This window comes from Anolis carolinensis, chromosome 5 (genome assembly GCF_035594765.1).
Source record: "Anolis carolinensis isolate JA03-04 chromosome 5, rAnoCar3.1.pri, whole genome shotgun sequence".
NCBI lineage: Eukaryota > Metazoa > Chordata > Lepidosauria > Squamata > Dactyloidae > Anolis > Anolis carolinensis.
Genome location: NC_085845.1, coordinates 173,004,160 through 173,148,338, shown reverse-complemented (window position 1 = coordinate 173,148,338; position 144,179 = coordinate 173,004,160). Strand labels below are relative to the sequence as shown.

Here is a 144,179-nt window from a genome sequence, read left to right as displayed (position 1 = left end):
TGCCTTTGAGGATCCCTTTCAATTCTATGATCTGTTGTAAAAGAAAACCCTTTTCATATACCTCGAAAATGATTACTGCAAGCTCTTACCTTGTTGTCCGTGGTGCTTGCTGCATTACTCGTGCTGCTCCGACGACTGCCTGGTGCCATTAATGGAAGAGAAGGGCTTGGGGACTGGGGCCGGCTGTGGTTGTGCCAGTGGTCCCTGGCAGGAGGGGCGCTGGGCCGATCCAGGAGGTCCTCGATGCTGTGACTGCTCCGCAAAGGGAAGGCTCTGAGCAAAGAGGGAGAGGGAAAGATGATCAAGGCAGGTGCAACAGAGCCTTGGACTGTTGCTTTTTCAAAAACTAACTGGCTATGTTTTCTGGGAGATCTTGGGAGTCATAACACAAAAAGGTAACTTTTCCAAGTCCTGAAAATGGAAAGGAGTAAGCATGCTTGTTTATTTTGTCTTGTTCTTTAACGCTCCCATTATTTTTCTAGTCTCATCTTCTTCCCTTATCTTAACCAACCATAAGTAGCAGTCTATACTAAGCAACAGTGAAAACACGTATATCTACATTGTAGAATTAATCATGTTTGACACTAATTTAACTGCCATGGCCCAATGCTATGGAATCTTGGGAGCTATAGTTTTATAAGATCTTTAGCCTTCTTTGCCAAGGAGTGCTGGTAACTCACAAAACTACAACTCCCATGATTTCATAGTTATTGAGCCATTGCAGTTAAAGTGGTATCAAATTGCATTAATTTTACAGTGTAGATGCATCCTGCATAGGATTCAGAGCTGGCTGGGGATCTAAACCTGGGTCTTCACAGGACATAGAATATAATAGATAATGACTTTGCCAACTGGTTATTCAATGTGATAGTACCTTGTTGCTATCTCCTCGGAGTCCCTTGCTTCCTCCAATGTTTTCACAAAAGCCTCTGGAAACCAGCCACTCCTAGAAACAAGGATATACCATCACAACCACCACCATTAGATTTATATATACTCCACCTTTTCCCAAGCTTGGGACTACAAGCAGCTTGCAAATAAAAATGATTAAAATATAGCTAAAATATATAAAATACCATATTGAAATAGAATTAAACTACTAATAATATTAAAATAATTTAAAACCTATCTAAATATGATAAAACAAGTAAAAACTGAACCCGCTTTTATCAATAAAGTAGCTTCTTTGAAACCCTTTCTTCAAAATCTTCAAATCTGAAGCCCCTTAAAAAGATTTTTGCCTACCACGTGGCAACATCAAACACACTCTATATAAATCAATGCCCTATACTGTACAGTCAGCTCTCCATTTCCAGAGATTCAGCATTTACAGAACGATGGCTTGAAAATATTTTTTTAATCCAAAAAGCAAAGCTTGATTTTGCCATTTTATGCAAGGGATATTATTTTACCACACCACTGTATATAATGGGATTTAGATATCCATGGATTTTGGCATCCACAGGAGATCCAGGAACCAAATTCTAGCAAATAACAAAGGTCTATTGTACTTTTTGTTTGTTTGATCCTTTTTCCTAAAACACAATCCCTTTTTGTTGGGTGTTCACTCTTCAAATTATGGCAGCAAAGGACAAAGTTTTACTCCACAATCTTTGGGTCACTCACTGGATGTCAATTCAGTGAACTTGGCCATGATGGCTGGAACTAAGTTGGAGAACCCACCCATGAGCGAAGAGTCAATTTATCATTAATTCAAAATGATATAAATCTCACTAAAGGTTGTAGCTTGATCGTCCAAATAAGACGTCTGTCCCCACAATTAAACTTTACTCCAGTCTCTAATTTTCTAGCACTGCAGAGACTGGGACATTGGAAATTGTTTGCATCATTTAAATCTGCGATCATCGTATTTCCCTGGGAACATTGTCTGTTACTTTTCTTTGGATGCTTATACCATATTTCTAAATGAAGTTGTAAGGTGATACAAATTTGGGGACAGAGAGAAAATTTCATGGAGGGGAGAGTGGAGAATTTTTATTTGGTGGAGACTGCTCTCTTTACCGCCTTTTCCTATACTCCTGGTCTCAACAAATGATTTGAAGCCCTTTATGCCAAGGAACTTTTGATTCTAACAGAGTCCACTGACTCATATCTGGGCAGACTTACATGGATGTACCTTCCAGCTTGCCATACAACCAGCCATTTTGTGCATCCGGTATCAGCACGGTGACAATGTCGCCAACGTTGAATTGCAAAAGGGTCTGGTTGGAGCCAGAGACATGAGGTGCTATTGCTTGGACTCTCTGCCCAGTGCTCCTGCTCCCTTCTTTAGTTCCCACTTCTCCTCTTCCTGTTGTCTTCTCTCCCAAGGAACTAGAACGGGAACGTTGACCAGCCGAGAGGGAACCTGTCAGTTAGAAAGAAAGGAAGAATTTCAGAGCCAGTTCATTGCATCCCTGGAGAATCCCAGTTGTGACAGAGTGATAGAACAAATAGGTTTAACCACAAACAGGATAAATGTCACTTTGTGTCTTCTATGTTCTCTCTATGGATTGCATTATCTGTCCATCAGCAAAAATGGAAATAGCTGTTTGAATGGGATTCTTTTTCCCACTCGCAGTCTCATGTGCCTCGCAAATCTGCTCTGCAGGTTTGGGAGGCATTCAAGAGAGAGCAAAGAGAAATCCAAATGGTCAAAAGAGAAGGCTCCTGTATGATGTGGCTGAAACTCTGTTGTTAGGATCAGTGGTCATACCTACTTATATTGATTCTTTACATTTATTTTCTAACTTCCTTCCAAGAGATAAAGTTCCCATACACACAATTGTCCTATTTCCCCAAACAATCACAATGTAAAATTACTTAAGCTAAGGACCCAATTGCACTACACCGTTGTAGCATTATTATTCCACTTTAACTGCCATAACAATATCATATGAAATAATGGGATTTGCAGTTTGGGACAGTGCATTCAGAAATGTTAATCGGAGAGCTCTTAAGACTCACTAAACCAGAACTCCACAGAATTGCCATGACCAGTAAAGTGGAATAATATAGCAATAATAGTATAGTTTGATTTTTTTTTTCGTGTCAGGAGCGACTTGAGAAACTGCAAGCCACTTCTGGTGTGAGAAAATTGGTCATCTGCAAGGACATTGCCCAGGGGATGCCCGGATGTTTTGATGTTTTTACCATCCTTGTGGGAGGCTTCTCTCATGTCCCTGCATGGAGCTGGAGCTGACAGAGAGAACTCATCCACGCTCTCCCCAGGTTGGATTTGCACCGGCAACCTTTAGGTCAGCAACCCAACTTTCAAGTCATCAGTCCTGTCGGCACAAGGGCCACTGCGCCACCGGGGGCTCCACTAGTATAGTGTGATGGAGATCTACGAGTCAGCCTTAACTCCAAAGTAAGCTTTTAGGCTAACTGGGGTTTTGAGCCTGAATCTTCCCAGTTCTGATCCAACATGTTTAATTACTCCATTACACAAGGTCTTCACTGTTCAGGTTTTGCGCTCATCCAAACCCAGGTTTCAGCACTACTGGGACAGAATCCCAATTCATGATGGGAAAATGAATTTTCTTAATCTGCTATAACCTGGGATGTACTGTTGGCTTGTGATTCTTCTCTCCCATCTTACCAGCAGACGGAGTTCTTGACATAGGTCTCCTTCTTGGTTCGGGTTGAGGGGGAGTCAACGTTTCTATGGTCTCCTGAGGAAAAGGGCTGAGACTTCGTCCTGCCGTTACAGAACTGAAATCACTCAGGGGCCTTTGGGGCTGCAATAAAGTAAGGAAAATAAGAGTAGGCACTTATGGTAAGTTATTTCAGAGGAGAAGACCAAGTGAGCCAACCAAATGTGTGCTAAACTCATTCTGCATTTCTGTTTGTCACTATCTGGTTTTGTCGATTTAGAATTGTCTTCTAATCCACACATCCCCAGAGTACATAATTGGAAATTATGGAAATTACAAAACAGAAGAATTCATGTGCATTTTTACTTCCATGGAAAGTTTCAGTTCCAGCCTTGGTACCCCAAATGTTCTTGGACTACAACACCTTCTGGGAGCCTAAGTTCAACAACATCTGGGAATCCAAAAATGGAAATCACTGCTTAAAGAGGACAAATTCAGGATGCTAGACAAAAAGTCTATTATCTTTGTGAAACAAGAACAGAATATTCACAAGAAATGCTTGGTTCCATCCTGACACAACTAAATCTTGGTGACTAATCTATATAACATCTTTATCATGTGATAGCTTAGTTGCAAAACAATGGGTGCTTCCCTATCACAGCCCAGTGGAAGCTGAAATGAACATATCCAAGAACAAACTTACCATTTAGTACTCATTTAATCATAGTAATTGGCCTTATGGGTGATAAGACTAAAGCACTGGTTGGTCTAATGCACTGCTATGACAGTATGACAGTATGATGTGATAACACCCTTTTTGCCAAACTACAAAGCTCCTAACGTTTAGCCACTCATTACAAAGAAGACAACTGCAACCTGAACATCATTTGGGCTAACTTCTCCTGCATCTTAAAATCTCCCTATGAAATGCCATGTAGAATCAGAAAGTCTTTTGTCTCCTGCCCTTGACAGTTCTATCCTGGAAGCAATCTACTGTTGGCATTCTTTCTTCCCAAGTCCCATTAGCTGTGTTCGTCTTTCTTACCATCTCCATGTGGGTGGGAGTCAAACGGCCACTTGGGTGACCCTGGCTGTGGACCGTGGAAAGCAAGTTCTGGGCAGGATTGCGGGTGGCCTCCAGCTGCTCCTTCCACAGTGGTACCTTGTTCTGAAGGATGGTCCGGGCCTTAGCAGAAGTAAAGACAAGGATATACTGTAGGGACTTGGAAATATATTGACAGAGAGGAATTCAGGGTGTAAGGTAAAGGTACAGGTAAAGATTTCCCCTGACGTTAAGTCTAGTTGTGTCTGACTCTGGGGTCTGGTGCTCATCTCCATTTTAAAGCTGAAGAGCTGGTGTTGTCCATAGACACCTCAAAGGTCATGTGGCCGGCATGACTGCATGGAGTGCCGTTACCTTCCCGCCAAAGTGGTACCTATTGATCTACTCACATTTGCATGTTTTTGAACTGCTTAGTTGGCAGAAGTTGGGGCTAACAGCGGGAGCTCACCCCACTCCCCGGATTTGAACCTCCGACCTTTCGGTCAGAAAGTTCAGCAGCTCAGCTGTTTAACCCACTGCGCCAACAAGGGCTCCCAGGGAGTAAGAGCCACCACTTAATACAAAGCAAATTGGCAAGATCATGGCTTTCAACAAAGATATATTTGCCACAGAAAAGCCTTCCCTCTTCATCATTCTCTAAACCAGTGGTTCTCAATCTGTGGGTACCCAGATGTTTTGGCCTTCAACTCCCAAAAATCCTAACAGCTGGTAAACTGGCTGGGATTTCTGGGAGTTGTAGGCCAAAACACCTGGGGACCCACAGGTAGAGAACCACTGCTTTTAACATTCATGATCAAAGAAGCAACATATTCTGTCTCTTGATCAAGAGTATAAAATACTTGTTTTCTGGCACAATATTGAAGAGATTTAGAAATCACCCTTTTAAAACTGAAACTCAGAACTGAACCATATGGGTTAACTATAGACACAATCTGGTTAAATTCCACCTTCATATTCCACCTTCAGCACAGAAAACAAGGGCAGGAAGAGAACAGAATAGCATATATTTCTTGTTTTTCTCTGCCCCTTTAAGGTTAGCAAGTTGACATCATTCAAATTTTAAATGCTGTATGTTCAAGATTACACGCTTTAAGATATCATATGAAAATGGGCATGCACTTGCTTAGCCTGTGGCTGCCATCTGGTGACCACTGGATCTTTTACTTAATCTGAAATGTCATGTCCCTTGCTCCCTCCATCAAAAGATCTATTACATTCCTTTAATATCAAATGAAACTGTCATGGATAGATCTGAATAGATGGCTAATTCTCTCCATGGTGTTGTTGCATGTCCACATCACTTCCGACCTAGTGAAGCTATGATGGGGTTTTCCTGGCAAGAGGGGATTATTTCCCTCTCCCTTATATCTGCCTCTCCTCACCCTGGTGTAGAACTGCAGGAAAGTATTGGAGAGAAGCTGGTGCTTCTCTGCTAGGAAACGATAACGCCGTTTCTCCTCCAATTCAGCAGACTGTTGACTCTCATTGACAAAAGCTTCCATCTCTGTGTGCAGGTGCATCATGTTCTCCTGGAATTAAAGGGAGAGAAAGGAGAGAATGAAGGGCTTTTGAAACCATCATTTCATTAAACAGAGCTTGGATAGCTATCTTTAGGTATATTCTTAAATGCTATATATTCCTGCATGGTAGAGAGTTGGACAAGATGGCTCTTCCAGTCCTTTCCAACTAACTCTGAGATTCTAAGGACTGGTGCTACAGCAAGCATTCTCTGTGGGAAAGTTAAGGCAACTTGCCATGTGATTTGGGACCTTTCAAATCTTTCAAATCTGAGTTTCATAATTTTTATAGCTGGCTCTATAGCTGCACAGGAAAGCAGTGGCCACATAACTTTGACATATGGCAATATCCATTTTCTTTTTTCAAAAAACGGACAGAGGAATATTGTCAATTGTTGCTACTTACAAAAAAAAATTGGCAACATAACAAACTAACCGGTGACTACTGTGCTGTTGTGGTCAGCTAGTATGGAAATAAAGAATTTCATGCAAAAACACAGCTGACCATTTGCTTCCTAAATACCACAGCCTATAGGAATAGGGCATTATTGTTGCAATCTTTTAAGTTCATTTTATCCTAGACATCCCTTAGAAATTCAGGGCAACATACATGAACCCTTTTCTCTTTCATTCTTACACAAACACAGGGAGGCAAATTAAACTAATGACCCTACAATGGCCTTACAATCAGATAGAATGAGGCACTTGCTTCAGGCAGAACATGTTGAGTGTCAAGAAAGGGGAGCAACTGGCTATACATTTCAGGAATCCTTGTGGGATTTTCTGCCTCATAGGACAAGATATCTTTGCTAGTTTTTAATGCTGTATATCTTAACTTGGGCACCATTTGCTAATCTATCTCAGGCAGTCAAATATGGGATTTTCTGCCGCATGGGACAAAGCTGCAACGAAATAATAATTAGTTGAAGTTTTCTAGGCTGGGCTTTAGCACAGCAGGTTAACCATCAGCTGCAGTAAATCTTGCCAGTCAAAAGGTTGGCAATTCAAAAGGTTGGTGAGCTCCTAACCTTTAGCTCAACTTTTGCCTGCCTAGTGATTTGAAAGAAAAAATGTGAATAGATTAATAGGTACTGCTTTAAAAAAGCAGGAAGGTATTTTAAAGGCACCCAGAAAAATTTCAGCGATTCATCAAAAAGGAGGACGTTTACGAACAAAGCTCTTTGGCCGGGAGATGGAGTGACAGCACCCCATGTGGCCGGAACCGAGTGCAGGCTTCCAAGATGCCAAAAATGGGAAAAGCCTATGTATACCTCTATTCTATGTTCAATTGTCTGTCCTATCTGTTTGCCGTATATGTGTTCAGTGATCTGCCCTGAGTCCTCTTCAGGGTGAGAAGGGTGGAATATAACCACTGTAAATAAGTAAATAAATAAATAAATAGAAGTGTAATATTCCAAAATCACATAGATTAAAGGAGAGAGAATGTGAACCCAGATCTCTCTGCTAGAAGCTCAACATTCTAAGCTAACATCACAAGGTCTTTAATAAGCATATAGTTTATACTGCCACACCCTCTGTTCCTTTATTTGGAAATAAGCATTTGACTGTGCTTTTATTTTATTTTACTTATTGTTTGCTGCTGCTTTTAGCTTGTTAGTGTGCTTTAATAATTAGTTGCTGGGTTTGTGTGTTTTTAACACTGAAAATACCCTAGGTTTTATTTTGGTTCCTTCTCTGTGTTGTTCCGCACCTTCATTTCCCGGGTGTTCTTGTCTCGAGTTCTCTCCATTCTCCAGAGATCCGACATGCATTTATCTATGTTGGCAGCTCTGCGCCGGTATTCCTTCTCGTATCGTTGCCGACTGTCCTATGGGAGCAGACATAGGAAGGATCAAACAAAAGGCTGAATTCCAGGCTGAAAAAAGCTAGAATCCCAAAATAAATGTTCAGGACACTTGTAGTCCAAAACTAGGAAAAGTTACTCTTCAATTACTGTTTTTGATAACATCTCCTTAACTGACGCAAAAGTTGATTGTGGGAGTTTTAGTCCAAACAGTAACTTCTGCCAGGCTCTACTGTGAGCTATAGCCATTTCATAAGCTAGCAGTTCCTTTATGCCATGCTAATCTTGTTTTCCATAAAAACATTTAAGCAATACAGCTTTGTGGCAGTCTGCAAGCCACCATCACTCGTGAATCAGCCACGGACCATTGTGATTAAACATGGTTCATGGTTCAGCACGATGCCAGAGCCAACTTGGCACTCACATTGATGAAGTTCATGTCCAGCTTGGTGTTTTTCTCCATATGCTGCAGTAGGTCCACATGGAAGGTTTGTGCCTGCTCAAGAGAAAAAGAGAGAACGTTGTCAGAAACAATGGTACTCTTTAATTGTTCACCTGGCATAATAATTTATTTATTATCTTAACAACAACAAAACGTCATCAACAACAACACTCCAGAATTCTTAGTTATCTGCCCATGAAGCATATCACATATTTTGATGGGTTTGTGACTCATGGGCTGTTATGTATAACTAATGGCAATCTGTGATGCAAATACCTATATAGTGGATCCTTAGTGTCCATTGGGGTTTGGTTCCAGGACACACACCCCACCCAATAGTTACCAAAATCTGCCTATGCTCAAATCTTATTATATATGCTGAGCCTTGTATAAAATGTTTGCTTTATGTGTATATGTATGTATGTGTGTGTGTGTGTGTGTGTGTGTATATATATATATATGTGTGTGTATATATATATATGTGTGTGTGTGTGTGTGTGTGTGTGTGTGTGTGTGTGTGTATATATATATATATATATATATATATATATATATTCTAGTCATGCATGGTTGAATGTTTGAATGCAGCATCCATGGAAACGGAAGACCAATGTGCATTCCCATTGTTTACATGCATTTATAGTCAATATCTTATTTTCCATTATATGCAGAATATAAGTCAAACAAGTTAGCTTCACACAAGTGCAGCAAACAGGTTTTTCTGCTCAATGAGCTGTTGGAATTTAAAACACATCTGAAGACCTATCTCTTCCGGCAGGCCTACCCAGTCGGTTTTAATCATGCATTTTAAACTCGCATCTTGTGTTCACTCTGTTTTTATCATTATTCTGTGTATTTTGATGTTCCGTATGTATTTTGTAGAAATATGTGTTAATATGTGTATTTTAGATAATGATTATGTGTTGTTGTAACCTGCTTTGAGTCACAAGGAGAGGCAGGTAAGAAATAAAATTATAATTGTTGTTGAAGGCTTTCATGGCCAGAATCACTGGGTTGCTGTGAGTTTTCCAGGCTGTATGGCCATGTTCTAGAAGCATTTTCTCCTCTGCTAATATTTTGCCCACTTTTATGGCAAACATTCCTCAGAGGTTGTGAGGTGTGTTGGAAACTAGACAAGTCAGGTTTATATATCTGTGGAATGATGTCCAGGGTGGGAGAAAGAACTCTTGTCTGTTTGAGGCAAGCGTGAATGGTGCAATTGGCCTCCTTGATTCCCCCCCCCTCCCTAAGGATTCCCCCAGGCAGGAAGCAGTCAGACTTTGAAGCTGCAAAGCCATTCAATGTTAATCAAGGTGGCAAATTGCAACATTCACATTTGCCTCAAACAGACAAGAGTTCTTCTTCCCACCCTGGACATCATTCCACAGATATAAATCCCACTTGTCTAGTTTCCCATAGACCTCACAACCTCTAAGGATGCCTACCATAGATGTGAGCTTCTGAAACATGACCATATAGCCCGGAAAACTCACAGCAACCCAAAAGTGTTGCTGTTGTTGTTGTTGTTGTTATTCCCATCATGGTTTCCCTGCACAGCCTCCTGTTGCATATATTTCCCTTCAAAATACTCACTACTACTTCCAGGTTGCGGTTCAAGTGCATTTGGGTGTCAGACATCTGTATCAATATTTCACCTTCAAATGAGTCCAAGGATGAATTGAGAAAAGAGAGAAAAAGAAGGAAAGATCATAATAGACATTTTTCTTCTATAACACATTTTAATAAGTATGATTTTTGAGCAATTTTTTTGGTATGGATGTTTGAAAATGCAGATTAATGGGCAGAATGGAGTTGTGAATAAACATGCATGAAATCATCATGCATAAGTCTCCCAGCAGGATGGTAACACATCCAGACATTCCCTGGGCAATATCGCTGTAGACACCAATTCTCTCACACCAGAAGTGACTTCAATTCGCTTCTGACACACACAAAAAAAACGTGAAGGGACACAGTCTAATCTGCATGACTGACATATCATGAAATAAAGGCACACAAAGAACTTTGTCCTCAGGAAATAATGATATATTGAGGATACAATAAATAACTTCCTAGCATTAAGTAATAGTGATATATATCACCATGCATAGTGTTATCTAATTCTGGACTAAAAGTCCAACTTTAATTGTTTTACTGATTGTTGTTGCTATGACAAGGGCTAGAAACGATTCAAAAGTGAAGAGATTAAAAGGGGGGGAGTTGCTTTTATTGTTAGCTGCCTTGAATAGGGGGTTTCCACTCAAGAGTATGATTATATGATTCTGGATTAATAAAGAAGAGATAAGGGGAAAGTGTTTTGCAATGTTTATGAGTTTTAATTATTCGGTAATCCGCCTCGAGCCATGAGGCGAGATGGGTAAGAAAAAAAAATTATTAATGAATTACCAGTAATTAATTAATTAAAATCTTATTTTAAAAAGACATTTTTACCTATAGCACTAAAAAAAACCCGGTGGCGCAATGGGTTTAAAACCCTTGTGCCAGCAGGACTGCTGACCGACAGGTTGGGGATTCGAATCCAGGGAGAGCAGGTGAGCTCCCTCTGGCAGCTCCAGCTCCTCGTGCGGGGACATGAGAGAAGCCTCCCAGAAGGATGGCAAAACTTAAACATCCGGACATCCCCTGGGCAACATCCTTGCAGACGGCCAATTCTCTCACACCATTAGCGACTTACAGTTTCTCAAGTTGCTCCTGACACAGAAAAAAATGGCACCAAAAATCATATTTCTGCCATTTGTAATTTGAATGTAACACACTGCTGAAACGGATGGATAAACTGAAGTCCATGAACTACATGTAGCCTACTAGCACATTTTTTGTGAACCTCATTTCCCATAGAAAATCAATCACAAAAGAGGAATCATGTTTAAGCTTCCCTTAAGCTTTGGAGAGAAACGCAGTCCTTTGGGGGGCATAAGGGATACCCTTCACAATTATTCCAGTTAAGGAACCTTTTAACATATCTCATTTCTTCCTTCTCTCTGGTGTTAACAGTTGTCACATCTTCAAAAAGAGGTTGGCAGCTACCTGCTGGGGATGCTTTACCTGGATTGCATTAAGTAAGGAGATGGACTCAATGGGCCATGAGGTCCCTTCCAACTCCATGCTTCTATGACTCTATGACATAATTTAAAGACATCACTTTTCTGGACTGTTAGCAGTAAAGGGGAATTGGTAATATAGACTGAGTATCCTTAACAAAAGTGCTTGGGACCCAAAGGGTTTTGGATTCCCCCCCCCCCCCCCCCGGCTCAGATTTTGGAATATCAATATTTCCATGTATGTACACAATAGGATACTGTATCTTGGAGATGGGACCCTAGTAGAAACATGAAATTCATTTGAACTTTATATACACATTATACACATAGCCTGAAAGTAATGTTGTTCAATATTTTTAATGAAGTGCATGAAGCAAAGTTTGTGTATATTGAACCATCAGAAAGCAAAAGGTGTCACTATTTCAGCCAAACATGTGGACAATTTCAGATTTTGGAGTATTTGAGTTTTGGAATTCTGGATAAGGGATATTCAATCTGTGGTGCTAAGGATCTTGTCACATGGCCACTGGAATCGCATTTTGACAAATCCGGCAACAATTGGAGGGGCGTGGGAACCTTGCCACCCCATGCCCCAAATCACCCGGCTCCTGATTTTCTTGATCCCATGGGGAAGTGTCAACCAAGTGGCTTCCCCGATTGCTTCCTATGACAACGGCATGCACCGGCTTCACCCTAGATTGTCCATGGAGCCCTGCCAGAAGTTCCTCTGCATCATCTGATGGGAACTAGCAGGCTCCATGGATGATCTAGGGCAGTGGTTCTCAACCTGGTCAAAGAGACAGTATGCTTCTTGGCCAGATTAATTTCAAGATCAAAGAATATCCTGGGTATTAAACATTTCTGCTTCTCATAGAAAAAGTACCGTAATAGGGGCTCAGACAGAAAAAGTGATAGCAACTCCTAGTGTGGTCATTGATAACTTTGGGACATGATGTTGCAAAGCAGAAAGAGAATAACAAGAAACTTACCCAGTATTTGTGAGGTGGAGCTCTGTAGGGCTTGTTCCCCAATCTTTTGGATTGCTGAGAAATAGACTTCTGCAGCTTCTGACAACGCTGTATAATTTTTTAGAAGGAGAAAGCTTTAGACAAGTATTCCCACCACTAATATATTTCTCATTGTAATTATTCTCCTTTACAGCTCATTCTATTTCATGCTGACTTCTACACTCACACCTATAATGAAAGCTCTCATCTATTTGAACTAGATAATATCTATTTGAACTAGCCAGAGCTCATTTTGACTTAAATAACAGCTCTCTTGCGGTCTTTGAAATGCAACAGGTATTGGGAAATTTCCCTCCCTATCCCCATGTCTCTTCCTAAATTTGGAAAGTAATTTTTGTTTTGCCCCGAAAATGGCTCTCCAAATTTTTGTTTTGACTTTAGCAGTTTTCATTATTTATGGTTTTGATTTAAATGTTCTCTCTAGAAATCTCTAGGTCCCCCAGTGTAATTCTATTGTTAACTTCTTCAGGAGTTCTCGAAATTGGCAGAGAAACATTCTCTCTGGTCACCTATTTTTAAACCCAGAGCAGATTTCTATCCAAACAAGAAATGACAACTAAACCTCTGATTGTTTTTCAAAAAGATCCGGGAGGCAGGGGGCAAAAAAGACTCCCAAACACAGTAGGATAGCCAGTATTACAAACTGGGAATCTTTGGGAAACAATTGGCAATTTTGCAAGCACCCTAAACACCTTTTGACATTCAAAGTTTATTGCAGATGGGAGGATGAAACTGGAGGGCACTCCAGGATTCTGCAAAGAGCCAATGTGGCTTGTACTAACTTTTGTCAGCTATGTTTTAGAATACAACACCAACAATCCCCGATCCAGGCCAAAAAGTGATTTATCCAAACACTGGTTTTGATAAACCCTTCAGAGCACCATCTTTTAGCTCCGTTCCTCCAACTGTCCTAGTCTGTGAAAGACAATACCAATTAATCTTCTGTCTTCCCACTTTTTCAGATCTTTTAAAAATGTCATTGTTTTGCTTTTCTCTCTTTCTCCCTTTGTCCTCAAGCTTACTTCAGTTGTTGCAAACTGAATCAAAAGTTCAACAAGTAGTTAACTAAATGTTATGAGAAGAAGATGGAATCATACCCCTCCGAGTAGGCTCAAGCAAAAGCAATCCTCTCTCTGCATTCTTCTTCATTCATAACTTTTGGCATTCTGACCACATTCTATTTGTGCCGCGTGTCCCGTTTCTGAAATGTTGGAGGATATGCACCTTGTTTCTGCTTATGTGCTTCCTCCTCCGCACTTAAACTTGTAGCAAAGTAACAACTGCCTGAAGTGACCATGCTGGCTATATGATCCTGAAAGTTTGTTTTAAAAACTTCAAATTTTCCAAGCCATACATCCACGTGTGTGTGTGTGTGTGTGTGTGTGTGTGTGTGTGTGTGTGTGTGTGTGTGTTTGGCCACATTCTTAAAACTACTAATTGAGCAACCAAGTGCATAGCTTTGGTACTCACCACGAAAAGCTCGCACATACTTGTTGCCAAGATAGATCAGATTCTCCAGAGTTGGGTTAAACTGCTCCAGAATACTCTGTTAAATCATAAAGAAAAGTTTTGAAAACATACATGAAGCATTATTTCACATGTTTAGTGCAAGTGGAGATCCAAAATCAAAAGTCTATTTTGTTGCACTACTTGATAGACATTATCCCATGGTAGATGGCCAGTATCTATTTAAAAGCTGGCACAAGCTACAATAAGGGTTTTCTCATTGTGGAATTATGGAAAAAATGTGATTTTCTACAGTAGGAATATTGCATACAAAACCTAAATTAAAATATAAAAGACTGAAGCGGGTATTGCAGTCTTCCCCAATCTGGTACCTTTTAAATTAGGCATGAGCAAACTTCAGCCCTCCAGTAGTTTTGGAATTAAACTCCAGTAGGGGAGATTAAGTCCAAAACACCTGGAGGGCTGAAGTTTACCCATGCCTGGTTTAAATGCTTTGGGCTACAACTCCCATCATGATCAGGCATTACTGTATCATCAGGGATTATGGAGATTTTGTCCAACAAATCTGGACTGTGCCAGATTAGTGTAATACATCTTTCAGATACAGCTTTGGAAAAAAAGTGGTAAAACTGTGGGCAAAATGCCATGTTTTGCTTGAAATTCACAAAGAAATCAAACCACTTTAAATGCCTTGTGGGTACAAACCAAACACAGGTTGAGTATTCTTTCTAAAATCCAAAATGTTCAAAATTCTGAAATTTTCCACATGGGTGACTGAGATAGTGACAGCTTTGCATTCTGATGATTTGATGAAAACAAACTTAGCTTCATGAAGAAAAGTATTTAAAACATTGTGTAAAATTATCTTAAGGTTTTGTACAAAAATGTGTAAATGAAACAGAAACAAATTTCCTGGCTAGACCTGATTGTGGTATAGGTATCCCAAAATCCAAAAACAAAAACCAGAAATCCAAAACACTTCTGGTTCCAAGCATTTTGTATTAGAAATACTCAACCTGTAGTGGTTCTGGTTGGTAGAAAGAAAGCCTGGAAATCTCAATTCTGGGTTTTTTTGGACTAGCACTGCCAGAATCCCCCTAATGCTGGCAATCCAAAAGCTGAACTTTTCCAAGGCTTGTTTTGCAACCTCTCAAAAGAAATTTAGTAATGATCCTAGTGTGTAATTAGCAAAAAGTAGGATACATGCAACATGGTCCTGGAGGCTCTGGTCTGGTCATAAGCTAGAATTGGCATGTGGACAATTATTTTGGAGATAGCAGGAATGATCCATTCTCCTGCTGTCATCTTTCCCCAACCCATTCCTCCACCTGTGAATTGTGCCCAGATGTTATCAGTGGTCCAATGAGAAGTGTTGAAACATACGCTCTTGTCTTGAGAATCCCTATGGACAGACTCAGGAAAATTCCAAAAATGCAGGCAGCTGTGTTGATCTTCACCAGTGTATGTTAATAAGTGACAACAGAAATCCCCAGATCCAACAAAAATGCTGTATGCAGTAACACATCAAAATGCTCAAAGTGAGTCACAGCCAATACAAAACACAGCAGGTTGTCCCTGTCCAAATTCTGCCCATGCCCCAAATAGCAAAATGGGGAACACAGAGCCAAAAAAGAACCCAGAAGTGATGGGTGTGTTGGTCAGGCTCACCGAGAGTTAGACTGAGAGGAGCAAGCGGTAGACGTCTGGCACCACTCTCCCACCAGCTCTGCAGTTGCCAACTCTAAGCTACTGTATGTATAAAATCATTGATAGTAATTTTCATCTCAACCAATATGGAATCTTTTGTAATGCTAAGTCTTGCCTATTCAAGACTAAGCCACACCAAAAGACTGGATTACAAGAGGGATAGTTCACACTAATATATTACTACTAATATATTGGTGTGAACTATCCCTAATACCATATATTTGCTTAATTGGAATCTCCACTTTAACTTAAGAGATAATATATTAGTGATATATTATTCATATATAACCCATCAAGCTAAAGTGGAGACAGGGTCGGCCGGAGATATTTTTTGATGTGAAGCGGGGGTGCTGAAAAGCGCCCCCGCCACCGGCGCCCTGGCCCCGCCCAGCGTGCCCTGGCCCCGCCTCCCACGCTGCGTGGGAGGCGGGGCCAGGGCGAATAGTGAGGGGGGCGGGGCCAGAGTTGGCCCCGCCCCCCGCCCAGCGTGCCCTGGCCCCGCCTCCCACGCAGCGTGGGAGGCGGGGCCAGGGCACGCTGGGCGGGGGGGCGGGGCCAGAGCTGGCCCCGCCTCCCACGCTACCCCCGCTCGCCCGTCTGGCCATTTCTAGCAGAGTTCAGCGATTGCGGCCTGGAGGGACCTCCGCTGAACTCTGGCCTGCTAGAAATGGCCAGACGGGCGAGCGGGGGTAGCGTGGGAGGCGGGGCCAGCTCTGACGCCGCTCCCCCCCCCCGCCCAGCGTGCCTTGGCCCCGCCTCCCACGCTGCGTGGGAGGCAGGGCCAAGGCACGCTGGGCGGGGGGGGGAGCGGCGTCAGAGCTGGCCCCGCCTCCCACGCTACTCCCGCTCGCCCGTCTGGCCTTTTCTAGCAGGCCAGACGGGCCAGGGCGCACTGGGCGGGAGGCGGGGCACCGTCAGGGCGGTGCCCCGCCTCCCGCCCAGCCTGACGCCGCCCCCCCGGGCCTGCGCCCGAGGCGGCGGCATCAGGTGCCTCATTAGTGGGGCCGGCCCTGAGTGGAGATTCCAGTTAGACAAAGAGGAAATGGCAGCTAAAGTGAGAGGGGAAAGGAGAACCCATGGAAGTTTGCACACAGTGATCCAGTCTACACTAGTGGTGTCAAACTTACGGCCCTCCAGTTTTGGACTTCAGTTCCCAGAATTCCTGGCAAATGGACAAGCTGACTAGGGCTTTTGGCAGTTGGAGTCTGAAACATCTGGAAAGCCAAAAGTTTGACTCATCTTGTCTACACTAATTTAAAAAATCCTAGGGATTTGATCCTGCAAGCTGTCAAGAGTATGGTCAGGCAGATCAGCCATTAGTCCAGTAGTTCTCAACCTGTGGGTCCCCTGGTGTTCTGGCCTACAACTCCCAGAATCCCAGCCAGTTTACCAGCTGTTAGGATTTCTGGGAGATGAAGGCCAAAACATCTGGGGACCCACAGGTTGAGACCCCCTGCATTAGTCAAAGACACATATGTGGAAAAACTAGTTGACACACATCAGCTAGGAGGCAAACTGGAAAACGAGCATCCCAGCACTGGAAACATTATACGGCAGAGCTCAAGCACCCCCAGGACTTGATTTCAAGCCTACTACATCTCAAAGAAGATGTCGCCAAGGTTAAATGGTATGCACACTCTGAGTCCTTGACCTGACCTGCTATTTATAGTGCAATCCTATGTATGTTTATTTTGGTGTAAAGCCTACTAAGCTCAACAGGGCTTATTTGGAGGTATGTATGCAAAGGAATGTAAATATATTCACGTTCATATAGCTACATTCCTATTTACATTTCCAACAGGGTAGTTTCAACAACATTACAGATAGCTATAATTTGCTTAAATTGGATTAAATTGATTACCCTTTGCATCTCTTCAAAACTGAAAACGATTTCTCTCACCTCTGCTTGATAGTTCCATTTCACCTAGGCCAAGTAGCATTGAAATACCAAATGCCTTCAAGGAATCACTTAAACATACACAATGGAGGCTCTGTGTGCTTATCATATTGGCAAGGAAATGGGAATATATTGTTTATTGCAGCCCCATCATTGTTGCGTCCATTCATTCCCACCAACTTATTTCTGAGTGTGGTGAAGCACAGCAGCCACCCCAAAATAGCAACCAATTCTCTAAAAAAAAAATCCAGCCTTCATACAAATTTCAGATATCTCTGTTGCCAAATGTTTTCTGTGAGTTGTAAACCAAAGATATACATTTTCCTGGCTCTCAGAAAATCTTTACTGTAATACCCAGGTGTGAATCTTTGTAAACTTTGCTTTTCTGTGGAAAATGGTGTAATTCCAATGAACAGGACTACAACATAATGTAGAGTATTTGCCATCTCTGTGCTGTTCATATAATTTTGCTGCCTAAAGTTAAAAAGTAAATTGCATCCCGAATTTGTTGGGAGTTTAAATACAACCCAGCCAGACAAATTATAAAAAATTCCACATATGACTCTCGACATGCCTGATGGGCCAAAAATACAACAGCCAATTAAACTAGTGTAATTTTCTTGCCCCCCAAAGGTATGCAATACCTGTTGACGAGGCTGCCTCAATCTGCCTAATAGGAAGGCCAATCTAGACTATTTGGTTTGCGATCCAATCAGCATTCATACAGTTCAGGGTTTTAGTTCTTGTTAAATGTTGTATTGCTTATGGTATGACAGAGATTACCATTCTGATAGTTTCTTCTGGGTTGAAAATCCCTGATCCTCTAATCTAAAAACATAATTGCCCTTTGATATCTATACAGTAAATTGTAAGAATCTAGCAGATCAACCCATTCAATATTTTAGTCTCTGCAATACTTCACCATGGAAAAGTTTTACTCAACCACTTCTTTCTCTTTCTCTTAGTTCAGATGTTTCAGAACGGGCACAACCTCACCTTATAGATAGAGATGGTCGATCTGTAGGATTGCTCCATTCCCTCCAAGTTTTCGACGGGGTCCTGGCAGTACTTTCACACAACGAATGGAAACGTCGAGAAGATAAAAAGTCCTGAGACACCCAGGAATCCACTTCTGTGACCTAGGCTGGAAAAGGAGGAGTGTCCTTTCTAGAATGGCAGGATACAGGAAAGAAGTGTGCGCTCAATTTGAAAGGAAGAAAATGCTATTCGGAGAGTTTAATAATTCACCATTCAGGATGTAAGAACTTGAGCCTTAAGTGTCACCAGATACCAGGTAGGGAGGAATCCTGTGATAGTCGCAAAGGTCATGTGACTTTCACCTTGAATTATTTATTGCTAGTCTTGCTATATACCTCTTCCTGCAGCTCTGCAAAGTCGTCAAGCTGGTTATCCTCTTGTATGGGATAATTATGTTAGGACGGAGTGTCATGGGCAAACTCTGAAGTGGGCGAAGTGTATTCTGTGGGTCACAGGTGGTTCCTTGTGGTCCAAGAATGATAGATTTCTGCCACAAAAAGGTCTCCCTCTCACCCAACTGCCACTGCTCTGTCTGCAGAGGGAGAGAAGAGGCAGCATTTGCTGGGAGTAATCCTTTCTCACACTGCCATCCCCTTTCTTTTTGTGTCATCCCTTAATTGAATTGTGAGCTTGAAAGCAAGGAACTTTCCCTTGCAAAGTGCCAGGTGCAGTAAAACAGTGCTACATTAAGACGCAGAGAAAGAAGAGGAAGAAGAGGAAGGACAAGGAGAAGATGATGCAGCAGCAGTATAACAACAAACAAAAAGAAGTCATTCCCAAATGATCTCTGACATGCATGGAGGCACTTTTGCCACATTTTTTGGTTCCTTGAGCTATTTTAGGATATAGAATCACCCGAGACCAACTACTGGTTTCCCCAGTCAGATTTACCTATAAATTTTAAAATCACCTTCCATGTTTATTGTGCTTTAATTTTGTTCCATGTATTTTAATATGTGTATGTTTTAATATGTGCTTTTAAGGAATATATTAAAGTATAATTATGTATTTTAATTATGTTGTGCCACGCCTTGAGCCATAAGGAGAGGCAGGTAATAAATAAACATGCATTATTATGATTATTGACTGCACCAGATATTGGAAACAATGAGTAACAAGCAATGTAGTTAACAATGAGTTACTGATTTAAAAAAGAGAATTCACAAAGTCACAATTCAAAATTAATGTTAATGAGTGTGAACAAAGATACTTTACTAGTGTTCAGCTGGAAATTCACAAAGCTGTAACTCAACAAAGTAACTTTCCAAACTCTGCATTCAGGGAGAAGTATCTACCAATCATTTGCACTTTTTTTAGCAATATGTCTCTCATCACCAATAAGTTAATAAGCACAAACTACTTCAGGTTTCAAATAACTCACCTTTTATTTAATACTGAGTCATTTTGTGACACTTTCTCAGTCTTAACATTACCACAATTTGACAGTTATTTTCATGTAAACCAGAAAAGTGCAGACATGGGGAGGAGGAAAAAAACACCTATTAGATTTTACATTTATTAGGAAATTTTACAAATACATTCTGTTAAATGTAATTGAAAAAGATTAAAGTTATCATGAACAGCAGCATTTTAAATCCTTGTCTTCAAGGAAGAAAAAGACATGGATGGGTGGCCATTTCCCCCATTCAATTAAAAAAACACAAATATTTGAGGAAAGAGAAAGGTTTCCTCCTTGGTTTTTGATCTGGCCTACACTGATCAATTTTTGAGGAAAAGTAGTTTTATCACGAGAAAGCAAGCCTTCCATATCTCTGTCAGTGGGAAAATGCAAACATAGGGTGCCACCCATAAAAAGCATTTGTCCAATTATTTCCATTTTCCTTGTGCTCTTCAATGTCACTAAGACCAAAATAGTCTCATTCAGAGGTTGGAGAAGTCAGTAAAATTGAACATAAAGCAGGAAAAAAGACTGGACAGTAGTAGCAGGTCAGCTTCCGACTGCATGGATCAAAGATTTTCAACCCAGAGCAGTAACAATGTGGAACAGATATATTATCTCTGAAAACAAACTGCAGAAAGCTAGCTCTGACTTATGTGGGGAAATAATTTTAAATCCCCATTCAAGAGAAATTCTGCATTTGACAAGAATATCTGGAGAAACAGGTAATTAGATATTAATCTTAACAGTCAATGTCAAATTTGGACAGAAGAAAACTGTCATTTAACCAAAGGGTTATAGTCAATACAGCTGGCATCATATGCCAAGAGGGAAAGAGAGATGGTCCAATTCTGATCAGTTTAGATGGCATGTAATGCCACAACAAAAATGAAATTGGATTGTTGTATGTTTTCCGGGCTGTATGGCCATGTTCCAGAAGTATTCTCTCCTGACGTTTCACCCACATCTATGGCAGGCATCCTCAGAGGTTGTGAGGTATACACAACCTCTGAGGATGCCTGCCATAGATGTGGACGAAACGTCAGGCAAGAATATTTCTGGAACATGGCCATACAGCCCAGAAAACATACAACAACCCTGTGATCCCTGCCATGAAAGCCTTCGAAAACACAAAAGTGAAATTGAGGGACCGTAGAAAAAGAGCAGTCACTGCAAGTACACAAATTGTAGATGCTGAAAAGGCATTTCAGCACGTGGAAATCCCAAATTCCTTCTTCACTTGATCTCCTGATATGCAGAGAAGGAGGAAGACCCAGCTCAGCAGAACCCACTCCTTCTTGGGAATATTACAAACCACCACTTCAGAGACACAATGTTGGTACCATGGAGTCTTGTGAAGCATCATGGATTGAGGAGCCATTCTGCCAAGCGTTCAAACTGTCCCCAGTGCTTGTAAATATAGAGCTGAGTGTCCCATAGCAGGTTCACCAGAATCGCATCACTGACTTCATCCAGCATTATATCGATTTCCAAAGGGGGGTTGAACCTGCAAGGTATCACAGATGTGTTAAGAAACCACAGAGGCAATATTATCTGTGTGCAGCAACTCTGGATGAGATGGCAAGCAAAAACAGCTTCTAAAAGAAAGAGTGGCCAAAGGAAAATGGTGGGAAAATCAAATAAATTGAGATCTGCCTCAATACAACAGATGGGAAAAGGGAGAGCATTTCAGATGTCCCAAACAAGTGGGTTTGACAGCATTAGTCAGGGACTCCAGCAGATAAGACTCAAATCTCTCTCCAGTTTGCCCTATCCCAAAGATCTATCTTCTTACTGAACCTCACTCACTTGCTTGCAAGGTAATTTTTTCACTGCACGCTGTAATCTAGGATGAATCATGTCATATTCTGTCAGCCCAACCTCTCCCACAGAAGGATTGAGAGAGAAAAAAACCTTTACCAAGAATTAGGAATCTTTGGCACTCTAAATGTCTTAAGACGACAGCTCCCATGTTCCTTGATTATTGGTCATGTTCACTGGAGTTATTGGGAAATGAAGTCCAATAACACCTGTGTAGTCCAAAGTTTCATCTCTCTTACACAAAGTACTTGGAAACAGAAATATGGTCCAGATATGATTAACATCCTGTATGTATGTATGTATATGCCTTCAATTCACTTGTTGACTTATGGTGACTCCATGAATTTGACAGGGTTTCTTGGGTGACTCAAGGTTTAGTTTTACTAGTCCCTTCCTCTGAAATGTACCCGTATCCATTAGAAGTCACCCATCTAAGTATTAACCAGAGCTGACCCTGCTTATCTTCCAAGATCAGACAGGTCAAGACTGAACTCTTTCTAGGAGCCTTTGGGCTAAAATGAGACTTCTGTGTTTTGACCAAATCAGGAGAAGACATGACTCACTAGAGAAGACATGGCTGCTTTTTAAGGTAGAAAACATTAAAGAGAAAAAGAGGAAGACCAAATTCCAGATGAGTAGACTCAGTTATGAAAATGACAGCCCTGAATCTGCATGACCTGATACATAATGATAGGGTGACTATAGGGTCACTATTAGTTGACGTCAACTTGACAGCAGTTAGCAAAAATAACAAATTAAAGGGCTCAATCCATGCTTGTTCCAACCCACATATGATATCACTTCAAACAAATCACTTACCTGATGTAGTGGGCCTCTATCATATTACACCAGGCTCTTGCACGGTCAATACATGGACCATCTGGATCGGTGCACTGCAAAGAAACATCAAAGTAATTATAAAAAGTTTGCATTCATCATCCTTCAAATCAGAGTCTCAATACCATGACGTATTATAGATATAAGGCAAACTAAGCATGTTTCGCTTGGAAAAGCAAGGCTTCTAAGAATATCATATCTATCTCAAAAGTAGTGTACAATTTTATTGATGGTATAATCACAGGGCTTATGAAGTAAAAAAAATTATGGATGGTTTACCAATAAATACATTATTTAGTTAACAAGAGAGAACTAAAGTGCTACAAAAATCCTCCCTCAGTGTCACACACACACACAACTGCTGCTGCTCAGCATCTGTTTTGTATATTTCGTCTGGCTCCTCAGCAAAAGCCTGTCTGATCTGGGACATTTGACATATCATAGCAATTCTATTTTCGGCATAGCCTCTTGCTCTTGCACACAATCCCACCTCCACCATGGAAAAAGTAGTGCCACAAAATCAGAAGGTGGCTAGGAGTTGGGAACTATAAAGAGACTAGGTATGATTCCCATGTGGAAAGATACATCATTAAGTAACAAGGTCAGGCTCATCTGTAATATGATCATTTCGATTCCTTTGTTAGAGAGTCATAAAAGCTGAAAGGAACACAAACAACTAATCTGAAATGTGGTGCTGAAGGAGAATCCTATGGATATCACAGACCACCAAAAAAACAAATAAAGGGGTCCTAGAGCAAATTAATCCTGAATATTCACTAGACACCAAAATTACTAAATTGAGCCCATCTTACTTTGAACATATCATGAAAAGATAATAGGGCTTGATGAATGGAAGGCAAAAATAAGACTACACTTAAGATGAAGCCACAGCCCTAGTTTGCAAAACTTAAGCAGGGCTGTGGTTTAAGAGGTTCATTCATCATGTTGCTGTAAAAACATCAAGGTCTGGATGTATTTCATTGGGGCCAGCTTTGTCCTTGACAGCTGATAGTAAAAGCAAGTTCAAACAATCATGGGAACAAGTAGGCTACAAAATGGGAATTAACAATTTTTACTCAATATTGGGGAGCAATGAAAATAAAAGCATTTGTAGCTTGCACCTATAAGCATCAACTCCTCACATTCCCAGATTTTAAAGCAGCTACTAATAGGTTTAATTGCTTGACCAAAACTGAATTGGGTAGCAGAGAAAAAAGCATAACAGAATGGCCGAGTGCAGAACTCGGCGTCTTGAGATTTTGGTTTGGGTCTTTTGTCACTATCAGAAATAAAATTCAAGTCTTTAGGCTCCTGGAAGCACACAGGAAATATCTACAGAAATTTCAAATGATAGGGATAGATGAGATTTGCAATGATATTTTACTTAAAGAAATCAGAGTGAAACAATAAAACACTTAAAACAGTGACCTAAGGAGGAAAAAACAATTCATTCTACCATTAATAACCAAGAGGGGCATAAAGATATATTCGTTGTGAATAAATTGTTTATTTTATTACTAATTTCAATTAAATGAGTCATCCTTGGATAAAATATCTATGTTCCTAAGTACATATTTTTGAAGACTGAATATCACATATGTAAGAATGGGAAGCTTTCATTATCCTGAAAGCAATAAGGAAATTAATCAGGAAGCTAATCAATCACGCACAGGTGAGATAAACTTTCCAGAGATTATGATAAAACTTATGAATGTTTTATTAGATACTGTTGCAACAACAATCACTCAAGTTATGACTAGATAGAAGCAGAAAGATATATATATTCGTAGAAACCAAAAGTGATGTCAATTCCAAAGAAGAGAAAAAGTACCAGAAAGACCAGAATAGAAAAATAAAATAAAATCAGGACTTATACAAATTCTACTGATTCAATGGGCCTAGTGGAGCCCCCGATGGCACAATGGGTTAAATCCTTGTGCCAGCAGGACTGCTGACCAAAAGGTTGGCGGTTCGAATCCGGAGAGCAAGGTGAGTTCCTATCTGTAGTTCCTAGCTGTAGCTTTCCATGCGGGGACATGAGAGAAGCCTCCTACAGGATGGTAAAACATCAAAACATCTGGGCATCCCCCGAGCAACGTCCTTGCAGACAGCCAATTTGCTCACACCAGAAGCGACTTGCAGTTTCTCCACTCACTCTTGATAAGAAAAAAAGGGCCTAGTGTAGCTGGGACTTAGCTACTGAATCTCTCCCTAAAACAGCAATTCTTGCTACAATATTGAATCAATTGATAAGCAAGAGCATTAGATCAGTTCTCTTGTCCCAATATCCTCCAAACTAATGAAATTAACACAAAATCACTCAATGAATTGAAGATAACCCTGTAACACCCTGGACTCACCCCACTTTAAGACTCTATTGCAATTTTTAATGGCATACTGCAAGAATTAACATCAATAGGAACAGAAAGAGATTGTGTTAACCCGGTTAAATATTTAACATGAGGCTCTCCAAACAGGGCTTTGTCTCATTTTGGAGACTGAAAGTATCTCTGTTATAAAAGAATCTGAGCAGTCACTATATTTAAGAATAAAAGGAAGGAGATGTTTGGTTTCTTCCTAAACCTTAAGAAAGCAATTATGCATAAAGCAGGTGGAGGTCTACATAGGGACCACCAAACGCAGCATTGGCTAAACACTAATTAAGAAACATGAAAGGCACTGCAGACTAACACAAGCAGAGAAGTCAGCCATAGCAGAGCACTTGACAAACCAACCTGGACACAGCATATTATTTGAGAACACAGAAATGCTGGACCGCTCTTAACAACCACCATGTCAGACTACACAGAGAAGCCACAGAAATCCACAAGTATGTAGACAACTTCAACAGAAAGGAGAAAACCATGAAAATGAACAAAATCTGCCTACCAGTATTTTAAAAATTCTAAAATTGGGACAGTAAATGAAGAACAACACTCAGAAAACACTTTTTCCTTTTACCCTCAGTAGACCCTGAGCACCCAGATTACAACTTAAAGGTGACTCCTTCCTATCCACTGAAAGTCTCAGTTATTCATATTTCTCAACTCCCTAGTTTAAATGATTTTACTCCTAACACATGGCAAAGCCCAACACAAGCCCACGTTTCCCTCCATCCCTACTCACACAATCCACCACCAGTTTGCCCAGTTCTTTAGCCCCATAGACAGTTTTGGCCAGTTCCCAAGGGTTGGATGGGCGAAAGACATCCACGGAGCTTACAGGGACCTGAGGAGCCTTGCCAGTCCCCAGAGAGACCACCACTCCCAACTTCTTCACCTTGTGGCCTTGGCCCTGGGTGGATAGAGAAGAAGGTGTAAATTGGCAGTACAATAAAAGCGAGAAAAGGGAAAATTAAAAAACACATTTTTTTGTCTAAGACACATGTCAAATTCAAGGCCCAGAGGCTGAATCTAGCCCACCGTGTCATTTTATGTGGCCCTCCAGATGCTGGACAACAGCTCCTATATTCCTCAACTTTAGAGATCATGACTAGGGTTGGTGGGAGTTGTGATACAGTAACATCTGGAAGGCTGCAGTTTGTTCTGTTTAGTCAGGAGAGTGGGGTTTGAATATAAATGCAAGGCTTGTGTATCTAATGTCTGGTTTTAAATACTCTTTAACCTTTCTTTAATCTCAGAGCCACAAGTGCTATTGGGTTGCAATTTTCATGATCCTCAGTCCGCATGGCGGATAATCAAAAGTGATGGGAGTTGTCATTCAGTAACATCTAGTGAGTCCAAACTGGGTAAAAACTAAAGAGAACTGAAAACGATGTAAAAAAGTTAGCCCTCCGTTGAGCCTAACCACAGAGTTGCACCAGAAGGCCTAAAGATTCTTAGAAAATGTGTCTGCAGCGTACATTCATACATTTTGGATTAAGTACTTGTTGTAGTCATTAATCTCTGTCATGGCATCCAAGGTTGGATTGTTGGCCAGCAGCCCTCCATCCAGAAACCGTTCAAAGGGTCGAAAATACGTTGGCGCAGCTCCACTGGAACGTGCAGCCTGCCACACCAGCTGATCTGAGGAGAAAGAAAAAGGATATTGCACCTTTTCACCATCCTGAGTAATGGGTTCAAATTACAGGAAAGGAGATTCTGCCTGAACATTAGGAAGAACTTCATAACTGTAAGAGCTGTTCAACGGTGGAACGCTCTGCCTCAGAGTGTGGTGGAAGCTCCTTCCTTGGAGGCTTTTAAACAGAGGGTGGGTGGCCATCCATCAGGGGTGCTTTGACTGTGCTTTCCTGCATGGTAGGGGGTTGGACTGGATGACCCTTGTTGTCTCTTCCAACACTATGATTCTATGCTGTCGTGAAACTATGACTTCCAGCATTCCACACGGCCTATGGCTGCTAGAATGTTCAACATTAAGGGGACCAAAAAGTTTTAGAGATTTCAAAAAGCTTCATGTATATGCCCTCAGTAATCTACACAACAATTGAAACCCAGTAAAATTAGTATTATCTCCATATTATACATAAAGAGCTGAGGCTGAAAAACAGTGGTTTGTTTCATTGTTTCATCATGTTCTTTGTGCCCAACTGTTTCATAGCTACAGCCACCTGGTCCAGAAAATTCCAAAATGCACCCCAAAAGATTCTAGAAAATATAATCTAATAAGACTATTAAAGGAGTCAGAAGCACCTCAGCTGCAGATGCAGTGATTAAATGTATGAAACACTCTGTTCCAGAAATGTCATGACAGATGAGCTAATTATTAGATAAAAGAATGATGTAATTCAGTTGGCACATGCTGACAAAGACACCGGGCAAAAAGGTGAAGAACTGTCATTTGTATTCTCACAGAAAAGTGAGAAAAATTGTTTTCATATGCCTCTCAAATATCTTTCCTATCCAAAGCAATATAAGGGCAAGGAAAACAGTAAATGGAGAATATAGAATTGGATCCAAAATACATAGGCTAGAATCATTCATAGTTGTAGCTGAGACAATCAGAGAATATGGCCATGTATATTACTGCACTTAAAGCACAGATTGTCCTAACCGTGTGTATTTCTTATGTACTACTGAATAATGCTGACCAGTATCAGACCCTACAGCATGAAGCTGCTAAACATGTATTTTTTCCAACATAGTAATATTCTCCTCATACAAGAACTGTAAGTACACACTTTTGCATACACCGCTGGCACAGTTGGTGGAAATATACGAACTAGAGAAAGTGGTATGCTCCATCCTCATCCAAGATTAGATATATACTTGTGACATGATCATAAATGTATGCACTTAGTATAGTCTTTATACGGCTTGATCACATTCCTAGAAGACATGGAAAGAAGTTGAACTATCTTTCAATATGGACTTATCTGGTGAGCAGCTTGAGTCAACATTTACCTTCTGGTTTGGTCATTGGTTGAAACAAGCTTGCTGCCTTACTATGAATTTTGCTTTTATCTTCTGGGATATTGTAATTCCGGAACAGGTGGAGTTGAGCAGGTTGGCGGTCGCAGAGAGTTGCTGTCAACAAGAGCCTGGGAGAGATCAATAAACGAAGATGTCTATTTTATTTTAGAGAAATGCCACAGCTGGTAACATACATTCTTCATTTACACATGATGTCACATTCCATCCCTAGTATTTCCAGTTTATTCTTTATTTAATCAGTCTATTAGTAATGATTACATCCTCACAACAACTTCATAATACAGGACAGAGTAGAGTAGGAGAGCTTTAGCTTACTTGGGGTTCTTGACATCGGTCATTTTTGTATTTTCTCCAAACTCCTTCTTTAGGAAATCTTCAAGGGGTTCTGACTCATAAGGCCGCGACCCACGAAATACCTCATCCTTCATGCGGAAGTACAAGCAGCGCATGTGATCCATGGGTTTTGCTGAGAGACAGAAAAGCATTAGAAGTCTTCCAGGGAACATCTCTGCATCCTATCTGAGTGATCACCCTTGGATATTTATCTAGAGGTATTTTCCCAACTCCATCCCCTGTAGCACTTGAAGGAACATTGAGATGTCTAAATATGCTATGTGAAGCAGACAACCCAGAAGACTCATGGCCCAGACATAGAAACCCATGTTTTGTGCAACGTATGAGACAGCTGAAAATGTGACTGAAGGGAAGGAATGAGATTTGGGGAAGGAATGAACAGAAAAAAGATAGCTTAAAAACCATGACAGGAAGTAAAAGAAGTCTGCACCAAAGACAAAGGTGGAATTAACACCTGTGAGTAGTTGAGCCATCCTGAAGCAAAAGCATAGCACGTGTGTTAGATGTAGAAGGTTTCAGGGTGAGATCCTTGCCATGGTGTGCTAATGGGCTTTAGGTAACAAAGGCTGGAAAAGCTCTCTGCTTGTCTTTGAGAGCTGCTGCTGCCACTCAAAGAAAAGAGTAACGGGTTAACTGGGCTAATATTCTGGATGGGTAAGGAAGCTTCATTTGAGAGAAAAGGTGGAATGATACAATGGGGTAAACAGATTGTCGAGTCCATGAAACAATGTCTGGGGAACAGCAAAGTTGAGGGAGGGGCAGAAAAGGCAAACACAAAGTGTAATAACCAAGCAAACATTAAACACCTGCTTTCAACCACAGTGCAGAATGGAAGCATGAAAGAATACTTTCATATTCAGTTCCGGAGTGCAGAAATGAGGGCTGGAAATCATTCTAATACTTTATTTCTCCATGGAAAAAGCTTCAGACTCTTTTTATATATCTATCTTTACCCATCATTATCTGGGCTGTTGTAGTGCAATCATTCATGTTAAATGGGATAAATATAGGATATAAATTTCTGTAATCATTCTCTTACAGGTGGATAGGATTAAAGAAGCCATAATCCTGAGTTTCCAGGACCTGAGTAGGCTTTTGTTCATTCCCACTTGGGCACTTTTTCACATGAGTATCTTTGCTGTCCCAGTCACTCCTTACCATGCACAGCAGCGATGGCCAGGATCCCCCCTGTGCTGGTCCCAGCAACCCAGTCAAAGAGCTCTCTGACAGGACGCCCTGCAGCTTTTTCTATAGCAATGAGAAACTGGATAAGTACCACACCTCGAACACCTCCACCATCCAGACTCAAGAGACGATCTTGCCTAGGGAAGACAGGATGGAAAAGAAGAGAAGGAAGGAAATTCAATGTCCAGCACCAGCTCTTCCAAGTAGCCCTGTCCCTCCCCAGATTGAGACCCCTCATACAGATACAAAAAACATCACAAAATGGTATACATGGGTCTAGACCAGTCAAAATGCTTGAGAATAGGAAAAAGGAAGCAAGAAAACCCACCTCTATGGGAATTTAACAGATCCTCCCTTCCCCCATATCAGTTTATTGTTGTTATCCCCATAGAAGGTAGGCAATGTCATGACATGGACAGTGCTCACTTACGCTTTGTGCCCCTCATTGGCAGACTCCGTGACATCTGGCTTTTTCACCATACTGCTAAGTGTAGAGACATGGAGATAGTCTTGATACTCTAGGGGAGCCATCCAGGAAAGAAACAATCCATTATTTATTTAGCAGAATGGGAAGGAATAAGCCTAAGAGGCCAGGAAACTGAGAGCCTGGAAACTGTGTCATCTACTACTGCAGAAGCCAAAGACAGGAAAAAAATTATTTACTACACAGAAAGGCACATCTAATGGACGTTGACCCCAGAGCTGCACTGGAAATGCAGGGTTTCTTGGAGAGGTGTTTTCTTAGATTTAAAAGGTGCTTTTATTCTCATTTCTTCACCCAGCAAATATGGAAGGCTGACTGCATAGCAAACTTTCCTTCATACATAACTACTGAAGGACACAAGAGTTGTGCTATTTCCCTGTCCCAACAGACTTATTATCTGTCTTTTCCAAAATAGCAGGATATAAACTCAGAAATGGGAAGGACATGAGGAGAAGATAGTATCAGGAGACAGTCATAATGCTTAGGAAGAATTCCAGAATTTTTTTTTTTTTGGCTAGCAATTGATTTTGGTTTCAGCATATTCATCTGACAGTGAAAAGCCTTATATCATAATCAGATGAAATAATAATGGTTGACACATACTAATACCTTTCCATATTGAAATCCCTAACACAGGAGAACAAAAGAGGAAATGAGAGAAGCACAGGACTAGGTAGCATGTTACCTAGGTTTTGGCTAGTGCTCTCTGGGGATGATGCTTCTTCTTGGATGGTAGAGGTAGTTGATGGTGGTGCCGTTATGACTGAAGCAGGTGGGTAGAAGTGTTGAGTCCCTAAAAGTTTCAGCAGGTCTAACAGTATTTTCCGGTTGGAACCTTGTATGATGAGGATGTCACATGCATTAAAGAGAAAACCATGAAAATAAAGCAGATGATGACTACTGTAAGCCCTGAACCAGTCTGATCCCATGTACTTGGCAGGAAACCTATACATGAGTGATGTATGGATAGTGGTGCTTGGCCTGGAAGGGAGCAACAAAATATACTTTAACAACCTACTAGCCCTGCTCCATAGCTGGCGGCCCCAAAAGCCAGCAGCTTTTAAGTTGGAAAGTTAAATATGTTCATTCAACTGAAAGACTGTACGGGCAATGACCTTGTGTATCTTTTCCACATTACTGGCAAAATTCAGCTCAGACCCAGACCCTGCTTCAATGCTTCTCCTCTCCTACCCACAGGTGTCTTTTTTTCTCACCTTTGCTGGTTCTGGCTGCCAACAAGCCTGGTGTCTCCCCTACATCATTGGGGATATTCATATCTGCTCCAAACACAATAAGGGCCTTGATTGTTTCTAGATGGTCTTGCTATGAAGAAAAAGAAAAAGAGCTTGTCAAGGAATGTATGGTCAGATCCATGACTTCTTGCACAAGGAAACTGAACCATCTGGTAACAGATATCCAAACTCTAAACTGCATATATATTCATCTGACAAAAAGAGCTATGTTTCTGCAAGCTTCTTTTGGCAAGAGGAACTATTTAGCTGGACTGGATGAAACAAAAAGATTTGAGAGGGAGAACTGGAGGCCAAAGAAATTAAAAGCAGGATCAGTGAATGCTGTATAAAAAGAAAACTACACAAACTTGTAACATATACTTTGTTTTTCACTAGGTAATAAGATTCACCAGCAAGAGAGTGGTAACAAAAGACATATGCCTAGAATGAAAGGTTTGTGAAACAAGGAATTTGCTTTGCATAGTATAGAACAGAACTCACAGTTCTTCTGTGTGACAATCAATTCCTGGCTACTCCATGTTTTCTTGATATCAGGAATGGGAAGAAAGATATTTTGCGGTTACCATTGTTAAACAATGGGAGTCAGAAATCTTGAGAAAAATATAGCAAATCACTCAGAAATATGGACGTATATATAGAACTTGTTTCTGAAGAGCCTAGCTTTAGCTTCTCAACATTTCTGGGACAAAATGTCGCTATTTCTTCTGATCTCCTCAATCTTGGCCAAGCAGTCTGACAGGAAGCTCACCTGCATTGCCAGGTGAAGTGGTGTGTTCCCATCCTTCCCTTTGCAGTTGGTCATGGCTCCATGGGTCAGCAGCACCATCACGCAGTCAAAGCGCCCACGTCGCACAGCAATGTGCAGAGCTGAATCCCCAGTAGCACTGAGAAAGTTGACATCACAGCCATATTCAATAAGTAACCGGGTCATCTAGATCCAGAGCAGAGGAAACCATAAAGAATGCCATATTGTTGCTCCCAGGGGGCTTCTCCTGGCTGAAGCAATTACAATGAGGCTTATGACATATTTGGCCAAAGAATACTATAAGCAATGCCTCCAGAATCAGGAAACAAATAACCAATCCTAAGTTGAAGAGGAAAACTAAGGTTCTTTAAAATGCATGCATATTCCTAACGGCACACAAATAGTAAGCTGATGCTTAATCATGTGCAGTATGTCATTGGCAACAATGTTGTATGGTCCTAATACTGAGCTGGCTTACAAATGTGTCTCCATCCAATTTTCTCAAAGCTAAAATCTCAATTTATTTAATAACAGAAAGTGTTCTATTTGACTCATAATAAATCTATCTAATCAACACAGAATGTACACGGCCTTTCCTTTAACCCTATTCCTTTTTCACTTTATATTTGTTTTTCATAGTATTAACATGTTAGAATAAGTGAAGTGCTGGTAAATCCTTAATCGTAATTGCAAAATCATTTTGAAATGTTTTTGTAGTGACCAATGCTTTTATATATGTAGTGCTTTCTGAATGCTCTGTTGAACAAAACATTTCTAAAACTATTGTCTTCCATGTGCAACCCTCCCATGTCTTTAAAATACAACGAACAACATGAGGTATTTCCTTCCCATTATAACCACACACTGACTTCATAGAGAAATGCACACAGGTAAATATGAATAAAAAGAACTGACATTTCCTTAACCGTTCCAAAATTCAATTCCAATCCTATTTGTTTCTGTGCAGCAAAATTAAGAAAATTATATAAAAAATAATGTATTAAAATTAAAAGTCTTTGTACTGAGCTTTAACTATTTCATAAAGCTTCACAAACACAGAAAGAGACAGGGGGTTGGCCTGAATAGTTCTTGTGGTCTCTTCCAACTCTATGACTCTAAGAAATACTAGTTAGAAATGCTGGCAGAAGGCAACAAGCAGGAAACTGGTGGCTCCTAGGTATTTTTAAAATATAAGGCTATTTTCAAAAGCAAAAACAGGAAGTTGTAAAAGCATGGGACTGAAGAAACTTCACAATTTGGAGAAAACTAGAAGGATCTAGTTAGGTATACATCCACAGCTACATCTAAAGGTACCTGCCTCAACGCATATACAATGCGCAAGACTTTAATTATTCTTCTACACTATTCTTCTACATTCAAAAACATAGATTTTTAAAAATCATTATTTTTAAATAAGAAAAAAATACATCTTGGTGACACACACAGATTTTCAAAAATATCTATGCCTCCAGACTGGCTATGTGAGTGAATGTGATTTGGCCATATTTTTAGAGTGAACCAGATAAAACAGCAGTTCCCAGGCTATCACCTGGATCAAAATTTGGAGCCCAGTTCTTAGCATATAAATGCATATCAAAAATGTACTTTATGGTGGAATTTCACAGAACATGGGGAAAAATAAATACAAGGACATATGGAAACTGACATGGGCTGAAAATAGACAGAGTCAACCTATCCTACTCTACTCTGTTTTCAAGTTAAGAAGATCACAAAACAAAACAAAAAAGATCATTGGGCCAAAGTTCACAGTACAAATAACTTCACAGCACAAATACTGAAAGGGGGTTTTCTCATTATATGAGGAAAATCATGCCTTACAGATGCTTCTCAGGTTACATAATGAGAAACAGAGCCGTAAAATGTTAGTGGCCATGCTTGAAAGGGGGTAGCACTAGCAGTCCATGTTGGAAACTCTGGATTGTGTAGTCCAGAAATGTAATTTTTTAAAACTCTGGCTGTGCAAATATCCATGAATGGCAAGATTCCTACTAAGCATTTTGCTGCCAGGTATATTACAGAGATGGTTCAGAGATGGAATGGGAGAAAAGGTTTTCATCTGCTAAGGCAGCAAGGTTCAGAATGAGACAGATGAAAAGAACCAGATCCTTCTGCCTGCCCAACTGGCATCCTACTTGCTTACTTCAGCATTTTTGGCCCAATGGAGAGGTGTGGCACCATGGCGTGAATCCACCAACTGAATCTGGCTAATCTCCTTATCCAGAAGGGCCACTGCACATCTAGAAGAGTGGAAAACAGAAAAAGCAGGAAACAAGGATAGACTGTGACAGACATCTCAAAGCTGACTGTGTGGCTCTTTGTGCATTCGGTAGCTACAATGTGATTTCAAGGCTCTTCTAACTAATCCTCAAAAAAAGGGCAAAAAAATCCAAGCAGCAGGAGTTACAAAAGCAACATTATGCAGATTATCAACAGTGGGAAAGGTTTGTTAGTCTATTGCAGAGAAAACAGCAGAGTCCTGCGGCATTTTAAAGACTACAGTCAGCCCTCCACATTCACTGGAGTTAGAGGCACAAGGACCCCACAAAAATGAAAAAAAAAACCCACATTATTTTTAATGAGTTTTTTTAAAAAAAAACTAGGAATCTCTAGGTCTTCGAAAATGAATCTACGGTCAACTTCCATCAGAGGTTGACCACAGAATCAAACACTTCTGTAGGAATTTCTAGAATTTCCAGTTTTGCTCTATAGCCAATTTACAGTGGAGGTTGACAATAAAATTACACTGGAGAACATAGACATTCCTAGAAATCACAGTTTAGTCAGATCTGTGAACAATCAACTCAAATGTGGAAGGCTAACTATAACCTATAACTTGTTCACATGCATCAGGTGTCATGCAGAATTTCTAGCACAGGCACACTATGCACGCATGTGCTTTGAAAATGATTGTGATTCGTGAGAGTCAGCGTGGTTTAGTGGTTTGGGCACTGGACTATGACTCTGGAGACCAGGGTCAGAGTGTTGGCTGACCCACTTCACAGCACTCTCAGGCAGCTCTGTAACAGTGTAGCTTTGGGTTATGCAGCTTTTGGGCTTCATCGTATGGTTAGCTTCTATCCTGCACCCACACTTGGATTTGGCCCTGGATTTCTGTTGCTTGTTCAACAAACTCTTTTGGACTCTTTCTTCTGCCAAATAGCAAAAGCTCTTCAACCCCAAAAATGGCTTGCTCCAAGTTCTTGGAATGGGAAATGCATTTATTGGAAGCTGCTTCCTAGATGAAAACATGCAAAGGAAGATGACCCATGGAGGCCCCTTCTATACTGCCATAAAAAACCCAGGTTATCTGCTTTGAACTGGATTATATGGCAGTGTAGACTCATATAATCCAGTTCAAAGCAGATAATGTGGATTATCTGCTTTGATAACCTGGATTATATAGCAGTGTAAAAGGGGCCTGAGAAGGATGTGAACTTCGGCACACAGCTTTTCCATCCCCAAGGTGAGAGGCTGGGTGCAACTGTTTTTTAAAAGCTATTTCAAAGCCATATAACCTTCGGGGCCACCACTGTATTTCCTAATCCTTAACTAGGAAGCAACAGGCCCTGGTTTCTGTTATGTTTCTGCAGTTATATTCACAATAACAGCTGTCCAAATTAGCATCCTTAAAAATGAGTCTTTTTCATTCTAAAAAGGAAGTGCACGGGACAAAGTAAACTGAAGGTATAAACCAGTGATTCCCAAAGTGGGCGCTACCGCCCCCTGGTGGGTGCTGCAGCGATCCAGGGGGGCGGTGATGGCCACAGGTGCATTTGAATGTTTTAACTTTTTTGTATTTCCTTTCTTTTCTGAGTTCAAAAAAAAGTTTCATAATTTCAAACTTCAATGTTTCTAATTTTCACCTTTCTTTACTATATTTTATGTAAAAGGTAGAAATATTAATACCTATATAGCTTTCTGTTTAATTGCTATTAAAAATTAATTTCCAGGGGGCACTGAGTAATATTTTTTCTGGAAAGGGGGCAGTAGGCCAAATAAGTTTGGGAGCCACTAGTATAAACAATTTATCCAAAATAAGAGAGGAAAGCTCTTATTCTACAGAAAGTATTACGTTATGGTATGGGAAAATCCCTTTAGTGCTATTCCAAAAATTATTTGATTGCATTTGGACACTGGTTGCCTTCCCTTCTTCAGCCTTGCCATGCAGAGAAAGGACAGTCATTTTGCTCACTTGACTCGAAACAGCAAGTTTTACTTTCTCTTAGTAGAAATTGGAACAGTACAGAACAATGGGAGAAAAAACAGGCCTTCTGTAACCTGTGTTCAGAAATCATATGGATTTGTAGAAATGTGCTTTTATCCAGAGCCCTGGAAATGTTACTTTTTGGCTCCCAGAGTTGGCCATGCTGACTGGAGAATTATGGAAGTTTTAAGTAAAAAAGGAACAATTTTCCCCAAGTTCTGCACTATGCAAAGGAACTTACTTTTTCTGGGAGTTTTTCATAGCAGTGTGGATGGGATAACCCAGTGGACCCAAGTTAGTACACTTGGCATTAACCTTCAAAAGAGAGATGACAACATCTTCTCTACCCAGTTGGCAAGCCAAGTGCAACGGACTCTGTCCTTCCTCATTCAGATGGTCCAAAGCAACAGTTGACTTCCTGCCCAGGAGCTGAAACAATGGAACCGTATCACTTGAGTAAAGAAACTCTGACAGGCAAAGGACAGCTCTTTGGGAAGTTTGGCATACACATTTCTACCTAGCTCAAAATACACAGCTGATTTGTCTACCCATGTTGAATTTTTTATCATTCCAATCTTATTTTCTCACAGATACAGAAATCACTGTACAGCTAGTAGCTATTTTCAATTAATAACATTATGAGATTCTAAACTAGATTCCGATTCTGGATTTGGGCTTGATCTACCTTGTCATATAATCTAATTTCAGAATACAGATTAATTGCATTGAATTTGATTATATGAGTTTACACTGCCATATAATCAAGTTCAATTCAGTTCATCTGCATTCTGAAACTGGATTATACGGCAGTGTAGATCCAGCCTAGGATAGAAATTTTTATGAACACTTTAATTATGTAACATCATAGTTATTACATTATGTAATCTTACTATGAGGAAATTCAAACTGTGAAAGGTTTCAATGGTATTACAAATACTGATGGGCATCTTTTCCAGAATTTTGGTACCTCTAATAATCACCTGTTTACAGATACTCTACCTTTATGCAGTCTACCTATTTACCAACAATATGAAAATAGTTTCATAAATTACAAAAGGAAATGCCATCTCAAATTATCACAAGCTATCTTATCTTTTGACCTAATTGCCAATATCTCTCTCCCATACTGCAGTTTAAGGTTTAAAAATTAAGTTTAAAGCTTACAGTTCAAGGTTTAAGAATAGGACATGCTTTTGCAAACATATCTCAGCCCATAATGTGAATTTGGGGCAGGGAAATGTTCATAGAAAAATAACTATCGTACTTCTTAAACCCCTCACCTCAATGACCTTCGGGTTTGTTCCTCGGACAGCATAATGAAAGACCGTATCTCCGTTTTTGTCTGTGAGATCTAGACGGGCATGGCATTCATTTACCAATTCTTGCAGACTAGCAAGGTCTCCTTTTTGGCAAGCTAGATGTAGAGGAGTGCATTCATTTTCACCGCTGTTGCTGTTTATGCAGCTGCAACACAAAATGATGAACCAACAAATGCGTCAAACTCCTAGCTACTGAAAAAACAAATATGATTAGGTCTACATTATACTTAAGTGAGTAATCCAGACACAGATTCGTACTGATGTCTTCAGGTTATCCTAATATATGGTTCATTGTGTTAAGCAGGCTATCAGCTCCATTGATAAAAGTAAAGAAGCAATTCTTGCATCTATCTCCAGTTAGTAGATCTTAAGGCTCATCTAGTACAAAACCCAAGCAGATCACATCAAGCCAAAAGTATGCCTTTTCTTGCCCAAGGCTAGCTCCTAGTGGCCAGCAACTGCCATCAGTATCATACCTCAGAATATGATTGTGTCGGAAGCTCTCCATAAGCCCAGTCTCTACTGCTATGTGAGCCAGCGACCAGTTGGGGTGGCTTCGAAAACAATCCACCAAGTGCTGCAAAGTTTCCAGGGACAAAGGCTCACGATAGCTCTCATAGAATGGGCGCAGCTGCTTTACATAGAAGTCGAAGTACTGATGTGCATCTGCTTCATTGTCTACCTGGAAAAGTCTTCAAAGAAAATTAGTTTGAACATGTTTATATGTCCTGCTCCAAAGCTCAAAGCACATTTACAAAACAAGACTAAAATAATTCACATCACAGGAACTTTTTTAAAAAGTAACAAAATGATACAGGAATATACAGCTCGCCAGTGAACCAGCAAGAACCATAAAATTCCTAACAGAAAAGACTTTGAAAACCCAGTAGATAAAATTTCATCAGAATAACAGAAAGTTAAGGCAAATGCCCCTGCCCTCCTTGCCAAAACGCAAGGAACAAATACTAAAAGTAACCAAATAGGTACTTCAGTTTTCGATGAGGGGGGAATTCAGGTATTTTCTAAATAAAACATAATACAAATGCTCATTAAAGATTTCCAGGAATGGCTACATCCTTTTTTTTTACTATAGTCTGCAAGCTATGCTTTGCCCAACTTTGTCCTAAATCAATGAGACAACAGGATATATATTAATGAAAAGGCCACCATCATGAATTGGTGGGGGAGAGGAAGCCAACGACAAAATAAATCACTCCTCCTTTTCTCCAAAAACATTTCATCTTACAATAAGGAAAACTGTGGCAATATATTACAACTGCACATTGCAATATTATACATAAGTCTGCAAAAATACTGGCCTTCAAAATTACTTACTAATCTTCAAAGGGATTAATACCAGGTGAAAACTGATGAATTCTTAGTAGAATAGTAAAAAAACAACAAACTCTTGCCTTCTACCAAAGAGACAAGGGCAAAAGAAATCTATTTCTCTGCAGGCTGACCATTGACCCTCTGTTGTAATTCTGGTGGAAGCCACATTGACTTCACGTTCTGTCCTAAGGTGCATCTAGCATTTAATGCTGTTCAAAGCTAAAACTGTTTAAGTAAATAATCATGAGCCCTTGGTGGCTCAGTGTGTTAAAGGGCTGAGCTGCTGAACTTGCAGACCGAAAGGTTGCAGGTTCGAATTCGGGGAGCGGAGTGAGCGCCCGCTGTTAGCTCCAGCTTCTGCCAACCTAGCAGTTCGAAAACATTGAATATGTGAGTAAATCAATAGGTACTGCTCTGGCGGGAAGGTAACAGCACTCCATGCAGTCATGCCGGCCACATGACCTTGGAGGTGTCTACAGAAAATGCTGGCTCTTCGGCTTAGAAATGGAGATGAGCACCAACCCCGAGTCGGACACGACTGGACTTAACGCCAGGGGAAACCTTTACCTTTTAAATAATCATGAAAGGATGTGAAAGAAAGCCCTTAATGTATATAAATACTCTGTGTGTTGCTAGTGTTATAAATTCAAGGCTTGCTCTGTCGGCCTTCCAAACTACTATCGATATCGATACTCAGGTTGAGGTTCTGAACTAAAGTTTTCAAGTAATTAAATACATTCATTTTCCACCACTCTCCAGGTACATCTAGACTGTAGAATGAACACAGTTTGATACCTTTGTTAACTGCCATGGGTCAATGCTATGGAATCCTGGTAGTTGTAATTTGGTGAGGTACCAGTCTTTGGCAGAGAAGGCTACAGTCCTTGTAAAACCACATCCCCCAGGATTCCATAATATTGAGCCATGGCGATTAAAGTGCTGTCAAACTACATTCATTCTACAGTGTAGACACACTTGTAGTCTGAAGGAATAAAGAAATCAGAATTAAGTAGACAAAAACATTTCTTTGCTACACACCGGAAGGCTGTTTTTTGATTCTCAGGATTAATGAGAAGACAGTCCCAGGAGTGGCTTGTATGTTTGTCATATAAGGCTAGCCTATCTTCCCACTTCACACGTTTCTGAGATTCATACTCTGTCAAGGGAACCTCCTTCACACGGAAAGGGTTTGAAAACAAGCTGCCAACATTGCTGAAAGTATTCATAAGCCGGCCAATGAACTGCATGTCTCCAAAAGGATCCCACTGTACTCTCTTTCATAACTGTGGAAGAAAAGAATTTGAACAATTTCAGCATCATTCACTCTATTCAAGGTGGCCCACAACAAAATTCAGGTAAAAATATAAATGCGATCAATACATACAAATCTAATACACTAGGCTTTTTGTCTGTTAAATCTAGAAAATTCATCACATGGGCTGAAGATGAATAAATAGATGGGAAAAGCAAGGTTAAATCTTCTTCCCCTCTATGTGATTTCACTTCCAGAATACAGGAGGCTCCTTCTTTGGAGGGTTTTAAGCAGAGGCTGGATGGCCAACTGTCGGGGGTGCTTTGAATGTGATTTTCCTTCTTCTTAGCATTGGGTTGGACTCGATGGGTCTAACAGCTCTCACAGTGAGAAAGTTCTTCCCAATGTTCAGGTGGAATCTCCTTTCTTGAAGTTTGAAGCCATTGTTCCGTGTCCTAGCCTCCAGGGCAGCAGAAAACATGCTTGCTCCCTCCTCCCTATAACTTCCCCTCACATATTTGTACATGGCTATCATGTCTCCTCTCAGCCTTCTCTTCTGCAGGCTAAACATGCCCAGCTCCTTAACCTGCTCCTCATAGAGTTTGTTCTCCAGACCGCTGATAATTTTAGTCCTCCTCCTCTGGACACATTCCAACTTGCCAACATCTCCCTTCAATTGCAGTGCCCAGAAGTGGACACAGTATTCCAGCTATGGTCTGACCAAGGCAGAATAGAGGAATAGCATGACTTCCCTAGATGTAGCCACTATATTCCTATTTCTGCAGGTCAAAATCCCATTGGCTTTTTTAGCCACTGCATCACATTGTTGGCTCACGTTTTACTTGTTGTCCAAAGGACTCCAAGATATTTTTCACACAAACAGCTGTTGAGCCAGGCATCCTCCATTCTGTATCTTTGCATTTCATTTTTTTCTGCCTAAGTGGAGTATCTTGCATTTGTCCCTATTGAACTTCATTTCGTTAGTTTTGGCCCATCTCTCTAATCTGTTAAAATTGTTTTGAATTCTACTCCAATCTTCTGGGGTATTGGCTACCCTTCCCAATTTGGGGAGCCTCCGGTGGCACAGTGGGTTAAACCGCTGCGCCACCGCCGGCTCCAAGAGGGCTAAAGACCTTGTAAAACTACAACTCCCATATACCACAGCATTGCCCCCAGAGCAGTTAAAGTGGTGTTAAACTGGATGAAGTCTACAGCATGTAAAAGCACCTTTCAAAGTGGAATCTAGAATACAATTGCTCCCAACAGGAATCAAGGGCCCACGCTCTCTTGATCTGAGCCCCTCAAAGAAACCACCTTCAAGGATTCACACAGCCATGGCAAGTCTAAAGACTTTCTACAGGAGGCGGAGCCAAAACCTAACCTTAGTTTCACTTCTAAAATCTTTATTCGCCCGCCTCTTCCATCAGGCTCTCACTTACCCAACAACCACTTCCGCCAACACAGTCACGTGATGACCCCTCTGCCAATCAAACCCGGCCGGAACGACTCCTCCCCTCTCGGCTTAATATGTCACCTCATTCCTTGGCGGGTCATAAGATCTGGGTAATAGGGCGGCGGCCTTGCGCGCGAGAGCAACCCTTTGCGTCATGACGTTCCAAGAGACAGCGCGGGCACCATCTTGGGGTTGGGCGGATGACGACGTCACCGGGACCTGGCCGCCATCTTTTGTGAAGGCGGGGAAGCTGCGAGCGCTCTTTGGCGCCTGCCCCTCCCGCACGTTTTTAAAGAGACAGGACCACCAAAATGTTCTCAGTGCAGTGTAAAGAGGAGAGACAGCACCTGCACTGTAGAATTCATTCACTTTGGCAACACTTTTAACTGCCATGGTTCAGTGCTATGGCAGTTGTGGTTTAGTGAGGCACCAACACTCCTTGGCAGAGAAGACCTTGTGAAACTACAACTCTCAGTGCAGTATAAACAGGAGAGAGTGCATCTGCACTATATAATTCATTCAGTTTGGCACCACTTTTAACTGCTATGGTTCAGTGCTATGGCAGTTGTGGTTTAGTGAGGCACCAACACTCCTTGGCAGAGAAGACCTTGTAAAACTACAATTCTCAGTGCAGTATAAAGAGGAGAGAGTGCATCTGCACTGTAGAATTCATTCAGTTTGGCACCATTTTAACTACTATGGTTCAGTGCTATGGGATCATGACAGTTGAAGCACCAACACTTCTTGGCAGAGAAGACCTTGTGAAACTACAACTCCCCAATTCCATTAGCATTGAACTTTGGCAATTGAAGTGATGTCAAACTGCGCTGGGTGTGTGTGTATGTGCCTTCAAGTGACCTGTTGACATACATAATGGGTTTTTATAGGCAAGGAATATGGGGTGCATCTACACTGTTGAATTAATGTGGTTTGACACCACTTTAAGTGCTATGGATTCCTGTAAGTTGTAGTTTGAGCACTGATTGGCGGAGACGGCTAAAGACCTTGCAAGGCTACAACTTCCCATGGCATTGGGGCCAGGACAGTTAAAGCAGTGTCAAACTGCATTAATTTGACAGTGTAGATCAGGTATGGGCAGACTTTGGCCTTCTAGGTGTTTTGGACTGCAAATCCCATCATTCCTAACAGCCTCAGGCCTCTTCCTTTCCCCCCTCAGCCGCTTAAGCGGCTGAGGGGGAAAAGGAAAGGGCCCGAGGCTGTTAGGAATGATGGGATTTGCAGTCCAAAACACCTAGAAGGCCAAAGTCTGCCCATACCTGGTTCCTATGGACTATATTTCAGAGGAAGAAACTGGCAAAATCACCTCTGAATATTCCTTTCCTAAGGAAAAAAAATCTAAATTGATAGGCAGCTTGAACACGGAAACACAATATACATCAGCCACCTGTTTACACCTGTGTCAGGCTCCTTCTTTTTTGAAACTTGTGTTTACAAGTGTCACCGCGACTATTTTAATCCTAATCACCGTAGTCATTAGTGCTCAGATTATAGCTTCTGTTTTGAATGCAACTGCCTAAGGCAGCAGGTAAAGCTCGGCAGGGCTGTAACTACGATTTGGTGGCTGTTTTTAGACCTGCCAGTTAAGCCACTACTCATTTCCAGGCTGCAGCCCTATTTGAGAAGGCATGGTGCTATTGTGTAAGATGGAAGCTGAGCTTTGAGAATATATATATATATATATATATATATATATATATATATATACACACACACACATACATACATACATACATACATACACTACCTGGCCTGCTTAGTATCAGTCAAGAGAACCAGCTAGGCCAGTTTCAAACCAGGTATTTTCTAGGGCTGTCCAGACCTGGGTGCAAAAGTATGGGAGACTAGATGTCTACCAAGATTGCCACTGATTCCATTCCTGAATCTAAATAGTAGGTTGTCACTCAATGAGTCTCTAAGAACTATATTGGGATACATCTACACTGTATAATTAATCCAGTTTGACAACACTTTGACTGTTATGAAACACTAGGAGTTGTAGTTTTACATAGTCTTTCAGCCTTCCCTGCCAAATAGTGCTGGAGATTCACCAAATAACAAGACCCAGGATTCTACAGCATTGAGCCATGACGTAAAATAGGGTCAACCTGCATTAACTCTATGGTGTAGATGCACCCTAATATATCCTCGGACGCTTTGTGTCACCTGTCAACTTCTAGCAATCGCATGGATTTTATAAGATTTTCTTAGGGAAGGAATACTCAGAGGTGGTTTTGTTAGGGCCCTTTCACACAGCCATAAAACCCTGAATATCAAGGCAGAAAATCCCACAATATCTCCTTTGAACTGGGTTATCTGAGTCCACACTGCCGTATAATGTGGGATTTTATTCAGTTGTGTGGAGGGGGTCTTCATTTCCTCCTCTGACATGTAATCTACAACTCTAAAGGCACCAAATCCCACCCGATTTTGGAAGCTAAGCAGGCTCAGTCCTGGTTAGTACTTGGATGGGAGACCGTAAACTATAAAACTAGGTGCTGTATGCGATGTTTCAGGAAGGAAGTGGCAAAACCACCTCCGAGTATTCCTTGCCTAAGAAAACTTCATGAAAGTGATGGGATTACCACACTTAATCTGGGACATAAACATGAAAAGTAAATAAACACATGCACTGTGAATGACGTCTTTATTTTGACGATGGTGGTTATGTGTCCTACTTTATGGGAGACAATGAATGCTCTTCCCTTTGCAGGTGCTCTTTATTTTACGGGTGTGGAATGATTAGCCCTGGAGTTGTTTGGGACTACGGTGCCCATCATCCTTATTGCTTTCCACGGTGGCTAGAGTTTTTGGGAGCTGTGGCAGTTAAAGTGGTGTCAAACTGAATTCATTCTAGAGTGCAGATGCACCCAAAGTTTCCAGGTTTGTTTATTAGTAGCAGACTGTTTATATGCTGCTGCCTCCTCAAAGTGTGATAGAGTCTCCTTCTCTGGGCATTTTTAAACAGCTGTTGGGAGTACTTTCATTGAAGATGCATCTACTGTAGAATTAATGCAGTTTGACACCACTCAATGCTACAGAAGCATGGAAGTTGTAGATTTACAAGGTTTTTAGCCTTCTCTGCCAAAAAGTGCTGGTGCCTTACCAAGCTACAATCCTCACGATTCCATAGCATGGAGCCATAGCAGTTAAAATAGCGTCAAACTGCATTCATTCTACAGAGTGGATGCACCTTCAATCAAAGCACTCCTGATAGATGGCCATCCAGCCTTTGCTGAAAAGCCTCCAGAACAGGGGGGTCCACCACCCTTTCAAACAGCATATAAAAGGGAAGCTATTAATAAATTAGTCTAGCAACTCTTGAGTGCTTACTTACTTAGGTGATCCCTCATTGTCCGAGTATGAGTGCCTTCCTACTGTAGTGTATTGGCGATGGATACATAGGTGACTATAGAGCCCTATTCTTGACCCCCATGTTCTTCCACAGTGAGGACATTGGTTTCCAGGTGGAAGGCGGTCCCGATCAGGGTTGGCTTGATGCGCCTTCCTCTTGGCACGTTTCTCCCTTTCGCACTCCATTCGTGCCTCTTCGAACTCCACAGCACTGTTGGTCACAGCTGACCTCCAATTAGAGCACTCAAGGGCTAGGGCTTCCCAGTTCTTGGTGTCTATGCCACAGTTTTTAAGGTTAGTTTTAAGCCCATTTTTAAACCTCTTTTCTTGTCCACCAACATTCCATTTTCTGTTCTTGAGTTGGGAGTATAGTAACTGCTTTGGGAGACAGTGATTGGGCATTCGGATAACATGGCCAGTCCAGCAGAGTTGATGAGGTTGGAGCATCGCTTCAATGCTAGTGGCCTTTGCTTCTTCCAGTACACTGACATTTGTCCGCCTATCTTCCCAATAGATTTGCAGTTTGGTGGGGCAGGGACTCTTCCAGGATTCCATAGCATTGAGCCATGGCAGTTAAAGCCATGCCAAACTGCCTTCATTCTGGGTTGTTATGAGTTTTCCGGGCTGTCTGGCCATGTTCCAGAAGTATTCTCTCCTGATGTTTTGCCCACATCTATGGCAGGTTGTCAGTTATATTGGAAATTAAGCATGGGAGATTTATATATACGTGGAAGGTCCAGGGTGGGAGAAAGAACTCTTGTCTTTTGGAGGCCAGTGTGAATTTTGTAATTGATCACCTTGATTAGCATTAATGGCCTTGTGAGCTTGAAGGCCTGGCTTCTTCCTGCATAAGGGAATACTTTGTTCAGAGGTGTTAGCTGGCCCTGATTGGTTCATGTCTGGAATTCCTCAATTTTCAGAGTGTTTCCCCCACAAGGCCATTAATGCTAACCAAGGTGATTAATTACAACATTCACATTGGCATCCAGCAGACAAGAGCTCTTTCTCCCACCCTGGACCTTCCACAAATATATAAACCTCCCTTGCTTAGTTTGCAATATACTTCACAACCTCTGAGTATGCCTGCCATAGATGTGGGTGAAACCTCAGGAGAGAATACTTCTGGAACATGGCCATACCGCCGGAAAACTCACAACAACCCAGTGATACTGGCCATGAAAGCCATCAACAACACATTGCCTTCGTTCTGTAATGTAGACGCATCCTTTGCCTTCAGAGTCATTTCCTCTTAGAACTGGAACTTTGAAAAACATCAAAACCCAAGTGCTGAAGAAGGAAGCAATACCAGCACCAGCCACACAACCCCGAGGTGCGTGCGCGGCCCCTTTAAGAACCCCATGCCCGGCTCCAAGATGGCGGCTGCCTTTGCCCTCTGCTCCGCCCGTGCCCTTCACTAAGATGGGGAGGGAGGGGGAAAGAATGATGTCATCGCATGACTGTGTTTTTATGAATGAAAAGAATCCTGTGAGTGAGTAATTCCAGGAAACTCATATTACAACTCAGCAGATCACGCAGCGCGCAGCCCAGCTCAGCCCTTTCTCGTCGCGGGGAAAAACAACAACTTCGCATTTCTTGGGGGATTTTTTTTGGTTTGCTTTTTGGTTATTTATATTTACAGAAGTAAACAAGGCGAGCCCAAAAGGGAAAAGGCAGAGGAGGGCAAACGAGGAGGAAGAAAGGAGGACAGTCAACAAAAGAAGTGAGTAGAAAATGGGTTTGTAACTCTGGAGGGGAGGAAAGTTACAGAAGAAGGGACTTTTCCCCCTGCTTTTAATTCCAGTGCCTTTTGCTTTGCCATGAGGATGGCAAGGGAAAGCCTGGAAAATATTTAAAAATAATATTTCTGCCCTTTTGCTTTGATCAGGAGGCTAGAAAATATCACTTATGGTTCAGATCTTGTGTTTTGAGGAGTGGCTGGTGTTAGAATATTGGCTTCCTTCCCTTGTCCAGTCGGAGTTTTAAAATTGAAATTATTTTTAACCTATTTAGAAAGCTCTTGGATTGTTGTTGTGTTGTTGTGTTGGATTGTTGTTGTTCCTTGTTGTTTTTGTGTCCTTTCAAAACCCACATTGGTGTCTCCACTCGGAAGGGGGGTGTTGCATGAACAAACAAACACACACAAAAATAGAGCAGGAAATGGCATAATAACAGACAGGACTTAGTTACTTACTCATGGCTCCTGTTCACCATGTGGATGCACGTGTTGAGGCCTGGGTCACATGGAGCCCTGGCTCCAGTCTCAAATTGGGGTTAATGGGAGAGGGGACCCCCATAAGGAAACTTAAAATCAGTGTGGACCCAACTCCTGGGCCTTTGGACACCTCTTTTTCCTTTCCAGGCCAGGATAAACCAGCCAGTTTCATAAGGCAGCCCTTTTGAAATGCCTTCCCACTCGGAAGAATTGGATCTGTTTCCCTCCAAAGAATAAATAGATGAGAGGAAAGGAAGGGGCCTGAGGCTGTTAGGAATGGTGGGAGTTGGAGTCCAAAACACCTGGAGGGCTCAAGTTTGTCCATGCCTGATCTAGATGCATCTTCAGTTAACCGGCACTCATGCGGAGTGATAGATGCCAGCTAAATGTACTCTCTGGTTGCTGATACAACAACAACTCCTACTAATAATAATAATTGTTATTGATTATCCCTTAGGCTGTATCACAATACCAAACCAAGACTCTGTAGTAAGTTAAAATAAGACACTTATCACAACACAGTAAATAAATATGGTTAAACTGAATCTATACATCATATTTCCTTATCACACCTACACTTTACCCCGATCAGCCCCACGTATCGTTTTGCTTAAATACAGAGCTGTTTTATGTTATTTTTTGGGTCTTGACCACACATAAAATCCGTTGTTCTGATGTGAGATTCCCAATACATATGGACCAGGGTACGAGTCTCACCTTCCGATACAATTTCCAGTCAAATATTATGTGTGCTGTATCTTCAATTTCAAGTGATATTAATGATGAAATGCAGTAATTTAAAGCAAATTTAACTTAAACTAACATTTTGGCAAAAAATATATACATATTACATTTATTATTTCTTTGATTTTTTTTGCCAGTTGCTTGAGTTCTGGTTAATTGAGAGTCTACTGTGTTTAAAAAAAAGAAATCCACACTTAAGATCTAAAGTCCTGGGGGTCCATATTTTTCCTTCTGGAAGCAGGGTGGGCTTCCAGTTTTTTTGTTTTTGTTTTGGAGTCATGGCTAATGGTCATATTTGGGGTTAAGGAAGGAATCCAGCATGATGTTGTGGTTTAGTCGGAGACCAGGGTTCGAATCCCTAGTAGCGTGTAGAAACCCATTTTGTCAAGTCTCAGATTGTCTCTACACTGTAGAATTAATGCAGTTTGAAACTACATCCCCTTCCACACAGCTTAATAAAATCCCACAAGTTCTGCTTTGAACTGGAATATATGGCAGTGTGGACTCAGATAATCCATTTCAAAGCAGATATTGTGGGATTATCTGCCTTCATATTCTGGGTTATATGGTGGTGTGGTTAATTGCCATGGCTAAATGCTATGGAGTCCTGGGACTTGTAGCGTCGCAAGGTTAGCCAACAATACCTTTTGTTGTGCCTCCCAGGGTTCTGTAGTATTATGGCAGTTAATGTGGTATGAAACTGCATTGATGCCACGGTGTACATGCAGCCTCAAAAGGACGAAGACAGCAACCCTTCCAAATCTTGCCAATAAAACTGTGATACTGTGCCTTTAGGCCACTATAAATTGCAAATGACTTGAAGGCATAAACAGCAACAACAAAAAGAATCCCTTTAGGCCCAAACGTGCTGGAAATATTGAAGCATTTGGCTGTTTTTGCCTGTTTAGTGTGTAGTACATGTATCACCTGTCCAGGTCACCTGGAGGTGCTTCTTCTGCAATGCACCTGCTATTTAAGTCTTTGTGTTGTTTACGCATTGACCTAGTGTCTTCAAAGATGTTTTGGACTTTAGTAAGAGCTACAGTTGCCAGCATTGAGCATGTTAACTAGGGGAAGATGGGAGATACAGTACAGAAACCTCTGGAGGGAGAAGGTTGATCTATTCTAAGGCATGTCAGGATAGCTCATGTGTTATTTCAGCTTATGATAGAAAACTAATTTGAAAAGGCTTACGAAATACTGTAGCAACAGTTGCTTAATATCCAATAGCAAGCTGAAATAAATAAAAACGATAAAAAGCAGAGCCAAAATATTAATTGTTGAAGGAGTAGTTAAAAAGTCCAAAGCAACACGTGAAAAATAGAGTCTCCCATCTCCCCCAGGCAAATAAGCAGCTAATTGATATGTCTGGGGAGGACCTTTAACCTGTACAAGGACGACACAAAAAATATATGTATCCGGTTCATACTGAACATTTATTGCAGTACAATTCCTCTTTAACTGCCATGTCAGCTTCACCCTGTTGAATCCTGAGCTGTTTGTCTGCCAATTCTGAATGTCCCCGAATTCAAACAGGTGCATTTAAAATGGAATCATAACATTATAATTGTATAGTGTGACCAGGTCCAATGTTTCTGACACAAATACGAAGCACCTGTTTATGGTATGCTGCCAGGTGAGGTCTATGTTATGGGTGTTTTGATCTGCAGTCAGCAGCTAGTGAAAAGTCCTGCTTTTGAGACTGGAATCATTACAAACAACCTCCTACTTTGGCAAAAGTCAGTTCCATTTTTCCATGGAGTTTTAATGCCTTGGGAAAATGAAACTTAAAAATGATCAAACCTAGGTACTGTGATTTGCATTCCAAGCTGATGGAAATCATTTCTATATTATTTGATAATGCTGGAAACCTCTAACAGCTGTCAACTACCCTTTTAAATTCTCGTCAGACTTTCTTTTAACTGTTCTTATTTTATTTTATTTTGATTTAGATTATTGTACCACATGGCTAAGCAAGCAGGCCTGCCGTGCCAGTCTACCTGAAATGGCTGTGTTTCACCTGAGCCAGGTGGTTTCTGTATAAGTAACCTGACTGGTGACTCACGATAGAGTGAGAGGCAGAGAGAAATTCTAGGTAAAAAGGCAAGTGTTGCCCAACAGATAACATAATTAGGAAAATTACTTAATTGAAGAAGGCAAATAAGGGGAGGATCTTCGAGGTGCATAGCTATATGTGGGCAAAACATGAAGACGTAGGACCTCTATGACAACGTTTCTTGAGCTTTTATTCAATGGTACACATAATCTGATGCTTCCTACAGGTAACAAAATGCAATATTTATTGGTGGAGTTACATTGGCCCTCACTTCAATTTATTTTGCATTTTAAAAAAACAGAAAGTTATACATTGCAAGGAATTAGGTACAAATATAAGTCTAGCCCACAGTGGTGCAGCGGATTTAACTGCTGTGCTGCTAATCTCGCTGACCGAAAGGTTGGCAGTTTGATTCCAGGGAGCGGGGGAGCTCCTGTTGTTAGCCCCAGCTTCTGCCAACCTAGCAGTTCGAAAACATGCAAATATGAGTAGATCAATAGGTACTGGCGGGAAGATAACTGCGCACCATGCAGTTATGCTGGCCACATGACCTTGGAGATGTCTATGGAGAACACTGGCTTTTTGGCTTAGAAATGCAGATGAGCACCAACCCCCAGAGTCGGACACAACTAGATTTAATGTCAGGGGAAAACCTTTACCTAGAGTATAGCATGTAGTTTAATCTGAAGCAAAAACATTTAACCAGTTGCTAAAGGCTAAATCAACACAGATGTGAACTGGCAAACACTGGGGGTGCATCTACACTGTTGAATTAACACAGTTTGACACCACTTTTGCTGAGGCATAGCATTCTGGCAGAGATGGCTTTTATGAAACCTTATAAAATTACAACTCTCATGATTCCATAGCATTGAGTCATGCCAGTTCTTTGACAGTGTACATGTATCCTGAATTTAGCTGTTAGGTTTGTCTTATTCCCGTTCACAAATCTAACACCCCCCAAGTCCTAGTGCTGTAATTTATTTATTTTGAAAATTACAAAAAGCTTTGTACCACTTGGAAATTTTTTTATCAGTTTCATGGTGGCACTAGCATTTTGAACATTTTGTAACACCACTCCCTTCCCCTGGAATTTTTTTTTAATGTGGTCTACTCTAAACAAACCCGTGAAATATTGACTGGAAAGTTATATTTTTCCCTTTTAAAATTAAAGTTATCTAATGTTTGTTTACAGATGACTGCACAGTAATTTATTTTTAAAACAAATATCTGTGAGGATATATTTTTGAGAGCACAATTCACAGTTTTGCCATTTGTACAGGAACTCTTGCCACACACAGATACTTTATTTTGCGGTTCAGCTTCTAGCCTGTTATAAAGTGCCTAATGCATGTTTATGGCTTCCAAGGAATGCAGTTCTAAAACTAGTGGTTTGTTCCATCATCTCGTTAAATAACTCTGGTGACAAAATGCTTTCTTTTTAGACTAGATTTAGTGATACCTTACACAGAACAGTAGGCGTTTTTGAAATTTTGAACATATGTATCTATCAGGCATGGACCATAGTAAGTTGCTATGATTACAATAGCCTAGACCTATACTTAGACTGAATAAATACCCCTGAATTTAGTTGCGCTCATTTAGAATGAATACATGTAGGGCTGGACTACAAAAACTCTCTCTAAAAAATAGAAGAAATACAGGCAGGTGCCTCCTATATAGATACACACACACACACACACAAACACAGTTTTGAGTTGCTGTGAGTTTTCCAGGATGTATGGCCATGTTCCAGAAGCATTCTCTTCTGACGTTTCACCCACATCAATGGCAGGCATCCTCAGAGGTTGTGAGGTCTGTTGGAAACTAGGCAAGTGGGGTTTATATATCTGTGGAATAATGTCCAGGGTGGAAGAAAGAACTCTTGCCTGCTTGAGGCAAGTGTGAATGGTGGAATTGGCCACCTTAATTAGCATTGAATGGCCTTGCAGCTTCAATGCCTGGCTTCTTCCTGACTGAGGGAATGCTTTGTTGGGAGGTGTTAGCTGGCCCTGATTGTTTCATGCCTGGAATTTCTCTGTTTTCTGAATGTCGTTCTTTATTCACTGTCCTGATTTTAGAGGTTTTTTTAAATACTGGTAGCCAGATTTTGTTCATTTTCATGGTTTCCTCCTTTCTGTCCACATGCTTGTGGATTTCAATGGCTTCTCTGTGTAGTCTGACATGGTGGTTGTTAGAGTGGTCCAGCATTTCTGTGTTCTCAAATAATATGCTGTGTATTTAACTATTTGTATTTAACTATTTTCCTGGGCACCCTACGTAATGAAGAATTCCATGCAAACAAAGTGAGCGTGTTGGTGGAGAAAGGACATAGTGTACCTTTCTCCTATCATCAGCCCCCTTGGTTCCCATATTTGCAGCAATGGAAGGGAAGTCATTTCTTTGGTGAAAGGCTTTTAAAATTCAACTGCTAAACACGTATAGGCAGTCAAGTCCCTATGTTACAAACATCCGACTTTGAAAGAACTCTTAGTTACCAACAGAGGTGAGACAAGAGGAAGTGAGAGAAATCTACCCCTAGAAAAGGAAAGTCACTCTTGGAAGAATTATCATGGGGAAAAGGTGTCTCCACTGAAGCTTTGTCACCAATCCTTGTTTACTTGCACAGACAGCTAAACAAACACCACAGGGGTGTTAACCCTTGCCTATGCTATCCAAAGATATATAGATAGATAGATAGATAGATAGATAGATAGATAGATAGATAGATAGATAGATAGATATCCTTTGCTGCTATCTTGTTGAATGCTCTCTATTATGAGTGATGATGATTATATAATAAGGTTTTCTTGGTGAGACTTAGTCAGTGAAGGTTTCCCTTTGCCTTCCTCTAAGGCTGAAAGAGTATGAGTTACCCAAGATCACCAAGTAGTTTTCCCGGGGAGAGCGCGAATGAGCTCCCTCTATCAGCTCCAGCTCCATTCGGGGACATGAGAGAAGGCTACCACGAGGATAGTAAAATCATCAAAACACCTGGCCGTCCCCTGGGCAATGTCCTTGCAGATGGCCAATTCTCTCACATAACTTGCAGTTTCTCAAGTCTCTCCTGACACGAAAAAAGTACAACACTGAAACCACGATACCAGTGTTTTTCTTGTATTGGAGAATAGCAAGTATATTTTCCCAATATGTTGAGAATTGTCACTATATTTATGCCTACTGGCTAAAATTCTTTGTCTCTTTCCTGGAAATGTATAGCTTAAGGATCAATACCAGTCCAAGAGCTACCAATTTTAGCCGTGCACTACACTACTGTATTCTGAATTTAAAATAGTCTGCTATTCTTCCTGTTGTGCGTTGTCAAGTCATTTCCGAATTATGGTGACCATATGACAGTATTTTTTGACAAAATTTATTCTGAAGATGTTAATCATTGCCTTTCTTTAAGGCTGAGAGATATGACTTGCATAAGGCCACTCAATGAGTTTGTGTGGCTGAGTGGGGATTTGAACCCTGGTTTCCCAGAGTCCTGGCCAACTAGCCAAAATGTAATTCCCAGGACCCTTCCACACAGCCCTATATCCCAGAATATCAAGGCAGAACATCCCACAATATCTGCTTAGAACTGGGTTAATTGAGTCCACACTGCCATTATTCCAGTTCAAAGCAGATAATGTGGGATTTTATTCAGCTGTGTGGAAGGGGCCCTAATATCAGCCACAAGAAACTCATTTAATCAATGAGATACTGATTTAATGTTCAGAGCTGATTCAATGAGTCTGCTTGAGTTGGGAGTAGCAATGGATTTAGACCACTATGTGAGCATTTGTTGTTGTTGTTGTGTGCCCTCAAGCCATTTCTGATCAAAGGAGACCCTATTATGTGGTTTTCTTGGTAGGATTTGTTCAGAAGTTTGCCATTTCCTTCCTCTGAGGTTGAGAGAGTGTAACTTGCCCAAGATCATCCAGTGGCTTTCACGGCCAAGTGTGGAATACAAAACTTCAAAACAATACATCAAGACCATTTGTCTAGCTCAATCTTGCTTCCCTTCCGAGCCACATCAGCTTTTGGGCAAAAGTCAAACGTTCAGTGAGAGTTTTAAAAAACAGATGTTGACATTATGTCATCTTTCAGACGTTGCATGGCCCTCCAGATGTGCTTGAATATGAATTCCCAAGAGATGTAACCAGCATAACAAATCCTAAGGAATGCTAGGAGTTGCAGTTCAAGAGCATCTGGAATGTACATGGTCCCCAATCCCTTTTGTTTTGTTTTGTTTTTTGTTTTTGGGTATTTTTGAGTGGAGATTTTAGGACTGAAACTTTTGGATTATGAAACATGTGTTTTGTCTTTGAGCTGTGATTCCTCTGTTGAGGCAATTATTGTGTGGTGTCTTTGAATGCAGAAGGTTATTAAGGTAATTATTTTCATACCTGCAAACCCTTAGGGTTACAAGAACATATAACTATAGACATATTTCAGCACACTGCTCTGACATCACACCTGTTTTCCTGAAGATGATGTGCTCTTGCCTTAAATAATGTGAATAAGGAGCACATAGGCTTGCTTTTAAAACTGCACACGGTTTAAGAGTGCTATTTCAGCTTCCCAGGAGCATTGTTTCCTGGGTGGCACACTAAGATAAAATAAGATTTTTTTAAAAATACAATATTTCCAGAATTTCCAGAAGCGAGACTTAAAACCATATTTATGATAGAAATAAAAATATACAATGTACAAGAAAGTTAGGGGAAAAGACAAAAGGAATTGATTATGTGTTTGTTTTTTTGTAAATGACTATAGAAACTTTGCTAATAAACCACAGCCTTGATAATACATATGTTGCTTATGGCTGCAGTCCCAGTGCAATTTGGTGTCTCAATAAATGTGTGTCTATAGCACTGGATTGAAGATATGAACTCCTTTGCAATCAACATGAGTTTATTCAAAGAGCATATAAGAGTCAATAGACTTTCCACCCTTTAAATATTAGTGTGGGTCAAGACAGTTGGAGCCAGATTAGATGTAACCTCAGTTTTAAGTCTAAGAATTAAAAGAACAGGAGAATTTTTAAAGTTCTTACGTTATTAAAATTGTATTTATTTCTATTTAAAGCACAGATTTTTGATCTCTCACTCCACCAAAGCCTTTGAAGCAATGTACAGTAGATGAAAAGGAGATGTTACATACTTAAAAACAAACAAAAATTGTGCCTCCAAAAATAGTTTATAAAACACCGATATGTAAAAGAGCTAAAGCGGCACCCCAGGTTTTAAGAATCAAATGCCATATGAAATACTACAGTCATCGTTTTCTATTGGAAGCTTACGCATAATAGAGTCAGCTTGACATCCCTTGAGAGGGAGGTGCACAGCAACCGCGCCACAACAAAACCCTGCCAAATTTGGAGTAGGCTCATAGGAAGTAGTCTTTCAGATATCTTGACCCTAAGACATTTAGGTTTTTGTTGATCCCCATGACAGGTTCATCTTCTGGCATAGGTCAGAAATGACTTGAGGGTGTGCAAGAACCAGAACATCAAAACCAAGATCTTGAACTTGGAAGCAAACTTGAACCCAGTTGGTGCAAGACCAGTGATGCTTGGTATCTAATGCACACAGCTATCAAGCGTCTAGCCATTATATTTTGCATTAATTGTAGCTTCTAAACTTAATTATTGGATTTATTGAAATCTCTTTGCATGCTGATATACAACAAAAGGGAAATATCATCAATATAAAAACTAAGATATAGCTCTCCAGTGCGGGTTATCAGCATTTACAATGAGCAGGGAACCAGCATGACGTAGTGGTTGACTCTGGAGACCAGGGTCCAAATCTCTCCTTGACCAGTCTCTCAGCCTCAGTGGAAGGCAAAGGAAAACTCAGAAAAATCTTGGAGAGGAAACACCACGATAGGATCCTCATAAGTCTGAAATGACCTGAAGGCACACAACAGTAACAATGGCAAACCTATCACAGGGGTTTCTTGGCAAGATTTATTCATAGGGGGGTTGCCTTGGCTTTCTTCTGAAGCTGAGGCTACCTCCAAAAATGAAAGCAGCCAAAAACTAACTGCTGAACAGTGCAAGGACACCCACATTATCTGCTTTGAACTGTATTATATGAGTCTACACTGCCATAATAATCCAGTTCAAATCAGATAATCTGGATCTTACATGGTAGTGTAGAATGGGCCTAAGTGAAACTTAAATTCTTGCAGAAGATTAATGTTTCCATTAATCTTCTCCCCAGCTTCATTTACCATGGCTGCATAAGTGTTGTACAAGGTTATGGTCTTTTGTTTAACTCGTTGTTGTTTAACTTTACTAAAACAAAAGCAAAATAGTCAAGAAAAAGAAACATCTGTAATTTCCATCTGCATTGGTTAAAATAGCCAATGATGAAGAATGCACGGAGATCCCACCTGAGCTCAGTACATGAAATTATTGAAATAGCCCTGGATTCCCTCACTATGGGAGGTCAAAACTCCAATGCCTCCAATGTTGACATTTAAAGACTGGCTGGCTTTGTTCATTTAAAGACCAGAAATGAAGCAAATATTAGCCACTGCTTATGCATGCAATGATACCCCTGAATCACATTGGGTGAATTTTTTAATTGCGCACAGATTTGCTTCATAGATCATAAAATGCATGAAAACATTTTGATTCATAGGTCATAAATTATGCAATAGCACCTACTTCCCCAGGGCAATCCTGCAGTAGTACATGAAGACCTGGAGTCTTTCTATTTTTAAATTTAGGATTCCAAGATGAGTAAGTGCCTGGTTTTCACTCTCCTAAAGTCAGGTATAGTTATGTTGAACTGATGTCATGCTAGCAACAGTTTGGTTTTATATTGTAAAATAACAGGGTGATATCAAACATACATCGATATATGGTACAAATACCTTGGGATTTGTTCATGCTTTTTAGCCCTTCTGTCTCCTTTCTCTCTGCTCTGAATCAAAACGTGGTTACCACTCATCTCCCCTACATCTATTTCCACCTCGGTTGAAATATTAGAATCATAGCTGTTTGAAACCAAGATGCACCCTTTATATATACATTAGTCTTAAAGAATGATGGACATTGCATTAATGATTGTCCTATATGCATAATGCACACAAATGTATTTTCTACCTCATGCTGATTTCTAGCTGTGGTTCCATGTGAAATCCAAGCTTTAGGAATCAGTTCAACATGTTTTGTCCTGCTTTCTCCATCAGTTCCTTGACACACATGCAGTTCTTTAATTTTGCTGGATTTTAATCTGAAGGCAGAAAATCGATTTCACATGACTTTCTGTTATGTAAAGACTTCAAACAAGTCACCACTTGGTGGGGAAAGTAGTCTTGTAAACCCACCCTCTTGCTTCTTCTCTGCTTAGGAAACACAAGGAAATATTTTGAACATTTGATATAATGTGTGAGAGTACAGCTGTACCCTAAGATGTATGTTTCCACATGCATATAAGCCTTTGCTTTCAAATTAAAGCCATCCAGTATAGATGAACAACTCCTGATTCCAAACGTGGAATTCACTAGTGACATAATTATGTTACATTAGATGTTAGATGGCATACCTGCACAACCAGTATGTATGTGTATGTGTATATATGTGTGTGTGTGTGTATATATATAATTATGCCATGTAAATAACACTGGTATACAGCAGTATATGGATTGTCTCAAAAATCTGTCTTAGACTTGTTGAATGTGGGATTGTCTACCTAGTTCTTCTGTGAACTACATTTTCAAGGCAAAGGAAAAATCTTTGAAAACATTGTTAGAAAATTCAAATGGGGCAGGGATAGGCCATTGTGATCTTATTACACTTCAACTCCTCTAATACCTCACCATTGGCTTTTCCAGTAGTCAGATGAGAATTGAAGCCCAACTTTGCCTTCATCCTCAGTAATCTTTTTTCTTTTCCTAACTTCTTTTGAACCCATCACCTCAAACAGAAAGAAGAATGAAAGGAGCTGCACAGGAAATATCCGATATAATGGCAGAGAAATAGCCACATAGTAACTGCAGTGTTGTTAATTGACATTGACTTGTATTGACCCTATGAATGAGAGACTCCAAGCAATTCTGTTGTCTGGCTATGTCTGTCACAAAATTAGCAGTACAATATTTCAATCTTCTAATAGGTACCTCTTCTCTTCAAATACCTTGTTCTTGGGATCTTGAGGTTCCACTTAGTACAGTAGAGTCTCACTTATCCAACGTTCTGGATTATCCAACATATTTTTGTAGTCAATGTTTTCAATACATCGTGATATTTTGGTGCTAAATTCGTAAATACAGTAATTACTACATAGCATTACTGCGTATTGAACTACTTATTCTGTCAAATTTGTTGTATAACATGATGCTTTGGTGCTTAATTTGTAAAATCATACCCTAATTTGATGTTTAATAGGCTTTTCCTTAATCTCTCCTTATTATCCAACATATTCACTTATCCAACATTCTGCTGGCTCGTTTATGTTGGATAAGTGAGACTCTACTGTATAAGCAAGACTAAATTTTCTAAAGAGCTTTCTGATTAATAAAAATAATGAATTAATAAGGCCATCAGTGTTGCCAATCTACTGCATGTAATTCAACCATATTTTATCAATAATAATAATAACAACAAAGTTTATTTATATCCCACTACCTCTCAAGACTATACAGCACTCCTGTTATAGAAACCTTATTTACTGTGTGCCAAGGAAGAGATGCAGCCCTTCCCTTTAGCAGCACGTTCAGTGGTCTTCTGCTTACTTCATGGAATGCAGTCATACAAGTGCCATGGAGATTTGTTGGACATTCCCAGTGATGCAATTTTGTGCTGTCTGACACAAAATTGAACCAGCAGCAGCACTCTATGAACTTCCTTTTACTTTTTACTCTCAAAGGGTTCACAGAGGGGCAAGACAATGTACAGGCAGTCCCCAAGTTATGAATAAGATAGGTTCTGTAGGTTTGTTCTTAAGTTGAATGTGTATATAAGTCGGAACAGGTAAATTTCTTAAGCATAACTCAAGCCAAACATGTATGCATGTATGTGTACATGTATATATGTATATATAGCTTTGGATATCATAGGGAAGGGCTAACAACCCTGTAGTGTTTGTTTTGCTGTCTGTGTCCCTGTTCAGAAGATTTTGCCTCACGTTCTGTCCCTGTGATCATTGGAACTTGAAAAATCTGGCTTGTTGTGGAAACCAGGATTGTTGAGAAACCTTCAGTTGAGACACCTTTTCTCAGGGAAAACTTGCTTGTATATATATTTTTTGCAAACCTCCTTTGGTTCTGCTCTAGGAATAAGGTGGCAAACAAACTAATAAACAAAAAATAAAATATAGACTTTAGAAATTTGCTTTATCTTTCAAAACCATTTATTAAAGGTAAAGGTCAAGGTGTTCCCCTGACATTAAGTCTAGTCGTGTCCAACTCTGGAGGGTGGTGCTCATCTCCATTTCTAAGCCGAAGAGCTGGCATTGTCTGTAGATGCCTCCAAGGTCATGTGGCCAGAATGACTGCATGGACCTTCCCGCCAAAGTGGTACCTATTGATCTACTCACGTTTGCATGTTTTCCAACTGTTAGGTTGGCCAAAGCTGGGGCTAACAGCAGGAGCTCACTCTGCTTTCCAGATTTGAACTGTCGACCTTTTGGTCAGCAAGTTCAGCAGCTCAGCAGTTTAACCCACTGTGACACCAGGGGCTCTACAGATACAGTAATTGGGTTTTTAAAAAAATAATTAAACTCCTAATCTAGCACTCTGCTCTGTCCCATCCTTTCACAGAACTTTAGATGACGGTTAACAAAAGCAGCAAAAATAGAAGTAAAATTTTCTCATTATCTTCTGCAGTGCAACACATTTATTTCCATTTAAAAATAGATAGGAAACAACAAGAAAGAGGCTGTTCCACATGCAAAAAATGTTTATCACCCAGAGCGAGATGAATTGCAGCCATTCAGATGATGTTGGATTATAACTCCCAGCATTCCTCATTGCTGGCTAAAGTTGTTGAGTCAGAGTTCAGCAACATCTTGGAAGGTCCGGTATGGCCTTGACATAAGGTCGGAGTCACCAGTTTCCTTCATTTAGCCATAGGAATTGCATAGTGGGCTGTTGCAGTCGATCAGCACTATGTGTTTCAGTAAGTTTGAAATGGCATTGTAAGAGGAAAGCCTTGACACTTAGTGATTACAGAAGAACTGTTAGGAAAATAATTCCTAGCTTTTACATTGGGTTTTGGTGTTGAAGAACCACTTCATTGCCTGTCATTTTTTTCCTGGGTTGCATATTAAACCTGTGCTGAAGTAGATGTGTTGTAGCTGGAAGCCTTCTACCCTGTTTCCTGGCCTCCCTTTTATCACACAATTTACATTTGCAGTTTTGACTTTTGCAGATTTGATTAGTCATGCATTTGATCAACAGTGTTCTCACTAGGAATCTCTAGGTATTCTAGCATCACAGTTGGAGGACTTAGAGGCTCTTGAGAGAATCTCTAGGTCAGGAATGGGCAAACTTTGGCCCTCCGGGCATTTTGGACTTCAACTCCCACAATTCCTAACAGCCTACTGGCTGTTAGGGATTGTGGGAGTTGAAGTCCAAAACGCCCAGAGGGCCAAAGTTTGCCTATGCTTGCTCTAGATCCTACCATTTATTTATTTACAGTATTTATATTCCGCCCTTCTCACCCCGAAGAGGACTCAGGGCAGATTACAATGCACATATACATGGCAAACATTCAATGCCATTAGACATACAACATATAGACACACACAGAGGCAATTTAACATTTCCAGCTTCATGAGGGTATGCTCGATTCTGGCCACAGTGGGAGCTGCCGCTTCACCATCCACTCATGACACCGAGTCCTTGATGGTATTACTTCCTCATTACTTTCCGCATGCTGCTGGCAATTTTATGATGTTGTAAACTAGTTAAATTAGCCTCCCCACATAAAGTGGGACCTACATTTCCTACTTGACAGATGCAACTGTATTTCGGGATGCTTAGTTCAACAGCGAGCTAGGCTATTAATGGTCGGGGGCTTAACCCGACCCGGGCTTCGACCTCATGACCTCTTGGACAGTAGTGATTTATTGCAGCTGGCTGCTAACCAGCGGCACCACAGCCCGATTCTATGGTCTGTTTATGCTGAAGTTGACCATAAAGCCATATTGGAAGACCTAAAATTTCCCAGATACATATTCTCCTATTCATTTCTTTATTCACTGTTCTTCACTTTCATGTGGGTCCTGTGCCCCTAACTCCAGCAGATGTTGGAATGTAGGACTCCTGCATCCTTTTTTCTTCCTAAAGAGAGCCAACCTGTGGGACTTCAGGAGTAAAGCACAGGATAAAAAGCTAGCCACCTTCTGCAGTGTTCTTCCTACGTGTCGCAGCGTATGTGTTTTTGTGCTGCTTGCTGTTCCAGAAAGCTGTAATTGGCCTTGGATTCTCCTCTGAGCAAATCTCAAGCCTTCAGCTTGCCGTCCACGTCTTCTGCTTCCACCTCTTGTCAGTCCTCCTGTCTGTCTTCATCTGGACTCTTTTACCCCATGCAGCCTGGAGGGTTGTGGAGGACGTTTTGCCTTTGTGAGCCTGTGTTTGTGTGTTCATTCACCTGCCTGGCTGCTTCACAGTCATCTGGTTCAAACCTTCACTTACTGACGAAAGCATCCGATAGAGAGCAGTGTATTGGGCTTTGGCAACTGTTTTCTCTTTCTGCTGATTCACAGTGAGATAGATTCTCTCCCTCCCACTGTCTCTGCCCCATCATCCCTCTTTCTCATCCAAAAGCTATTTGTTGAGATGGATAGCCCATCCTATTCTGGAGGCTGGGAGCAGATAATGATTAAAACAAAACAAGGAGCAGATAGGATTAAATCATCTACGGGAGGAGTAAAAAAATAACATTACCAATACCCTATCTGTCTGCTGTGACTTAACCAACTATGAAAGCTGGTCTCAAAACATTTCAGTAGGATGCTTGGGTAGTCAGAAGCTAGGAAACGCAGTGGGGCAGACAACTCTCCCAAATCCTCTGTTTCTGAAAAGATTAGCATTTCTAATAAAATGAAATCTTCTCAATTTCAGAGGAAGCAATGGGAAAAGAAGGAGAGCCTACTGTCATGCTTTGTTTGGCACAAGTTGTTTGTTTACAGTAAACAACTGGACACCTAACTTTCTTGGCCTAGAAAAATTACAATAATTTTAAAATAAGATAGGTAAAGGTTTCCCCATAACATAAAGTCTAGTTGTGTCTAACTCTGGGAGTTGGTGCTCATCTCCATTTCTAAGCCAAAGAGCCATAGTTGTCCATAGACATGTGGTCATATGGCTGGCATGACTGCATGGAACGCTGTTACGTTCCACCTGGGTGGAAGAAAGAACTCCCGTCTGCTTGAGGCAAGTGTGAATGTTGTAAATGGCCACCTTGATTAGCATGGAATGGCCGTGCAGCTTCAAAGTCTGGCTTTTTCCTGCCTTTTTTTTTTCCTCCCACCCTGGACTATATATCCATAGATATATAAATCCCACTTGCATAGTTTTCCAACAGATCTCACAACCTCTGAGGATGCCTGCCATAGATGTGGATGAAACATCAGGAGAGAATGCTTCTGGAACATGGTTACACAGTCCAGAAAATTTAACAGCAATCCATGAAAGCCTCCTACAACACATAATGGAAATGTTTATGGCAAAATAAATGTGTTGATCTTTAGGGTGTCCAGATGCTATTGTGTTCGGTTTTTAATGGAACACTTAAAGAAAATAAAGAAGTTGCTTAACAGAACACTGAATACTTTACTTTTTAGCACAGCAGCAAACTGGCCTGAGACACATGGCTTGCATTGAGATGGCAGAGGGGGACACTTTTCTAAAGCTGGGTTGTTACTCTGTTCATTCCTGCCTCCAGCCATTAATGTAATGTCTGGATCTTTGATTCTTGGACTAGTGAAAGTTTGCAATCAGAGAAGCAAGAAGTTCAAGGGTGCTTTAGCAACTATTTGTATAACTTGCTGTGCAGCTAATATTGCACAACCCGTGATCCTTTCCAGAGGAAAAAGCACGTTTTTTGTCACAGTGGTTAAACTATTATAATATATCCACCCAAGAGAAGCCTGATTGTCTTAAGTCGAGTGGCAAAAAATAATAATTTATTTTGGCTGGCTGTATCTTAGATGCAGGAGCCCATGGTGGCGCAGCAGATTAGACCATAGATCTGCTGAACTTGCTGACAGAAAGGTCGGTGGTTCGAATCCAGGGAGTGGGGTGAACTCCCACTGTTAGCCCCAGCTTTTGCAAACCTAGCAGTTTTAAAACATGCAAATGTGAGTAGATCAATAAGTACCGCTCCAGTGGGAAGGTAACGGCACTCCATGCAGTCATGCTGGCCACATGACCTTGGAGGTGTCTATGGACAACGCCGGCTCTTTGCCTTAGAAATGGAGATGAGCACCAATCCCCAGAGTCGGACACTACTAGACTTAATGTCAAGGGAAAACCCTTTACCTTACCTTTACTATATTGGATGCATTTCTACATCTACTTGTTCATGTTAAATTGTTTTGGGGGATTACTGTTTTGCCCATGATATGCTTTGAGAGCCCTTGATCCAAAAGACAGGTTGTACATGCTATGGATGTTTATTTTAGTGGTATGATACCTTGTTGTGGTGTACAGTTAAGAGGTCCTCCTACAGAGCGCCAGTGTAGAGTAGTGGATTGAAACCCTTTGAATAACATTGGGAAAATCATATTCTCAGCCTCAGAAGAAGGCAATGGCAAACCTGCTTTGATTAAATCTTGGTGAGAAAACCTTATGATAGGGTTGCTGTAAGTTGGAGTTGACTCACAAGCAGATAACAGCAACAGGTCTTGCTAAAAGTGGTAAAGGGAGGAAAGGAGAAGGTTCTCAAGATGGTAGAGAATCGGGAGAGAAAAGGAGTAACCTTGGCTGTCCACGTCACCAAGTGGCACATGATAATCCTAGAGAATACACAATGACTTTTAAAAAATTAAATTAAGTCTGAAATAGGGTAGTGGTAGGGAATTGTACATAATCCATGATCCATGGGTCAAGAAGTGAATGCCAATTTTTAAAAAAAGATGCCTATGGTTACAAAGAGTGTTGTAAGTGACAACATGTTTCAGATGAAGCTGAAAAAATTACAGCTTCCCACTCAATGAAAAGAAGTAGAAGGTGAATGGAAATCCAAAAAGGAATGTGCCTTTATTGTGATTAAACATGACGCCTTGATAAGATGTTTATAGAATCATTGTCCTGACTGTTTACCAACCAGCATCATCAGGCTTCTTCAGTTATATGTGGATATGATTATGTCTGCTGTTTGCTGAGTTTTCCGTCTGGAAGATGATTAGTTCATAGTTCGCATATGCCTCTCCTCTCAAATGTCATCTGACTATGCAGACAGGTACTGTTCATCCTCCCACTGAAACCCAGCTGCCCTCCAGGTTGAAAATGGTGACTGAGTCAGCTTTGGCAAATGGAGCAAAAACAAAATATTGCAGTTTTGCTGGGCAGAAATTGTTGAATTGCACTTGTTGCCTGGCTAAGCCTTTAACTAGCATTCATTCATAGAAACTGTGAAAGCAAGGTGGTGGCCACCCTCTCTAAGTTGGCCCTGTACCGTTCCCTTTCTCGTGTAAGTTGCTGTGTTTGTTCTCTACGATACAACAACCGGTTGTTTCTCTCAGTCTTGGACCTGTGCCCATCTAAGTTGCATTTGTCCCCAGTCTCCTGTCTAGGCATGTCTCAATGTGAGCATAACAAACAGACTATAAGAACATTTTCCCCCTCGTAAAGCCTTTTCCATTTTTAGCAGAGTATACATCTCTCTGATAGTGAGAACAGGGTTCTTCCACGTGTTCAGATGGATGATTTGTCTACTTTATATTTTTCCATCTCTCTCTAACCTCAAACTGGGTTTTCGAGAACTCCATACATAATCTTCAGTTTCTTTTTTATTATAATTCAAGGAAAAAACCCAAAATAAAACACACAAGTGATTTATTTTCATATATAAAACTAAGAACGACACAACTGCCTATTATCTATTACAACAAGGCTCCAATTAAGTGACTGTTACAAATAACAAAGCAGAAAGACAAAAACAAAACACACATATGCACAGAAAAGCAACACACACACGCGCGCGCGCGCGTACCAATATCTACAAACATTTCACTCTCTATTTGATGGTTTTATCTCTCACTAGCCTAGTCTCTTTAAATAATATTACACAGTCACACTTCCATTTTTGGCAAACACTCTACTAATTCATGAATCCTATAGTTGACAAATGTCCTCTTTGTTGTTGTTAAAAGGTAATGAACAAGTCACAGTCTTTCTTAAATTTAGTCAAAGATTTCTCCTTGAGCAACCTAGTCAAATTGTCCATGTTCCTTCCTTCCATCTCAGAGCAATTACAGCTCTTGCAGCAGTTGTCATATATTGCAGCAATCTTTCAATTTTTCTTTCTAAATGGTTGTCCATTATTCCCATCAAAATAACACTCTGGTCTCACAGTGAATTTAGTCTTAACAATATCTAATTTTCTGTGTTTATTCCCATACTCCCCCAACTGTCCTGATTCAGCTGGGATGGTCCCTATTAATCTTTTCCCATCCCACTTTTTCAAATACTTTTTAAATGTCCGAGTTTCTCCTCCTGTTTTCTTCTTTGTCCTCAGCTTATTTCTATTGCCTCAAACTGAGTTCAAAACACAGAAATAGTTTGTTTGCAATTAACTCATGACTATGAGAGAGGAGAACAAGGGCAAATCTTACCCTTTTCAGTTGGTTCAGGCAAAAGCAAATAGTTGCAAGCTCACATAGTTTCTGTTTTTGTGTCTTGAGTTTACTTTGATGTTGCATGGCCACATATGTCCCAGGTTTCCTATGTAAATTGATGTAATCTATGCATCCACTTGGAGATTCTGTGAATGTATAAAATGTGAATCTTAGCCTCGCTTGCCTTTTCAGATAATATCAAAGAGCTAAATTTCTCATAACAATCACTACCACTGAAGCTATTCTTATGTAGTGTGTGCTTTCCTGTTTCCAACTCTCCCCATTCCACACTCAGAATAAAATAAGTAGTTATTTAAAGGGTTTCTAGGCTGCATTTCAAAGCGAAAAAATTCTCCTGGAATAGCTTACAAACCACAACAGTTACCAATATAATACAATAAAATGCCCACAATAAAGTCACATTACAATTCCATAAACCCTAATAAGGAGAAAAGGGTTACAATAGAGGGAAACAACAGAACAGCTGAAACTAGTCACAAAAGTATCGATGTAAGCAGTAACTAAATTGTACCCAAAATCCCACTTTGGATAGAAATGGAAACTGAGCATCACACATTCTTGTAATAATTAATTTCTGATGCCTTTCTGTTTCTATGGGGACTGGGCTCCTTGAGCACTAGGATAAACGGGAACAAAGTTTCTGAAGTATAACAACTACTTTCAAAGTAAGTACTGCACAATTAAACAGGATAACACTTTCAAACCAGGAACAGAAAAGTGTTCAAATTTTGTTACATAGTGTAATTAAACGTTTTTGTGGCTCCCACAAACTCTGTTGAATTGGTTGAGACTCGATGAGATACATTATTTGAAAAACTATAGCAAAATGTACTGCAGGTTGTCTCTCAAAAGCAAAGTTTATGCAGTTTAGTAAACTTTCCCCATATTTTTATGATAGAACCAATTAGGAAATGACATTTATAACCCAGGAACAAAAATCGTGTTACATAGAGTTATCTTTATGTATCTAACTCACTTTGTTCCCATAGCCTCGAAATGCATGACAATAATTTTTAAGGGCAAGTTGTTAATAAAAGGTGACCTGCCCCATGGATCTGACATTTGTGTTTGTCTCCAGTCTCATATTATATTGCCCTAAATCAAATTGTAAGTCCCTGGACTCACAACCAGTTCACGCAGTAGGATTTATGTGTTTATTTATCACTAGCAACTGATTCAGTGGAACTACTTTACTTGGAACGGGAAATTGAATTTAGGCTGTTTTATTACATTATAGCCTGTCCTTTTTCAAAGTATTTGCCCATTTACCCACACAGCAGTTCTGTGAAGTACTGAATTAGCGTAATCTTTACCCAGATCAACATAAAGATTTGAATCCTTCTCTCCAATCAAAGTGCAACATTTGCACACAATAGGGTGAGGAAACAGTTTGCATGCCTTTATAGATTACAGTTTATATTTATAGAATACTTATCCTTGCCACTGCTTATACGACCAGGCCAATGTCTGCCATCATTTTTCTACACAAAAGGTACAACTGGATTCTGGCATAGTCTTGAAGCCTTGAGACTTGTTGCATTGAGGAAAAGGCAAGGGCCCTGCCAAAACCCAATACCAGGATTTGGGACTTCTGTGGATCTTTATAAGGTGGTCTCCAGTTCCCATCAGCAGTATGCAATTTAACCAATGTTGAGACATAGCAGGAGTTCACCAACATTTGGAGAACTGAAGATTCCCCTCCTTGACCTTCATGCTGAAATCAACGGACATGGAATGTCCTGGACAGACATTCAGTATAATATAAATTTAGTATAATGTCATGGTGAGGTTCCCTAATATACAGCAGCTTAAGACTTTCCTTTTTTATGGGCAATGACTGGGTTGATGATTAATTTATTTATCTATTTATTTCCAGCATTTATACCCCGCCCTTCTCACCCGGGGGGACTCAGGGCGGCTTACAACAGTTGGCAACATTTAATGCCAAGAACATAATAATAAAACAAAAACAGTACATATAATCAATTAGAACTATAAAAATACATCATTAAAATACATTATAACAATTAAGTTTTCCAGTCCTCTACACTTCTTTCTTAACCTGGTCTAGTCTAAAGCAGAACTTTCCAAACATTTCATGTGGGTGATACAATTTTTAGACACACATCATTTTGTGACACAGTAATTCAGGTTTACTAGCAAACCAGAAATTTAAGCAATTCCTTATAAGAGAGATGGATAGATACATAAATTGCGAAAAACAAAATTTTGGGGGGCACAACATATTTCAAAACCTTTCATTAATATTTTAAAAATATATAATTATTGTTTATTTTCACATAGACTCTAAGGTTTCTCATTATGTCCATGCACCACACCTACACATTGTAGCCGACACACTAGCGTGTCATGACACAATTTGGAAAGCTCTGATCTAAAAGTTTTAGACTTGAATCCTTAGGATCCATCATTATTCATCCTGTGAGTAAGGACTGATGGCACTAGCAGCTCAACACATCTTGAGAGCACCAGGTCGTTGAAAGCCAAGTATCTTGGGTTGGATCCCAAAATGGAAATCTGTTGGGGTTAACTGCAGAGATCTAGACCATTCTGTGATGCTGTTGTATAGGTCCTGTTTCCCTGCACAAACCTTGTGTGTTGTATTTAATGATATGGGCACAGTGTCAGCCCCAGGTTTAGAGACATTCTGGGCAGTGTCTGATGAGCATCCTTTTCTATCAGCAGGCTTTAGCAAGTTTACATGATGGTGGTCCACTTTCCATCTTTAATTTCTCATATGTCCCAGAGTGATTCTAAGTAAGGAATATTGTATACAATTAAAATAATGTTGATTTCTAAGCCCCTGAATAATAAGAGGGGGTGCTTTAGGTAAAATAAATGGCTAATGCTGGACCTATTGGAATATGGTACATATGACCCCCATATCTGTGGACTCTATATCAATGGTTTCTCTTATCCATTTCCCCAAAATATATTTCCACCAGAAGTGTTCGTGCGCCTGCCTAAGTCTTCCAGTGCTACTTTTTGGCAAGTGTAGTCAAAATATTATCCTCGGTTTTAGTCTCCTTTGTGGAAACTAAAACAACAACAACAACAATAGATATCCATGAGAGTATTGAAACATATCCCCTGTGGATATTGGGTAATACTGTAACTGCTCAAAACCCTATGGCAGCATACCATTCTATATTAGTATATTTGGATGTCACTGAGGCCTGCCAGGGCTTCTAGCAGCGGAAATAAATGAAAGAATCCTGTCCTTCAGTAAATCAGCTGACTCCCAAATTCCACAGATATCTGACTGAGGACAGAGCTACGTCAAAGGCCTAATGGAGAAGATATCTGTATTAGCAGTTGTGCATTTCTACCCAGCGTTTGGAAGCAATGCCTTAGGAGTACTGCAGCGCTTGTAATCCATTACTTTTTTTGAGCTAACAAAGGGCTGTAATGATGTTACTTTCAGAAATAACAGGATGAATAATAACATCAGTGGTTAATTTTTGTAGATCAGTTTGTGCTTACTTGTGATTTGATTTTAAAAGTTACTGGAGAATAATATTGGAAATTGTTTTTTCATTTTATGGATTTGAAAGGGTTATTAAATACCTGGAAAGGAATGGATCAGTGACCCTGGACTATCAATAATGTTGTATGCTACTCCAGGGTAGTAAGCACCAAGTTATCTTTTAAGTAATTAATGTCTCATATTTTGCAATAACATTTCCAAGGTCTCCAGTTGCCTTGTGAGGGGATGTGAAAGAGTTCTGCCTTATTGAACACCAAATTTTCCTGGTCGTGTGAGAGCACATGAAAAGATCAAAAAGTCCCAGATTGTGTTCCTGTTCTTTCTGATTTTATTTTGGAGAACCATGCAAGTTTTGTTTATCCCAGAATGTTTTGTAGTACAATCAAAGGCTTTTAAGTCCAACTCTGTAAGTTGGTTAATTTTATACCAGAGTAAAATTGGAAAGGGCAGGAATAGAATCTGGGACTTTGCAGCCAGTCTGGATGCACCCTTTATTTCTCTTTTTGAACTTATAAAAACTGCTTTTCTTCTCTCCCTGGTCTCTTTTTTTAATGTGGCATTTCAAAGGCACACCCGCTATAGCTGGCTCCACACTGTTCTGGTTTCCTTGCTCTCAGGAAATGTTTGCCCTTGTGCAGTTTCCGGTAGCTGTAGGGCATGTCCAGCAGGGAGATAGTAATGGGGGAGATGAATAGTGTTTGTCTCTAAGCTTTTTTTCCGGGTGGGCAGGTAGTTGAACTTGTAGAAGAGACCACAAACTCTTGCTGTATCATATGTTGGGGGAAAATTTTTAAAAAATGAGAGTTTGCTAAAAGCCAAACAAATCAAAAAGCGTGACTCGTTCCGATGTTGGGTCACTGACCCGGTATCTCTCTTGCTCAGTTGGACCAAAGGGTTGTGGAACAGTAAAGAACATCTCCACCCACACAAGGATGGTTTTCTTTGCATTTTTCTGTTTGGTGGGATGGCTTGTGCAGAATGGGACAGGAAGGAACAGACAGGGTAATAGGAGCAGATGCATTTTGTGTGGAAAAATGTCCCCTTTCCCCCAGAGAATACAGATATGCTAAGGGGTGAATACTGATCACTGGTCTTTGTTTTTTTGTTTTGTCCTGCCCAGTTACAGGCTCTTTCCTGGACACCAGCAGGAGCACGAGGCAAATATGTCAGCTGACAGTTTGTCAAGCAAAGCCCTAAAGGTAAGAGCTAGTCAGCCCTGAAGAACTAGCTTTGTCCAGTGGTTGTTCCATGGTCATCAGAGTGGGACCAAGATAAAGGTTCTTCCAGGAGAGCTTTTCATCTCTGGCATAAACGTGAGCTAAACTTGCGCACTGGTGAGATAAGTTGGTCACAATTAAGACAGGATCATGTTTCTAGAAGGGTCAGGGTACATCTACATTGAATGCAGGTTGAAGCCATCTCAAGTGACATAGCTGCATTCTATGAATCCTGGGATTCATAGTTTGGTGAGGCACCAGTTACCTTGGTTGAAGAAGGCTAAAGACCTTGTAAGACTACAGCTCCTTTGAGCCATGGCAGTTAAAGTAGTGTCAAACTGCATTTATTCTAGAACAGTAGTTCCCAGCCTGTGGTCCATGGACCACCAGTGGTCCTCAAATAAACTAAAATATGGTCTGTAGCCTCACTGTTACTACACCATTGCAATGAGAGTGACTGGTCTTATGAAATCCTCTTATAGTGCTGAGGCAACGGGGATGCTGGGAGGGCTGAGGCTGACTATCCATAAAGGCGTGACAACAAGCCTCCTGACTGCTGCTTCTCCTCCCTCCCCATGAGCAGAGGCGTTCCATGTAGCACCTGGAAGCGGGGGCACCTTGGTGTCTTCATTTTTAGTCCTGTTCCTGGGATTATTTGGGTGCTGATTCAGAAAATTGCATTGGATAGACCATATCAGCTCTAGATTATTAAATATATGTGAGCAGATAGCGACTACTGGATGGCATATGTTCTGTATCAGAGCTGGTGGTGGTCTATTCAATGCAATTTTCTGAATCGGCACCCCAAGTAACCTAACTGAACCTAAAGTTGACCAAAAACTGATTTGTAACCCTTTAAGTACTAATGTTGGAGAGTGGTCCCTGGTCAAAAAAAGGTTGGGAACCACTGTTCTAGAGTGTAGATTCCCCCTTAGAAATCTCATTTGGAATAATTCAGACCTATGAACAAAGTACAGTCATCCCTCAACATTTGCGGAGCTGGCTTTTGAAGATCTGATCCTTCGTAGATTTTGTTAAATGTTCCCTCTATGAATTTCTAGGTCCTCCAGTGAGACTATATGTTTAACGTCCAGCAGAACCTAGATATCTTTAGAGGGGGGTGTTCCCTCAGATTAAAAAATAGCATTTTTATTTGTGTGTTATCGAACACACAAATAATTTTTATTTGTGTTTTTTCACTTTTACAGAAGACTTGTACCCTTAACCCCAGTGAATGTGAAGGACAAATTATATGTTTACCCCACAAAATATACCTAGTATTTCATCCTCGGCTTTTTTGTTATCACGTCCTATCTTATTCTTGTACTTTCTCTCAGACTTTCATATTTCCCTCTGCCCTGTGCTATCGCTTCCTCGTTCTCTGCTCCCTCCATTTCTTATTTCACAACTGTTCTTCCTGCCTGTGTTACGGTTCACCTTTTCTTTTGCCACTCCCTTATTTTCAGAATACAAAAGCATGCTTGTATGGCTTTGATACTTTCCAATTACTGCTTCACTGGAAGAACTGTGAACATTTGAAAGTCCTAGAAAATATTTTTTTTGAGAAAAGAAAGTTTTTAATCCTCATGGTTGCAAAAAAAAAAGTTTGAAAATAGAGGCGTTGTCTGCGAAAAATCCCCCCAAAACTCTAGCCAGACTGGAGCCAAAAGAGGAAGGATGTTTCTCTGCTTTCCTTGAAGTTTTTAATTACAGTAGAGTCTCACTTATCCAAGCTAAACGGGCCGGCAGAAGCTTGGATAAGCGAATAACTTGGATAATAAGGAGGGATTAAGGAAAAGCCTATTAAACATCAAATTAGGTTATGATTTTACAAATTAAGCACCAAAACATCCTGTTATACAACAAATTGGACAGAAAAGGTAGTTCAATATGCAGTAATGTTATGATGTAATTACTGTATTTACGAATTTAGCACCAAAATATCATGATATATTGAAAACATTGACTACAAAAATGGCTTGGATTATCCAGAGGCTTGGATAAGCGAGGCTTGGATTAGTGAGACTCTACTGTACTGCAATACTAGAAATTTGGGGGCTGAAGTAAAATTTCATTGGAAGGGCTGAATCCTTCTTGGGGAAGCAATGTCTTCATTTTGCCTCCCTTATATCTGCACCTATGCTGGGTAGGGGTGCAAAGGAGTTCCTTTTCATTCTGAAATAGCTGGAATCAGAGAGGGAAAGTGCATATTCAGTGTGATTTTTCCCTTAAAGACAATTCAGAAATGTTTATTGAAATGCAAGAACTATAATGTTAATAGGATCAGTGTGATCGGATACAGTAACACCTTTCACACATAGTTACAGGGATTACAGGTTTGCTTCCAGGCTCCATCCTAAAATACTTATTTTGACTTTTGAAATGCCACTTTACACCAGGTTTCCTGAACGTGATGTAAATATCATGTGACTCAAATGTGACATTAGTCCCTGACACAATGGAAAACAAATGACTATCTAGTCTAGCAGAGAGCATGAGATTAAATAACTTAAAGGGCTACTTAACCCCATATGATTTTACTGAGTTTTCAGTCTTTTCATTCTCGCTTCTTTTATGGTCTCTCTCTGAGCAAACTTGTTTGATGAATATCAGAAATAGGACCTTTCTTTGAAATGACAGCCAGATTACAGTCCACTGTTCCCTGGACAAACCAAAGGTGCTCTTTGAAAAAAAAATATTCAGAAGGGACCTCTATGTAGCTTATGGTCTATACTAGTGTGATTTAAGACAGCTTTTAGCTGTGCTTTTATAGTATTTGGTTATTCTTTTTTTACTCCTATTATATTACGTTATTTATTTTTAACGTTCTTGTAAGCCACCTGTTTAGGAGTTATTCTAAAAGACAGGGTGTGATAGTAATGATAATTTGGGAAGAGCAGGGTTCATCAGTGATGTCAAAAGGTGATGTGATATGTTGTACATATAATATTAGACTGGTTCTCTTCTGTTTTATGAGCTTAAAAAATTATATTTTTGACTACAGAACCCCAAAAACCCTAACCAACATAGCCATTCCTCATACCAGCTGGGAGATTCTAGAAGTTGAAACCAACAGCCTAAATCCAATTCTTAGTCTGAACTAGAATAAAACCACTGAATGAAAGGAACTTATATAGATGCTGACTTACCAAGTTTCCATCGATTCTATGGCTCTGCCCTACTTGGGACTAACAGTTGGTCTTAGGCCTTATAAGTTCGTTTTCCAAGTCCAACTGTTTTTGTCTTTAGTTAAAGTGTGCCAAATATTTCAGTCCTGCTTTGGCTTCTTTTTTCAAACAGGGTCAAAAAAAGATTCCCTTTACATTTTGGAATTCAAAATGAAATTAATCTCTATTATATCAGATTCTGCATTGAGAAAGCTGTATCTCACATAGTTACACCCCATAGCTAGGTTTCTCAGCTTGTAAGCTGTATGGCCTACCATGTCCAGGTTGTCCGAGAAGGAAGAATGAGCAGGGTGTGTCTTGCCGTTTTTCTGTAGCTGGATGTACAACATCAAGCACTGGAAGCCTGTCCAGCCAGAGGAAAACAACTCAGCATATCACCACTGATCGCTACATTCTCCAGCAAACTGGGAATGACTGTGTTGTGTTGGGAGGATCCGGCACAGTTTATTAAATGGATCATGGTATTGATAGATTGGCATTTAAGTGTTCTGAACAAACTTCCAACCTACACAGTGACTAAAAAGTGAGTTGTAAAGCAGACTTATTGTCTCACAACGTATTGACAAGATGCCAGCCAAGTTTTTGCCTTAATGAATATCTGAATTTGTATAAGTGACCATTGCAGAACAATATCAATGAAGAATGGTGCAAAGAGATACAGGAAAGAAATGAAGCGCTTGGGGAAGAAATGAGGTGGACTGCAAATATAACCTGGTGCTTATCACATATACATAGTACTGTTTTTCCTATTACACTTGTTTGTGGAAAAGAACATGGGAAGAACATGTAAAGGGTAGATACTGGGACATGATAATTTTCATACTTTGTCCTTCAACAATTTTTCTTTATTACCAAAAAAAAGTATGTTGTTTTGTTAGGAAGTCAAAGAACAACCTTCTATTACCTATATTACCCCCAGTGGCGCAATGGGTTAAATCCTTGTGCTGGTAGGACTGCTGGCCAAAAGGTCAGCAGTTCGAATATGGAGAGTGGGGTGAGCTCCTGTCCGTCAGCTCCAGCTTCCTATGCAGGGACATGAGAGAAGCCTACCACAGGACAGTAAAACATCCAGGCATCCCCTGGGCAACGTCCTTGCAGACGGCCAATTCTCTTACACCAGAAGCGACTTGCAGTTTCTCAAGTCGCTCCTGACATGGAAAAAAAACCCGATACAGTATATTCATTTTATTTTTAATGATTTCATTCTAGGTTAATTTAAATTGATTTAAATAATTAATCTTAAAAAATTAATCCCATTTGAGTCCCATTAAAGTAAATTGGATGAGTTAGTGAGGTCTACATTAACAGCAAATTTCCATTAGAACTGTGAAGTCCTATACATACCTGCTCATATATTAGGTGCATTTTGGTTTACTCCTAGGGAAGTTAATGTAAGATGTCAGCTTTAGTATGGATCTAGCCCTTCAAATCTATTTAATGCATACATCAACTATTTTTGGAAGCCTAAATTATTCAGTTTTTGGACACTGTTAAATATCTAACTAATTGTAAGACATAATCGACAACTAGTGTAATGTATGCATTTTATAAGCCATGTGTTTGTCACAGAATTGGGGTTCTTTGGTGCAAAATGATTGCCAGATTTGTTCAGTCTTTCCCTTGGACTCTTTTTTCCTGAGCTACTTTCTAGGGGTTGTTTTCCTTTTCATGCATTCTCCCCAAGCTCTTCCTTCATGCAGTGCTCACACTCTCTGCTTCTTCCCTTAACTAGATCAAACGGGAGATGGGAGAGAACACGCCGCACCTCTCCGACGAAGAGCTAATGGGTTTGTCAGTGCGGGAGCTCAACCACCACCTGCGAGGCCTGTCCAAGGAGGAGGTGGCGCGGTTGAAGCAACGCCGGCGCACGCTGAAGAACCGAGGCTATGCAGCCAGCTGCCGGGTCAAGCGGGTGTGTCAGAAGGAAGAGCTGCAGAAGCAGAAGACCGAGTTGGAAAGGGAAGTCGATAAGCTAGCGCGTGAGAACGCCGCCATGCGCCTGGAGCTGGATGCCCTCCGTGGCAAGTACGAGGCGCTGCAGGGCTTTGCCCGCACCGTCACCGCTCACGGCGCTACCGCCAAGGTGGCTACTGCCAGCGTCATTACTATTGTCAAATCCGGCTCCAACCAGGCCACATACTCCTAGTGTCTACAAGCCAAGTCGCGAACTGAGTCCTGTTGCCATGCCTCTGCCCAGCTCTCACCTAGAACGGCTGTAGATGCACTGGTTCCCTCCCCCTCTCTTCTGCCGTCGGAAGGAGACAGAATCGACTTGAAGACAAAATTCCTGGATATTTAACTTCCCCCTCTGCCCACCATGTTCATGGAAGAGGGTGGGAAAGTGGTGTCTGAATTGTGTAATTTAACCTGTTAATGTTACCTGTTGATTGGAATGCAGTGGCCAGTTTTTTTGTCCTCCCCCTCCTCACAAAAAAAGACTATGTCTATCTTCCATGTTATGTTTGTCAGGGTTTATTCTCTTGCTCCTTCAGCACACTTTAAGTTAAATTAATATAATAGGATGTGCTTCGAGAGGACTCTTAGTTGCAAGGGTAGTGAAAGGGAAAGAATGTCTCTGTGAGGAAGCAAAAGGGATGCAGGAGTCAACAGGAGCTGGGGATATACTATCCTTCTAAGAGGTCAACAGAAACTAGCTCAATTTCCCTGGTGGTCCTGCTGTGACACAGCCCAATATGTGCCAATGTTGCAGGCTCAGCTTTCCTTATTTTTTGAATAACTCTGCTCGCCTCGGCTCAGAAATCTATTATTTCTTCTATGTGGAAGTGGAGTTGTTTGACCTCTCTGATGCTCCTGTCCTGATGTTAGGCTTCCAATACGCAACTGGCTTGACTTATGTGTGAACTGAATACTGGACTAGATTGACCTTCAAATTGATCCTGCTTCTTGACAGGGGGTTGGACTGGATGGCCCGTGAGTTCTCTTCCAACTCTATGATTCTATGATCCAGCTTGTATTTTACCTTCATATAAACTGTTTGCATGAGCAAACTCCAGCCATGCTGAGCTGTTGATGCGTGAGCAACAAAAGAAAAGAGGAACTTAGTTGTAGGAAGAGGTGAGAAAGGGAATTATTGCTATGTGGTCATAAGGGTGGTGAGAGGAAAGGGAGGGTCATGGAGGTGCGTGCCAAGACCAGAAGACAGTTGCCATCATCCTGTCTGATGACAATGATAAAACACTGCACAACACCGTAATTGGAAGGGACAATTGTTGTCTTCAGAAGCGTGCATACATCATCTTAGTTTGTGTACACTTTTATTTTTAACAGTGTTCTTAAGCTGAGGTTGCAAGTTCTTTGGCATGGAATGGGAGCAGTTTTCTAAAGAGGGAAAAGAATGTGGAGAAAGTATAGTGGAGAGGAGAGGCCGGACAATGTTGGATCAAGCAAGTGAGACTGGTGGAGAGAGAAAGGGCAGCAGGATTGTGTCTGAAATCTTATGGAAGCCTTTTCAGTTCTAATATGGTTAGTTTGTGGGATGAGCAGTAGCTGTGGTCGTCTTGATGCAGTTTTACAGTATTCGTGCTGAGTATATGGCAATGGAATCACTGGGTTGTTGTGAGTTTTCCGGGCTGTATGGCCATGTTCCAGAAGGATTTTCTCCTGACGTTTTGCCCACATCTATGGCAGGCATCTTCAGAGGTTGTGAGGTATATTCCTCAACTGTCATCCAATAAAAAAAAATCAGTCCAGTGAGAAAGTGTTAATTAACTTAGATCAACATATGTGAAAATAGATTCTTTCTGATGTTAAAAATTATGTTCCATCTGCCATCAGGTTTGAAATTGTGTTTACGATTTTAGTCCCAGCAGGGATCATGAGGAAAGAAAGAACATCTGCTGAGGGAGATTGGCACACACAATTATTTAATAATATTAAGAGGTTGCAGCAACTGTGTCAGGAATGGCTTGTGTGCAGGTTGCCCCTGAACAAATAGGAAGGAGGGAGGATAGACTGTAATTATAGATGGGTCTTGGAGATACCTTCTGCTCTTACATGTTTGTGCTAACATATGAACCAGTGAGTATTTGTGGGCAGTCACTTCCAGGCATGTGCCACAGTGACTTCTTCAAGTGACAAATGATTAACCCTCTAATTTTTTTAGACATATGGTTGGGTTCACCCATCCTGCAGCTTACCATGACAACCACCCCTGGGATGGAATCAGCTTTTAAACCAGTGTTGTCTGTCCGTCCATCCGTCCGTCCCTCCTCCCTCTCCTACTCTTTGATGATTCTTATGGGGGAGGGTTCCACCCCTTTGCATTTCCCACCCTTGTTTCTCCTTGTTCCTACCCTGTGACTTATTTATTGCACGAATATAAGTTATTTTCACGTCCTTTATGCCATTCCGCCTTGTGGCACGGCCAGGATGTTGGTACAGAGCCGTACTTTATATTTTATATATGCAAATCACATTTTATCTTCTATAGAGCAAGAAAAAAAGTACTTATTTATTTTCTGACTTACAGTAAGTGTCCTGCAAGACTCCTCTGTATTTTGTAGACTTTACAAATAAAGCCAGATTTTTTTTCCAAAATGGAAAAGCTGAAAACAAGTGGTTGGTCCTTTTCTTGTACTCTTTTCAGGCCAGTGGGATGTGCAAAGCTAAATTATCTATAAGCCAATATGAGGAATTTTCCAGAGAAAGGGATTAACTTGCTGCTGCTGACTGCAGCTCTGTCTCAATTGCAGAAATGGGAAGACATGAAAAAATTAACTTGAAAAAAATGCTGAAGCATGATCCAGCTAATGATAAATATTAGTCCTTTTGATTTAAAAGAGGAACAGCTTGAGCACACCATTATCTCCTTTGTGGAAATCAAGAAAATGCTGAAGTCTCCGGTTATTCATAAAGGTTAATTTAGAAAGAAAGTAGGCCACTGACCAAGTTTCGGTGAGCAATTTCATCAAAGTAAACACTGAATTCAGTGATTAAAATTCAGAACTATGGTTTACAAGACTCCTATAAAAGATAAAATACATGGTAACATGGAAAAAATGTAATTTAGGCTTGATACAGACTGCTTGGCTTTGATTTCTGTTTGTACATCTTATCAGCACATCTCGTTTTTTCTGTCTTGGTTACATTGCAAACTATTGGAGGTCACATAGTTCAGTGTTAGGGCACATGCTTTGCATGTTGAATTCCTAGCATCCCCAGGTAGAACTGGGGCACATTCTCATCTGAAATGTCTTAGCTGTTAATGTAGATAAAAACTGGGACAGATGAACCAAATATCTGACCTAATATTAAAAAGGATTACCAACTTAAAGCAACTTTAGGATTGTTTCAAAAAGTGGTACATTAAGCCAACGTTGAGCGATTTTAGTAATTGCTTGTAAGTCATCTTGTGTTGATTATTCAGCAATGGGCAATTAGCAGAGCTTGGAAATGTTACTTTTTTGGACTACATATTCCACCCTGAATAGCATTGGTGGATTCTGGGAATTGTAGTCCTAAAAGATTACATTTCTGATTTCTCCTAGATGCAGGACACTTTCAGCACACTGAAAAAAATGTCAGTGGTTCAAGATAAATTAGGCCATAGTAATGCGCATGAGTTAATACAAATATGAACTAGGCCACAGTAGCACAAAATAAGCATTAAAAATTGGGGCAAAGTATTTTACATCCAGTATAGTGAAACCTTCCCTCAATTGGTGGTGAACTATCCCCCATCATATTTCACAATTGGCCAGGTAGGTTAAAGCTGACGGGAGTTCAACATAATCTATATGTCCACAGCCTCAAAAACCTTTATGCTGGTCAAATCCTCTTTGCATTTAGCACATTGCTATTTAAATTGTGTGTTTGTCTACAGACGTTTAAGGATCTTTCCCCAAAGGAGAGTGGCTGAATATTTCCAACTTATAAATATACATGGTTTCACAGACTGAACACGAAAGTCAACAATGTGAAAGAAGACTAAACTGTTTATGGATTCTGGTATTATGTTGTTTGACTTTGAACAAAGCCACAATGGCAGTCTCTCGCCACATCTAACCAGCACACCAGCAAAATACAAACAACCGCCGCCATTTCCACAAGTGGAAGTGTTTTCTATTTGGATTATAGAAAGTACTTTAAATGGAGACTCTGGCATAAAAAGTGGTGTAAATGTGTAATGTGTGCCAGAGAAAAGATATGCTAAAAATGAAAGGAACACTGAGCAGGACAGCTGAAGCAAGCATGTGAAAAAATCCCAGGAATGTTACCTGGAGGTCAAAAAGTTTGGCAAGTGGCCTCACCCATTCCACATTCCACAACATTGCCATCACTGTGAAACAAGGATCCTCTTCATAAACATGAGAAAACAAGCAAATACCCATGTTAGCAGAAGTTAGCAGGAGAGATTGGAGAGGAAATTCAGTAGTGATCAGCAGTGCAAACTTTGCAAGTTTACTTGGTCCATTCAGGTGCTTCTCAGAACCCACAATTGGGCTCCACCTTGAACTTGGAGTGTCCAGATGAGACATTAAACTTTCTCAAAAGAACATTAGTCCTGATTAATGCACTGCCTTGAGAAGAGAGCTTACAGTCTCCACTCAAAATGTAGATTCTATTCTTGGCTTATGTGGTTGGCTCAGGAAGTGTTTATTCAACAATAAAATAGAAACAGTGTGAAAACTAGGTCTTAATGTTAAGTGCTGGGTAACATGATTTTTAATCCCTACTCATGTTATAGAAGTTCACTGGATGACCACATTCTCAGTGTCAGAGGAATACAATGACAAACCCCCTTTAATTCAGTCTTACCAAGAAAATCCCATGAATCATAGAATCATAGAATAGTAGAGTTGGAAGAGACCTCATGGGCCATCCAGTCCAACCCCCTGCCAAGAAGCAGGAAATCGCATTCAAAGCACCCCCGACAGATGGCCATCCAGCCTCTGCTTAAAAGCCTCCAAGGAAGGAGCCTCCACCACAGTCCGGGGGAGAGAGTTCCACTGTCGAACAGCCCTCACAGTGAGGAAGTTCTTCCTGATGTTCAGGGTGGAATCTCCTTTCCTGTAGTTTGAAGCCATTGTTCCGTGTCCTGGTCTGCATGATACGATTGCCTCAGGGTCACCATTAGTTGGAAGTAACTTGAAGGCATACAACAAAATATGTCACTCTCTAGATTTTATTGGAATTGCAGCACCTATCAACCACAGCCCAAATAGCTTAGGCTGAAAGTATGTACAGCAACAGCTCAGACTCTACATTCCTACCTGTTATACGCCAGGGTTGAGAATTGCACAGCCTTCTGGGTATTGCAACTCCTATCAGCTCTAGGCAGCACAGCTAAAGGTGAGGAATGGTGTGAGGGATTTGGCTCAGGCCCAGGGCAGGGGGAAAGTGTTAATGTGTTCTCTTCTCACAGATGTATAAAGGGTCATGATATGAGGGTCTATAGCACATGTTCATCACATGTTCATGATCACCATTAGATCTCCAGGGAAATGCGTATTTTCAAGATTTTCTACATAGAGCCCAGTTAGTTCCATTTCTCCAGTTCCAGCATAGACTGAGTGACAGATGAGACTAGTTTGTGTCTGTCTCTGTCCAGATTAGCATTCTTTAAGGAGCAAAGAGCAAAAGGTGAGTCATCTCCACCCATCATGTGTTACCTTCATCCCAGCCCATTAAAATACACCAATCAACTGGGCATCTACTGTCTATTGTCACATTGTTGCAAAGTCTGCCCTCAGGCATCAACATCGATAGGTCTAAAATGCTGCAATGTGGAAGCAAGAATGCAGAGTTGGAAGGGAAGATAGAAATAATCTTCAATTCATAGAAGCATTTAGTTATGGACTCTCAAATGCTATCAATCTGCTGTTGTCTGTTTTGGATAGGATCACTTACAGATTATGTATGACTTTGATGCTGTATACAGTTTCTTAAAGTCTTCATGTAAAAATCCAAGGTCATTAAATTTAAAAATGATGAAGGTGTATAGCAGTAAAAATTATCCATGGTTAATTTGGACTAATTCCAGATAGGAATCAGCAACTTTGTCTCAGAACTTTTGTACTGCTGAATATTCACACAAGGAATTGTGGTAAAGAGAAACAGGACCACAACCCTGCCAACAACACTGACTGTAGTTTGACTGTCTTAACTCAAAAGGCTGAGGGATTAATTCAATTTCAATTAAATTCGCGAGGGGGAGGGGCATTTTGCAGTAGTGAACAAGACAAAAGGGAGGGAAATAAAAATACCAGAATGCAAGTAAGGCTAGGAAAGACACTACATTTTTTTAAAGTGGGGAAAATATTGTACAAAAGTTGGGAGCCCACCAAACCAATGTGTAACACAGAAACGGATGGAGATATCTGAGGGATTTCAAGGGTCAGACTAGGACAGCAGGAGAGTTGGATTTGGACTCAAACATTGAGGTTTACCACTTTTGTCTTATCTAAGGGTAAAGTACCACCTGTTGAGAAATCTCTATTGCACAACCTTTACATTAAGATGTGTTTCAGAACAGCTTCTACGAAGCGTAGAGCAAGTTTCTGCAGAGCTGTCTGTGCCTATATTGAAATACTTCTACCTAAACAAAGCTGAATCTCCCTTTTTGTGATATTTACTACCAGTTTTGGAAAATCCAGAAAACACTTTAAAACACAACATTTAAATTTGTATCCTCCTCCAGCCTGTAGCACTAGATCACAAGTCAGCCACTGACATCAGGCTCTTTGGGAAGTGAAAGTGTAGTCTCACTATTAGCTGGCAGTCTCTAGAAATAGTCATAATCCTTCTAGGGACATGGGGAAGTGTATATAAAATAATTTCATTCAGTGATATCGTGTGGGAAGGGAAGGTGAACCAGACCATAGAAAGGCCAGGAGATTAAGAGAACAGGGCCCCATGTTAAGAGGTTGACCACAAAGACAAGAGGCGGGCCTGTCTTCCCGGCAACAAGGTAGGAAGTGGGGAGCAGAAAGTCAAGCGTACCCAGAAGTTCCCTAAGTCAGAAGCAGAGAAAAGAAATTGGTTGGATCAGGGCTTTCTGCTTAGCAAAGCTCTCTTAGAGAACATGAAGGAAAATGGACGCTTTGGCTACAACTGCCCGAATGAATCTGAAAAGCTAGGGGTGGTTTCCTGGATGTTCTCAGAGCCAGAGGAAGTACTGAAATGAACAGGAGAAATAGAACATGGCTGTTGCTGTGTGGCTTCAGGTCATTTCCTACCTACGGCAACCCTATGGCAAACGTATCAGTTTTATTGGCAAGATTAGTTCAGATGTTTGCCCTTGTTTTCCTTTGAGGCTGAGAGAATGAGACTTGTGCAAGGTTGTCCAATTGGTTTCAAGGCCAAGCAGATTCAAATCATGGTCTCCAGTTGTAGTCCAGTTCTCAAACATCAATGGCACATTAGGTCTTCTACATCATGGTTAGAACCTGAATGGGACACTGCAAGTAAAGACCAATGCTGTCAGCTTTATTTAGAAGGAATTGGCAAACCCACCTCTGAGTATTCCTTGACTAAGAAAACATTAGGAAATTCATGGGTCACCATACGTCTACAGACAACTTAAGGCACCCACACATAGCTCCTTCTCATCCTTCAGAGGTCTTCGTTCACTGGTTGGGGTAAGAACCACCTTAACGTGAAAAACGAATTTCAGTGAGTAAGGGTACTCTGTTTTTGTTGGCCTCCAATCTTTGATGCCGTCATCAACTTGGTCCATGTCAAAAGATATAAAGGGATCTTGTAGGACCTTTGAGGCTGAAAGAAAATCATAAACTCAGTCTACACCATCAAATGCAGTGTACTTCATCAGATGTAGCATCTGATTAAATAGACCTGAGTTTATGAAACCTTATACTAAAATCTTATTTTCCTCAGGCTCAAAGGTGCTACAAGATCATTTTGTATACTGATACAGACTAACATGGATATTTCTACAGCACTTGCAAGATACAGAATAACTCAAACGGTAACTGCTTAATTTTAAATTACAGAATTCTAGAATCAGAAGATATGCAGAAGAATTGAGGTGGAAGAGGAAAAACGACAAGACATTGAAAATCAGCAGTCAGAGGCATATTAAGTAAATCTATTTTATCTCTATATTTAATTTGCCATATCTTTTGTTTCTGCAAAGCAGTGTAACATCACAAAAACCAAAATAGAGACAACACCTTGTCTCTGAGCTCACATCAGTTATTATATGATAGGTACAAAACTAGGTAACTCTGTCTTATCATACAGGATATTTATTTTTCCAGTCATTTATATACAAATATCTAAACTACATGGAAAAAAAGAGTAAAAACAAAATCCTAGGGGGTATATTACATGGTAGGCAGGAGGAACCAAGGAGGAGGAGGAAAGAGATGGTGAGGAAGAAAACAATTCTAATGGGATTAGTGCATATGCATATTTAATTATCAGCCTCTAAGAAGCTCTAATTGGAATGCATGGTCATTGCTACACTCGGGGTCAAGCTCTTTGGATCTATCCCTTTCCTGCCTTGAAAGACAGCAAAACATCCCCACTGGAACCAAACCACCTTTGTTCTGGTGCTTTCATTTTTAAAAAATAATCTCAAGGTCTTTTGCTATAACTGGTCTCTGTACTTGATTTGATGGGTTGTACTGGCTTGAACCCATTACTTATAGAAAGGTTCAAGAAAAATAGCTCATAATGCACTATATGTGTGTGTGTGTGTGTGTAATACATAAAAAGTAATTAAAAATACAGAACTTTTTGCAACACTGAAATGCCATCTTAAGTCAGCAGCAAAGACTCCAGCCACATCTTTGAATGAAGAAATGTCTCCAATGAATGAAGAAATGTCTCCTTATCCTATTCCTAAAGTAGAAAAGGCATTTGAAAGAAATTAAAGGTTATTTTGAAGTATTCTTTGAAATACTTGTTTCATGAGGCTGTGTTGTATTATTCCACAAAAAGTTTTTAGCTCTGGTACACAATAACAATTATCTTCTCCCAAAAGTACAGGGATCTGGTCTTTCATCCAGGAACAGGAAATCTTGCAACCCTGCAGATGCTGCCAGACTGCAATTCCTAGCATCTCTGATCAATGTCTATGCTGGCTAAGGCTACTAGGAGTTCAGCAACACAGAATCACAGGATTGGAAGAGATCACAAGTTCATCCAGTCCAACCCTCTGCCATGCAGGAACATACAATCAAAGAAAAGCGACATGATTTTGAACCCTGCTTTAACAACTCTGTCTCAAAATTGTGTAGCTTCAATGTAGCAAGGTCCTTTCAAAGGAAAAAGCCCATAGCAGTTTAATGCTAGAAGGAAAGGTAGGGATTTTCTGGCAGAGCTTCACGCACACTTTAGCAGCAGTGGCACACATTACTGCTTGATTTGCTACCACTTAATAATTAGCATGCCAGTTATAAGCTGGCAACACATCAGGGACTTGGTGCTCGTTTTAAAAGCAGCATCAAAATTTTTGAAGCTAACTCAATATATACCTCAGTGGAACTGGGAAAAAGGGTATGTTTTTTAAAAACGATATATAGCAACACATTACTATTAAATCTCTTTTCTACTTCCTTCATCCCCTGAGCTGTCAACCCCTCTGGCTATTTTGAGCAGAAAATATGAATGGAACTGTTGTGCTCCACCATCCCACCTCCCACCCAGTTTCTACTGGAACAAATGAAGCGCTAACCACAGTGGCAGCACAAGCAATGCTCCAGGAAGCATAGCCACAAGTCTCAGCAAACCTGCCTAGCCCTACACAAACATGCTCTTGCCCAATTGATCGCAACTTGGACAAAGGCTGCTGTTCTAGCCCCTGAGATCTGCATTTGGCCATGATGTAGGGTGTGTGAATTTAAGTGAAAATAGTAAGGCACAGAGAAAAGGGATCCCCAAAAATCAAACCGCAGAGATTCTCACTTCTAAACTCTCCACAGAAGGGGTTGAAAGTATCGTAAGTGAGCAGGCGCCCATTAACCACAAAAAGGTGTGGGAGATACATAGCAGCTTAGAAAAGTATTAACATTACCGGCATCAGATGAGGAAGAGGAATTGAGAGAGGTGTCTGGGAAGGAAGAGATCTAATGCTATTCCCCTTTTTTGAGGGCAGTGTTAATACAGGCACAATTAACCATAACAGCAGCAGAGAAGTGCAATACACTTCAATTAGTTCCATTGAATTTCCAACTTCAAATTATCTGCATGCCAAAATGGCCAGTAAAGCCAGTGACTGGTGGGATTTTCTACTTGCAAAAACAACCTTTCATAGAATTCAGGGGACAAGACTAAAAGGACAAAAGGAAACCAACATATATGTGCTTCTCAATCATTTGGCCTATGTAGAATGCAACTGCAAAATAATAAGTGTGCATCACTTAAGATGGTTACATGGGCCCAGAACAGGAGATGAAGAGAAGAGGTAATATTCCATCCCTGGCAAACTATCTTACTGGCACTTAAAATTAACTAATAAGTAAAACATTGACATCGGTAATGTGTACTAGTAGCTTCCAATGGATGTTCTTAAATTGAAAACACAACAATGCACAGAAAAACAGACATTTTAGTATCAGTTTGTGTAGAATAAAAGTGAAAATTTAAAGGATCATGAAGTACTTCCAGAATTTAGAAATAAACATGTGTTCATAAACACACATGACATAACTAGCAACTGGGATCTGTGTACATGTGGATTTTGTTGCTGGATCAGAAACCATGCATGCAGATAATCTGCACATCTAAAGGATAATTATCCAGTGTGGTCTTCATTCTAAGTGTGATAAGTTGTGAATTTTCATCCACCTGAGAACGTGACTGGATAGGATCCTCTTTCAGCATTCTGTCCATTCTCAAACATGGTTTCCTCTACAGATGGAGCAAATTATTTTCTTCATGAAGCAATTGGTATTGTTTTGGAACTTTGTGTAAGAAACCCAGCACAGAAGCCAACCTTCACATCAAGAAACATGATTTCAAATCTGCTCCTTTTTCAGTCTAGAAGCTGCACTTCACAATTCCCTGGTAATCTATTTCCCTTCTTCTAAAACAGATTCCTGCTCTTCTCTGAAGCTCTGAATCCTAATCACTAGCAGAAGCAGATCACACATGTGACCACAGCACCATGAAATACAACAAAGGGGATTCTAATCAGAATGCAGAGCTGGTCAAAATTAACACAGAGACAATAGTTAGGACTGGAGTTCAACCTATAACCTAAATAACTATTTAGATATAGTTATAAGGAAATATAACTTTGGAGTGTAGTGGGGAAAAGTAATTTCCGTTGCCGATATTACGAGCCACTCACATTTTAGACAGCTTTGCAAATTGTTGAATATAGTCACATTTCTTTCAATTTCTCTTGCCTGACTCCTTCTACCACCAGTCTTCCCCTAAAATATTGTGGGGGAAAACCACCTAGAAAGTATGTTCTATGCATTCTGGATCACTGTTCTACTGTAATGCCCGGTGGAGTGAATGTTCTTATTCATGTGAAGCCTGTAGGGAAGACTATAGGAAAAGGCAGTCCAAACCACCCACATGGGTCCACTCAAAATAGTCCCAGCTCAAAACTGGCAACAGGAAGGACCCATTCCTGAGTTGAGCACCATTCTTTTTTTTAAAAAAAAGAAAACGGGATATGACCTGCACTTCTCACTCAATAAATAAAGGGAAATTTCCAGGCTATGGCATGATCCATTGCCACCTTAGAACTCATCGTCTGAGCTAAGGAGCAGGGTCTTCTCATGGTCACGGGCACCAGAGCTGCTATGGGAGCGTGAGATGATGTGACCGCCGTTACGCCAAGGCGGCCCATGTTCTAGGGTCGACTGCTGAGTGTACTGCTGGTAGGCTGGGGAGAAGTTGTGGATTGCATCCTGCACAATGTCATGGGGATTCATGGTCTCTTTAAGGCTGCTAGAAATGCTCTTCATGGGGGCACAGCGACCTGGGAAAAAGAAAGCACAGTAGGAATTACAGAGAGTAGAAATCTGTTTTTGCCTCACTTAGATGTCGCTTAACTTTGGGCAGAAATCCACCTTCAGTACTACTTGTTAGCAGTGGAATGCTGAGGAAATCAATAATTAGCTAGAAATGAATTTTGGCAACTTAAGAAGAGTTGGTAACCATACACTAAAAGGGTCCAAATGCAAATTGGGTGGCACATAAGATCACAACTTAGGTTTCAACAATTATTTTAAAAAGTTATAAAAGAGAAAGGTGCTAGGAAATGCATTCAGAAAAGGCATTTGGCACTGAAAGGTCCAAGGCAGGAGTAAGAGAAAAACAAGAGACAGAAAAAGAAAGGAGAGCAGAAGTCCATAACAGAAGGTATATTCTGAGGAAGGGGAAGCAGAGCTACTGAAAAATTTTGGAATATACACAACATACGACTGCTCCCAAATTTTGATAATTCTGTTTACAGCATGCAATCCAACCAAAATGGCTATGTTCTTGTTCTACATTCACTTTACATTTAAATGAATTCCATTTCTATGTGGGTACAGTGTTCCCTCGCTTATTGCAGGGGTTAGGTTCCACGACCACCCGCAATAAGTGAAAATCCATGACGTAGGGGCACTATATTTATTTTAATATTTATACATAATTTTAGTAGTTATACACTATTTTAAGTCTTTATCAACCCATCGTGTGTTGATAAATTGCTTCCTTCTCCTCCCGTTGCCGCTTGGGCTATTTTTCTCTCCCTTCGGGTCCTCCTTCCTCCCTTCCTTAGGCTGTAAATTATCAAATTTATATTAGTCTTTTAGAGTTTATTGAAAAAACGCAAAACAGCGAATCTGCAAAAAGTGAACTGCGAAGTAGTGAGGGAACACTGTATTTAAAGGAAAGGAATGACTATACTGAAGATAAACCCTACAGATTGAAGGCAATTTCAAGAAATGAATGCTCAACAAAAACAACCGCTCACACTAAATACTATGGCATTGTAAAGAGTATTAAATTTATTACTGGAGGGCAGCAGTAAGTGAAAGAAGCCAAATACATGTACAGCAGGCATCCTTGAGTGAAACTTCACTTTTCTTTCATGTTTTCATCAAAACAACCTCACTGCTGAAAAAGCAAGTCTTTTTCACTTGCCTCTTTGTTAGAGCTGTTGAGGCAAAAATCTCAAGGAAACCTCCCACTGAATCCATGTTTTCCCCAAAGTATACCTGCATATATTTGTTACACATAACAACGGGCAGCACATGACTTATCTACCCAGTGCATGGTGGAAAATAAGAAAAGAAACAAATGCAGAGAGAGTTTGGCACCTACCATATGGCCCATAGGATGGAACAGCTGCACCAGACACCAAAGCCCAAAGCAAGTGAAAAAGGAGTGAAGGAAACAAAAACAAGAGAGAAAGATATAGGAAACAGCAGTTTGAAAAGTCAAGTTAGAGTTTTCCACCAAGATATTATAACAATAGTCAATTCTCTAGCATTAGCTATTAAATACAAGATTTTACAGAAGACTGAAAAATCCTACAGGTTGAGCATTCTTTGTCCAGAATTCTGAAACCAGGATACTACAAAACTGTCCACATGGGTGGCTGAGATAATAACATTTTTGCTTTCTTATGGTTCAATGCACACAAACTTTGTTTCCTGCACAAATTATTTTTTAAAATTGCATAAAATTACCTTCAGGTTAGATATATAAAATACAAATGGAATTTTGTATTAAGATTTGAATATCTTCTCCAAGATATCTCATTATATATGTATGTGCATATACAGGTAATCCAAAATTCAAAACACCTATGGTCCCAAGCATTTTGGATAAAGGATACTCAACCTGTACACAGTTATCCATCCCTTGCAATATCAAAAAAAGAGGGGATTCCTTAGTCAGCCTGTGCATCTCAGCTCTGCTGTTCTCTAGGCAACAGGACAAACAGAATCTATATAATGGACTTTGATCACTATGTTCAAGAGCTTGGCTCTGATCCCAGTTTTTAGTAACAAGCGAAGGGAAAGTAGAAATGGCTTTCCTTTCTTCACTTGTCAAATGCTGTATATCACTCTGAAGATAAATTTTGTTGTTGCTCTTTTACTTCAATCCCACCCAGTCTTTCCATATTAAGACTTCTGTTCTCATTTTTCATAGAACCAAAGTCAAAAAGAAAATGTTGTGAGCTTTATAATCCAAAGAACAGTGGTTCTCAACCTGAGGTCCCCAATATTTTTGGCCTTCAGTTCCTAGAATTCCTAACAGCTGGTAAACTGCCTAGGATTTCTGAGAGTTGTAGGCCAATAACATCTGGAGACCCTAGTTGCGAACCACTGCTATAGAAGGAAATGTTTATATAGATATAGAAAGCAGATCTGGGGAGACTCATACGAGTGATCCCCTTAATCCAACAGCAGACTGCATTTCAAGAGAAAATGAAAACTAGATTAAATACGGATCTGTATGCAAATGTGAAAGAAAATTATGTTAAAATGCCCATGTAGAGAGTTTAGAGGTGAATAAATTCCACTGTATTAACATCTCCTTCTCATTCAAGACTCAGAACTGAGCTGCCTCCATACCTTGTGCATCAAGACGCTTGTCTGCATAGACCTTGTAAGTGAATGCATGGCGCAGAGCAATTGCTGCAAAGAACATTTCCACACAAATAATGAAGTCCTGGTAGCCAGCTGCTACGGTTCCTTCACCCACAGATACACTGGCAGAGTCGATCTTAGGGATGGCACCACACTTCTCCAGAATGGCCAACAACATCCCTGAATTGTAAAAATTGAGGGAGATCTCAGTTCTATAGAATAGTATACAGCCCTGAGTCCATTGTTGATATTGACTTTGTTGCCACTTCCTTATCTTAATCTATTTACCATTGCAATGTTTTTATTATTCCCAGATGTTTATATATTAATTTTCTATTAATTTGGTGGCCCAGCTAAGGTGTAACAAGATGGTCAAATAGATCACAGAAGGCAATTATTCATGTTGGGCATGACACAGAACAGGCAAACGTTACAACAGTAAAGCTAGTTTCCCCTTAAACCTTTTTTTTTGTAATCCGATTAATATGGCTCATGAACACCAATCAGACTGGTGTTGGTTACTGTATTTGGTGTGGGAGTCAAGTCCTTTCCATAGGCTGCACCCATGTATATTGGAAATGATATGTCACTTACAGTGGGCATTTCCCACATTTTATGGTTTGTTGGGGGGAGGGAGGCTTGCCTTTTAGAAGTGTTAGGAGCTTTGGGGGTTGAAGAAATATCTATAATCATGAATGGTTTGGGGACATGTGCTGTTGAAAAATCACATAGACATTTGTCTGGTATATTCAAGAGGCATTGAGGGGCTTTCTGGAGGATTTTGGGGGCCTGCAAAATGGGGGCTCAGTGGATCCTGTGAGTCATCGTTCATACTTTCCTCATCCTGGAACTAAAACAACCACTGTTTGATTCCACTGAGGTAGTGATACAACATAGATGTTGCAATGATGCACAATAAAAATAGGCCACATCCACTCACATGTGTGTTGTTAACAACATCAAAAAGCAGAAATTATGAAAATATGTGGTTTTTATTTCTAAAAAATGTGACAAAATTTTATAGTTGTCATCCTGATCAAGACAAAGAACTGAAAACAAAGTGTTCCTGAAATCTCTCATTATCAGATTTGATGAGTTATATTATTAGAATGAAGTGAGACTGATAGCCAGGAACTGAGAAGTGAGAAGTATAATAAATGTAAATAGTGAGGAAAATAATACACAAAACAGCACAAGAAAATGAGGTTTATCCTAGGATAGCAGTTTTAAAAACCAAGAAGATAAAGATGCATGCCTGCTAAGATTTTAACAGTGTACCAAGTCTTCTCTGTTATGTTTGCAAGTACGTACGCTGATATCTCACCTTGCCAGAAGGATAGGAAAATGACAGACTTAACCATGAAGAATTTCAGGACGGGGCTGTAGGGATTGAGCAGTTCACGTGTGGCAAAGTAGAAAAGGAAGAGGGCATAGAGGGCCAAGCTCACAGAAATATTGTAAATGATAGTCACATAGAGATATCCACTTGAGACACTGTAAGAAAAGAAAACATAAACACTCAGTTTTTCAGGATGGATTAAGACTTCTCCCTATGCAAATTCTTCTACCCAGATCAATCAGAAAATGATACTCATATGCCAAGACACTCATAAATGATTTACCGCAACTATAACCAAGTAGTGGATTAAATTGTTCCAGCGCCTGTGGTGGATTGAGAGGCATTGCAGTTACTCTCAAGGAATTCTTCAGTGAAGGTTTGCCATTGGTTTCCTCTGAGTCTGAGAGAGAACAACTTGCCCAGGGTCGCCTAGTGGGTTTCCATGCTATAACTAAGTAGTGAATCAAATTGTTCCAGTGCATATAAGTGGGTTGAGAGGCACTGCAGTTACCCTCAAGAATTCTCCAGTGAAGGTCTGCCATTGGTTTCCTCTGAGGCTGAGAGAGAACGACTTGCCCAGGGTCAACTAGTGGGTTTCCATGGTTAAATAGGGATCCAAACCCTGGTCTTCCGGAATCTCAGTCCAACACTCAAGCCAGTGTAAAATTAAGAACTTATTTGTCCCTAATTTCTTTAGGGAAGATAAGGAAATCCCTATAGTGTATTTTCTTGCAGTCAAAATGTTCTTTCATTCTCTCAAATCTAAGGACAGACAAGCTTCTTCCTATTAAACACATTCTGAAATTTCGTCACAGGACTACCAAGCTCGTATCACTTGACAAAGACATCTCCTTATAATTAAACTACTTACTCAAAATCTCCATCCTGGTATTTGCCAAATGCCTGAAGGACGACTGTAATAATAGCCATAAGAGGCTTCACAACACAGAACTGCAAAGTGGCCTGATAGTGGTAGAAAGTAGAGAGGCAAACAAAAGGAATATAGAAAAGAAGAAATTAAAAAAATTAATTTAATATTTAATCTCCAGTCAGTTCTAACCATCTTCAAAACAATTAAGCACATTAAACCCAGAATTATAATCAGCATTTCTGTTCACACAGACCAACAATGTATCCTTTAATTAATCAGATTTTTAGGATAAAAATATGTTCAAATATAGCTTCAACTCTAGTGAAGACCAGATACTGCAAGAGGCCACTCACAAGTAGCTCTGCAATTTTATCAAGAAAGGCTAAATTATCTGCTAAGCATCAGCTCTAACTTAATGTAAAGATACCATGACAGAATATATAATAATAAAATACTCTGAAAAGGTGGTAAGAAAGTTTTAAAGACCAAATCTTATTGATGAACCATGTACATCTTTTGAGTTTAGGGAACTAATGACAGAATAGAAAACTAGCCAGCTCTCAACTATCTTGAGACTAAAACAATGGTGTTTTTAGAGATTTTTAATAGTTCATGGACCTAGTGGTCTATTCAGAATAACATTAGCAATCTGTTCTGTACACAACCCAGTAATCATCAGAGGCTACACAGATCATTGTAACACCTAAGTTTGCTAGTGTTTATTTCACATTAAGAAAAAGGATTTCTCAGTCTTACATAAGCTGACATGCCTGATCTAGTCATCGTTAAATGGGCTGGTCTAATGATGGGCAGGACTGACTATACTTTTTATTAGCTGCTTTTCTTAGAATAGCTCTTCATTGGCTTCTCTCATTGAAGACCTTTATCTCTGCTTACTTGGCCTGAATTCTATTAGTATGGTCAGCTAGAGTAAATACATTAATTCAACAAGATTTACATAAGTCCTAACTTACCATTCTACAATAGATTCAATGGGTCTACTCTTGTTAGAACTAGCAATAACATTCATAACGTTTTTTTCTTTCATACTTGAGTGTGTATTTCTGGCAAGAATTTCCCCTTATTATTGCCCAAAGAAAGGGAAATTCCAGACAGAAGTGTAGAAGTTGAAAAAAATGCTCAAAGGGAAGTAGCAAATGTCTTAAATATGATCTAGTGTTTTAAACCAAGTTTCATCTTGCAGGTTAGTAACCATACATACATTCTACTGCAGAGAAGATGACTTCTCCATCTTCCATCAACCCAATCAGATGTATTCTTGCCTACATAGAACTAATTTAAACACACTAATGGCCACGTGCTTCTTCAGTCTCTCAATGAAAATATTTCATGTAATGTTTTATTTTGCTCTAGCGTTTTTGTTTTAATGTGAGCTTCTGTGGGGATTCTTTTTTTCGTCTCATGTGAGCTGTGTTACAGACCCAAAAAGCAATGTAAGTAGTACATACAAATAGTAGCTTTGCTGCATCTGGTCAAAAATCCATCTATTTTTTAACATTCTATTCATACAGTGGCCTACCAGTTATCTAGGGAAGCTCATACAAAGTATTATAAAGATGCTTTGTTCATCTTAGCAGATCAGACTTCAGAGAACAAGAGTAACCAATGCCTGGGAATAGATTAGAAATGTTTTAGATGTGTGACTGTCTATATTTTTACAAGGGTCTTTACTAGATCACTTACTAAATCTCCTCCATGTTTACGATTTAAGTTCTCTCTCAGCAGAAAGAATGTCAGTTGTACCCATTTTCTTTTTCCAGGCAGTCTATAAACTAGTAATCATATTCAGAAAAGAAACAATGAGGTGAAACGGTAAAAGATTTCATTTTTCCTCTTTTGTGGTAAGCACACACAGAGTAGAACCTGGTTCTGCTGACATATGAAAGACAAAGATAGAAGAAAAAAGATTGCTTCTGATAAAATGGTCTTGGGTGGTAATCACAAACCGGGGAGATTAAGAATCCCAGCACAAGCCAGCTGGTGAGTCATCGCCAAGTTGTGAACTGGAAAAGGTCAAGCTAATTGTTAAACTGTGCCTCTGAACTTCCTCTTCTCTGTTCTAGGGATTGTTTATTCATCTTCCTGCAGCCCAAACCCACAAGCATTTATTTTTGGACACTTCCTGGTGAAGAAAGTGTTAAGACATATGGGAAAAATAGTGGGTGCCAGCAACACAGACATTTACTGTGTCATCATGCAGAAGTCTAGAAAAAAACAGAAAGGTCAGAGTACAATATGGAATTTGCCCTCTCCAGTTACAATTTCACACCATTCAAGTTTCTGTCTAATAGTGCATAATATCCCAACTGCAAAACTGTTGCTCATAAACTTTCTGACTTCTCTATCACACAATCACTCTGCAAACATTAGCATTAACACATCAACCAGAACAGAGAAATTGCTCCTGCAAGATGACACGTCATGTCCTGCATCTGTAGCCAGAAAGTGACTGGGGCTGCCACAGATCAGACCTTCTCGTTTTTTTAAATCCTGGAAGAACTATTTGAGAAGGATGAAGGGTGAGCAGAAAATACTGACTACTCAATCCTGTTGACACTTTATACCAAGAACAATTTTTGTCATCATCTCAGCAATTTATGGCTGAAACATTTAATATAATTTATTCACTGCAATTAAAATGGGAGAGGTTCCCTTGATGTAGTTTGGTGGCTCATGCTGGACTGCTTCCTCTGCAAATCTTATGCACAGTCCCATATGATGAGCACATGATATTTAATCACCCATAAGAAGCTACAACTAAGTATTGCCCATTATGAGGTATGAAATAAACAATATACACAAGCAAGTCAGAAATCTACATGCCTTGTTGAAAACTAATTGCCTGATACCACACATACATTAAAAGTAACCTAGTTTTATCAGACCTTCACCCATGCCCACACTTCCTAACTAATAGGTCACCTCATATTCCCTCATCACACTCAACTCATTGGCCACATAGCCTCTTTTTCTCAATTCAACTTGAACTGAAGGAATACTTTGTATGTTTTTAGCTATATGCTGTATGTGTATGTGTGTGTGTGTGTGTGCCTTCACATCACCTAGAATAATAGACCACATTGGCCATCGAGTCCAATTCCCCAGCCATGTAAGAAAAGCACAATCACAGTACCCCTGACAGATGACCATTAAGCCTCTGTCTAAAAGCTTCCAAGGAAGGAGCTTCCACCACACTCTGAGCAGAGAGTTCCACTGCTGAGCAGCTCTTACAGTTAGGAAGTTCTTCCTGATGTTCAGGTGGAATCTCCTTTCCTGTAATTTGAACCTGTTTATTTATGGCAAGGCCATGAATTTCACAGTGTTTCCTTAGACAAGGAATACTCAAGAGGTGGTTTTGTTAGTTTCTCTCTCTGAAATATAGCCTACAGCACCTCGTACTGGTTGTCAATATCTCATCGAAACATTGACCAGGGCTGATGTCACTTAGCTTTCAAAATCAGACAGAATACGGTACCTTTGGAGTACGATATTGTTTTAAATTGTAAGTGGACTAGTGTCCCAGTTTTGGGAATGGGCACAGCAGAAATGATAGCAACTGTAATAATGATCTCTATGTGTTCACTACACCTTGTGATAAGTTCATTTTACTTACACATTTTTTCATTTTACTTACACAATTTTTCTTTAACAATCTCTATTAGCGCAAACATTTTTAAAGATTTTTGAATTACTTGTATGCAGGCATATTTTGCCAAGGTGTCAGGGTGAAAATATAGTTTACAATATAGTCTTTGTGCTGAAACAATCCAAAAATGTTGCACAAAATTTGAATAATTTGGGGGAGGAGGCGAGGGAATCAACACATGATCATCATGTACAAATATCCATGAGGTAGAACAGAAAGTGTTTCAGTAAACATAACATGCAGGAATGAATTTAATGGGAGAAACAAAGACAAACTGCACATTAGTAACACCAGATGTATAATGCAGTGCGAAGAGAACCAAATTCTGTCAAACCATACCTGTTTGCAAAATCTCAGAAATCCAATAGAGTATGTCTTTCCCCATAAGCAACAAGTTCCATACATACAGCTGGACCTAAAAGCAATACAACAAAATGTCCAACAAAGTATAACAATCAAGCTTGATGTAAAATTGATATTTAAATAAACATAATAAACGTGTACTGCAATATCGAAGACTGAAATGCTTTAGGCCCTTGGGCAAGACAACAACATAAAACTACAGTCACTATTGTGCCTAAAATGAAGGCTTTTGGACAGAATAAGAGCACAAAGGCTTCAAGTCCAAATTCATATGCAAACAAATGGTCCCAGCCAGCTTGGTCCAGATACTCAGATGAAGGGGTCTCATTTAACATTAGGACATCTGTCTTATAAGATAAATTTTAGTGGCAGAGGTAAAATAAGTGCTCTGACAGATAGACGTCCCTAGCCGCCTTTCCCATCCCACCAAGGAAAATGGTTATGTATATGCATATACGACAGAATGAGAGAGATAGGCAATACTTACTCAATAGGCTTTCCTCTAATCTCAGACATGATTGAGCTTTCCCCACCAAGGTATTCATAGCACAGGCTAAGGAAATTGTAGATAACAAAAGCTGCCAAAATAAAAAGAAGTAAAATGGAAACATTGCCAAGTATATTCAAATTACTTTTAAAAGAAGGCTTTTTTTACAAACAGGAGGGGGAAACTACAAAAGGAGGTAATATCCCTTCCCCAGCAAAAAACATTTTCTTCTTGTTGTATACCATCAAGTTCTTCCCGACTTATGGTAACCCTATGGCAAATCTATTGTGGGGTTTTCTTGGCAAGATTTGATTGCCTTTATCTTCCTCTGAGGCTGAGAGAGTATGACTTACTCATGGTCAACCAGTCTCCATGGCCGAGCACACTGACTAACACAACACTGGCTCATTCCTCAAATATCTACATCCTATCAATTCAAAAAAAAAATCACACTGCATGTACTACTGCCATTACCAAATTAAAGAAACATCTATTAATTACATGAGTTTAATTAAAACCTCTGTATGAATGAAATAATAGTGTGAAGGATAAATGAACTCTTGTTACATTATATGTAAGTGCTTCACCACACATGCCCAGTGTGACAAGAAGAATTATTGGTCCCTGACATCCACAGTTTTTGCAATGGTTTCTATTTCATTTTGTAAAAATCTATTTTTATTATTTTGGGCACCCTTTAAAATTATCCATATTTTAAGATGATTTAGAATAAAACTGAGGAACATTTGGCTTTCAAGATGTAGTTGGACTACAATGCCCATCTGCCCTGGATATTCTGGCCAATGGTGAGAATTTATTTTAACCACAGTCAGAGGGTTACAGGTTCCTTTGCCAATTTAAACCTATAATGGGTGATGTCAGATCACAGGGAAGTAATTATTTGCAGCTATAGCAAGAACAGTTACAGGTGAGTTTCAGATATTGTTGTCTTATTGCCATATGGGAAGAAGTCTGAACAGCAAAGTGAGATAGAAGCAGAAAAAGAAGGAACAGCCTTTTGTTATTTGGTGAAGCTTCACTCCCAATGATATTACAGAATATAACAAGTCAGCAGGCTAATGTTTCCACCAGGTATAAATATAGTCCACATTTATTCTTGGTAGCTCACTTTATGTACACAAGTCAAAATATGCAGATTATGATCACAGCCTATATATTAAAGTTTTATTCTATAAAGGAGAATAGTTTGCATTTTCAGACTTAATGGATAGCTGATCATTTAAGCAAAATATTACTAAGATCAAACTCCCAAGAGCCACATGATGCATATTTAAGCATGTCTCAGCATTTATACCAAATTAATTGATACAATTATTCAGAAAGCACTATGAGATCATAGGAAAACATGACTTGCTGAAATTGCATTTTCACTAGATTTTATTTGTCACTAACAGAGTCACAGTGCTTCCTAGTGTCATTTTGGGACACTGCTGGTATACTAAATGAGTCAGTGCCATTCAACTTCCTTGAATACTGTCAACTTTAAGGATTTCGTACCTAAAAACTGAACAGATACAGGTTGAAAACCCTTTATTCAGAAATACACAATTCAAAATAGTACAAATCTAAAATTGTCCATATCAGTGGTGGCCGAGACTGGGACACCTTTGCTTTCTGGTGGTTCAAAGTACACAAACTCTGTTTCATGCACAAAATTATTTTTAAAATATCAGGTATTGTTCTGCCTCCATGCTTAATTAAATGAACTGGAAGGACTCATAGCACGAAGGACAGATTGGAGACTGTAGTTGTGAAACAAAATATTTTATTAATAGACAAAATTGATCTCTTTTCCTCTTGATGCCACTATGAAGTCTCTTGTGAGGAAAGAAATCTTTGAGTCTATGCAGTTCTGGATAGATATTGCCACAGAGTATAAAGTCTTGTTATGACTGGATTCTTTGTATCTTTGAGATGACTTCAATGCAGTGTTGTTGACATGGCTTTCTCTATTGCTGTAGTCTATGGCTTTTTAATCTAATTTGAATACAGTTCCAACGTGACGTGAATTTCTGTGATCCTTTTACTTCCTACACTTCCTTCCAGTGCCTCACCAACTGACAAATTCTAACTGACAAAAATAACTGCCATTTCAGGCTGGCAGGGGCCAAGGCTAAGCTCCGCCCCTTTGGAACCTTAAAGAGACAGGGCAGCAGGTAATGTTTTGCCTGCTCGTGGCATGACACTCCCCACCTAAAACTTATCAATAAGTTTTACCCCCTTATTAATAACAAATAACTAATACAAACTATCAACTAATCTAAAACAAACTATAACTGTTCTAACTCGTAGATTCATCATCCCTTGGACTTTCTCTGGTGTTTCATCCTTCAGTTCTCCTGCAGTCTCTAGATTGATCTGGACGAAATGTCGGGATGAAGTATGTGGTTGGCCTTTCAAAGTCCCACACTTCGATGTCCTTGTGATCCTCCTTCATGTGGACTAAATCCTCTTCGGTCAAAGCTTACCTTTAATTCTGGAACATGGAAGGCAAACCTGTCCTCTGCGACGCTGCAACACCCGTTCAGGCCTCCCTGGACTGATACAAACTCTTGTCTCAACTCCAACACCTTTGCTCTCTGCTGGGCACTCTTTCGAAAGCTCCGCTCATCCTGGCACTGCTGCTTCACTCCATTTAGCTGTTGCTGCAGTTTGGTTACAACTGCTGCTATCTTCTTTAGCTTCTCCTCAGAATATGAAGGCTTTATTTGAAGATCAGCAACCTGCTGTTCTTTGACCAATAGCCTTTTACTAGATAATTGTTTCTGCTCTTTTAGCTGACCATGAGCTTCTTCAAGTTGATACTTTGTCTCCGAAGGTTTTTGAAGTTCTTGCTCATATACAGCAACTTCTCGGGGTTCTTTGGCAAGTTCAGCTCTTAATCGATTGGTGGTAGCCTGTGAGGTCATATATTCTGCTTGCAAATGATTACACATATCTGAGACATCAGAGTGGAAGTTTGTATGACTCACTATCATTTGTGATAACGCAGGATCACTTCCAGTGTTCTTGTGGCCATCTATATTATGCTCACTGTCCTTTTGAAGTTGTACTTGGCTATAATTTAGACAATTAATACTCTCTTTGTGATCAGCCATCCATTCTTCTTTGGTAACCTTTGCTGGTAGGGTGAAAATGTCGACACCAACATTGGTGGGTGGTTGCACTATTGGAGATATCATTGCAGCATCTATAGCTTGCTGTACAGACTCTTGAGCTTCCAGATGGTCAAAAGGTATATCTGATTCTACCCTCTGAGTTGAGGAATTGGTTTGAAATGCAGTCTGCGATGTGGACATATCTTCAATTTCATCTTCTTTTATGACAGACTTTGAAGCACTAGGCTGCTCTGAACTTCTGTTATCAGTATGATTACTTTCTTCATATTTGATGATATATAACTTGTCTGCTAAGTCCCTTCTTGGGTTTCTATAGAAGGTGTAATTTAAAATATCAAGTGGGACTGAGGACTGTTGCAAAGTTGGTTCAGAGTTAGTTTGGATCTGGGGTTTTTCTGGAACCCAACTAGCTGCTTTGGGATTGAGACTGAATGCAGTTGTTGGCATTGTGTAGTTTGACTGTATTGAGTCCTGTGTGTCTACTGGAAAACTGTGCTCTAACTTGGTTTGAGATATATCATGCAATGGAACTGCTGCTTGACTTGCTACTTCTGCATACGGCAAATAATGTTCTTTGGGTGCAGAAACCTCTATAATTTCTGGTTGTGATACAAAAGAATTATTTGCTACTGCACTTTCTCTTGTTAGCACAGGAGGGGCTGCAATATTGATAATTTGGGTATTTAAATAAGAATCCACTTTTGTGACAGGATCTTCTGTTGTAACATCTGGAGGGAATGTATTTCCTAAGAGACCTTGCTCTAGGACTGAGGCCTTTACTTGTAACACCTCAGCCTTTGCAACCTGTGCTAACGTTGCTAGAGCAGCTTCTGTTTTAACTTGACGGGCCTTATTTTCTGCATCCATACCTGCTTGCTTGGCAGCGGCTGCTGCCTGCTCGGCGGCAGCTGCGGCTTCCATTTCTGCCTTCTTGGCAGCGGCTGCGGCTTCCATTTCTGCCTTCTTGGCAGCGGCCAAGGCATCCAGTTCTGCCTTCTCTGCAACAATTTGCTGTCTTTTCTTAAGAAACTCTATTTGTTTTACTGCGGCAGCTGCCTCGGCCCTAGCCTTTATGACCAGACTAAGGGATTGGCCAGAAGAACCACTATGAACAGAAGTCCCTCTTGTTCTTTCTGTTCTATGGGATGTGTGAGATGATCTTGATTTGCCTGCTAATGTACACACAGACCTGTTTGACTTTGTATCTGTGTCTTTACTAAACATGTGTTGCACTTGTTCTTCATCAACAGTTTCCATAAGGGAGGCAGGGTCTTCTTCTGCCTGACCTTCTGATATTTTGTTAGATAAATCATTCATGATGGTATCAAATTCTAGTTCCCTTCTCTCTCTCTCTGACAACATTTCTTCCTTATTACTTAAAGATTCTGATGTTTTCATATGTTCAAGCAAAGAGATTATATTATCTGAATATGTTATCCACTCACAGTATTGATGTTGTAATCTTTCCTTACAATCTAATATTTCTTTCTGCTGCCTAAAGCGATGGCTTGCTTGACTCATATCTAAAATTCTCTGCCATGACTTCTGATATTTAGGTTTCAAGGAATCTAGTTTATCTTGCCAGAAGGACAACATTTTTGAGGTAGGTTTAGATATTCTGCTCTTTTGTGAGGAAGAAGCAGACATCTTTAAGTCTTCTGAAGTTTGTGTCACTTTATATTAGACTGAATTGCTTTTGGACAGAAAGGACTGAATAGCCTATTCTCCGTTACTTTGGAATGTAGGTCTTTTATTCTCCTGTTGCTGTCCGTTACTAATAGTCCCTTAAATAAAGTGATCACTAACTTTTAAGATTCTCAGTCCTTTTACTGAGACTTAAAGCTTTTTAGACTTAAAAATAACTATTGTGGTCCTGAAAACCACATTTTCCTCCAAAAGGGCTTCCCTCAGGTTCCTTCAAAATGGCGCTGCCCTCTATGACTGCACTCTCTCTACAGTCAAAATGGCTGCTTAACTCCTTCTTCTTCTGAGGTAGTTTTCACTTCTCCTCAGGAAGGTCAAAAGAAAGAAATCAACTGCTACTTGGGAAGCTTAAAGAAAATACACTTTTACTGGGGAAGCTCAAAGGAAAATAAATTCACTTTTATTCAGGAAGCTTGAAGGAAAGAAATTCACTTTTACTTGGGAAGGTCAAAGGAAAGAAATTCACTTTTATTCAGGAAGCCTGAAGGAAAGAAATTCACTTTTATTCAGGAAGCCTGAAGGAAAGAAATTCACTTTTACTTGGGAAGGTCAAAGGAAAGAAATTCACTTTTCCACAGAAATTCACTTTAAGAAATTCACTTTTACTGGGGAAGCTCAAAGGATCACAGAAATTCACTGTTCTGCCTCCATGCTTAATTAAATGAACTGGAAGGACTCATAGCACGAAGGACAGATTGGAGACTGTAGTTGTGAAACAAAATATTTTATTAATAGACAAAATTGATCTCTTTTCCTCTTGATGCCACTATGAAGTCTCTTGTGAGGAAAGAAATCTTTGAGTCTATGCAGTTCTGGATAGATATTGCCACAGAGTATAAAGTCTTGTTATGACTGGATTCTTTGTATCTTTGAGATGACTTCAATGCAGTGTTGTTGACATGGCTTTCTCTATTGCTGTAGTCTATGGCTTTTTAATCTAATTTGAATACAGTTCCAACGTGACGTGAATTTCTGTGATCCTTTTACTTCCTACACTTCCTTCCAGTGCCTCACCAACTGACAAATTCTAACTGACAAAAATAACTGCCATTTCAGGCTGGCAGGGGCCAAGGCTAAGCTCCGCCCCTTTGGAACCTTAAAGAGACAGGGCAGCAGGTAATGTTTTGCCTGCTCGTGGCATGACAGGTATAAAATTATCTTCAAGCTGTACGTATAAAATGTATACGAAAAATAAATAAATTTTGTATTTAGACTTGCAGCCTATCTCCAAGATATCTCATTATATATATATACAAGTATTCCAAAATCTGGGGGGGAAAAATCTGAAATCCAAAATACTTCTGGTCTCAAGCATTTCAGGTAAGAGATAATTAACCTGTACTTTAATTTTAAGCTTGGCCAAGGATACAAACAGAAATTCTCTAGTATGAGCCACTAGGTATTGACCCCAACCATTTAATCAAAAAATAAAATAAAATGGTTTCATAACGTGTACATGAAGTTTTGTTTCATGAAAATCAAAATAAACTTCTGCATACCTAAAAATCACATGTTACATCTAAACCTCACCCCGACAAGAGCATGGAAAAGTTATTTTATTTTAATAGAGCATATATTTAAATGGTAGTATTTTATATGACTTTGATAGAAAAATGCATTATCTAACATTAGAGGTTTAACAAATGCATAAACAGTAGTTTTCACATATATGGCAAATGTTTGTTCATTATGTTATCACAATTTAGATTTCATTTCATCTTTGAGAATACACGTTAATGTGTTTTGTATGTTTTCAATTCATTTTCTATGCTTAGGTATCATTCGTATACGTATACCTAATGTTCCATACAAAGAGTGATGGTTTTAGCTGACTATGTTCTTTATTTCAGTTATCCAGGTTATTTCATTTTGGTCAGTTAATAAAAGTACTTTTAAATTTAAAAAGTCTCATTTATCACAATCTACATGAGAAGGCAAAGGACTTGTTGTGAGATTTATTACGCAATCCATTTACAGGCTACGGTTTCTATTCAGGCTGGGTAATACAGAGACAATGAATGGCATGGTTTTTGTTCCCACCATGGTCTTCACTGCTGATTTGCCGGTGGCAAACACACTGCTTTTATCTTATGTAAATCTTATTCTTTCTTCATCACATTAAGTTCTTGCATAATGAAGTTCTTAAAGACCAGCCTTGTTGAAATGGAGATTAAATCTGACAAGCATATTTTCCAACTCCTCATTGAAGTACATTAAAGAAACAAACCTATGAAAATTTACCTGGGAGTAGGTCCAATTTAATATACTTTAGAATTTATTTCTAAGTGGTCAGGTGCAGGATTGTGTTGGAATTATATGACTAATTACTCCCAACATTTTCCATTCATGCAACAGCCAAAATATCAACTGGGATTTTTAAAATGCTAAAATAATTGAATGCTTCAAATCCCAACATTAGGCCATATAAACGGTCAAGTGAAAATAGGGTAACTATATGCACTGTACTGTGTGCATATACATTTTGAAGTACTGGCTGGAACAAAAATAGATTTAAAGCTAAATACTAGATATATTCATTAACATTTTTTTCCAAGGCCAATTATCCCAAGGGATAAATATCTCTTGAAATGAAAACAGATTGCCACTCTCCCTCTCATTTCTTCCTTTTCCTATAGATTTGAATCTGTTCTGAATATTGAGAACACATGCTGTGTGTATGATGAGGATGACAACATCACTCATCAGCTGACAGATGGGCCATCAAGCTGGCCACACTGGCAAACTTTAGAAAGTGGGCTGACCCTTCAGTGCAGATGTTGCGATGTTTACCAACTCCCTAGGCGAGGAAAAGGAGATAATCACTGTTGCTAGGAGTAGGATGTCATGGAGCAGCCAGCTTCCTCTAATGCCTCTGTACACATCACACATGCACACTCACTGACGGCAGAGCAATGGGAAAACCAAGCCAAACAAAGATGGCCTCTGGACTTTGCCCGCATGCACCCGCCATCTGTTATTGCACTCTAGCTCACTGTCACAGGCGTGAAAGGCCAACTGATAGCTCCAGCAGATTAGCTGGTTCATGCACCCAAGGACATTCTCACTAGCAGCAAGTATTGCACTGTTTTGTGCAAGAAGGCTTAATGTAATAAAAAGCAGAAAACAGGCTCAAAGTGAGAGAAATACGCTTAGGCCTAAATGGTTTTTTTTAATGAAACAAAGAAACAGAATATGGTGTAGAATGAAAATTTCTATTCATAAGACTCAAAAGAAGTAGGGGAACAGTTTTCACTTTTTAAAAAATGGAACACCATGATGTAGATTAAAAGAGTCCAGAAGGTAAGAGCCTCTACAACAGCACTCCTGCTGCCTACCTTCTGGACCACAAGAACTGCAGAAACTGCTACTGAGTAGGCCTACCTGCAAACTGGGCGTGGCTCCCTGCACCTTCTGTGGCCTCCACCTGGGGGCTGCTGCTCTTGGGTGTGGGTCGTTGGCCCCTTTAAGAGCCCCTTGACTCCAGTGGCAGAAAGAGTCCAGAAGGTAAGAGCCTCTACAACAGCACTCCTGCTGCCTGCCTTCTGGACCACAAGAACTGCAGAAACTGCTACTGAGTAGGCCTACCTGCAAACTGGGCGTGGCTCCCTGCACCTGCTGTGGCCTCCACCTGGGGGCTGCTGCTCTTGGGTGTGGGTCGTTGGACCCTTTAAGAGCCCCCTGACTCCAGTGGCAGAAAGAGTCCAGAAGGTAAGAGCCTCTACAACAGTACTCCTGCTGCCTGCCTTCTGGACCACAAGAACTGTAGAAACTGCTACTGAGTAGGCCTACCTGCAAACTGGGCGTGGCTCCCTGCACCTGCTGTGGCCTCCACCTGGGGGCTGCTGCTCTTGGGTGTGGGTCGTTGGACCCTTTAAGAGCCCCTTGACTCCAGTGGCAGAAAGAGTCCAGAAGGTAAGAGCCTCTACAACAGCACTCCTGCTGCCTGCCTTCTGGACCACAAGAACTGCAGAAACTGCTACTGAGTAGGCCTACCTGCAAACTGGGCGTGGCTCCCTGCACCTGCTGTGGCCTCCACCTGGGGGCTGCTGCTCTTGGGTGTGGGTCGTTGGACCCTTTAAGAGCCCCCTGACTCCAGTGGCAGAAAGAGTCCAGAAGGTAAGAGCCTCTACAACAGCACTCCTGCTGCCTGCCTTCTGGACCACAAGAACTGTAGAAACTGCTACTGAGTAGGCCTACCTGCAAACTGGGCGTGGCTCCCTGCACCTGCTGTGGCCTCCACCTGGGGGCTGCTGCTCTTGGGTGTGGGTCGTTGGACCCTTTAAGAGCCCCTTAACTCCAGTGGCAGAAAGAGTCCAGAAGGTAAGAGCCTCTACAACAGCACTCCTGCTGCCTGCCTTCTGAACCACAAGAACTGCAGAAACTGCTGCTGAGTAGACCGGGCGGCCCACCTCAGCCACTGTGCCGATTTTCATAAAGAGGCCTTTGGAGGCCACGCCGAACCGGGTGGTCTCCTCCAATCTACTCTTCGCCACCATAAAGAGAGCTAGGACTTTAGAGGCCATGCCGAACCGGGCGGCCTCCCTCAGCTCTTTCTTCGGCATTGGAGGCCGTGCTGAACTGGGTGGCTCTACCAGCTTCCTTCTCGGATTTTGGAGACCCCAGTTACTCTCATCAATCTTCGGAGGCTACGTTTGAGCTGGGCGGTCTGATGTGAAGCAGCACCCTCCAGAATCCATCAGTGTTGCAGCTCGCCATCTTTTTAATTTTTTAATTTTTATTTCTATTTTATTTTTATTTTTTCTTATTTTATTTTATTTTTACTTTTCTTTTTGGATGTGTATTAATGGTGGGAGAGAGAAAGTTTTAATTTAATTTAACAAGGGACACAGATTTGACTGTGATAGGAAGTGGGAGCGGGAGTCTGGTACTAAAGGTCATAGGAAGTGATCACATAGGATCTGAGAGCACCTTGAGTTTAATGATGATTGAATTGATGGTCTTGAAATGTGATAGATGGTATGTGTATGTAGGTTGACATATTACTGAGTGAGAGGTTGAAATAGATACTAGGAACGAGGTGTCAACGCTGAATTTGTGAAAGATTTGAGTGGTTTTATCATAGGAAGGTCATTGAGAAGGTAATAGAAAATAAGTATGCAGGAAACTCTAAGGAAGAACGATCTCTCTCATCTATGTGATCTTTTGGGGAAATCGTTCAGTGTTGTCTTACTTCAGATCGAGATACTGAACAAGAAAGTTGATCTTCTTTTTAAAGGAATTTCCCTGATTGTGAAAAATCCTTCTCCTATAGACAGTAGAACAACTGTACCAGTCAATTTTACTAACATCGAGGAGGAATTTAGCGCTCTGGAAGGCCAGAGAAGGAAGAGGCTGGAGGAGCAGAAGGTAGTCAATAGGTTGGGTGCTGAAGTGGCTAGGGAGGGGGAGGGATTGCTATCCGGGAGAGCGGGACAGGGGAGGGATGGTTGGAAGGAGACCAACAGAGTCTTTCAGAGGTCAAACAATGCGTCAACTGCTGAATTGTTTGGACAATCGCTGAATACTCCCTGCAATTCCCAACATCTGTTACGAACTAATAGGGTGGCAGTGGAAGTCTCAGACTCAACATTGAACAGAGGCAGATGGACATCTAAGTGTGCGGTCCAGAGATCTCTATCACAAATTCTATCCGTAAGCTGGTCGGAAGTGAAGATCGAGACTATTGACTGGCTTCGTAGAGATTACCAATCCCGGAACCGCTCCTCATGCCTTCTTATTGGACTGGAAGACAGACTGTTAGTGGAGGAACTGTTTTCACTCATGCCCAAACTACAACTGTGGGGCATCACTCTTAGAAGGGTATTAGTAGACCCATTGATTCGCCCCTTGGTCAGTGGGCTGAACTCCAACACACAAGATCTAATAATCTCAAACAATGGGACCGAATGCTCGCCGGTGTTGGCCCCCCTGTCAGAGTTCCACTTTGAGACTCCCTCCCCAATTCTAAGTCATGCCTGTTCCACCCCCCAATCCCGCCCTCAGACATTACCTTTATTTAGCCCCCTTTCAATGTCAACTGACGCCATGTCAGATGATTCCTTCTCTCTCCCACCAATGGAGATGGGCTCCTTCCTTAAACAAACTAATACGTTTAGAGGCTTTCCATCTCAGAGCAGTTGACTAACTCCTTTAGAAGGAAATCTTAATCAGCCACTCCATCAAGGGGAAGAGGATTCTCACGGGTGGGGTACCATTGAGGTGGTCTGGGGGAGGAGGAAGAGCGGTCACTTGCGCCCCAGGGAGAAGCGCAACAGAGTTTTTGCGACCCTGGAGAGGAATAGGTGTGGTAGCCTTCAGAACAGACCCCCCGGCCTTAAGGTTCTGCTTCTGAACGCCAGATCCGTCAATGGAAAGACAGCTGTTATCCAGGACTTGATCCTAGATGAGGGGGCGGATCTGGCATGCATCACCGAGACGTGGTTGGACGAGCTGGGTGGGGTGAATCTCACCCAGCTGTGTCCGCCGGGTTTCGGGGTGCATCAGCAGGCCAGGGCTGGGGGGCGGGGAGGAGGAGTTGCGGTGATCTTTCGGCAGTCCATCGCCCTGATCAGATGCGCCGTTCCGCAATCGTCGAGGTTCGAGTGTGTCTTCCTGAAGGTGGGAGCCCGAGACAGTCTGGGGATTCTGCTGGTGTACCGTCCACCTCGCGACCCAGCAGTCTCTCTGTCCGAGCTAGCAGAAGTGGTCTCTAATGTGGCCCTTGTCTCCCAACAACTCATAGTTTTGGGGGACTTTAACATTCATGCCGAGACCACATTGACAGGTGCAGCTCAGGATTTCATGGTTGCCATGACGACCATGGGGCTGTCTCAAGTGATATCTGGGCCCACACATCAGGCGGGTCACACGCTGGACCTTGTTTTTATTGTGGACGGTGGGATAGTTAGAGTGGAAGAGCAAAATATTCTTCCATTGTCATGGTCTGACCATCATCTGATCTGTTTAAGTTTCGCCGTGTCTTCTAACCTCCGCAGGGGTGGTGGACCCACTAAGATGGTCCGCCCCAGGAGGTTGATGGATCCGGATGGACTCCTGAGGTCTCTTGGGGATCTTCCTGTTCTGGAGACTGGCGATCCTGTCGATGTCCTTGCTGATCGCTATAACAGGGAGTTGGCAGGGGCACTGGACACGATCGCTCCCGAACGTCCCCTCTCTCTACGTAGAGCCACGTCGACTCCTTGGTTCACTGAGGAACTGGCTGTGATGAAGCGTGCGAGAAGGGGACTAGAGTGCATCTGGAGGAAATCTCAGGATGTGTCTGACCAAGCACGGGCTAAAGCCGCTATTAAGGCTTACTCCGTGGCTTTGCGAGCAGCCAGGAAAGCTTTCACGACTGCCCGCATAGCGTCTGCGGCCAATAGGCCTTCGGAGTTGTTCCGAGTTGTTGGGGAGCTCCTGCGGCCTCCTGAGGCCCAGGGGCTTCCCCATGACTTGGCAACTAGGTGCAGCGATTTCGCGCACCATTTTGCAGGCAAAGTTGCTCAGATACGCCTTGAGCTAGACTCCAGTTTAATTGTAGTCCCAGAGGAGGTAACCGAGGTACCTGTCTGTTCGATCTTATGGGATTCTTTCCGGCTTGTTCTTCCTGATGACGTGGAGGGGATTCTTGGGTCTGTGAGGGCGACCACCTGCGCTCTGGATCCTTGTCCCTCCTGGCTGGTTAAGCTGGCCAAAGATGGGTTGTTGGATTGGTTTGTGACCATAATAAATGCTTCTTTGGTTCAGGGGTCAGTTCCATCCTGCTTTAAGCAGGCGGTAGTAAAACCACTACTAAAAAAGCCCTCGCTTGATCCATCTGTTTGTAACAACTACAGACCAATCTCCAACCTCCCGTTTTTGGGCAAGGTTCTGGAGCAGGTGGTTGCCACGCAGCTCCAGGAGTTCCTCGATGACACTGATTTTCTGGACCGCTCGCAGTCTGGCTTCAGGCCTGGGCACAGTACCGAGACGGCTTTGGTCGCCTTGGTGGATGACCTCCGCAGGGAGCTGGACAGGGGGAGTGTGACCCTGCTGGTTCTCTTGGACATCTCAGAGGCTTTCGATACCATCGACCATGGTATCCTTCTGGGGAGGCTCTCCGGGATGGGGCTTGGTGGCACTGTTCTGCAGTGGCTCCGGTCCTTCCTGGAGGGTCGTTCCCAGATGGTGAAGCTGGGGGATACCTGCTTGGACCTCTGGCCATTGACCTGTGGGGTCCCGCAAGGGTCTATTTTATCCCCCATGCTATTCAACATCTACATGAAACCGTTGGGAGAGGTCATCCGGAGTTTTGGAGGGTGTTGCCATCTCTACGCAGATGACACGCAAATCCACTACTCATTTCCATCTAACTCCAAGGAAGCCCCTCGGATTCTGAACCAGTGCCTGGCCGCTGTGGCGGACTGGATGAGGAGGAACAAGCTGAGGATCAATCCTGATAAGACAGAGGCCCTCCTGGTCAGTCGCTCGTCGGATCGGGGTATTGGGTGGCAACCTGTGCTGGACGGGGTTGCAATCCCCCTGAAATCACAGGTCCGCAGTTTGGGGTCCTCCTGGACTCAGCGTTGACGTTTGAGGCTCAGGTGTCGGCGGTGGCCGGGAGGGCCTTCGCACAACTCAAACTTGTGCGCCAACTGCGACCATACCTCGTGAAGTCTGACTTGACCACGGTGGTGCATGCCTTAGTTACCTCTAGACTGGACTACTGTAATGCGCTCTACGTGGGGCTTCCCTTGAAGACGGCCCGGAAACTACAATTGGTTCAGCATTCGGCAGCCAGATTAATAACAGGGGCGAGCTACAGGGAACGATCTACTCCCCTGTTCAAAGAGCTCCACTGGCTGCCGTTCACTTTCCGGTCCCAATTCAAGGTGCAGACCATCATCTATAAAGCCCTAAACGGTTTGGGACCCACCTACCTTAGTGACCGTATCTCCTATCATAAACCTGCCCGATCCCTTCGTTCATCCGGGGAGGCCCTTCTTTCGCCACTGCCTTTATCCCAGGCCCGTCTTGTGGGAACGAGGGAGAGGGCCTTCTCTGCTGTGGCCCCCCGACTGTGGAATTCACTGCCCACTGAGATCAGGCAAGCCCCCACCTTGTTAGCCTTTAAGAAAGATCTAAAAACATGGCTTTTCCGATGTGCCTTTGGGGAGTAAATGTTATATACCTCTTTGGTTATTCCCCTTGGATTCTATCCTTTAGACTGCTCCACCATTTTATATCCCTGTTCCCTTTATTCGTATGCCTCTCTCTCCCGAGTTTTTAATTAAGTGTTCATGTGGCCCGCCTTGTTTTTTACTGTTTTCTCTGATTTGTGCTGTAATGTATATGATTATTTTTGCACTGTTATATTGTGTTATGATATGTTGTTTTATTTTGTTATATTGTATGGTGTCTGGGCATGGCCCCATGTAAGCCGCCCCGAGTCCCCGTTGGGGAGATGGTGGCGGGGTATAAATAAAGTTTTATTATTATTATTATTATAGATTAAGCTTTTGCTTTAACTGAGATTAAAGCAGCTCTACAGTAAAAAACCAGGCAGTATCTCCAGAAGCCTAATAACATTCTGTGAAGCACTAATTATGTAACTTCCCAGTGGGCAAGTGTTCTATACAGCTATGGCTCCAGAGCTGCCAAGAGGTTCAGTTTTAGTGTGCTCAAGCTATAGCTCTGTAGAATGAATGTGCACCTGAAAATTATGGCAGTGCTTCTAGGTGGCTTCCTAGAACTTTTAGAGAAGATGCCCATATCCTACACAGCTCAGTTTTTATTGTAGTTTACAACAGATGAATTCTGATTTTGATATGTGAGCTGAGGATGATCCCCTTTAAGCTCCAGAGGGAATAATATCTTTAGCAGATGTATGCGGTCACTGAAGATGGTTGTGGGAAGAATTAATGAGAGAAGAGGTTGTACTCATGGAAGCTAAACCCAAGTTGCCGATGTTAGGCTTGCAGTGTCCTGTTTGGGATTTCTTCGAGGATTTTCATATTTAAATATATTTTAAAATTTTAGAATGGTTTTTAGTTTTCAAGTTGCAAATCTAATAAACTTATTAAAAACATTTGGCAATATGGGGTCAGACTAATTGCGTAACTTGGTGAAGGATGACTTGAACATTTAAATTTAGTATTATTATGAAAAAGATGGGAGTAAAATTACTATAAATTGTAATAGTAGGAAAATTTATACCTGCATTTAGTATAGGCAAACATTAGCTAGAAACACACTACATGTTGATGTCTAACTGCTGAAATGGTGATTGTTGTGAGTTTTCTGGGCTGTCTGGCCATGTTTTCCTGAAGCACTTTCTCTTGATGTTTCGCCCACATCTATAGCAGGCATCCTCAGAGGTTTCCAGCGTCTTGATAAGACCATTCCTCCGCCCTTATCATCCTTATACTATCCACGAACCTTACTCAGAGTCCTGCACAAGCCTCCTTCCACATTTACAGTATCTATGTCCAGGTTTTAAAGTACCGGTAATTGCTGTGTTTTATGTTGTTTTATTTATATGTATATTGTTTATATTGTTTTAATTCATGGATATGTTATTGCTGGGATCGTCCCCATGTGAGCTGTCCCGAGTCCCTTCGAGGAGATGGTGGGGGGATATAAGAATAAAAAAGAATAATAGATTCTAAAGAAAAAGTAGAAAATGTTACTGTTCATATGCAATACTGTAGAATAAGTTACCAGTGCTGATAATAGTAAAAATGTGGTTTTCATGAGAAATGAGCACGTCTATTAGTTACTTTTCTGGAATAATGTTCTAAAATCTATATTAATACATAATTATATATATATATATATATATATATATACTTCATAAAAGGCATATTTCAGAATTATTGGATTAGCAGATAGCCAGCTGCAGACTTTCTCTCCTTCCCAAACTTATACCACTAGTTTCTGGCTTGTCCTACCAAGGTCCGAACTGTCCATAATGATTTCATAATCTTCTGCTAGGAGAACTCAGAAATAGACAGCTATCTGTTTTAAAAAATTAGTGTTCATTTTTTGAGTCACCATAGCCAAAGGAGTCTTGCCTCTCTCTGCAAATTCTTGTTATGTTTTTGACTTTGTTTCCTAATTCAATATCAAAGTTGTTTACTTCAGATGAAAAATACTTTCTTATACCATAGAAGAAAGTAGGCACAATGCTAACAAATCTCACTTTTGCTCAAGGTTCTTTGTAACAAATTACAAATAACCTGTTACTGAGTTCTTTCCCCCAATAATTAAGGTACAACTGTAACATAACAACAACAACAACAACTTTATTTTTATACCCTGCCACCATCTCCCCGAAGGGACTCATGGCAGCTTACATATGAGAGAGAAAGTACAACATACATAAAAGCAGCAATCTATTAAAACAAAACCACCACTAAAATAAAATAAGATCATAAAATAAATCAATCCATATAAAACACAATTAACATAAAAGAAAAACAGTATCATTGAGGGATAACGTCACTTAATTTTATAGTATAACTGTACATCTTCAGTTATTTGTTATAGTTACAGAGTTTTGGCCTTGCTAAACGGAATAGGAGAAATATCACTTAGTCGAAGTGCTAGCTGGTGCTGTGCTGAATGTTGATGTTGCAAGTTCTTGGGAGGAATATGCCTTGTAATATTAAGATAGTTAAGAAACTCCCCACCCCCACCCCCACCCCCACCCCCACCCCCCAGGCACACAGAAGACACTGAACAGATTAAGCTTTGGCACCACAAGATGCAGAGCCAACCATAAGAAATGGGGCTACAAAGTAGAGTTCATGACATGCGAGTGTGGAGAAGAGCAAACCACAGACCACCTACTACAATGCGGCCTGAGCCCCACCACATGCACAATGGAGGACCTTCTTACAGCGACATCAGAGGCACCTGAAGTGGCCAGCTTCTGGTCAAAGGAAATTTATTATGCTGCCAAGTTTATAACTTTGTTTGTGGTTTTACTGTACATTATAACTGTATTCTCAATTTGCTTCTGACACGATAAACAAATAATATTAAGACAGGGTTTGCAGGTAACTAAAAATATCAAATTTGTTATTTTTTGAGAAACAAGAAAGTAAAGAACTAGCTTCTAGAAGGTATTGGTTGGATAACCAACTGGTAATTCTTAACTAACCGCCATTGGAATGGTACAACCACCTTGAAATATTACTTTACCTAATTAATTTTTTTAAGTAAACATACAAGCCAATCTCTCAGTTCAACTCTAGACTTCTTTTCTGTAACAGAGAGCAACAGCTACTTACGACAATCTGACAACACTCCCCAAAACCCACTATTGCTGTAGAACTTTTCTAGCATAATCCATGTGTTCCTCAAGTATACACATCACAAAGTGATGGTCCCTAGAACTTCAGTTTAAAGCTATTTCTTTCCAAGAATTCCATGTTAAAATAAAACTACCACATCCCTTCCATGCCCTACAACAACTTACCTTCATAACAATCCCTCACTGTGCCAAAGTACACATAGTACTGGTCATTCGTGAAGAAAAGGAGGCTGAGCCATGAGTCGACAGCATAAATGGGCACAATAAAAAGGATCCGGACTATATAGCGCTGTTCATTGGGGCAACTATAGCAGCGCAGGTGCATGTAGATCTGGATGAAAAAAGATGGAGAATGGGATGAGAATCAAACCACAACAAAGAACAAGACAGAAAGGAAGAAGAGAGATATCTGGAATTTGGGAGAAGCATAGCAAACTACATGCAACCATTTTTATTTATTTTTGTTTAGCGGGGCTTTCATAAGATCATGTATTCTGAAGTTATAACATTCTTTTTCAAATCTGCATTCTACTTTTACATTACATCTATTCTTCATCATTTAGTGGCACAATATTAAGAAGTAAAATGCTTTTAAATATATAAATTTTGTAATATAATTAAGAGCATATTCTACATCACATTCTGTGATGCAAAAAGCATTTCTACTGTTAATAATTTGATGTAAAAGACACAGATCTTTGGTATTAATGGTATTGAGAAAGTTAAGAAGTTTGCATTTTTAAGGTTACAAAAACAGAAATCTAGGAAATATATTAGTATATGAATGAGATTTTTAGTATGCAATTTACTCATCTACAAACTGCTCTCAAATTCAACTTCTTGTATTATAGTCATTTAGTGAGGATGTGTCTAGTTCTAGACCTCCATTTTATTGGAAATACAAGAAGTTGAATTTGAGAGCATAAATCTATCCTGAACTACCATTTTCCATCAGTCTATATGTGCATTTCTCAGTTTCAATACAGTAATTTTTTTTAAAAAAAATCAATCACATGTATCTACTTATTCATGCCCACATAGAGAGCTACACGTAGCATGCAAATTCCAAATAATATATAGAAATAAAGCCTTATATGCTGTCATATGCTCATATGCTGTGGATTTAAAATTTGTAATGTTTTAGATCCATAGAAAACAAAACCAAGGCCCAGCCAGAACACCATTTGAATTTGAGGTAAGGTCTGAGGAATATTCTTAAATTAAGAACTCTTATCACTCCATCATGCTTTTCCATAACCAAAAAATTAACTGACTGTTTTGGAACTGACCTAAATCACATTTCCAAATATTCTACTTTACAGAGTAATCTGCCTTGCCCAGTTAAAAACTTAACTCACTGAATGCAGAAGGGAATGGAAGATGCATCAGAATGTTGGTTTTATATATAGGCAGTTCCGAAGTTATGAGCGGAGACACATTTTCCCCATGATAACTCTTTCAGGAGTGAATTTCCCTTCTTAGGGATAATTTCTCTCATTTCCTGTTGTCTTACCCACGTTCTTAACTATTAGTCATTTGTAAGTTGGATGTTCGTAACTAGGGGACTGCCTGTATATAGTAAGTTTGAATTAGTGTTTCATTAGTGATGTTTCCAAAGAATGGCAGTTGCCAAGTTAACACAGAGACTAGAAGCCTATACACTTGTAGCACAGAATAAACATACAGTTATTCCGGTTTTCACTGTTATGAAACTCATTTTGCAACAGGTGCTACGGTGTTGAGCTCATCCATGACTCAATGGTTCATCAGCTTACACCCACCAAACCAAAAATGAGAAAGGCGAACATGTGTGATAGTGCCACCTCTGAGAAATCACAATCACTTGTGCAATAATTTTTAGTTTCATATAGTGCTCTAGCTGGATTCCACTCCAAAACTACAGAAGAAACCCCGGTAGTCCGAGTTAAACGGGCGGACTTCAGCTCGGCAAACCCGGATGACTCGGATTACCAGGCCTCTCCGTTGGGAGGCAGCTTGAATCCGGAGGAGCTTGCAGCCACTCCGGATGCACGCTGCCTCCCAACCGAGGAGAGGCCTCTCCTTGGGAGGCAGCTTGGGTCCGGAGGAGTTTGCAGCCCCTCCGGATCCACGTTGCCAACGAAGCCCTCCCCGTTCACCCACCCGCCCGCCCATGCCTCGGCTCCTTCGTCATGCCAGGGGCCGGCAGCACCGGCGCCCGGCGTGTCAAAGGAGCCAGCCGTGCGTGTTGCTAGGTAGCTTGCTATCTACCTAGCAACATGCACACCAGCGAGCAGGTGAACGGGGAGGACCTTTGCGGCCCTCCCCGTTCACCCAATCGGATTGCATGGAGGCTTGGAGGAGCGGGGTTTTACTGTACTTCAAGTGAAAGTAGCTTCAGAGTAAGAGGGACTATGACTCGTTAACTTTCACATATCCTTTCAACCATGGCTTTATGGTGCAGTTCTATCCAGCCAGCCACACAGAATACTTTCAAAGATTGGGGCATCTTACTTCGGTTGACTCCCAGATCTAGAGTAAATAATGTCAATAGCTTTCCTGTGGTTATACAAGAAAGGGAAGGAGGGAAGGAAGGACAGATGTTTTAATTTGAGTGCAGTGATGTCTTATATTAACTTATATTTCTTGTCTCTAAATTGGTCATTTCTGGTTACTGTATAATATAAGGTATAGGAACAGCTCCAGTGTGGGGGAAAAAGAAAGAAATCGAATCAATATTTCAATTTTCAAAAGAAATCTCAAGGAAGCTTACAAGTAGGGCAGAAATGTTATAGTATGCAGCATGTGATATACAAAAGGCATGCTCTCTGTGAACCCAAAGCATTTGAATTATCAATTTATATTTACTACCTATAGATTGATCCATCTTCTAGTAACCTCTCTCTGTATTAAAGTGATGTAAATCAGTGCTATGTCTACATTTTGTCATAGTGACTTTCATAATGAGGTGATAATCAAATAGGAATTGCTGGCCTTTAACAACATAAACCAAAGGTTGCACCAACTGCAAGTAGAACCATCTCAGTACATGTGTAGGAGATATACAATTAATTCTAATGCAAGAAAATTCACAGTATTCATCCCTGTTACCTGACTAAATCTCAAGTATGGAGTTATTCTGATTCATAAGTAACTCATTCAATTTTACATCTCATTCGATCAGTTGCTTCAACACAAGCAATCTAGTTCTCCAATCAATAATCATTCATTAACCCACAGGTGGTGATCATGTTGATAAATTGCAAGATGTGTATATGTGACTCATCAAGCTAGCATTACCTTAGAATTACAAAATAAAACTAAATTTGGCTTAGCTCTACTTGTAACCAGCACCCTGGTGAAATATATGGCCAAGCCTTAAGTAAGGAAAGCTGGAGGCGGCAGGAAACAAGAGGGGGGGAAATCTCCCCTACTCATCACAGTTCAACCATGTTTGCTGAAGTCATTTATTGAGAACGTTCATTAACATAACACAACTACAGGTAGAAATTTAAAATGATAAATGGATGTTTATTCCACGTGCTAAGAATAGATAAAAGTACAAAACTGGGAGATACAGCCAAAAGATTATTAAATCCATGAATCATGATTCATCATAATCTACATATGTTTCTCCTAACCACCTTTAATTAAATGTACAGCATATTAAAGCCAGCCACATTACTATTATGGAAGTGCACTACTAACATATCTTTGGAGAGGAAAGATTGATTACTATCTAGGATTCTGTAATAAAGCCCCTTGGGCCTGTCGTGACAATCTGCCTCATAGTTTTAGCAGATGGACAGGACTGAAGCATGATCTTCCACAGTTAGCATTCTCCTCCTCCTGCTTTATCCTACAGAAAACTGCCTAGACTCATTGTCATGCCAAGCATAGGTGTCAAAGGCTAGACAACATGGTTGCAAATAGATTTACAGAGAGTTTTCTGGCTGTTATAGTTTTATCTACATACTGGTACAGTCTGCACAGGTTTAGTGGAACAGCACAGTAGATTTTACAAAAGCCTAGATGTTTTTAGTGACATTACTTCCACACTCAATACTCTGTGGAAAAAGAGACATCTTATGATGGTAAACAAGTGGTATACATATTTCCTGTTCAATAAACATCCATATTGCAATTAATTTTAATTCCGTCACACCTTCAATGCAGATACTTGGAGGCTTGTTCCACATGGTGATTCCACAGGTATGCAATGTGAAAACAGTTGGAATTTACTCACATATATTTCACGCCATAACATCACATAAAATGGAAAGAGTTTATGACATAAATGTAGACTGTACTTTAACCTGATGTAACAGAGGTCTGTTTTGGCAATAAGCTCCATCCATGTGTAAGGCTGCCAAAATGCATTGGAAGCAAGTCTATAGTAAACATAATATGGTGCAGACAACTTAGTCACAGTTAAAAGAAGCCACTTGATCAACGATGTCTGAGAACCTTCAAGTTTGCTACTGACAAAATGATCTCTTCGACTTCCAATATTACCACACTGGTGATCCAAAAACTCCCTCTAAAGGTAGGAATGTGAAATATGCCAAACAAAGCCAGAATAAACCAGAACATTAATGATTGCACCCCTTTCCACCACTGCTTCTTCTTCACTATAGGGCACTTCAGAGAAAGCACTTTTATAGCAGGGATACCAACTGTGGTACATCTAGATACTGTAGGCCATAAATGCCATAATCTCTATCATATATTATTCTGCCTGGTTCTGAAAAGAGTTGAAGTGCCGTTCATAAGCAAAAGTTTTGTTTACCTGATGGCAGGTGATAAGCAAAGCTGTCCACACAAAGAAACCTGAGATAGCCTGGGCAGCTGTGGTCATTAGGAAGACTGGTTGCTCCATAGCAGTGGGTCTGCCATCTTCAGGCATCCAGGATAAATTGGGAGCTGCAACAGGAATGTTGTCTGGGGAGCCCAGCTCAGGTGCTGACATGACACCAGTTACCACAATCATCATGTTGTCTTGTAGTCACCACCTAGTTGTGGATACTTCAAACCTGAAGGCGAAGCAACAAGATCATAAGTTTCAGCAGCAATAATTTAACTGATCCTAACTGAAATACTTCATTCCACATGGATCCTAAACTTTCTATCAGAAACTCCTAAATGTCATCCACTATAAAAGTATTTAGAGGAAACAATGGATGTTCCTATAACATACAGCATGGCTATTCTTTTATTCCCAGAAAACGGGAAAAAGAACAAAATGGGAAGCAAAATGTTCTAAATAGAAGTTGCAGGGGATTTGGGAAAACTGTCTAAAAGTAGTCATACATTTATGCCCCATTTATGCATTCAATCATATTCCTTTCTGAAGATTTATATACGAGATTTTTTTTAAGGAACAACACTGAAAGAAGCCTTAAGATAGCAGAAGGAACTGGATGCTTCTATATTTATTAATATCTTCTTTTTAGTTACCACAGAAACAAGAACTCCCTATTGGAGATGTAAGTATACTTAGATCTACTATACTTTGCTTTTTACTAGAACCATGAGGTCTATCATATGAGTCCATCTCTGAGTTGCTGCCACCGTTGTGCTTTCAGAAACAAAAATAAGCTCGTGATGCTTCAGGTATTCGTTGCTAGGATAATTTATTTGATCCATTCAATCTACAGTTTCCACCTTGCAGATCACATGATTGCAAGATGTGGATTTTTCTCCCTCATCCCCTGATGTTCGCCTGATGAAAGATTTTAGAGCAGTGGTACTCAAAGTGGTGACCCCTCAACTGGTGCTGCTTCCTGAGTTGTTGACTTCCACTCCCTAAGTCCCTGGCGAATTTCCAGTACTTGGTGAATTTCTAGGAAACAAAGTATGACATCTTATGAGCACAGATATAGTGCAAGTCTGTACTGCCACTCCCTCATATCAAATAGCCTAACAACCACAGCTTTATAGAACTTGAAACATTGTGCCTGAAATCTATTAAAGCCAGTCAGCATTATGGATCTGCAATAATTATTATATAATACAGAGTATGGTTAAAAATATTACTTTCCCCTGTATGTGTGTATGGTCAGCACAAATATTAAGACAGATACAGCATGTCTCATTTTTTAAAAGATCAATGACTTTTCAGATTCTGCTTTGATAAAACTAGGAGCTAAGTACATACATCCAGTTACAAAGCAAGGGGGGAAAGTATGATTGAAATTTTCTTTATCATTACCTATGTTTACTGTAAGGATCACACCAACATTGAAAAGATACATCAGCAGTTGAGAAGAGCAGATAGTCTTGAAATGAGATCATATGCAAACACTTGGCTCTAGGAAAATCAGAAATGAACAGATGTCAATACACGGTACTTTATCTTCATTATGTCAATATACTTTGTCCATATTGTTAACCTTTGTACATTTAATATGAAGCACTACTAATAATAAATTATAAATGTATATATCAATCAGCTTTTTCTATATTCAGTATTTATGTTTGTTACCACAACACCATCAAACTATAAAAAGAGTTAAACATATATTCTTGCTTTACAAGAAAAGAGCAAATAAGGTAAGCACATAGATGGAAGTAACTGGACTCCTTTCAAAACAGATCTGTTTTGTTTTGAATAGATGGGCCAGCAGTTACAGTTCTTGTTATGTAACCATTCCTGTTCCAGTTTTTTCTCTCTTTTCAAATAAGTCACTTTCATTACCTAAAAAAACCCATTTAGAATAACATTTCCCTGAATTTTGCCCAATGGTGAATTCATTTCAAAAACCTTCTGGGGCAAATTATCTTTTTAATTGGGGGGGGGGGGGGGGTAGCAGAGATGGAAGAATCCCTAATGTTGTTTTTTATATTGTGTGCCTTCAATTTGTTTCCAATCAATGGCAACCTTAAGATGAACCTGTCATGGGGCTTTCGTAGCAAGAATCATTCAGAAGTTTGTCATTGGCTTCCTCTGGGGTTGAGAGTGTGATTTGCCCAAAGTCACACAGTGGATTTCATGGGCAACAAGGGATCCAAATCTAGTATCCACAGTTGAAGTACAATGCTCAAACCATTGCATTGGTTTGAGCATACTTACAATATACAAAGCCATTTCATTATTTGTTCATACAATGTACAAATAATGAAATAATAAAGACTACACTTAACTGGCACAATAATTTTAAAGCACATTGGCTCTAACCTAGCTCTTGTTGCATACAATTAGCCACTCACACCAACTAATGGTCTTAGATGGGTCCTTTATCTGCATTGACTGTGATGACCCCACCCTGAATTATATAAAATTACAAAGTAGGACCAAGGATAAGAAGATGGCATGGCTAGTAAAGAAATTATGGGGTGAAAGCACAATAGGCTTACTAGTAATAAAGCAGAAAAAGATAAGGCCATAAATATTCAAAATTAAACCCAAAGATTTGCGAAAGAAAAGTCATGAAGAAGATGAGGCATTGTAGTGATGCTCTAGATCAGGGGTCCTCAAACTTTTGAAGCCGAGGGCCGGTCCACAATCCTTCAGACTGTTGAGGGACCAAATTATCATTTGAAAAAAAAAACTTGCACACTGCACATGTCTTATTTGTAGTGCAAAACAACAACAATAACAATGAAAGACCAATACAATATTTAAAAATGAAAACAATTGTAACCAACATAAACCTATCAGGATTTCAATAGGAAGTGTGGGCCTGCTTCTGGCCAATGAGATAGTCAGGTTAATTAGGATTGTTGTTGTTGTGTGTCTTCAAGTCATTTCAGACTTTGGACAAGCCTAAGTCCAAAATTATTTATTTATTCATTTACTACATGTATTTACTACATTTATATCCCACCCTTCTCACCTCAAAGGGAACTCAGAGCAGTTGTATGTACATACAATATATTATATTATTAGCATAGCGCAATATTAGCATTATACTATATTGAACTATACCACTATACTGTAATATTATATGTAATATATCACATATAATTAATATTATTATATAGTATTATTATTAGTATTATATTGTATAAAATGATAATATTATTATCAATATCATATGTATATACAATATATTATATTATTAAAACTGAAATAAAAATATTATATTATAAATGAGGGCGGGGGCCAGATAAATGACCTTGGAGGGCCACATCCGGCCCCCGGGCCTTAGTTTGGGGACCCCTGCTCTAGATATACCATAACAGCATGAAAACTGAAGCTTGAAGGAGATAAATGAATTTGTACTATATTGAGAAAAAACAAGAAAGATAGAAACTCTTCAGAAACAGGTGGGGTTAGAAAACTCCAAACAGGATGAAGACTGTGCTCTCTTCAGGACAGAGGTCTTTACTGTATCTGTAGGAAACAATTTTACATACCGTATATACTCGAGTATAAGCCGACCCAAATATAAGCCAAGGCACCTAATTTTACCACAAAAAACTGGGATAACTTATTGACTCGAGTATAAGCTGAGGGTGGGAAATGCAGCAGCTATGGGTAAATTTCAAAATAAAAATAGATACCAATAAAATTTCATTTCCTTAATTGAGGCATCAGTAGGTTAAATGTTTTTGAATATTTACCGTATTTCAAAGAAAAACAATAAACTAGCTCTATAAGTGGAAAAGTAGGGGCAACAAAAACAATATGGTATCAACAATAACCTAATAATAATAATAATAATAATAATAATAATAATAAAAGCTTCATTTGGATCCCACCCTATCTCCCCATGGGGACTCAGGCCGGCTTCCAACATAGTAACAGGTTAACATTCAATGCTTTTATAAACAATGTAGAGCTAGATATAGATCTATAATTATAGACACTAATTTCACATATGCATTTCCCCTGAAACGTCTGCAAATCCCCTCTGTGTGTGTGTGTGTGTGTGTGCATTTCCCCTACAATATTTGCAAGCCATACATACATATACAGTAGAGTCTCACTTATCCAACACTCGCTTATCCAACATTCTGGATTATCCAACGCATTCTTGTAGTCAATGTTTTCAATACATTGTGATATTTTGGTGCTAAATTCGTAAATACAGTAATTACTACATAGTATTACTGTGTACTGAACTACTTTTTCTGTCAAATTTGTTGTATAACATGATGTTTTGGTGTTTAATTTGTAAAATCATAACCTAATTAGATGTTTAATAGGCTTTTCCTTAATCCCTCCTTATTATCCAACATATTTGCTTATCCAACATTCTGCGGGCCCGTTTATGTTGGATAAGTGAGACTCTACTGTGTGTATATATATATATATATATAGACATGTCTATAGATATTTGTGTATTTTCCCCCTGTAATATTTGCAAGCCCTATATATAGGTAGGTAAGAATATATTCATATCTATCCAGACATCTCTCTTTATATAGATATTTGCAAACATATGAGGGTAAATTGATATATAAAAATAATGTATAATGTATAGTGTGTTTTTACGATCGTTTTACTATATTTTGTATTATATTTGGCATTAGTCTTGCCATTATGTAAGACCGCTCTGGGTCCCCCTGGGGGAGAAGAGCGGTATATAAATTAAATAAATAAATAAATAAATAAATAAATATATGTTTGGCTACAGATACACAGGTACATGGTACATGGATCTATATGTATAAAGGATCTGCAAAGACCTGCAAACATATGAGGGCAAAATCATATACAAAATTAATGTATATAGATATATACGCATATAAAGGTACATAGAGATGGCAAAAGCTTACAAGGGGTTAATGCCTATATATCTGTAAGAGAGTTTAACAAATATTTCAGGGGAAAATGCTTTCATAAGATTAATGAATATATATTTTTATTCTTCCTGACTAGCAAGGGTGTCTTTCACTTTGCAAAACATTCCCTTGATTAAGAGCAAGGGAGGCTTTGCAAAAGAAAACACACTGGTAGGGAGAAGATAGAAATAGATTACATATTGCAAGCAATAGCCTGCAGGCTCTGTTGCTGGCCTTGACCTTGACCCGATTATAAGCAGGAGAGGCTTTTTCAGCTCATAAATAAGGGCTGAAAAACTCGGCTTACGGTAGTTTCCTTCTAACAGTATTCTACTACTTTGAAGATCCCGCATGCAGTTGAGTCCTTGTTTCTGTTATGCTTAGCCTATAAGGTGCATGCGTAGAAAGAATTTATTACAGATGAATGCCAAGCCAACTAAGCTAAATTTTTCAAAATGAAAAATATTTTAGGAAATATCGTAAATTTCTTTCTGTTAAGAAGGCAATTATGGTAAATCACAATAGTGTTTATAATACATGGAGGTGGAAGAAATACAAAATGTACACAAGTATAGCAGCTACGCATATAATCCTATGGCTATTCATTTGAAAACAATCTAACCGAATATAATAGGGAACTTCTGAGTAAATATGCACAAAATGAACTCTGAAATCTTCATCTTAAATCTTTTTGCCACAAACTTAGAAAGATGGACAGAGGACCTAAGCAACTACTTTATCTTCGCTTTCATTTGCAATGTATAGATAATGACACTTGTAGGATTCATATGCAGATCACTGAGATGAGGGGATTTGTGTGTTTCATAAGTACTGAACTATTACTATCCATAGCAAACCAATACATTCCATTACTCTGAACACTGTGGCCAGGATGCAGTGGTGCATTTTTGCTAGAGTATGCTGCTTCTGCCAAAATCAACCAGGATTTCAGAGATGAGAAAAAACAAAATTTACCCTAAAAGAAACAAGAAAGACAGGAGCCAATATCTGAAACATACACTGCCCCCTAGTGCATGTAGATTGGGAATAAAGAATCCATCAGTTTGAATACTGTAGTGTTCATCTCTGCTCCACAAAAATTCAGAATGCTTATTTGCTTAAAAATATTTTTTAAATAATGGCCATATGCAACTCTTATAACAACAGAAATACATCTCAATAGAGAAATGACAACAAACCAGTACTACTGGTACTTCCTTTAAATTACATATATAACAATGCCATGCATCTAGGTATGTGTGTTCAAAAAGTAATCATTCACTGGCTTTCAAAGTTCTACAATGCCAAAGCCGCTGGAGGCTCTGGAATGCCCCAGCAGCAACTGTACCCCGAACCATATCATAGCTAAACACTTTAATAAATGTATTAAAAAGATATTTCTTGTGTAACTTGCATTGATTGTATACTGTATCAATTTCTAAATGTATAAAACTGTATCAAATGTATCCTGAAGGCTTCTGCTTCCCCTTCCCATTTACATAAGGTCCTGGGAACAGAGATCATTGAATAATTTAAAAAGGTCCCTCCAATGGTCTCCCAAGCCAGATAATCCCTTTATTACCAAAATGGGTTTAGGATGTTTACCTGTTTAACTATGACTGGAGGATTATTATTCCTACAGAAGAGAAGGCTAAAATAGATAAGAATACATTAGCCTTCTGAATAGGCAGCCAAGCCTATGGTTATCCAGGATTGTAACCTTTTGTTTTTTAGATCTTGCACCTTTGTCTCCATGGTACTGGACACTTAAGTCAATCAAGGAGCCATGCCATCATCCCCCTCCTTTTTGCATCCTTCAAATGGGCATCTCTACAACAGACTGGACCTTTAAACCTGTCAATAATCAGCTGTTCCTTTTCCCACCATGGGGAACTCCTCCTCCTGACAGTGATGTCAGGGAAACCTCTAGAGAGTTCCTGCGTGGATCCTAGATAGCCCGTTTCTCAGCCAGTCAGGAGGAGGCGCGGGAAGTCTTAATAGCTGTCATAAGTGTATTGTCTTTTTCTGTAAAAATTGTGCTTATACATTTTTTAGTCTCAGCTTGGTACTTGCATCTCTCATCCAATGCTTTTGGGTTTGGATGAATACCAAAGGTCTTTATCAAGACCATTGCTAACGATTATGTCTATTAATATAGAAGGTTTGTCACTTGCTAAGGAAGAACTATTAGCCAAAATGTCTGAGGACATTTTGTGTGACATCCTATGTATACAGCACACAGAGACATCGCAATGAGAAGACCAAAAATTCTTGGAATGCAACTGGCAGTGGAACGACCTCACAGACAATATGGCAGTGCCATTTTTGTACGATCTGGTGTAGCAATCTCTGCAACTTCCCTCACAGAAGTGAACAACATTGAAATCTTATCTGTGGAACTTGATAGTTGCACCGTATCATCACTCTATAAACCACCTGGGGCTGATTTCTATTTTACGCCCCCAACCAGTTGCCACAATCATGAAGCCCATTTTGTTGTGGGAGATTTCAATAGCCATAGCTGTGTCTGGGGCTATGACGAAGATGATAGAAATGGCGAATCAGTTCTAACGTGGGCCGACAACAGTAGAATGAGCCTCCTCCATGACAGTAAATTACCACCATCTTTCAATAGCAGCCGATGGAAGCGTGTTTATAACCCTGATCTGATTTTTGTAAAGGAAAACATAAGCCACCAATGCACCAAAAGGGTATTAAACCCAATACATAACACACAACACAGACCAATATGCTGCGTAGCATATGCAGCTGTAAGACCAAAAAGTGTCCCATTCCGCAGAAGATATAACTTCAATAAAGCTAACTGGACAAAGTTTACAGAGACCTTGGAAGCTGCTATTTCTGATATAGAACCTTCTATAGAAAACTATGACCTGTTTGTAGAAGCTGTGAAAAGATCCTCGAGGCTCTCAATCCCTAGAGGCTGTCGCACAAGCTACCTACCAGGCCTAAACGAAGAATCGCTAAATCAGCTACAGGAATATCTCAGACTATTTCAAGAGAATCCATACAGTGATGGGACTATAGCAGCAGGCCAAAAACTATCTACAGCCTTAGCTAATGCTAAGAAAGACCGTTGGATAGAGCTGCTTGAGAACCTGGACATGTCCAAGAGTAGCTGAAAAGCCTGGCAATTGCTGAGACGCCTGGACAGTGACCCTCTGGTCAACCATGGACACGCAAACGTGACACCAGACCAGATAGCTCACCAGCTAATTCAGAATGGGAAAACCAACTGCAGCAGAATAAAGATGAAAATCAACAGGGTGCCAGAACTTGAAACTCACCAGTTGTCTTCTCCTCTAAACCTGAAAGAACTCAGAGAAGCCATCAAGCGATGTAAGACTGGTAAAGCACCTGGCCTAGATGACCTGATGATGGAGCAAATCAAACACTTGGGGGCCAAAGCTGAAAACTGGCTTTTGAAATTCTACAATCAATGCCTGGCACACAAACAGATTCCCAGAGCATGGAGGAAAACTAAGATAATTGCCATCTTAAAACCTGGTAAAGATGCCTCCAATGCCAGGAACTACCGACCAATCTCCCTCTTATGTCATCTATATAAAGTCTATGAGAGGATGCTATTAAATCGACTAGGACCTGTTATCGAACCCAAGCTTATTCCACAACAAGCAGGTTTCAGACCAGGGAAAAACTGTACAGGTCAAATTCTTCATCTGACTGAGCATATCGAGGAAGGCTATGAGAAAGGCTGCATTACGGGAACAGTTTTTGTGGACCTTACGGCAGCCTATTACACGGTGCAACATAGAAAAATGCTGCATAAAGTCTACCATATCACCCGGGACTTTGACTTTACAAAAACTGTCCAGACCCTCCTAGAAAACCGCAGCTTCTATGTGGAGTTTCAGGGCCAGAAAAGCAGATGGAGGAGGCAAAATAATGTTTTACCCCAAGGCAGCGTTCTTGAACCGACCTTATTTAATATCTTCACGAACGATCAGCCACAACCACCACTCACAAAGAGCTTCATATATGCTGATGACCTTGGCCTTACAACACAAGCGAAAGATTTTGAAACAGTTGAAAAGCAACTCACTAATGCCTTGAAAGATCTCTCCAGCTACTACAAAGAGAACCACCTGAAGCCGAACCCTTCCAAGACACAAGTGTGTGCTTTCCACCTACGTAACCATGAAGCCAACAGGAAACTGAAAGTTACTTGGGAAGGCCAAGAGCTCGAACACTGTTTCCATCCTAAATACCTTGGTGTCACCTTAGATCAAACACTAACATATAGGAAACACTGCATGAACACCAAGCACAAAGTAGCTGCACACAATAACATCCTGCGGAAACTGACTGGCAGCGTATAGGGTGCAGACCCACAAGTAATAAGAACATCAGCCTTGGCCCTTTCTCAACTGCAGAGTATGCCTGTCCTGTTTGGCACAAGTCTGCCCATGCAAAGCAGGTGGACATAGCACTGAATGAAACATGCAGAATCATCACAGGATGCCTTAAACCTACACCTGTTGATAAACTCCACAAGTTAGCTGGCATTGCCCCTCCTGACGTGCGACGGGAAGTCACTGCTAACTGCGAGAGAAAAAAGGTCGAACATTGTGAAAGCCACCCACTGCATGGCTATCACCCTCCTCCCACCAGACTCAAATCAAGGAAGGGCTTCATGAGAACCACCACTCCTCTTGATGTTCCTCCAGCAACAGCAAGGGTGTCCCTCTGGGCAGCTAAACCTGGCAATTCTAACTGGATGGCCCCCCAAGAGGGTCTTCCTCCAGGGGCAAACCAGGAATGGGCAACTTGGAAGTCCCTGAACAGACTCAGAAGTCGAGTGGGCAGATCAAAAGACAACTTGGCAAGGTGGCACTACCTGGAGGAATCCTCCACCTTGTGTGACTGTGGAGCAGAACAAACAACTCCGCATATGTATGCTTGCCCACAATGCCCTGCCTCACGTACGGAGGAGGAGTTGTTTAAAGCTACGGACAATGCGGTTGCTGTTGCCCGCTTTTGGTCCAAAACTATTTAGTTGCTTGTGATTTCCTTCCCCCCCCCCCCCCATCATTTTGAAATGTATTTGTCGTGCAATGCTTTTGACACGAAATAAATAAATAAAAACTTGCATCTCTTTTCACCAAGCTGTAATAAACCTCTGTATTTTGCCTTAAATTCAGAGTGCTTGTCCTCTGTCCTGGCTGATCTGGTCGAGCAGCTCACCAGGAATAGACCTTCCTATCTGCAGTTCTAGCTGGAATCACTTCATTGGTGCATCTGATCTTGTAGTTAATGTGGTCTAGGGTCCTTTATATCCAGTGCACTGCTGACACCTGTTCATACAGGACAGTAATGTTGACACAGTCACTATACTTTGTAAACCTGAAAACTGAAGCAGTGGAATATTTAATGACAGTGTTTGTTAAACTGTGAGTTGGGTCCCATAGTCTGTGCTTCCTCTCAGGTTCCAGCACTACAATATGTTCAATATATCTTTTCCCTCACTAACTTTGCATTATAGTCTTTTGCTTCAAACCTGACAACACCTGGAGCTCTCTAGATGGATACCACACATGCACACTTAAGAACAGTGGTTTAGAAAGAAAAATGATGGCATGAGAAGAGGGCAAGAATCAGGAATTGACAACAGATTAACAGAGTAAGGAAGAAGTAGAAAGAATGGGGAAAGGGGAAATGAAAAGTAAATTGTATTTCATATTTTATTTTTATGCTCCATAGAGGATTTCATTTCAAATTCAATTTTAAAAAATATATATGTATGCAATGCATGCAAGTGGAAGGGGGTGGAGAGAAGCAGCATGTAGAAATGCTATTGCACTGACAGATTTCTACAACACTTATCTCCTTCAACTCAGAAGAATAATTTGGCAGTGGTTTCAGGAAATGGGACAGCCTGTGTATGCCTGCACAGAAGGGATGGGGGAAGAGAGGACAAAGGTGGGACTGAGTAAAAGTTATTGGAAGTAATAAGTCCTGGGATCAAAGGCCCCTCTTTCCTTCTAAGGAGAGTGTATCTGAAGTAAACTATCAGATAAGGTTAATATTTGCAATCGTTACAGTAATGTGAAAAACTGGCAATAGAGGGGAAGAGAACAGAAGAAGGAAACTGCTATAGGAGTCAATTAATATAAAAATAGCAGGATGGGGGGATGGAATAAACCAGCAGCTGCATCAAGGATGCAAGTATGAAACAGGAAAAGAAGAAATGGAGAACATAAAGAAGAATACTTTGAGAGGTGCATGGAGTGGGGAATAAGATATCAAAATAAAACATCATTTCTACTTAGTGCCTCTGGAGCAATACATTCTGCCTGAAATGAGGAGACTGAGGACCTCATCACAGGAGGCCAATAAGGCTGGGGACATCAGGGAAAACACTGGAGCCACGTACCGCTTCGTACCCTTCTCACGACATTTCCTCGCTGTCCCAGCTTCCTCCTGCATTTTCCTTGGCTTCTTCTCTGAGGAGTCAGGTGTACACCCGACTTCTCAGGGATTCGTGTCTCTGCGCTTCCAGCACGCTGCTGGCACAGAGTCCAATGGAGCCACGTTGGAAGTAGCCCTGTGTCATCTGATGGGCTCTTGTGGACTCCTTGCCAGCAGTGTGCCAACAGAGCTAAGAAGTGTCGAGAAGATGCTTCTCGGCCATCATGTGATGAGGTCCATGAGACCTCCAGAACTGTCTGTTATTCACTTGAGAGGAAGTTGAATTATGGCACTCTCTAATGAAAGAAAATCACTGCAGCAGATATTTTAGCAGTTTCCAGAGTGAAATAAGTATATTTGTAACACGTATCAACAATTGCTACTAATTATACCAAACTGTTTCTTTCTGCCACCATTTTATGAATTGGACTGTTGAGTCTCAACCACCTTCTTCTAAATATCTTGAAGGCACTGCATCCTATCTGATACTAAAAGTAAAATAGAATCGGCCCTGATGAGTAATTGGATGAGGGACTACCAAGGAATATTAAATGTTCTGTGCTATATTTCAGAGGAAGACAATCCATTTCTGAATATACATAATTGGAAGGCACATACACATAAGACAATGAGGACTTAGATGTAGAAAATCAAAGGAATTGTTTTCTGTTTGGAGCTGTCCTTCAGGGCATGCATGTCCTTCTGCAAAGTAGGAACAAACAGACAACAGGGCCACGTAATCTCAAACTCTGAGGCACAATTTTGCTCCCTAAGGCCTCAACATCAATGTACATTCACATTTCAGCAGTTACCAGGGCCATACCAAAACATTTAGCTGCCTAAGGCAAATGCTATCCCTCAACCATACAGAACAACACACAAAAAACCTAAAGTCAGGCGATGTATTTTGACCAATGGCAAAGAAAATCCACAAGTCCATCTCCCAATTGCAGTCAAAATACAGTACTAACAATGTAAACAAGTATCTTCTAGATGTCCTTTGTAATCCCCAAAATGTACTGCCTCAGCCAACTGTCTTATTCCCACTAACCCTGGAGCCTACTTTTCTCTAAGCTGAGATCAGGCAAAACACTCTTTCATAATGGGAACCGATGAAGGGCTGTGGTAGATTACTGCTATTACTTTGAACCTTAGCTGCTTTCTCCTGAACACAAGCCAATGAGCTTTGTGTTCCCTCAACCTCATAGTTAAGTCTTACTAAACACATACAAACAAACAAACAAACACACACACATTTGCTTAAAAGTACCAGATTTGGTTTTAAAATTTAAATTGTAGAATTTATTTAATGAACCCTAGATATAACTTATGTTTGAAAAGAGTCAACTCGTGTCTTTTTTAAAGAAAGCATTTACAGTATCTTCTCTGTCCTTTTATTGTTAGTTCACACCAGAACTAGTCTGATCAGCACAGAAGGCAAAGGGTTGAGGGGAGGTTGCACATTCCCCAGTGCTAGTTTTCTTGGAGTACTGAAAATACTTTAAATGCCAATGGGAAAACTGCCATTTAGAGAAGCAGATAGAATAGAATAATTTGGAAATATTATTTTTTATATACGGTAATTCTCTGTCTCAACTTTGCATTCAGATAGTGATCCAATCAAAGGAGTGCAACTTTTATGCATGTGTAAACATGAGTCAATGCAGTGTAGTGGTTTGGGGACTGGGCTATGACTTTAAATTCCCTCTGAGCCATGTAATCCCAGTGGGCGACTGTGGATACAATGGACCTGGTAGACAAAAAAAAACCCCAAAAACAAAAATAGTATGGTACTGTACAGGAGATGTCTGGATAGCCTACCAGTTGCCAGCTTCCATTTTGTGACCAAAATAAATACAACCAATTTTACATCTAAGAATAATAAGTACAATATCAGAGTCACTATGAACTAGGTAAAGCCTATGTAAACAAAACATTTTCAGGATTCGAAACTAATCAGTCTGTTTTATACAATTCAATAGTGAATGTGTTTCACAGGGTATATGCAGAGAAGACTCATTTTTAACAGGTTATGTTACGACACTTTGCTGGTCACAGATTAACCAATAAGATCTCCTCTGACAATCTGAGAAATACATTGGAAATATATATAAAGGAATGCAATCTGTCAGTTATCTTGCATTCTTAATGTCTTTTTATGTCATCAAGAGGACCTTGAACATAGTTCTGTAGTTAGTAAGCAGCCAGTGCAATCCTTTTAACACAGGTGTGGTAAGAGTATAGATATGTGCCATACCAAGCAATAAACCTGCTATCTTATTCATTAGCCAGTGTCCCAAAACCAAATTAAAGGATGGTCTCACATACAGCACACTACAGTAATATAATTCTGAGGATACTAGCATACAGACCAAAACTGCTACACACACACACAATTCAAAATTGGTAATGGATGTTCACATGACAAGCCACTAAGGCCACCTAAGCACAGAGTGAGATCAATCTGAAAGTATCACCAAACTATATAACTGGTAATTAAAGAAGAATATAATCCCATTAATAACAGTTATATACTAGCATCTGGGACCTCCATGACAGCTATTCTTCTTTTTAGAAACATTTTAAGAGCAAATGAGATACCTCTTTCCCCAGCATATACATTGGGGAAAAGAGAGAATTTTCACCTCGGGGATAATGGTAGGTCCTGCATTTGAAGACTATTCTAAATCAAGGGAAAAGCTCAACACAATTTTCCTCTTCGTTTTTTATAGGTATACAGGCATACGAAAGGGTAAAATCCTACCCAACTTCAACACATATACCCCATATGCTTTCTTTGACTCAAAGACTATTCTATCATATCTCATGACATCATGGCACACAAAACAAAAATCTAAACAATCAAGCAGATGGCAAGGCAGTATTCACTATGATTAATGAGCAAAAGAATGCTTAGCATGTTAGCCTTTATGTCAACAGGTCTTCCCTACATGTCCTAGATCCAGAGCTTAGGAAGGTTACTTGTTTGGACTACATCTCCCAGAATTCCCCAACCAACCATAACATGCTGGCTGCAGGATTCTTGGGAGTTACAGTCTAACAAAACATTTCTATGCTTTGTCTTTATCTTCTAGGATCTCAGCCGAATCCACTCTACGATGTCTTTTGTTATGGGTATGTGATTTTTGCTGTCCAGTCTGTATATTTGTACTATAATTCATCTATCTACAAAATTAACATGTAAACACAGCTCTTGTAGTTATATTGGGAGGCATGAATAGCCTAATCCTCATGAGATTTCTGTCCATTCATCATTTCTTATCCAAACAGCTGGCAGTGTGTTCAGTGAAACAAAAGACAGAAGAATGCTGCATAGGCTTTAGAAAACAATAGGTTATCTGCTCTAAATTCTATAAAGAAATGAGTATCAGTAACAGTTTTGTCTGGTAAGTTTTCAATAGCTAGGTCGTTACAGACTTTTAATCACTGTACCTGCACCGCAACACAATCCTTACAATATAGACATGCAAGAACATTACTTTTCAACTTTAAGCTTTTCAGTTTACAAGGAGGTAGGCAGCTCTTTACCTTTAGTTCACAAAGAATAACACTTTCCTTTCATTTCTATGAGGTTTATTCGTCTTTTAGTCTATTCTTCTCCTTCCTTGATTCGAAAATATTGTTCCATACTAAGGCAATTAATTCATTTTCTTCTTCCCTTCTATTCTCCATCCTAAATCAGATATGCAACAATGAAACTCTTTTACCATGAACTACTATCTTTCTCCAAGAGTTTTTCTGCTCTATTAATTTCCGCTGTTTCTTTTTCATCTTTTTTGTGTGCATGTGGACTGACCCACATTATAATAGGTCAGCATACCACAACCAGTCATCCCCCCTCTTTTTTTGGAAGGACAGGCAACAAGAGGAATGGAGGCGCTAGTCCCATTTTGCCACTTTTTCTTAGAAAATAGGATCAACCACTGCTGCTGCAGTGTTTCTGTTTCACAGAATCAGTGTCACAATCAGTCCACCCACTCCACCAGCCCAATATCCATGATCTAACTGCTGTTCCTCACTCAGCAAACCAGATAAAAAAGGACAGATGATTACAAAACAAGATTCCTTAAAAGCTAGAAGATAAAGGAGAAAGCTAGATTTAAAAGGGAGATGACTGAAATAAGAAACAGGTAAGGCTTCATTCTCACATACAAAACAACATAGAAAGTGAAGAAATGAAGCTTTTCTTGAAGCAAGGATTCCATTAATTCTCAACTGCATAGGTCAGAGTTAGGCAAACCACAGCCTTCCATATGTTTTCTGTTACTACTCCTAGGATGTGTAACTACCATGGCTAATGATCAAGGATTTGAGTTGTAGTCCTATATATATATATATATATATAGAGAGAGAGAGAGAGAGAGAGAGAGAGAGAGAGCACCAAACTCCCTAACACAGGAAGAGGGATTGGCTTGTTATGTTATAGATGCTGTAACCAATAGATGGTTTATTTAGTGATGGAGATTCATCTGTGTACAATTGAAGAGAAAAGCTCTATTTCTTCCTAGTTCTCAGGGGAGGGGCAACAGGATAGTAAATCTGTCCTATTCGATGCTCTTTTGAAGACCATCTCATTCCATGCCTACAGACTGAGCCAGAAAACATCAAGCAGTTCTTGGAGAGCAAAAAGGACTTGCTTTGATTTTGTGGTCTCTTGCTTTCAAACAGAGGAGTGCAACAAGATGTTGTAACCTCTTTCCACTGAAGTGTAGTAATTCTCATGCTTCTTTTCACATATTTTCAGGGCCAGCAGTGCTGTTAAGGAAAACCTTTGGGGCAAAACCCCTGAACCTCTTTTAGCAAAAGGAGTAGAAGCCCAATTTTAGTAGGGACTGAATACCACAGTTAGGTAAATGTAATAACATCACTGCTATTGCCTTGCATGTAAGAGAACTGCTTACAGATGGAATTCTCATAAAATGGCAGTACAGTGTTCCCTCATTTATCGCTGGGGTTAGGTTCCAGGACCACCCGCAATAAGTGAAAATCCGCAAAGTATGGACACTATATTTATTTTAATACGTATACATCATTTTAGTAGTTATACACTATTTTAAGTCTTTATCAACCAATAGTGTGTTGATAAATGGCCTCCTTCCCTTCCTGTTGCCGCTTGGGCTCATTTTCTCTCCCTTTGGCTTCTCCTTCCTCCCTTCCTTAGGCTGTAAATTGTAATTTTTTATGATTTATAATAGTCTTTTAGAGTTTACTGAAAAACTATGAAACAATGAAAAGTGAACCGCAAAGTAGTGAGGGAACACTGTATTACTATTGCCATTAACACATATGCACACCTAAACACATGCTCTATTACAATGGTAAAAAAAAAGCATAAGATAATACAGTAGGTCAACAATGGTCAGTTGAAGATAAATCATACTGATTGTAACACATTGCAGGTCTGAGTAGTAACCAATGGCCTAGATTGCTTCCTAAAAGCATATACACTTTGGTTGAAGTGAATGGGTGACCATATTGTTAGTCCCAGTTTAGACCAATGAGCACATTCTATAAATAAGGCAGATGTACAATCCTGGAGAAGCCATGGAAACAACTCCCTTGCAAGAAAAAGAACATATGGGGCCTCTGTAGGACAAAGACACGGGTGTAACTTAGGATGTACAATTTAACAGTGTAACAGTCAGATATATTTCTCCATCTCATGCACTGTACCTTTTGTTAAGACTACTGCTTAAAGTGTTTTCTACGTAATAAAAGCAGAAGTTAAAGGGGTGAACACAATCAAAAATTACTATATACAGTAGAGTCTCACTTATTCAATATAAATGGGCCGGCAGAATGTTGGATAAGCGAATATGTTGGATAATAAGGAGGGATTAAGGAAAAGTCTATTACACATCAAATTAGGTTCTGATTTTACAAATTAAGCACCAAAATATCATGTTCTAACAACAAATTTGACAGAAAAAGTAGTTCAATATGCAGTAATGCTATGTAGTAGTTACTGTATTTACGAATTTAGCACCAAAATATCACGATGTATTGAAAACATTGACTACAAAAATGCGTTGGATAATCCAGAACGTTGGATAAGCGAGTGTTGGATAAGTGAGACTCTACTGTAGTTCTAAAGAGCATACTATGCAGCAGGCGAATTGAGTTGGTTAATTCTTCCCTTCTCCTCTTGCTTCCTGTAAATTATATCCCTCCGGGGTTATTAAAATGATCACCACACCACACAACATGCTCAAATGTTAAGGTGCTTACTCCCTAGACAAAGGCTAATCTGCTACCTTCTTAGTGTTTCAGTGTTCACACTGAAAAACAAAGCTAGCCCCAATGCACATTTTACAGGTTCATGCCAAATAAAAGGGAATTGAAGATGACATTCCCAACTGGGCTACAACACAACAGGTATTTGCACTATAGCAAATAAGCAAATGCTCCTGACAAACACCTCCGGAATACAAATTATGCTGCCTCTAAATGGGTTATTGTTCTCTCCTAGCAAGTAATTAATAGTGCAAATGAATTTGTAAACTATTGTTCTCAGGATTCTTCATATTTCAAAAGTTGTTTTTTTCCTGAAAGCTTTGTTTATTTCACTTTACTGTGAGTAGTTACTGATCCATTTTTTAAAAGACACCCAAGGGGCTCTAGATGGATTAATTATCTTGGTAGGAAACTGATCAATCTACAAATCAAGTACTGCTGAGAAAGACGATGAAGCCTTAACAGAACATTGACAGAACAAGAACAAAATAGAGGGATGTGACACCATTTTAGGGTGAGTAAGGAAGAGGCTCAAGTCAAGCCCAAGTCTTTAAGATCTGTGCTCTGTATGACCATTCATCATTATCCTTCAAGCCTTTTTTGTTACCATTCTTTTCCTGCATCTCAGTAGGCAGCAATTCTAAGGCATTTCTGTGACTGATGATTAAAATTTGTTCCATCAAGTTATGTAACAGGCAATATCCTACTAAAGGATAAATAGAAAATCTTCCATTTACTTTTTTCAGGTGGTACCTGCATTGTTTTATTTCATACAGAAATTAAGAGAGCCAAAGATGCTCAAGCATGCCAAATATCAAATATATCTTGTAAATATTCAACACACTTCACTTCCAGTCAGTCTACTGGCATACTATATATATCACAGTCTTCCATATATATTCTTTTGTGTTAGAAAACTCCAGTGATGTTGTAATTTTGATGCTGTAGAAGTTCAAAACACCCCACTGCACCTTCCTTACGAAGGAGCTGGAAACACTTTAAATATAAAATAATTACTTCTGCATCTTGGTAAACCAGTGTACACAACGCACACAGCCAATTTCCACTACTTTTGCAGTTTGGGCAAAATGTATGTATTGTGTCAACTTCATTAAACAGGAAGATTTTTGCACAAATGCAAAGCTGAGAACCAATCATTTCCTGAACATCATTCCTATGTATATTAGAGGTGAGAACATGGTTCAAATGTGCTAGAACAATTCCTAACCCTCAAGTCTTCTTAAAGAGAGACTGGAGAGTGTCTCTTAATCAATATTTTGAATAAAACAATTCATTGACAAGGACCAGGGTACTTTGGGTTAATATCATACTAATTATATATGCTGTGTTGTAGATAAAATACTATTTCGCAGACAGGATTCACCACAACAGTATGTTTCTCAAACGTTTTTCCCTTCTACATACTGGCACATTCAACATTAAAGCACAGCAAGGCCTACATTATGCTGCTCAAGACAGCAGGCACAATAATGAAACAAATCACAAGTCTGTGTTATATGTTTCTTGTATAACGGCAGCAAGCTATAGTGTTCACAAGTTATAACAAGTCTGTGTTATATGTTTATTGTATTACAGCAGCAAGCTATTGCCACGTTCATGAAGTCTGAGAATTGGAATGGATCCCAAAAAGCCATCTAATCCAAGCCCCAGCAGGAATAAATCCCCAGCTAAAGCATCCCAAGAGTTGTCTATCCAACCTCACTTTACAAAGCTTTAATGAAGATGTGGTCACTGTTTTCTGTAGCACTCTATTACGGTTATTTTTAATCATGTCAGAAGCGACTTGAGAACATACTGCAAGTTGCTTCTAGTGTGAGAGAATTGGCCGTCTACAGAGACTTTGCCCAGGGGATGTCCGTATGTGTTACCATCCTGATGGGAGGCTTCTCTCATGTCCCTGAAAGCTAGAGCTGACAGACGGGAGCTCACACTGTCTTGCGGATTCGAACGGCAACCTTCAGGTCAGCAACCCAACCTTCAGGTCAGCAGTCCAGCCAGCACAAGGTTTTATTTAACCCCATTGCGCCACCGCAGCTCCAGACTCTATTCCAGTAATTAATATCTTTTATACACAGAAAGTTATCCCTAATGCTTAATCCTAAACCCCATTGCTGTAATTTTATTCCATTGTCCTATCCTCTGGAATAACAGAAAACAAGCTCACTCCATCTTCCGCATGAGAGACCTTGAGATATTTAAAGATGGTGATACTAACACTTGTCAGTCTCCAGGCTAAATGTGCCCAGCTACCTCAAATGTTCCTTCATAGAGATTGGTTTCCAGACCTTTCCCCATTTGGGTCACACTCTCCAGACAAGTTACAACTTTTTAATATCTGTTCACAACACATGTAACAAGGAATATCACAATACACGACAAATGTCATGCTGAGCATCTGGCATGGGCATCGTAAGTGGGTGGTTTTCTAAAGCTTTTTGCTATTTTGAATACATTCCAGCTTGGCAATATCTGTCCAAACCACATGAAGTAAGGAATATCAAAATTCGAAGCAAATGTCACACCTTAAGCATATGGTTGTGGCATCATCAGCGGGTGGCACATGTGGTTCAAAGCATGCCACTTTTCCCCTGGTTGCATGCACTTACCCTTCACCCACAAAGCTCCTTCCTACATCTCCAGCACATTCACAGTTAGGCTATTTCAGCATCCTTTTTTGTCCCTACAACACCATGGGGTGAATCCATGGCTGCCAAGCATAGGCAAACTTTGGCCCTTCAGGTGTTTTGGAGTTCAACGCTCTCAAAACCTAACAGCCTACCAGCTTGGAACAATTTCTCCCCGTAGAGAGGTTCAATGTGTTTTCAAAGGCTTTCATGAACGGAATTACTGAGTTACTGTGAGTTTTCCGGGCTGTATGGCCATGTTCCAGAAGCATTCTCTCCTGATGTTTTGCCCACATCTATGGCAAGCCCTCTCTGAGGTTGTGAGGTCTGTTGGAAACTAGGCAAGTGAGGTTTATATATCTGTGGAAAGTCCAGGGTGGAAGAAAGAACTCTTGTGTATTTGAGGTCAGTGTGACTGTTGGAATTGGCCATCTTGATTAGCATTGAAAAGGCTTGCAGCTTCAAAGCCTGGCTGTTTCCTGCATGGGGGAATCCTTTGTTGGGAGGTGTTAACTGGCCCTGATTGCTTCCTGTCTGGAATTCCTGTTTTCTGAATGTCGTTCTTTATTCACTGTCCTAATTTTAGAGTTTTTAAAATATTGGTAGCTAGATTTTGTTCATTTGCATGGTTTCCTCCTTTCGGTTGAAATTGTCCACATGTTTGTGGATTTCAATGGCTTCTCTGTGTAGTCTGACATGGGGGTTGTTGGAGTGGCCCAGCAATTTCAACAAAAGGGAGGAAACCATGAAAATTAACAAAATCTGGCTATAAGGATTTTAAAAATTCTAAAATCAGGACAGTAAATAAAGAACAGTCAGAAGATGGGGGAATTCCAGACAAGAAACAATCAGGGCCAGCTAAAGCAACAAGGGATTCCCCCAGGAGGAAACAGCCATGCTTTGAAGCTGCAAGGCTTTTCAATGCTAATCAAGATGATTAATTGCAACATTCACACTTCAACAGATAAAGAGTTCTTTCTCCCACCCTGGACATTCCACAGATATATAAACCGCACTTGCATAGTTTTCCAACAGACCTCACAACCTCTGAAGATGCCCGCTATAGATGTGGGCGAAACATCAGGAGAGAATGCTTCTGGAGGCTGGCCATACAGCCCAAAAACTCACAGCAACCCAGTCTCAGGCTTAAACAACTGAGGGCCTGAGGTTGTTTAGGAATGGTGGGTGTTGAAGTCCAAAACACCTAGAAGGCCAAAGCTTGGCCATGCCTGATACACTGTAGAATGAGTGCTGTTTGACACCCTTTTTGAACTGCCATGCCTCATTGCTATGGAATGGTATTGTATTGTATTATGGCTATAATAGTATATATAATATAATATAATAATAATTAATATATTGAATATACATCTATTTATAATAATATTATAATGTAATACAATATAATACTAATAATACAATATAATATCAATTATATTATATATTACATGTGTAATATATATAATGCTAATATTGTGCTATGGTAATAATATAAATATATTGTATGTACATATTATTTGTAAGCCGCTCTGAATACCCTTCGGGGTGACAAGGGCGGGATATAAATGTAGTAAATGAATGGATAAATAAATAAATAGTGGGAGTTGTAGTTTTACAAGGTCTTCTGCCAAACTAACAACTCCCAAGATTCTATTGCCTTGAGCCATGGCAGTTCGAAGTAGTGCCTTAACTGCACCCATTCTGCAGCCCAAGTGGTGCCACTCACATCCCCTCAGGATAGCTTCCCCCTCCCTCACAAGTAAGCCACGCGCCCCTCACCGCCACGCGGCACTGCTGGTACCAAAGGGACGCCTTTCTTCTCCTCAGGCAAAGGGCAGCTCCGTCCTTTAGGGAAGGCGGCGAAGGAGGCCACCCTCAGGAGCCCTGAACAGCCGCGCCGAGACCTCCATTTCCATCTCCTTACAGACTCCCCGGCTCTGGGCTTCTCTTCTCGCCTCGGCCCTGAGGGGGAGAACGGAGCAGAGGCAAAACAGAGGCGCGCTCCTGCGCAGGCGCGGAGCTGGCTCGTGCCCGCCTTCGCAACACCCCGCCCACTCGCCTGGGAAGGGAGTGGGCGGGGCCACTAGCGGGTGACATAACGGCTACAACGAGACAAGCCCCGCCTCCTCCTTCTCCTCCTCCTCCTCCAACTTCATCTCCCAGAAGCCTCCGCCATTTTGGTTAACAGTCAGGAATTGTGGGAGATGAAGTCCTGTCTCTTTTCTTCTCCACACGTTCACACTAGTCCACATTTCCACCATTACTCCGCGCCTTGCCTGTCAGCTCTGAGGCTTCTTCTCAACCCTGAATTGTTGGGAGTGATGAGTGGAACAGCAGGCAGATTGGGCAGAACGAAAACAAGGGCACTACTGCGCAGGCGCAGAGCTGGCTCCTTCTCCCTCACTCCTTGCTCGCCTGAGAGAAGTGGGAGGAGCCACGAGGGGTGACGTAACCAGCGGTTTCTTCAACAACAACACACGCCGCCGACGCGCCAAGGCTCTTTCGGATTTCAACTCCCAGAGGCCCTTGCCATTGTGGCCAACTGTTAGGAATTCTGGGAGATGAAGTCCAAAATGCCTGCACTGCCTACAGTTGCGAATCACTTGTGTATTTGGAAATGCTTGGGACCAGAAGTATTTGCTTGTATTGAACCATCAAAAAGCATAGCCAGCTTCATTGAGTACTGCAGGCATCGGCAAACTTGGATCCTTCAGGTGTTTTGGACTTCAACTCCCACAATTCTTAACAGCTTCAGGTCCTTTCCTTTTCCCCTTTAGCCGCTTAAGCGACTAAGGGGGAAAAGGAAGGGGCATGAGGCTGGGATCCTGTGAGTTTTTCGGGCTGGTATGGCCGTGTTCCAGAAGCATCCTCTCCTGACGTTTCGCCCACATCTATGGCAGGCATCCTCCTCAGAGGTTGTGAGGTGTTGGAAACTAGGCAAGTGGGGTTAATATATCTGTGGAATGTCCAGGGTGGGAAAAAGAACTCTTGTCTGTTTGAGCCAGTGTGAATATTGCAATTGAGCATCTTGATTAGCATTGAATGGCCTTTCAGCTTCAAAGACTGGCTGCTTCCTGCCTGGGGAAATCCTTTGTCCAGAAGTAATTAGCTGGCCCTGACTGATTCTTGTCTGGAATTCCACCTGGTTTGAAATATTTTTAAAGCAGGTGCATTCTGATTTTGAGAAAAATCAGTGAAGCCGAAAGGTTGTATTAAATTGCTCTACTGAATGAAATAAATGCCGTCACCAATCAGGCACAGAGAGCAATTGTACAAGTTATGGAAATCATGGTTTTCTGGCTAGAAACACATGTATAACTGTGGGAGAGGGGATCATCTGATGGCAGTTTGGGGAGCTCCCTACTCCTAGGCCCCTTCTATACTGCCATATAAAATCCAGATTATCTGCTTTGAACTAGATTATATGGCAGTGTAGACTCAAATAATCCAGTTCAAAGCAGATAATCTAGAGTATCTGCTTTGATAATATGGATTATATGGCAGTGTAGAAGAGGCCTAAAACTGCCAACACACCAAAACAATCTTTTAAAAACACCTATATTAGAAGAGGTAACAGGTGAGTCAAAATGCATGCAGTACAGTCTTCAAGGATGTAGTTATGGAGGGGGTGGCCAAATGAGAGCAATGACCTCCCCTCCAAAGAAACATTTTTGTTGACAGGAGAGATGACATCTAAATCAGGAATGAATGTAATCAGGTGCTGGGGGTCTGTGAACAATATTTATTTATTTATTTTGTGTCAAAAGCATTGCATAATAAATAAGTTTAAAAGTGATAAAATAAAGTGATAAAGCAATATAACTACATGGGATTGCCCCCAGTATTAATTCTACCCTCTCCAAGAAATTTTACTCCAGATTTCTCATATTGCAATAATTTAAGACTTTAGTTGGCCATTTAGAAATGCTGGTTAGATACTCTAAGGCCACTTCCATACAACTGTATAAAATCCACATTGAACTGGATTATTAGGCAGTGTGGACTCAGATAACCCAGTTCAAAGCAGATATTGTGGATTATCTGCCTTGATATTCTGGGTTATATGGCTGTGTAGAAGGGCCCTAAGAAAAAAATCTTAGGTGGGGACAGTTTTCAGTATCTCACCATTTGCAGTGTTCGAAATTTGGAGGCTGAAACACATTTTAATTGAGGCAGCTGAAATTCATATTCAGGGGTGCAATGCCCTCATTCTCCCCCAAGGTATACTCCAGGTATGGAGCACGCACATCCCTGATTTGGATCAACGTGATCCCTCCTGCTAATTAAAAAAACCCTTCCTCATGATCTCTGTTACACTGGGATTCACAGAAGGAAACAACTGTACTCTTCTAAATATCTAAATAGGCCTGCAAACAGGCAGAAGGATCTCTTGGTTTAGGTCTTTAAAGTTATTGGATGCCTGGCAGGGGGTGGTCAGAGCTTGATCTAAACATACTTTTCATATTGTGTAATATACCATCTCTGGGTTGCAGTTAAACATCTAAAAAACCAAGATTATGGCAACCAGAGCCATGGCCAACCTCAATAAAATAGTGAAGAGCAGAGACATCACACTGGCAATGAAGGTCCGCATAGTTAAAGCAATGGTATTCCCCATAGTAACCTATAGATACAAGAGCTGGACCACAAAGAAGGCTGAACGAAGGAAGATAGATGCTTTTGAACTCTGGTGTTGGAGGAAAACCCTGAGAGTGCCTTGGACCGCAAGAAGATCCAACCAGTCCATCCTCCAGGAAATAATGCTCACTGGAGGGAAGGATATTAGAGGCACAGATGAAGTATTTTGGCCACATAATGAGAAGACAGGAAAGCTTGGAGAAGAGAATGATGCTAGGGAAAATGGAAGGAAAAAGGAAGAGGAGCCGACCAAGGGTAAGATGGATGGATAGTATCTTTGAAGTGACTGGCTTGACCTTGAAGGAACTGGGGGCG

At 40.4% G+C, this 144,179-nt stretch overlaps 4 protein-coding genes, 1 long non-coding RNA gene and 1 other non-coding gene across 12 annotated transcripts in view; 2 read left to right on the top strand and 4 right to left on the bottom strand.

Annotated features, from left to right (window-relative positions):
* Nucleotides 1-18,689, bottom strand: part of baiap2l2 (BAR/IMD domain containing adaptor protein 2 like 2) — a 26,626-nt gene extending 7,937 nt beyond the window's left edge. Inside the window, exons 1-12 of the mRNA XM_003227157.4 lie at nucleotides 18,580-18,689; nucleotides 13,983-14,058; nucleotides 12,474-12,560; nucleotides 10,016-10,077; nucleotides 8,405-8,476; nucleotides 7,888-8,004; nucleotides 6,042-6,188; nucleotides 4,642-4,782; nucleotides 3,602-3,740; nucleotides 2,128-2,368; nucleotides 875-946; nucleotides 90-273 (exon numbers count right to left, since the gene is read on the bottom strand). Of these exons, the coding sequence (XP_003227205.2) occupies nucleotides 90-273; nucleotides 875-946; nucleotides 2,128-2,368; nucleotides 3,602-3,740; nucleotides 4,642-4,782; nucleotides 6,042-6,188; nucleotides 7,888-8,004; nucleotides 8,405-8,476; nucleotides 10,016-10,077; nucleotides 12,474-12,560; nucleotides 13,983-14,058; nucleotides 18,580-18,618 (1,377 nt within the window). The 5' untranslated portion in view covers nucleotides 18,619-18,689. The remainder of the gene's footprint in view (nucleotides 1-89; nucleotides 274-874; nucleotides 947-2,127; nucleotides 2,369-3,601; nucleotides 3,741-4,641; nucleotides 4,783-6,041; nucleotides 6,189-7,887; nucleotides 8,005-8,404; nucleotides 8,477-10,015; nucleotides 10,078-12,473; nucleotides 12,561-13,982; nucleotides 14,059-18,579) is intronic.
* On the top strand, nucleotides 3,575-19,532 carry LOC103280634 (uncharacterized). The gene is made up of 2 exons (XR_507446.3): nucleotides 3,575-3,778; nucleotides 18,549-19,532. It is a non-coding gene; the product is annotated as an uncharacterized LOC103280634 (long non-coding RNA).
* A 455-nt stretch (nucleotides 19,533-19,987) lies between these two features.
* Nucleotides 19,988-41,810, bottom strand: pla2g6 (phospholipase A2 group VI). Of its 4 annotated transcripts, none has more exons than XM_062982957.1 (17): nucleotides 41,657-41,810; nucleotides 40,004-40,248; nucleotides 38,110-38,325; nucleotides 37,595-37,778; nucleotides 36,556-36,743; nucleotides 34,251-34,347; nucleotides 32,093-32,275; nucleotides 31,306-31,414; nucleotides 30,777-30,926; nucleotides 30,038-30,125; nucleotides 29,581-29,744; nucleotides 28,384-28,534; nucleotides 28,039-28,175; nucleotides 26,549-26,703; nucleotides 25,805-25,972; nucleotides 22,661-22,734; nucleotides 19,988-21,527 (listed from the first exon to the last, which is right to left on the bottom strand). In XM_062982957.1, exons 2-17 carry the CDS (start codon nucleotides 40,210-40,212, stop codon nucleotides 21,383-21,385), a joined length of 2,418 nt encoding a protein of 805 aa, XP_062839027.1. In that variant the 5' UTR covers nucleotides 40,213-40,248; nucleotides 41,657-41,810; the 3' UTR covers nucleotides 19,988-21,382. The 4 variants fall into 4 exon arrangements, with proteins under 4 accessions (XP_062839027.1, XP_062839029.1, XP_062839028.1 ...); XM_062982959.1 differs by lacking the exon at nucleotides 41,657-41,810 and adding an exon at nucleotides 41,599-41,640; XM_062982958.1 differs by lacking the exon at nucleotides 41,657-41,810 and adding an exon at nucleotides 41,445-41,592.
* A 4,637-nt stretch (nucleotides 41,811-46,447) lies between these two features.
* On the top strand, nucleotides 46,448-78,351 carry maff (MAF bZIP transcription factor F). Of its 2 annotated transcripts, none has more exons than XM_008120307.3 (3): nucleotides 46,448-46,762; nucleotides 70,492-70,570; nucleotides 75,509-78,351. In XM_008120307.3, the coding sequence occupies exons 2-3, from the start codon at nucleotides 70,535-70,537 to the stop codon at nucleotides 75,920-75,922; spliced, it is 450 nt and encodes a 149-aa protein (XP_008118514.1). In that variant the 5' UTR covers nucleotides 46,448-46,762; nucleotides 70,492-70,534; the 3' UTR covers nucleotides 75,923-78,351. The 2 variants fall into 2 exon arrangements, with proteins under 2 accessions (XP_008118514.1, XP_003227196.2); XM_003227148.4 differs by lacking the exon at nucleotides 46,448-46,762 and adding an exon at nucleotides 68,639-69,254.
* A 5,481-nt stretch (nucleotides 78,352-83,832) lies between these two features.
* tmem184b (transmembrane protein 184B) lies at nucleotides 83,833-141,271 on the bottom strand. Of its 3 annotated transcripts, none has more exons than XM_003227158.4 (11): nucleotides 141,006-141,271; nucleotides 120,359-120,457; nucleotides 118,937-119,180; nucleotides 114,334-114,499; nucleotides 97,030-97,120; nucleotides 96,519-96,594; nucleotides 92,513-92,604; nucleotides 91,627-91,796; nucleotides 90,288-90,482; nucleotides 89,029-89,052; nucleotides 83,833-87,694 (listed from the first exon to the last, which is right to left on the bottom strand). In XM_003227158.4, the coding sequence occupies exons 3-11, from the start codon at nucleotides 119,138-119,140 to the stop codon at nucleotides 87,453-87,455; spliced, it is 1,260 nt and encodes a 419-aa protein (XP_003227206.1). In that variant the 5' UTR covers nucleotides 119,141-119,180; nucleotides 120,359-120,457; nucleotides 141,006-141,271; the 3' UTR covers nucleotides 83,833-87,452. The 3 variants fall into 3 exon arrangements, with proteins under 3 accessions (XP_003227206.1, XP_008118515.1, XP_008118516.1); XM_008120308.3 differs by having other exon boundaries at nucleotides 141,028-141,271; XM_008120309.3 differs by lacking the exon at nucleotides 89,029-89,052.
* On the bottom strand, nucleotides 133,305-133,394 carry mir5408c (microRNA mir-5408c). The gene has a single exon (NR_130053.1). It is a non-coding gene; the product is annotated as a microRNA mir-5408c (primary transcript).
* Nucleotides 141,272-144,179: the final 2,908 nt, after the last annotated feature.

Excerpts from the sequence above, each read along its gene's own strand:
- pla2g6 (XM_062982957.1), bottom strand. The coding sequence starts at position 40,212 with ATGCAGTTCATTGGCCGGCTTATGAATACTTTCAGCAATGTTGGCAGC. Across the intron at positions 25,973-26,548 it reads ACAAGTACTTAATCCAAAAT|GGCCAAGGCCACAAGGTGAA; the intron begins GTATGAATGTAC and ends CTATCCACCCAG. Across the intron at positions 22,735-25,804 it reads GCAAACTGGTGGTGGATTGT|TGCACCGATCCAGATGGTCC; the intron begins GTGAGTAGGGAT and ends GTTTCTTTGCAG.
- maff (XM_003227148.4), top strand. The coding sequence starts at position 69,175 with ATGGAGAAGATATCTGTATTAGCAGTTGTGCATTTCTACCCAGCGTTT. Across the intron at positions 69,255-70,491 it reads TTAGGAGTACTGCAGCGCTT|TTACAGGCTCTTTCCTGGAC; the intron begins GTAATCCATTAC and ends TGTCCTGCCCAG. Across the intron at positions 70,571-75,508 it reads TGTCAAGCAAAGCCCTAAAG|ATCAAACGGGAGATGGGAGA; the intron begins GTAAGAGCTAGT and ends TCCCTTAACTAG.
- tmem184b (XM_003227158.4), bottom strand. The coding sequence starts at position 119,140 with ATGATGATTGTGGTAACTGGTGTCATGTCAGCACCTGAGCTGGGCTCC. Across the intron at positions 91,797-92,512 it reads TACCAGGATGGAGATTTTGA|TGTCTCAAGTGGATATCTCT; the intron begins GTAAGTAGTTTA and ends CTTTTCTTACAG. Across the intron at positions 89,053-90,287 it reads CAAGCGTCTTGATGCACAAG|CTGTTCCATCCTATGGGCCA; the intron begins GTATGGAGGCAG and ends TGTCTGGTGCAG.